The sequence below is a fragment of the Rhinatrema bivittatum genome, chromosome 8 (assembly GCF_901001135.1).
Source record: "Rhinatrema bivittatum chromosome 8, aRhiBiv1.1, whole genome shotgun sequence".
Taxonomy (NCBI): Eukaryota; Metazoa; Chordata; class Amphibia; order Gymnophiona; family Rhinatrematidae; genus Rhinatrema; species Rhinatrema bivittatum.
Window position 1 is genome coordinate 145471649 of NC_042622.1, and position 144179 is coordinate 145615827.

General features: G+C 46.2%; 1 protein-coding gene and 1 long non-coding RNA gene across 3 annotated transcripts; both read right to left on the minus strand.

Moving 5' to 3' along the window:
- Window positions 1–14422: 14422 nt before the first annotated feature.
- Window positions 14423–97047, minus strand: LOC115096470 (EH domain-containing protein 1-like). Of its 2 annotated transcripts, none has more exons than XM_029611114.1 (5): window positions 96459–97047; window positions 89023–89120; window positions 61964–62376; window positions 60727–60891; window positions 14423–15251 (listed from the first exon to the last, which is right to left on the minus strand). In XM_029611114.1, the coding sequence occupies exons 1-5, from the start codon at window positions 96860–96862 to the stop codon at window positions 14727–14729; spliced, it is 1605 nt and encodes a 534-aa protein (XP_029466974.1). In that variant the 5' UTR covers window positions 96863–97047; the 3' UTR covers window positions 14423–14726. The 2 variants fall into 2 exon arrangements, with proteins under 2 accessions (XP_029466974.1, XP_029466975.1); XM_029611115.1 differs by lacking the exon at window positions 14423–15251 and adding an exon at window positions 36616–36752.
- Window positions 97048–104497: 7450 nt separating this feature from the next.
- LOC115096472 lies at window positions 104498–107418 on the minus strand. Its single transcript, XR_003858083.1, has 3 exons — window positions 107006–107418; window positions 105887–106029; window positions 104498–104902 (listed from the first exon to the last, which is right to left on the minus strand). It is a non-coding gene; the product is annotated as an uncharacterized LOC115096472 (long non-coding RNA).
- Window positions 107419–144179: the final 36761 nt, after the last annotated feature.

The following is a 144179-nucleotide window of genomic DNA, read 5'->3' on the forward strand; positions in this document are numbered from 1 at the left end:
GTGAGCTGCATCATGTTTGTTTTGCTTTGCACTTAATGTTTTTTTACTGCAAATAAACTGTACAAAGGGAAACAGCCAGAATCTGCCTCCTTATTTCTTCTGGCTGTTTCCAAATTGCTATCACACAAGTTACCACAGGACTTGTTTACTAAAGGTTTTCTCTCATTTTCTGTCTTTGGAAAAAATGAAGCAGAATGAGATTATTCTCAGAACATGGCAGCAGGGGACAGCAGAACTACAGAAGATCTATTTTATGTTCCTTCACCAAGCTGCTTCGTCCCTAACTCCACTTACAAAATGATTTACTATCAATTTACTTCTTTCTTAACTTTTTTTCCTCTGGAGAGGGGTTATTCACATTTTTTTACATAATAATTTGGGGCATTTTATTACAGATACCCTGTTTTAAAAAATCTCCTTCCCCAAACTCTTTTTTCCTGCTGGTTATTCCTCCCTCTATGTAGAAGAATGCTGCGGTCAATAGAGAGAGGAATAATTAGTAAGAAAAAGGAGGTGATAACACCTTTGTACTGGTCCTTGGTGAGGCCTCACCTGGAGTACTGTGTTCAGTTCTGAAGTCCGTATCTCAAAAAGGATAAGGACAGGACAGAGGCGGTCCAGAGAAGGGTGACTAAAATGGTGTGGGGTCTGTATCAGAAAACTTAAAAGGAGAGGCTGAAGTAGTTGCATATGTATACCCTGGAAGAAAGGAGGTACAGGGGAGATATGACACAGACCTTCAGATACCTGAAAGGTCTTAAACATGTTTGAACTTCAAACCTTTTCCATTCGAAAGGAAACTGTAGAGCTAGGGGTCACAATATGAAACTCCAGGAAGGACGACTCAGAATAAACTTCAGGAAATATTTCTTCACAAAGAGGATTGTGGATGCCTGGAATGCCCTACGGAAGAGGTGGTGAGGACAAAATCAGTAAACAAATTCAAAAGGGCATGGGATAAACACTGTGGATCCCTAAAGACTAGAGGTTGGAAGTTAAGAAAAGGGTGCATGGTGGTAACTTGCACGGAACAGCAGTAATTACCCTTTACGGAAGATATGGGGATAATTACCCTTAAGCAATTAGCCTTGATGATTTTAATGCAACTGTAACATCACTGTCTGCTTTGAAGGCAGGGAGAAAAAGAGGAATTGGATTCAGACGACAGCCAATACTGGGCCCCAACTTTTACCCTCCAGGATACTGATATGCAGACTTTAGGGATAAAGCACAGGACTGCTTCTATGGCCAAGTCCAAAAGCAAAGCACGCTCAAGCAACATTGTCTGAACTATCAAGGCGGCTGCTTACCCCCTAAAAATGTTGATAGCAATAATTTTGTTATGAGTTTGACAGTTGCTTGTTTTTTTATTTTTAAAGTTTATTGAATTTTATATATCATTCAAAAAAGCAAAAAGGAAATACAATCATGTGAATATTCACTATCACAATCACAATTTTCACCATAATACAAAATCAATCAAGTCCATATTCCCTGGGGTGAATCGAGGAGAACAAAGAAAAATAAAGAAAATGCTAAAACCAGTAGTTCTCTTCATTTGTTCAGAAAACAAACCACACAAAACCAGCAAATAACTAAATAATAACATTGTCAGGGTTTAGCAGATTTATCTGAAATTAACGTCTCTAAATATAATGAGTCATAGAATATAAATTTACTATTCTGAAAAGAAATCAAGTATTTACACGGAAATTTCAAGAAAAAGGTGGCACCTAACTGCAGCTCTTTCTCCTTTAAAGTGAGAAAGTGCCTCCTGCTTCTTTGTGTTTCTTGCAAAGCATCTGGAAATATTTGTATATACTCTGACCACAAAAGGGAATATGTTTATTGAGGTAATATTTCCAAAAAACATTGTCTCTTTATCTAGGCAAAAAGATACCATTAATGTTGCTCTTGTTGGAACAAAATCAATGGAGGATTCCAAAAAAACAGAAGCATGTAGAGTCTCATGCCTAGATGTTTCTAGAACCCCATTAAGCCGAGGTATCAGGTGATCAGGGAAGTGGTAACTTGCGCAGCTGGGAACAAAGCCTGAGGATCCCTGGTGGACGGGAGGCTGTGCAGCAGGCAAAACCGTAACAGCCTCCATTTGAAAGCCATTGCTCATATAGGAGCCCCGTGTAATAAAATGGAAATGGGCGCATGATCCAAGGAAGTCAGAAACCAGGAAATAATCTATGCAGGAATGAGGAGTCATGGGGATGAGAATAAAAAGAAAATTCAAGTTCATCCTGATGTAGCTCCCTCCGAATATCTAAAAGTTGCAAGTCCTGCATAAGAAACTCAAATCCTTTGCCAGATGTTACTCGCTTATCATTTCTAGTTGGTTTTGAATCAATATGGGAGTCCGCTATCAAATTGCAATCCCCTCCCAAAATAACCTAATAGACTGAAAAATGAATAACCAAAGAGACTAAATGTGAAATAAAAACATGATTATACTCATTAGGAACATACATATTAAGCAAAAGATAATTTTTGTGATATAGTGATAAGAACATAAGAAATTTGCCATGCTGGGTCAGACCGAGGGTCCATCGAGCCCGGCATCCTGTTTCCAACAGAGGCCAAAACCAGGCCACAAGAACCTGGCCATTACCCAAACACTAAGAAGATCCCATGTTACTGATGCAATCAATAGCAGTGGCTATTCCCTAAGTAAAATTGATTAATAGCAGTTAATGGACTTCTCCTCCAAGAACTTATCCAAACCTTTTTTGAACCCAGCTACACTAACTACACTAACCACATCCTCTGGCAACAAATTCCAGAGCTTTATTTACCAAGACAAATATACCATTATGAACCATAATTGTCTGCTCTACTAGGAAAAGAAAATGTTTATAAAATAAAATAACTAACAAATGCAAGAAAATAAAAGGAACAATTTACAAACCGTTCAGATAAAGGACCATCATAATAAGCACTACTGGTCATGAGACCTTCATTGCTTTCTCAATAATCATTGGTCCTAAAGTCTTTAACATTTTTTTGAAAGTGTTTTTAAATATTTAGCAAATAAAATTTTAGCAACTTATCTTTTAACCACTTGTCTGATGACTGTTAACACTGATTCTTGTAGCTTTAGACTTCAAAACATGTTACTAAAGAGAACAAAAGTGTAGTCCCATTCATCTAATCCCGACATGGGCCATGTTTCGAATATCGTGTCTGCATCAGGGGAGTCATTCATATTTCTTCAGAAGGCAATAACCTATAAAAGAGATATTTCCATAAAAATATTGCAAAACTAGCTTCATCTACACCAACTTTGGCCCCCATAAATTAATTTGTTCTTACCATGGAAACATTAGATCAACTTGGGATTCTGGAGAAAGATGTGTCGCTGAGAGCTGCTTTAGGGAAAGGTTCAATGAATTGCTCCTTAGATGGTAAGTCTTCATTCTACCCAGAGAACCATATTCCTCCTGTGCAGCCAGAGCACTGGAGTGTCTGAGTCGCAGCTGAATGACATCAGCACACTTTCTCCAGGGTCAGTGGTGGTGTTTGCAGTGTCTCAGACATTGGCGATGAGTGTGGGAGAAGAGAGCTTGAGACTGGCTTTGAGCGTGGATCTAGTTACTTCTGGAGTTCAGCCATTACCTAAGTTGGACTAGCCGAAGTTTTCCCTGGTGAAATACCCTAATGTTATCTTGGATATGATTTAGGAAGCTATAAATATGTTGTCTTCTCAGCTTGTGCAGTATATGCTCCAGCAACAAAGCCATTCAAAACTATTATAGATTGCTCAGAAGGATATTTCTCCTTACTACTCAGGTTGATGTGATGGAACCTAAAATAACTGTTCTTCAAAATAATAGAACTTTTGACCAAATGACACTTGATGTTGCAAAACAAATTGGAAACATTGGAAAATGTGTTGAGGAGTAAGAATCTTAGAAAAAATTTTCTTAGGAAAAAATCTGTTCCAAATGCTGAGAAAATAATTTTTTTAGAAATTTTGAAGATATCTAAAAACTTGATTGCACCTACAGCTAAGGCTTATTATTTGACTTACACTAAGAAGGTCCCTGCTAAAGATTCTGTAGCCCAAGGCTCAGTGGACATAAAAAGGTGAATTTTAAAAGCCCGCCACACACCAAAATCGGGAGATGTGCACGCATGTAGGGCTTACATGCACCAGCCTACACGCGCACGTCTCCCACTGCACGCACATCTCACTCTGAATCAAAAAGGAGCATGGTGTGGGTGGGGAATGGGCATTCCGGGATGGGGCCAAGATATGTGCACACAAATACATATGCGCTTGGGCATACAGCCAAGTGTAATGCCTCCATGGTAAGAACAAATAAGTTCATGGGGCCCAAAGTCGGTGTAGATGAAGCTGGTTTCACAGTACTTTTGCTATGGAGGAGGAGTAAATGTAAAAAACAAAAAAAAAGCCAGTCTTGAAGGGTTTAAAGGGTCTGGGGGGAGTGCAGGCTATTAAACCAGGGGGATTTGGAGGATTTAACTCTATACTGGGCAAACTGGTGACACTGGTCTTGGTGTGGACACGCTCCGGTTATAAGATTCCCTGACTTACATGACCAAAACCTGATTTGTGCGGTTGGGCGCGCCTACTTGCAAATGTAGGTGCACATATTCACGCACCAACGCTGTTTTATAACATACACGCGTATCTGCACGTATGTTATAAAATAGCCACATCCCTGGGCGCACGCCGACCCACACGTCAATATGCACCTGCATGCCCCTTTGAAAGTTACAGTCTTAGAATTTAAGAAACTTTTTAGAAAAATCAATTTCTGATGAAGAGACTTTTCCTATGAACCATGGTGGTTTCTTTTTTAACAGAATCAGATAAGGATTTTGTATTAAAACTTTTCTTTCAAAATAGATGAATTCCTTTTTTCGATCTTAAAATTAATATTTTCCCTGATGTGGCCAAAATAGCACAAATGAGGAGGAAGAAATGTTGTTTGCTAACAGTCGGTGTATTACAGTTGGGAGGGTTGTTTTGGCTGAATTTCCCTTGCAAATGTGTCAGAAAATTAAAGGGGGTGAAGTTTATATTTTTTGATCCTATGAAGTTTACCAGTTTTATTGCTTTGAGAAAGGACTTATCAGATTCATCTTCCGTTCCTGTTCCTAGTTCTGTCCCTCGGTGGACGTGCGAAGGCTCTTTTGTAGTTAGTTGCTCTGGAGTTTGTTTTTTTTGCAATTAAATATTTCTTTAAAAAAAAAAATCCTTCACAGCTGAAGTAAGTTCTCCCCAACTTTGTGGGCTATTAACAATGTATAAGCCATATTTTGTATGGTTTGTATGGTTGTAGTGCTCACTAATGCAGATAATGTCTCAGATGTCCAGGTGGGTGCCCACCTCAGCAGCAGTGATCATCAAACGGTATGGTTTAATATCACTAAAAGAATAGGGAAAAGAACCACAAAGACCCGAGTTTTACAGTTCAAAAACACAGACTTTGAGGAAATGGGGAAGTACCTGGAGGAAGAACTTAAAGGATGGGAGAACGAGAGAGATGTGGATCAGCAGTGGACCAATCTAAAAGGAGCAATCACCAAGGCAACTGCTCTATATGTTAGAAATGTAAAGAAAAGCAAAAGAAAATTGAAACCTATCTGGTTCTCAAAGGAGGTGGCTGACAAAATTAAAGCTAAAAGAACAGCATTCAAGACATATAAAAGATCCCAAAGGGAGGAACACAAAGAAGAATATTTGTATCAACTGAGGGAGACAAAGAAATTAATCAAGTTGGCAAAAAGTCAAGCGGAAGAGAGGATTGCCAAGGAGATAAAAAATGGTGACAAAACATTTTTCAGATACATCAGCGAAAAGAGAAAGATTCAAAGTGGTATAGTGAAATTGAAAGGTGGTAATGATCAATGTGTGGAGGGAGACGAAGAAATGGCAGAAATATTAAACGAATACTTCAGCTCTGTGTTCACTAAAGAAGACCCTGGAGAAGGACCATCTCTACACAACAAAAAACTGGTGGGAAGTGGAATAGATGAAAATCCTTTTACAGTAGAAAATGTGTGGGAAGAGCTAAAGAACCTGAAAGTGGACAAAGCCATGGGGCCTGATGGGATTCATCCAAGGATATTGAGGGAGCTCAGAGATGTTCTGGCAGCTCCGCTGTGTGACCTGTTCAATAGATCCCTAGAAACGGGAGTGGTGCCGAGTGATTGGAGAAGAGCGGTGGTGGTCCCCCTTCACAAGAGTGGGAACAGGGAGGAGGCTGGCAACTACAGACCGATCAGCCTCACTTCGGTGGTGGAAAAAGTAATGGAGTCACTGCTAAAAGAGAGAATAGTGAACTATCTACAGTCCGGAGAATTGATGGACCAGAGGCAACATGGATTCACCAGGGGAAGATCCTGTCAGACAAATCTGATTGACTTTTTTGACTGGGTAACCAAGGAATTGGATCGAGGAAGAGCGCTCGATATCATATACTTGGATTTCAGCAAAGCTTTTGACACGGTTCCGCACAGGAGACTGGTGAATAAAACGAGAAGCTTGGGAGTGAGTGCCGAGGTGGTGACCTGGATTGCAAATTGGTTGACGGACAGAAGACAATGTGTGATGGTAAATGGAACCTTCTCTGAAGAGAGAGCGGTTTTAAGTGGTGTACCGCAAGGATCGGTGTTGGGACCGGTCCTGTTCAATATCTTTGTGAGCGGCATTGCGGATGGGATAGAAGGCAAGGTTTGTCTTTTCGCGGATGACACTAAGATCTGCAACAGAGTGGACACGCCGGAAGGAGTGGAGAGAATGAGACGGGATCTAAGGAAACTGGAAGAGTGGTCGAAGATATGGCAGCTGAGATTCAATGCCAAGAAGTGCAAAGTCATGCATATGGGGAGTGGAAACCCGAATGAACTGTATTCGATGGGGGGGGGGGGGGGGGGGGGAAAGGCTGATGTGCACGGAGCAGGAGAGGGACCTTGGGGTGATAGTGTCTAATGATATGAAGTCTGCAAAACAATGCGACAAGGCTATAGCAAAAGCCAGAAGAATGCTGGGCTGCATAGAGAGAGGAATATCGAGTAAGAAAAGGGAAGTGATTATTCCCTTGTACAGGTCCTTGGTGAGGCCTCACCTGGAGTACTGTGTTCAGTTCTGGAGACCGTATCTACAAAAAGACAAAGACAAGATGGAAGCGGTACAGAGAAGGGCGACCAGGAAGGTGGAGGATCTTCATCGGATGACGTACGAGGAGAGATTGAAGAATCTAAATATGTACACCCTGGAGGAAAGGAGGAGCAGAGGCGATATGATACAGACTTTCAGATACTTGAAAGGTTTTAATGATCCAAAGACAACGACAAACCTTTTCCGTAGGAAAAAAATCAGCAGAACCAGGGGTCACGATTTGAAGCTCCAGGGAGGAAGATTCAGAACCAATGTTAGGAAGTATTTCTTCACGGAGAGGGTGGTGGATGCCTGGAATGCCCTTCCGGAGGATGTGGTGAAGACCAGAACTGTGAAGGACTTCAAAGGGGCGTGGGATAAACACTGTGGATCCATAAAGTCAAGAGGCCGCCAATGAAGAGTGGGTGACTCGCCAGAATGATGGCTACTGCCTGGAGACAATACCCTTATTCAATAAACGTACACATGCTTACTGTGACTCCAACATCGTTCTAGCTTCAACAGCAAGAGGAAATGTGGAATAAAGGATCGGCACTCACAAAGGGGGGAGTAGCTGGCTTGTTACGGCGGTTACTACCCCAAACCAAATAAGCCTGTTACTTCAATTTCTATGCATATACAGCATAGTTCTCTGCTTCAACGGCAGGGGAGAAGAAAAAACTGATACTACACACATCCAGCAGAGCTCTCTGCTTCAACGGCAGGGGAGAAGAAAAAAGGGTTCGCACTCACAAAGCGGGGAGTAGCTGGCTTCTTACGGCGGTTACTACCCCAAACCAAATGTGCCTGATACTTCACTTTCGATGCATATCCAGCATGGCTCTCTGCTTCAACAGCATGGGAGAAGAATAAACTGATACTTCAAGCATATCCAGAATAGCTCCCTGCTTCAACGGCAGGGGAGAAGAAAAACAACCAATAAGGGCTGTATAACATAGTCTGAGTAAAACAAATAAGCATGGGTGTAGCTTGCTTATTGCGGCGGTTACTACCCCTACTACCCCTAACTAATCAAGCTAGATATTTCACTTGGATGCAGCTCCATCACTGCTTTCTACATTAATGGTGGGGGTGGAAGGGAAATAGAACCAAGAGCTAAGAGAAACAGATAAGTATGAGAGAAAAAAGTGTGTGAAGCTTGCTGGGCAGACTGGATGGGCCGTTTGGTCTTCTTCTGCCATCATTTCTATGTTTCTATATGTTTCTATGTTTGGATAAGACGTTATTCTTTCTGCACTGACCGGTACAAGATTATTTTCTTGGTTATTATGTGAAATGTTATAAATAAAAAGTAAAAAAAAAAAAAAAAGCCACAGGAAGGCAGCTATCCTACTTTCTTAGCATCTTACCTTTTTTATTTAATTTCTTGAGATTATATAGGAGGAGATAGGGCAGAAATCAGTGGAAGCCATAGTTACCTGAGGATGGGAAAAGGTGAGGGGAGATGATCCCTGATGAGAGGCAGAGGGAAAGGAGTCAGAAAAGAGACCTCATGGGGTGATGGATTCCCGATGAGAACTAAATGTGAAGGAGTTAAGCCAGGACTCACAGAGGGGAGGATCCCTTAGAGCCAGATTAAACATAAATGGCTCCACGGGAGAAAAACAGAGGACACAACGCAGCACTTGTCAACGGCCAAGTAACACAAGCTGATGTCCAAAAATGTTGTAACCCCAACAGTGACATCGTAAAGGAGCTGTTGCCCTTTTGGTATCTGTAAAGGCATATATGTTAGACCCTCCTTAAAAGTCCAGGATCAGGCATCTAGCCTGGTCCACCTTAAAAGAGCCCACAAGGTAATTCTGGTTGCAGGGCATTTCTCCTGGGGAGAGGAATAAAAAGAGGATGGGGGGAAGGGGCGGGCCCACATGTGAGGAGAAGGAAGCAGGAGCTTTGCTAAAGCTACTTGTCTGAAGATTACTGCATTTTTTTTCCAGAACTGCAGAGTTACGCAGACTCTTGGTTGTTTAATTTTGCCTGTAATTAATACAAGTCTGTAGAAGAAACAACATAATTTAGTCTATTGAATAGACTCTATTCTGTCCTCCAGCAAGCCAAAGACTACTTGCGCTGTATTACTCTATCTGAAAGTTAAGTGTTGTCATGTGTATCATCGTTAATACCAGGCATTTTAGCTACTGAGATATTTGGAAGGAACTGTTTTCCCCTGAAGGTCAATTGTGATACTTTTGAACTGTGTTAATAAAGCCTTTCTGCTTGTCTATAATCTTGGCGTTATGATTTGACTGTAGGGTACATCGTTTAGGTTATAACATCTTTCAGTGATGTTCTTGATACTCAGCCCCTAAAATATGAATTTTTTGACATCTGACAAGATTATAAGAATGATTGTCTGTAAGAAATGTGGATATTTTTGGACACCACCTTTTCGCTGGATTTCGCTCGAGATGTTCTGATAAGCCTCAAATTAGGTCTCTATTGGTAATTTGAGATTTGTTGCTGCCATTAAGATGATTCCATTGAACTTTTATTCTTTAATTAAAATTGCACTTTTATATCCAAAACTAGGTTTTAGTAAAAGGTTGCAGGAGCCCACCAATGGGTCCCTGAAACCTGTTCATTTCTTGCTCCTTCCATAGGGGCCACACATAGTGCATGATGGAAGTAATTGAGATTTTTGTGGAAGTTAAGCAGGATACGAGACCCTTCTCATGGTAGTCTTTGTGAAACCAGGAGGGAGGTTTTCACAGTGATCGATCCTGCCTTTCATGGTATCTTGTATAACTTGTAAAACACAAAAAGGCTTATCATAAACACATATTGGGCATACGAGCAAAAATACGCTCAATTTTATTTCGTGTGTACAAGTGCATGCATATCATTTAAAATATCCCTATCGAGCATATCTGTGGAGCCTTTACACGCATACTCACAAGGGGAGGAAGGGAGAGAGAATCTGACACCCTATATCTCACACTGTAAGAGGGTTGCTTTCAACTCAGGGTGGGCTTTGGTGGGGGGATGGTGTTACAAGGGTCTACAGACCAATGTAACATCACCCCCCCCCCAAAAAAAAACCCACCCTGAGTTGAAATTGACCCTCAGTGGGAGGTATATAGAGTGGGAGCAGGTAGAGTTTAAGTAAAATACTGCAACTTGCTATAGGAAAGTAATTTTCCATATTATTCAGTTTGTATTGAAAAAGACCGAGTATGAAAACAGAATTAGTTTGAGATTGTGCACAGAGATATGTTTAAATGTGCTCATCATTTTAAGTTGCATTAATATCTGTATCCATTTTTTATTTTTAGTTACATTTCTGAACAATGATTTGTTCTCCCCAATGAAGAATTTCAAAACCTGTTCCTGTGTCAGGAATGTCGGGGAATGGCAATATTGTGATTCGTGAAGATAAGTTGTACATACAATTTAAAAAAAAAAACCCCAAAAATTCTTTAATATTTGATCTTTTGGACCAATGATTATATTTCGGGCATTGGAGTAGCATGACACATATTAGACTCCAAAGCCTGATATGATGGTCTAAATTATTTAATTATTCAGCAATTTCTGAATGTTTTTTTGTTTTACATTTTGCCAACTACGTTTATATGATGATATCATTGTTCATGAGCTATTGAAATTTATTTAGAAACAGTGTAAGAAGAGTATTTTTAGGTTGAAATCTTTAAGATCATCTTCGCTATTAATGGACTTTGAGAGTTAATGTTTCTCAAAACATCAGGATTACATGCAAGTGGTTTTGGTAAAGGTTAAACATTAGAAAATATTTTCTTTCATGGGCACAGATAGTCACCTCAACTAAGCAGCAATATATCCCGTTTCTAGGATCTATCTATTTCACAGTGCTGTACAAACAACACATAAGAGTCAGCCCCTGCTGAACAGAGCTTACAAGGATCTCCCAGATCATGTGTTTTATAACTAAATTTTATTAAATTTACAACCATACATCCAAATAAGCTTGTACAGAGCAATGTATACAAAAACAAAACCAAGTATCTCCCTCTGCATTAAACGTAATTCTAGGGAACTGGAGATGTGTGGACTCTCCAGTGCTGAGATGGAAATGGAGCTATTGCCAGATCATCCTTTACCTGCTCTGTGATACATACTTGCTTATAATTTTATACTGATCCATTTGTTCTGGACAAGGCCGGTGCTACCTATTTTGCTGCCTGCGCAAACAATTACTGTCCTGCCACTCCACCTCGGCCGCACCAGCAATTACAATGGAGCCCTTCATAGGCATCTCTTTACTCCCTAACACTGACTCTATGAATGCCTGAACACCGTTTGTAGTGGCAATGGGGTTAGAGTAAGGTTGCCAGATTTCTGGTAGGCAACCGCCGATGGTGAGCAAGCAGTTCATTTCGGGGTGAGGGGATTATTGTCTGGACTGTCCCCATGAAAAATTGTAGCAGTCTATTTTCAGAATATACCTAAAAGCATACTCTAAATTTTGTCACCACAAAATATTTCAAATCTAGTACAAAAGCCTCCGGGCTGGTGGGTATGTCCTATGTACAAGAGAATTAATTACAAACCGGGGGGAGGAATCAACTCAGCCAACAAAATCCAGCTGCTAGCAACATATAAACTCTGTGTAAGAGAAACATCCAGGTAAGAGACTTTGAACTGGGACCCAAGATATTTTAAATTGATATTAGTAATATTCTCTATCAGATAATAAAAGAGGTCCATATTCAAAAGCCACTTAGACAGATAACTAGAAGGTTATCTGTGTAAATGGCGAAATAGGAATATTCAGCCAATCATCTGGCTAAATTACAGCTTCTGCTTCCAGCGCTTGTCTTATCACATCCGTGCTGGAAGTGCTGGGAGCAGATAGGATATTTCCTCACTCTCGGCTGGGGTTCGGGGGGGGGAATGGGTGGGTGCTAGATAGTATTTTGATGGCAGGTGGGAAGGGGGCAGCAGGAAAGCTTTTTTTAAGCATGCGAAAATGGGAGAGGGTGGGATCACTCAGCACCTTCCCCCCCTCCCCCCCAAAAAAGCATAGTACCTTGGTGCGGAGAGAGGTTGCAGTAGCTTGGCCTGGTGGGGAGGACAATGAGAATTTATTGGAGAGGAGGGTTGGAATTGGGCCGCTGGTCCACTGGGTTCTATTTTGTTTTTCTCTTTAACAGTGGTACCTACTCGGATACTTTTAAGGATATCTGGGTAAATAGAAAGTTATTTGGCTACACAAAGCCAGATAACCTAAAAACCTAACTGGCTAGGATATTCAGCAGGACATTATCCTGCTGAATATCCTGCTGAATAAACAGGACAAGTTATCCGGCTAACGTTTTGGTTGACACTGGAGAGTGGTCCGTTGCGGGAAAGCGTTTGAGCTCTTTCGGAGACGCTGTAATTATAATCGATACAAAAGTATTGTTGGTTATACTCCGTTTGAACTGAGATTTTCAGTATTGTAACAGGTGATATAAACACGTCCCTGATGAAGCCCAGCTGTGGGTGAAACAAGGATCCGTTGTTAGGACTATATGAACGTGAATGGAGTTGAGGGTTCATTTCCCGGGTAAAAATCAAGAAGCGGTGGATATTTTGTGAACAGCGTGGTGTGAGCGCATAAAATTAGCGCCACTCTTATTAGATTAGAAAATATATAACAAACGCTTGTATTCAAATATATTGGAAACTCTATGAAGAAAAGTGTTTCTCAATTGAAAATTTGTGAAATATTGCATTTGCACTTTAATGCTATGTATTGTAAGAAACATATTGTGTCATTAGTGGAGTGTTTTTTAATGTGTATGAATGGTGGAGTGATTGGCAATTGATATTTTTAAGGTTGTAGATGTTTACAGGGTTGGTTCAATAATAAATATTGTTGTATTACATTATACAATTTTTGTTATATGCTTGTCATATTTCTCTTTTGTGTATGTGTGTACAATTGAAAAGTAGAGAAGGTGTTTTTTAAGATTCCCTATGTATTGTTTGCCATACATTTTCTGCTAGGCATGTCTGTTTTTTTAAATGCTTTTTTTTGGTTCCTATTCTTTTTTTGTATTCTCTCTCTTTGGTGTCCTTTCTTTTCCATTTAAGTTCTCTCCATTCTTTCTCTTTTTCCCTTCAAAGTAGATATTTTCTTCTTTCTCTTTCTGCTTTCTTCTCCTGCTTCTCTCCTTGTCTCCTCTTTTGATTCTTCCTGCCTACTTGTCTTTCTCCATTTCACCTCCTTTCTCTCCTCTTTTTTCATATGCTCTCTCCTCCATTCCTTTCCCTTTATTATCTTCCTGGATCCCCCCCCCCCCCCCCGAGTCCTCTCTATATCAGCCCCATACCCAGTCCTCTTTCCTTCCATCCTCCTCCATCATGGATCCTTTCTATCTCTTTCGCCACCCAATAACTACTCTTTTCCCTCTCCTTCCATCCTCATTCCTCCTTCTGTCCCATTCACCCCTAGCCAGAGTACTTTCTCCCTAGGTCTCCGTGGCCCTGCTCCCCATTTCTAGTTTGCTCAGGCCCTGGTCTTTCCATCTTTGATTCTTTTCCCCTTTCTTTAATCCCCATGTCCTCTCTCTCTGCCCCCCCCCTCCAAGATTAAATCTTCGATCTCCTCAATCCCTAGAATGCTCTCCCCACATTCCCTCCCCTTGACCCCCAGAAAGCTCTTCCCACATCCTCCTCCCAACCTGGGGAATCTCTTCCTACATCCCCCTTCCACTACTCGAACACTCTCCCCATGTCCCCCAGAAGGGTCAACCCACATTCTCTTCCTTCCCCTGAAAGCTCTCTTTGCACCCCCCCCCCCCCCCCCCCCGAAAAGAAATCTCTCACACATCCCCTCTCCAGGTCTCACTGATCCTCTCTGCCCTTTGCGCCTGGCCTCCTCCCGGTTCTTCCCACTTGGCTGAAGGAGTGGTATGAGTGGGTCCAGTCTCATGGCATGAGCCTCATGAATCCCATAGCTACCATGAGACTGGCCCCTCACAGCACAGGAAGTAGATGCTGTGTCAGGTACCACTCCTGACAGCTGGGGAGGAGTACAGTGGGGAGTAGAGAGGATAATCCAGGTTCTGCACTGCTTAGACTCCATGGCCACAGTTTGCATAGTGGGTCATGGCAGTCCTGGTTTTAGAACTGTAGTACCTGCTCTCACCCACTACACATCACGAAAGCCCCTAATACATATCCTAGATACCTTCCAAGTATCTCTTCTGTGCATTTCTTTCAGGCAGGAAGGAGTTAATAAATTGATGAAGTGTACAGCAGCTGGCAACCACCTCTTAAAACAAAGAATACTGCACCTAATATCCCATAAAGTTTACTTACTGTCCAGCTATGATTCACATCTGAAATTACATTTTTACATATTTTTGTGAACTATTCGCCCCAGCCTAACAAAGTTATGTTTTATTAACCTCTTCTTCTAAAGATTCCAACCCATCACACATGTGATAGTTTTAGTTTCTATGGGGAGGCAGGACAGAGGAAAACAGAGTCCTTTGTTGTGCAAGGATGCTGAAGTTATGTAATGGAGTTTCTCAGCTCTGAATTCAAGGAGGGAAAGGACAGAGAGAAGTGAGGAGGGAGTTATGCCTTCACCCCTAGGCTACTCCTGTCTTCGTTTGGAAGGTGGTATTAGATGAGGAGGCAGCTCTGTAGGTAGCTCATGGCCTTCTAGTTTGACCTTAATCAAGTGGTTAGCCAAGGCAAACTCCTCATTATCCAGTAGGCCGTCCCTGTCCACATCAGCCAGCTTCCAGATCTTGCCTAGCACAGTGTTAGGCAGTTTAGATTTCACCATCTCCTTTTTCGCATTGGCACCAGTGATTTTGCCATTAACAGGTGACAGGGTGTGGAAGATTTCATCATAGGTGGGCTTATCTTTGCCTACCACCCACTCCACATCATCAATGCCTTCACTAGCTCCTTCTCCATAGCCATGGCCAAAGGGCCCATTCATGGTGCCCTCAAATGCTCCTCCCTTCACCACCTGGATGGGCATCTGGGACTCCTCCTGTCGAACCAAGATCATGAGCCGGGCGATGTCATTAGCAAGCATGTCATCCACCAAGTCCAACAGTTTGGGCTTCAGAGCCTGGAATTTGGCAAAGTCTTGCATCAGTAGGAGCTCCTAAGGAGAAAGGCTAGGGTCAGTGGTTATTCCATACTCCATGACAGGAAAAAGCACTACAACAAAAGGGACATGATATGTATAGACCCCATCCACCACACTCAGATCCTAGGCAATCACTGGATCTCTCTCTCCTCATACTTAAGATATGAGTGCTCCTCATGTACACTAATGCTGCTTTTTAATTATTAACCCAGCAGAGGAAGCAGGATGGGCTGCCAACTCAGCTAGGGGTAGTATTGTCTTAGCTCCTTAGTAGGTGCTTTGCTTAGAGATGCATGTACAGAAACCCTCACCTGGAAACACAAGTGACAGCACTACTATAATCTGAACTACTGTTGAGCCTTGGCTCTCCAACACAGAGGGAAAAGCAAGTTTACTTACCCGTAAATAGGATTCCCTATAAACAGCAGGATTAATAAGGCATAATGCTTTAGGATGACAGCATCCTACAGCACCAACATGAAACCAGCTCTCGGAGCTTAGTAAAAAAAAAACTTCACTGAGCATGGAAGGGAGTTGCCACATGCACGTTGCCCCATGAACTCCTCAATCTCTTCCAATTTTGTGGAGTTTGGCAGTCCGCAAGCTACCCCTGCGAACTGTCGTACTCATCTCCCCCAGCCGGGCCAGTCCCGTTGCCTCTCAACATGGCGAAACACCACCAGCCAGCCACGCGACAGAACGTCTCATCTCAGTGCGGTGAGAGGCCGCTAGCAGCACACCGCCAACAGCACGTGCCGCACCTCTCCCTAGGTATGCACGCACACACACCACCACCTGGCATTTAAAGGGACTGCAGTGGGAAAGTCCCCATGACCCTAGAGATGACATCATCAATAATGCCCTATATAAGAGCAGCTCCCCAGAAGCAACTCGCCTCAGCAACAGGTCCAGCTACTCTTCAGTAGTGTGTTTTGCTTCCCAGCGTTCCTGTCTTCAGTCTTTGTACAATTTGTCTTCAGTCTTCTTCCAGCTTATTCCATCCTCTGTTGCCTACTTGATTCAGCCTTGCCTGTCTCAGTCTATCCATCCCTCTCCATCTATTTCGGGTGAATATGCAGTTTGACCTCAGCTTGGACCTCGGATTTGCCTGATCGCTACCTGCCTGGACCTTGGATTTACCTGATTGCCAACTGCCTATCACCCCAACTAACTATGGACCTTCTCTTCTGCCATCAGCAGAGATCCCATGTAAGTCCTGTTGGCTCCAACACCTGAAGGCTAAACCTGAAAGAAACATGTGTTGTGTTCCACACCCGTGGCCGTCCACGGGTGCGGCCCCCTACCTCCACCACGGCGGCGACCCACCGTGGCAACTCCTGACATGCTCCCCGGGGCCGCTGCCCATCACCCCGGGGATGGTCCGCGGTCTGGCCGCCCGCTGGGGAGCCGTCCCCACGCCTCCCTCGCAGAGCTCTGCTGGCTTTCCTCCTCGGAGGAAATCCAAGATGGCTGCCGCCATCTTTAGGCACGAGGCCACGCCCCCCTGCTGGATTTAAAGGGACCTGATCCCTTTAATGATACTCACCTGCTTCCAATGATCCAAGCAGAGGAAGTATTTAAGGAGGCTTCCTCTGCTCATTCCTCGACTTGGCAACGTCCTCCAACGCTGTCTAGTCTGCTTGCTTCGGTGAGTTCCCTGTGCTCGGACTCTGGTTCCTGTTTCGTCTTGGTGTTCCCGGTTCCTGACTTTGGTTTGGCTTACGGTGACTCTCTGGTTCCTGACTTCGGATTGGCTTACGGTGACTCTCTGGTTCTTGACTTCAGATTGGCAAGCGGTGATTCTCTGGCACACGACTTCGGACTGGTGAGCATCGACCCTCTGGCACTTGACCTAGGACTCCTTCAAGACCACCGTCTCCAAGGGCCCACCTAAGTCCCAGCGGCCCGGGTCCCTACGGGCTCCTCCTGGGGGGACCGCGGGCTTCCAGGGTGAAGCTCCAGTTGGCCTTTGCACCGATACCCTGACCTCTCTAGGTCCACCTAAGTCCCAGCGGTCGGGTCCCTACGGGCTCCTCCCGGGGGGACCACAGACCACCAGTGGTGAAGACTGTCCATCTGCTCACCTCCTCGTCCGACTCCACAGTAGCTCCTGTCTTCAGTACCAAGGGTCAGCTGCTCAGCTGCTCTCCTCCTCTGTCCTGCCTCGCCACCCGACGAGAGAACCTACAGATCCTCCGCAAGGTGTAACATCCCCTCGTCGGCCCAAGGGTCCACAAGCCTGAGCATAACAGATTGCCAAGTCCATGGACCCGGCAGAGGCATCCGCCCGCCAGGCCATTCCGGGAATGGCCCAGCGCCTGAAGGAGCAACAACAGACCCTCGATGCCCTGGTCTCTGCGGTACAGGACCTGACCCAGCGCCTCAAGGCATTAGGGCCCATGAACCCCACGCTGCTGTCTCCACCTGGGGCTCAAGGAGGCTGCCCTACTCAGCTGCACACCGTCCAGGTTTCCGGGGGCAACCTGGGACAAGGAATTCCCACTCAACTCCCAGCACCCTCTTGATACGCCGGAGATGCAAAGCTGTATCGAGGCTTCCTCAGCCAGTGCCAGGTTCGTTTTTCCTTGCTCCCTGCGCAGTTTTCCAACGACCTGGTTAAAACCAGCTACATTATGTCCCTGCTCGAAGGTAGGCCTCTGATCTGGGCCTCGCATCTGTGGGAGAGAAGGGACCCTATCTTCGAAAACTTGAGCCAGTTCCTGTCTGCCTTCCGGCAGCTGTTTGATGAACCTGTCCGCAAATCCACTGCAGTCTCTGAATTACTCCGATTGCGACAAGGCACTCGGACAGTGGCCGAATATGCAATGGAGTTCCGTTCCTTGACCGCAGAGCTGAATTGGAGAGATGACTGCCTCCACGGGATTTTTCTGGAAGGACTAGCCTCACACCTTCAGAACGAGCTAATGGCGAAAGAACTTCCGGAAGACCTCGACAGCCTGGTAGAATTAGCCAACCGAATAGATCGCCGGATGAGGCTTCGCCTTCCAATAGTCAAGGCAGGTGAGGAGGTCCTCACCGCCTTCCAAGAATGCTGCTGAAGTTCCTGGAACGTCCGCCGAGGAACCCATGGAGTTGGGTCGCGGAAGAGTCTCCCCACAGGAACACCGCAGGCGGATAAGGGAAGGACTCTGTTTTTACTGCGGAGCAGCGGGCCATCAGATAGCGGTATGCCCGACTCGGCCGGGAAACACCCGGGCCTAGGACCGAAAGGAGGTCTCATCCTGGGCCATGCTTCTCCATTACCTCCACTAACGCTACCAGTTGCGTTAACCTTCGCCGGCGGCGAGTTCCACACTTTGGCCTTGGTGGACTCCGGCGCCGGGGGTAACTTCATCATGAAAAGTCTGGCGGAGCATTTGGAGTTACCACAAACTCGCCTTCCAGCACCCTTGGTCATCTCCTCCATTCAAGGGAAACCTCTCCCGGAGCGCGTGACACACACCACGGTTCCGGTCCCACTGAGGGTTGGAATCCTCCACCAGGAGCACATGCCATTGTATGTTTTGGAGTACTCCATACACCCAATCGTCTTGGGCCTTCCCCGGCTGCAGGAGCATGAGCCTCAGTTCAACTGGAAAACTCTGCAGTTGTCTCACTGGGGGCCGAGGTGCCATGGCCACTGCCTCCAAACCGTGGTTCCCATTCCCTGTCTCGTGGCTTCCACCGGGCTTCCTGGCCTGCCGGCCCCTTATGCCTTGTTTGCAGATGTATTCTTGAAAAAGAAGGCCGAGGTGCTTCTACCCCATCGTCCCTTCGATTGCGCCATCAATCTCCTCCCTGGTACTGAGCTTCCTCGGGGCCGCACCTACGCTCTCTCGCCTGCTGAGACGCAGGCCATGAATGAGTACATCAGAGAGAACCTGGAAAAGGGCTTCATTTGGAAGTCGAAGTCACCCGCAGGGGCGGGGTTCTTCTTCGTCGGGAAGAAGGACGTGACACTTCGCCCGTGTATTGACTACCGGGACTTGAATGCCATAATGGTCAAGGACCATTACCCTCTGCCTCTCATCTCTGAGCTCTTTGACCGATTACAGGGGGCGAGGATCTTTTCTAAGCTAGACCTCAGAGGGGCGTACAACCTCATTCTAATCAAGGAGGGGGACGAATGGAAGACGGCCTTCAACACCCGAGATGGCCACTATGAGTATTTGGTGATGCCGTTCGGGCTCTGTAACACCCCTGCCGTATTTCAGAATACCATGAACGAGATCCTCCGTGACCTCTTGTACCAGTGCGTGGTCGTATACTTAGACGACATCTTGATATTCTCCAAGGACTTAGCGGCCCACCGCCAACACGTCGTCCAAGTGTTACAACACCTCAGAGAGAATAAATTTTTTTATTTATTTAAAAACTTTTCTATACCGTCGTTTAGTGATATACCATCACAACGGTTTACAAATAGGCACATAAATAAGTTCAAAATGGATTTTACTTTAACCAGAGGGTGCCGCAGTTGTTCAGATACATGATTCAATATTATAAGCTATATGTAAAGTGTATTAAAATTCTCTTTATGAGCTAACTGTAGATGCAGTATACTGTAATTCTTTATCTTAATACTTAAGTGTGATAAAATAAAAATAAAAACACATGTTCTCAGGTGACTTTTGCCTGTGTGTATAAGTCCTTTTCTTGTTTCTTAGTACCACCTATTTCCCATTCTCACTTTGAAAAGCGAAGCTTGAAAAGTGCCAGTTCGAGCAAGAGTCTCTCCCCTTCCTGGGATATATAGTCTCCAGTCAGGGATTCCGTATGGACCCACAAAAGCTAAAAGCCATTCGGGAATGGCCACAGCCGTCTGGACTGAAAGGCACTCCAAAGATTTCTGGGCTTCGCCAATTATTACCGCGCTTTCATTCCCCACTACGCCTCCATTGTTGCTCCTATGATGGCCCTGACCCGAAAGGGCGCAGACCCCAAAAATTGGCCTCCAGAAGCGGAAATCGCCTTTTGTCACCTCAAGGAGGCATTCATGCAACAACCTTGCCTCAGGTACCCGGACCTGCAGCGGCCATTTTTTGTCGAGGTGGACACATCCTCGGAGGGAGTGGGGGCCGTGCTGAGTCAGGCCTCCGACGGCCATAAGCTACGTCCATGTGCCTTTCTCTCCCACCAGTTCTCACCGGCAGAACGGAATTATGCTATTGGCGATAAGGAGCTCCTGGCCATCAAGGTGGCCTTAGAAGAGTGGCGCCCGTGGCTGGAAGGGGCTGAACACCAGTTCACAGTCTTCACAGACCACAAGAATCTGGAATACTTGCATCGGGCTCAGCGACTCAACCCACGACAAGCCCGTTGGGCCCTGTTCTTTACCCGCTTCAATTTCATCCTCAGGTACAGACCGGCTGGGAAGAACGTTAAGGCCGACGCCCTGTCACGGGTGTTTGAGTCTACGGAGGAGTCCGAGGAGCCGCAGTTTATAATTGAGCCATCCCGTATCCAGTTGTCGGCCACCACGACCATCCCACCTGGGAAGACATTAGTTCTGCCGTGTTGGCGGAAACAAGCCTTGGCATGGGCTCACGACTCATGTTGTTCCAGCCACCCTGGACAATCCCGGACATTACAGATCTTGCGACGGTACTACTGGTGGCCGCGGATGAATAAAGACGTCCGGGCGTACGTGGAGTCCTGCCAGTTGTGTGCCCGCCACAAGAGGATCCCCGGTGCAGTTCCAGGCTTACTTCAACCCTTACCGGCACCCTCAGAACCCTGGACCCTTGTGGCAACCGATTTCGTGGTGGACCTGCCGCAATCCAGCGGCAACACCATGATCTGGGTGGTCGTCAACCGTTTTAGTAAAATGGCGCATTTTGTGCCATTGCCAGGATTGCCATCTGCGCCACAGCTGGCCCAGCTGTTCGTCCAGCATATCTTTCGTCTACACGGCCTGCCTCAAAGTATTCTGTCGGATCGAGGCCCTCAATTCACGGCCAAGTTCTGGAGGGCTCTCTGTCAAAAGTTCGACATCACCCTGGATTATACATCAGGCTATCACCCTCAGACCAATGGTCTCGCGGAGCGAACCAACCAGACGTTGAAGCAGTTCCTCCGCATCTACATCAATGAAAAGCAAGATGACTGGGCCAGCTTGTTACCATGGGCTGAATTCACTCTTAACTCCCATCTCTCCGCGGCTACGGGATCTTCCCCGTTCCAAATTGTGTATGGAAAACAGCCAAGCCCGCCTCTGCCCGTGCCCATCACAGTGCCATCTCCGGTGGCTCAGCTCTCTGCGGAAGAGCTACATCGCCTGTGGTTATCCACACAACGCGCCCTGATCAAGGCCGGTCAGGCGGCAAAGAGGTATGTGGACCAACGGAGAAGACCTTATCCACCTTTTAAACCGGGCCAAAAGGTTTGCCTAAGTACACAATTCATCCGGTTGAAGCTGCCTTCATCGCGACTGGCCCCGCGATTCATCGGGCGTTTCCCATCATCCGACAGGTGGGTGCAGTCTCTTACCAACTGCGTCTTCCCCCGTCCCTCAAGATACATAACACCTTTCACGTATCCCTCCTGAAGCCTTTAGTACTGTCATGGCCTTCCAGCTCGCCGCCGACTCCTCAACCAGTTGCCTCCGAGGATGAACTCACCTACCAGGTCCAGGAGGTTTTAGATGTGAGGAAGCATCGAAAGAAGTGGGAGTACCTGCTAGCGTGGGAAGGCTTCGGCCCAGAGGAGAACTCTTGGGAACCATTGGCCAACATCCTGGATCAGGGATTGCTGGAGCAGTTCCACCGCGATCATCCGGATAAACCCAGGCCTCCAGGAAGGCGCCCTAAAGAGGGGGGTACTGTTGTGTTCCGCACCCGTGGCCGTCCACGGGCGCGGCCCCCTACCTCCACCACGGCGGCGACCCGCCGTGGCAACTCCTGACATGCTCCCCGGGGCCAGTGCCCATCACCCCAGGGATGGTCCGCGGTCTGGCCGCCCGCTGGGGAGCCATCCCTGTGCCTCCCTCACAGAGCTCTGCTGGCTTTCCTCCTCAGAGGAAATCCAAGATAGCCGCCGCCATCCTTAGGTGCGAGGCCACGCCCCCCTGCTGGATTTAAAGGGACCTGATCCCTTTAATGATACTCACCTGCTTCCAATGATCCAAGCAGAGGAAGTATTTAAGGAGGCTTCCTCTGCTCATTCCTCGACTTGGCAATGTCCTCCAACGCTGTCTAGTCTGCTTGCTTCGGTGAGTTCCCTGTGCTCGGACTCTGGTTCCTGTTTCGTCTTGGTGTTCTTGGTTCCTGACTTCGGATTGGCTTACGGTGACTCTCTGGTTCCTGACTTCGGATTGGCTTACGGTGACTCTCTGGTTCCTGACTTCGGATTGGCAAGCGGTGATTCTCTGGCACACGACTTCGGACTGGTGAGCGTCGACCCTCTGGCACTTGACCTAGGACTCCTTCAAGACCACCATCTCCAAGGGCCCACCTAAGTCCCAGTGGCCCGGGTCCCTACGGGCTCCTCCTGGGGGGACAGCGGGCTTCCAGGGCGAAGCTCCAGTTGGCCTTTGCACCGATACCCTGACCTCTCTAGGTCCACCTAAGTCCCAGCGGTCGGGTCCCTACGGGCTCCTCCTGGGGGGACTGCAGACCACCAGTGGTGAAGACCATCCATCTGCTCACCTCCTCGTCCATCTCCACAGTAGCTCCTGTCTTCAGTACCAAGGGTCAGCTGCTCTCCTCCTCTGTCCTGCCTCGCCACCCGACGAGAGAACCTACGGATCCTCCACAAGGTGTAACATCCCCTCGTCGGCCCAAGGGTCCACAAGCCTGAGCATAACAACATGGGCTGGTATAGGTGAAGGTCCTGACAGGTTTCTGCATTGCCAGGGTCCACCTGCTGACAGTGAGAATGTGCAGGGCTCCTCCCTGCAGTTGGTGCTAATCTTGCCTCAGCGTAAGGATCCACAGACAAAACAGTTTGCTGAGGCCATGGACTCAGCGTACTTCACCTCACTCCAAGCTATCCCTGGAATAGCCCACAGGCTGCAAGACCAGCAAGGTGCTCACCTCCACCTGTATTGGTGCCGCCACCTCCTGCAGCATCCAGTCAGCCAGTCTCTCAGCTACCAGCCCTTCCCCGGTATGCTGATATTCCCAAGTGGTGTTGGGAATTCCTTAGCCAGTGCAGAATAAATTGCCACTTATTGGCTCGACTATTCCCTGATGACCAAGCTAAAACCATGTACATATTATACTTACTCGATGGAACAGCACTGGCCTGGGCTTCTCCCCTCTGGAAGCGAGAAGATCCACTTTTGCTTGACTTACAACAGTTCATGGAGCAGTTTTGCATCATCTTTGAGGAGCCAGGTCATGCAGTGTTGATGGCCTCTGATCTGGTCCACCTCTGTCAAAGCTTCTGACCTTGGCTGAATATGCAGTAGAGTTTCAGACACTGGCTTCCAAGCTAAACTGATGAAAGGACAGTTTAGTCACTATCTTCCTAGAAGGCCTCTCTGGAAAAATCAAAGACTAGCTTGCTGCCCAGGATCTTCCCACCTTGCTAGAGGCTCTCATTGCTCTAACCGGCAAAATCGATCGTCGGTTGCAGCAAAGGGCTCGAGTCTTGTCCAGCATGGAGGAGCGTTTCACTGGCACCTCAGTTCCAATATCCTTTCTTGTCTCCGGCTGTCATCCCCTCGACTTCTTCTCCTTTGGAAGAGCTGATGCAATTTGGACACTGCTGCCTGGCCCCAGAAGAGAGGCTCTGTCGCAGACAACAGGGCCTCTGTGTCTACTGTGCAGCCTGAAGCCAACTCTTGGCCCAATGTCCACAGAGGTTGGGAAATTTAAAAAACCTAGGGTCTTTCGGGAAGAAGTCCCTAGGCCTTACCATTCTGGCTCCCCAACTCCTGCTGCCGGTCACACTGGAACTGGGCGCCACACATTTTTCCACCCAGGCCTTTGTAGATTCTAACTCCAGAGGAAACTTTATTTTTCAAGAACTAGTCAATCAACTCCAAATTCCAACGGTCCAGATGACTTCTCTTTTGGTGATATCTTGTCTATGGGGACCCATTCCCAGGTCAGGTTACCCAGACCATGGTGCCTGTGGCCTTATGTACCAGCCTCTTGCATGTAGAGAAGATCAGATTTCACATGATCTCCAGAGCCATTCATTCCAACATACTAGGTCTGCCATGGCTCCAACAACATCAATCACACTGGTCTGCTCTACAACTCGCCTGCTGGGGCCATGGGTGTACAGACTCCTGCTTGGTGCCTGTAGAACCTCCTCGTCCAGTAACCGTGGCTGCCTTACTTCCGGGGCTTCCTCCTCAGTATGTGGATTACAAGGATGTCTTCTCAAAAAAGAGTGCTGAACTCTTGCCTCCTCATCGCATGTATGACTGTGGCATTGAGCTTATCCCAGGAGCCACACATTCACAAGGCCAGGTTTAACCCCTATCTCTCCCTGAGAAATAAGCTATGTCAGCCTATATTCAGGAGGATGTGGGACATGAGTTTATCTGCCCTTCCTCTTCCCCGGCAGGAGCTGGGTTCTTCTTTGTCGCAAAGAAAGACGGATCCCTCAGGCCATGCATAGGCCTTCGTAGCCTGAAAACCATTACTAAGGAGGACAGCTATCCACTGCTTTTAATAACAGAGCTCTTCGATCGCCTACAGGTTGCCAAGATATTTACAAAATTAGACCTCATCTACATCAAGGCTGGTGATGAATGGAAAACTGCATTTAAACACTTGCAACGGACACAAGTATTTGGTCATGCCCTTCAGGCTTTACAACACCCTGGCGGTTTTCCAAAAATTGGTCAACATGATCTTCCATGACCTGCTGTGCACCTGTGTGTTTGTATATCAGAATGACATATTGATCTTTTCTCAAACAGTGAGTGCCCACTGGAGAGATGTTTGCAATGTCCTGGAACGCCTGTGAGAGAACAAACTGTACACCAAAATGGAAAAATGTTTCTTCAAACAAGAGAGCTCCCCACCCTCGGGTACATAGTCTCATGAGAAGGATTTCGTGTGGTCCTGCTAAGGTAAAAGCCATCATGGACTGGCCTCACCCCATGGGGCTCCAAGCCTTACAAAGATTTCTGGGGTTTAAATTATTACCACCAGTTTATTCCAAATTACTCCACCCTGGCAGCCCCACTTATTGCCTTTACTTACAAGGGCACCAATACCAAACAGTGGCCACCAGAGGCTATTGAGGCTTTTCGGAAGTTAAAGAATGCCTTTGCTGACAAGCCTTGCCTATGTCATCCGGACTCCACACGACCCTTCATTTTAGAGTTAGATGCTTCTACTCTTACTCTTGGCTGTTCTTAGCCAACACACTCCATAAGGGGTACTACATCAGTGTTCCTTCTTTTCTTAGAAGTTCTCCCCGGCTGAAAGCAACTACAGCATTGGAGATCGAGAGCTCTTGGCAGTTAAACTGGCTCTCAAAAAATGGTACCATCTTCTCAAAAGGGTTCAACACTGTGTCACTATATACACAAGAATCACAAGAACCTTGAGCATCTTTATCAAGCTCAGCAGCTCAATGCGAAACAGGCCCATTAGTTTTTGTTCTTTGCTCACTTTGACTTTGAGTTATGATATTGCCCTGCACTCAAGAATCTATGAGCAGATGACCTCTCTCGCTCCTTCCAGACCAAGGATGTCAAGAGCCTCTTAGGCACATCATCGATCCCATTAAAATACTCCTGGCTACTACAGTGGCCAGGAAAGATGATAGTACCTTCCAGATTGCATGAGAAAGGATTGAAATGGGCCCATGACTCCCATGTTGCAGGTCACCTGGAGTGGGCACAAACCCTTGAATTGCTTCAACAGTACTACTACTGGCCCCAAATGAAGCAAGATGTCAAGGCCTATGATGACTTGTGTCCTACTTGCGCACAGCAAAAAGCGCTGCATGGCCGACCCTGGGGGCTGTTACAGCCATTGCTAGCCCTCAGGGAACCCTGGACCCACTTGTCCATGCACTTATTCGTGTACCTCCCCAACTTTAATGGCACCACTGTGAAATGAGTGGTGATTGATCATTTGTCCAAGATTGCTTACTTCGTCCCATTACCAGGTCTCCCTTCCGCTCCAGAACTGGCATGTTTCTTCACACTCCACAGCTTTCACCTACATGGATTGCCAAAGCTCATACTATCAGATAGAGGAGTTCTGTTCACTGCACGAAACTGGCGTGACCTCTGCAAAAGCTTTGGTATCACACTCGACTATATAACGGCCTACCATCCACAAGGCAACGGGCAAGCATAGCATAACAACCATACCTTTAAAACTTTTCTCTACTCTTATGTTAATGAACATCAGGACAACTGGGCCACCCGCTTGCTTTGGGATGAATTCTCCCAAAATAATCACATCAACGCAGCGACAGGCTTCTCCTCTTTTCAGCTGGTTTACAGGAAACTGTTGCGTTCGTGCCTCTTCTCACCCTCGCTCCACCCTCTATACCTTGGGAGTGACTCCCTTCGGCTCTGTCAGACAGATACAGCCGCGGCTTCTCCCTGCCTCTTGGTCCCGGTGTCCTCGGGCTGGCTTGACGCTACGGATCTGCCATGTTCCTGATGACGTAAAGGCGCGCGCGCACGTGCGCTCCAGACTTTGTACCAGCAAGGGCGCGAACCTCAGCGTCCTCCGTAGTGACGTCATCCATTTTCACTTTAAAAGGTCTTTGTTTGCTAACCTCTAACGAGTTAGCAAGGAACTCCATTTGGACTTGCTTCGGTAGTCCACACTACTTGCAACAACTATCCAAGTCAGCCAGGGGAATTCTTCTCTACTGCTCAGCCTTTTCAAACTTACCAGGAGTACCCGCTCCATGGGGGCTCCACACTCTCTTCTTGATTTCAGATTGCCAAGACGGGATCCGGTACTCACTCCTCGAGGGCCTACGTCCCTGAATACTCAGAAGACTCCTCATTGCCTGGAAGCGATCGCAGACGTGAACATAGTGAGTTCTATTGTAAATAGGAATCGGTACTCGCTCCACGAGGGCCTACATTCCTATATCTCTGAAGACTCCCTTCCGTCCAAGACGTTATCGCAGGTACGGAGAATGTGAGTTGTATTGGCAAGACTGCAGCTAGGAACCGGTACTCGCTCCACGAGGGCCCATGTTCCTAGAGTCCTTTACAGACACTCTTCTACTCTAGAAGTCATTTCATATACAGCTATTGTAAGTTCTTATTACAGACTGTTTATAGGAACCAGTGCTCGCCTACGGCTTCTGTTCCTGAATATACTGAAGACTCTCTGTGGCATAGAGACCATTGCAGACATCTACTATTGTGAGTGTACCATCTTGTATCCAGTATACCCTGTCTACACACTACTTCTAGTCTCTCTCTACAGCTCAGCAACCCAAAGATTATATTCCAGTATCAGAAGGTCTTCAGCCCTGCCAGACACATCGACTCACTACTGCCACCACTGGTGGTCCAGCTTCCAGCTTAATAAAGAACTACTGTGTTTATTTCATTCATATTCCAGCCTAGCTGGTGGTTCCTCTCAGGATCTCCTCCTGGGGGCGCTGTCATCTGCCATCGGCCCAAGGATTCACCATTTCCTCCAAGTGGTCATTCCTTACACTACTGTCACTCTGTGGGAGCCAACCACTACAGACCACTAACACCGCTTACGGAAGTATTATATATATAGCTAACTCCTCTTTCTATGGGACTTGCCAGCAGCCTATATATAACAGATTGCTACTCCGTAGCGGAAGCATGATAGATTGCTATTTCAGTAGCAAAAAATCAAGAGCCTTCTTGCCAGCCTAAATCTCGTATTAAACACTGCAAAAACAGAATTATTGCTCATCTCCCCAGAAATCAGCAACGCCTCCTCTTCTCCTCCAGCTATCCCACTCTCCACCCAAGTGAGAGACTTAGAAGTTATAATTGATAACAGGATGAATCTGAAAGCATTTGTCAACTGCACAACCAGGGACTGTTTCTACAAACTCCAAGTTCTGAAAAGGATAAAACCTCTATTTCACTCTAATGATTACAGAACAATACAGAAGCTTTAATCTTCTCAAAGATTGATTATTGCAACGCCATCCTACTAGGCCTCCCATCATCGTACACCAAACCTCTACAGATGGTCCAGAATGCGGCAGCAAGAATTCTCACCAACACCAGGAGAAGAGACCACATATCACCTATCCTAAAACACTTACACTGGCTCCCTATTCACTTCAGAATCATCTTCAAATCCATCACCATCATATACAAATCCATCCACCACTTTACAACACTTGACTTACAATTCCCGCTCAGCCTTCATCACTCCACAAGACCCACCAGAGAAGCATACAGAGATTCCCTCCAAGTACCTCATATCAAATTCACTCAACACATAACTTTAAGAAAACGGGCCTTCTCAACAGCTGGACCAGCACTCTGGAATTCCATCCCTCCGAATCTCCGACAGGAGCCCTGCCTCCCAACATTCCGAAAAAGATTTAAGACCTGGTTATTCAAACAAGTTTTTCCGGACCCCTCATAATTGCTGCCTCATCAACTTCCACAACTCAGTCACAGCTGCCCTTGTAAATAACACCACGAGATGTTAATCCAATTCAGTATTTCTCTATGCCACTAGTTCGATGTTAATCTACTTCTGTATTTCCCTTTCTCTCCCAGTTCGATATCCCTTGTTATTTCTAACTGCAATTTCCTTGCACTTGTTTTTTAGTTTTAATGTATTTGCACCCCTGTTCAACTGTAAACCAGCATGATGTGATTGTATCATGAATGCCGGTATATAAAAACTTTAAATAAATAAATAAATAAATAAATAAATAAATAAATAAATAAATATACCTATTGTTAGCTCCTCTCCTCAGAAGAGTATCATTGAACAGATTGCCAACTCCTCTTCCCTGGGGAGATGATCCATAACAGATTGCTACCTCCTTCCCTTAGAGGAGCATCTAACAGCAGTTCGCTAACAGAATACTAACTCTGCCCTCCTGACGGGGTAAGCACTACAGATAGCTAACTCCTCCCTTCTGGAGGAGCAGATCATGACAGATTGCTAACTCCTCCTCTTTCAAGAGGAAAGCAGAACAGATTGCTAACTCCGCCCTCCTGGCAGAGGTGAGTGATAACAGATTGCTAACTTCTCCCCTCTGGAGGAGGAGAGCGTAACAGATTGCTAACTTCCTAGCAAGAACCATAACAGAAACAACCTCTGCCTCCTCTACCACTGCCCATGACATTTCCTTCACCAGCGCTCAGCTCTCAGCCCAGGACTTGCATGAACTATGGGCACGGACCAATCAGTTGACTAAGAAAGCCACCACCTAGGCAAAGAGAACAGCAGATACTCATAGAAAACCAGCTCCCCAATTCAAGATAGAGGAGAAGGTTTGGCTATGTACCTTCCATTTATGCCTATGACTTCCCTCGATGTGCTTGGCACCGTGCTTCACTGGGCCCTTTCCTGTCATGCGCCAACTGGGTCCTGTCATGTCCTAGTTAAGGCTATCACCCATGCTAAAGATCCATAACATGTTTCACGTTTCCATGCTTAAGCCAGTGGTGCTTTCGTGGCCTTCCACAATGCTGCCTGAATCCCAGGAGCTCACTGCGGAGATATATATGAAGTCCAAGGAGTCCTAGTGGATTCCCACCGGAGGGGAAAAAAAGATTGAATATTTGATCTCATGAAAGAACAATGGCCCAGAAAAAATTCATGTGTACCATCCTTCAACACAGGGGTAAGCAAACGTTTTGAGCCACAGCCCCCCCTTCCATTTGTACAATTTGTTCGGCTCCCCCACCCACCAAAGTTGGGTTACATCATGTATATAATATATATAAAAACAGTAACTGGGCTATGTGTAAATTGTTTGAAGTGCTTAAAATTATTATATCAAGAAAACCAATGGGGGAAAAAGCACTAATGTTAAATATTCACATTAAAATAATGTTTTATTAGTAAACAAAGTCTAAAATACATGAGCAGTTTCTTGATGAATTATCACTGTATCCCTTAATACATAATTATACAATAAAGCTGGTACAATTCTAAATGGTTACAAACATGACATATCATATTATATGAATGTAAACAGCAATTAGATACATAAAGTCATGATGAATTGTTTGTGTGTGTCATACAATTATACATAAATATCGACAATATACGTCATGTTGTTCCTGAAGACCTCAATGGTCACAAAACCACACAAATATGTTCACAAACACTAACTCACTAGCTTAACTGCATAATTACACTCACATCTACCATTCACACAATAAACATGTTTTTTTATACACTGTGATGCCTCACACAATAAACATTCTTTTGTAAATTGTAATGTGTAGTTTCCTGGGTCTGATAGAAAGTCCCCAACAAGGGCCTTGTTTCGCCAATGAAGGCTTCCTCAGGGGGGACCCCTGGCACAAAATACAATGAATGTCTGTATTGTTAGAAGGCTACCCCCAGACTTAGTGAACGGAAAGAGCCTATTCAACTTAAAGACAGTGAGGATAAAAAATGACACCTAACAAACGGCTGGTTGACTGGTCAATACTGGATAAAAGGTCCAACATTTTATATTCCATCATTCAGAAATTGAACAGCAAGAAAATCTTCTTTGCTGAACTTAAGTTGAACGGAAGTCCCAATGAGAACAAAGAAATGGCCTGGTCACAGTGGTCTGTACAGCCTGTGCTACCTGAGTTAGCACTGTGTTTTGCTGTATAAACTTGTTCTCACAATGCCTGCTGCTGGTCAGTTTGAGTTTGTAGGGCATTCTACAGTTGCTGTTGCCCTGTAGCAAGGATCTGTATCACTTACTCCATCTTCACTGCTTCCTGAAATGCCTATGTATCTCTCTAGGGGAATGAGAGGAGAAGATAAACAAAAAAAACCTGCTGGCCTGTCTGGCTCTTACTTACTGCTTGAACCTTGACTACACAGGCAGGGCTAACCCCATTGGCCTGCTGTAACCTAGGCTGGGTGTTCAATTTCCCCGTCCCAGGGAAAAAGAAAAAAAAATATTCTGTAGGATTTTTTTTCTCTGCAGCAGCTGTGGGTTTTTGCCTGTGCTTCCCACTTAGGCAAAAATATCCCACAACTAACACCATATGTAGTAATTTGGGCGGTTGTGGCTTGGGAAACAGCCAGTGGGATAAAGGAGGCAGACTCTGGATATTTCCTTATGTGCAATTTTATTTATATTGAAAAGCAAAACAGAAAATAATACAGCTCACCTTGAAGTTCTGGTAGCACTCAAATATTAGACATAACAAGTCTTCGAATATATGGGGTTCCTGCCTCTCCCCACAGCTTCTCTAACTCTTCTGGTTCCTGACTCCTTATAGTATGGTGAGGGGAGTCTCCCTTCACCCAGAATCCTTTGTGGGGATGATCCTTAAGAAGGACCAGGCCAGATAGCTGTGGCCAGTCCCTTAAGGTGATTTGAGGGAGTTTCCTGTATACTCCCTCACAAATACCTAGAAGAGAATGAACTCCTGAATCTGAATCAATTCGGCTTCTGAAAAATCGTAGCACAGAAACACTATTGTTATCAATGTTCGATACAATTTGGCATAGATTTGACGTAGGACAAAAATACATCTTAGTCCTGGTTGACATTTTTGCTATCTTTGACACATCGATTACAATATTCTCACAAAGCGGTCTGAGGAATTTGGTCTAGCTGGGACAGTTCTCAAATGGTTCAACTCATTTATTTACGGACATACATAACAAATCCACATAGGCAACAAATTATCCAAATGGATAATAAAAACCACCGGTATACCTCAAGAATCTGCACTATTGGCAATAATTTTCAACATGTATATATCTCCTCATTGTGAAAGTTATTGGGCAATCTAGGTCTCAACTTTTGTATTTACGCGGACGACACTCAATTTTTTGGCGTGGTATCTGATTCAATAATTAATACATACAAACAGCTCGAAATATACCTATCAGCAATAAAACAAATGCCATTGTCAGAGGATCTTCCTATATTCGATTATATGGGACAAAAAATTACTGTCACTTCAAAAGTTTGCAACTTAGATGTAATCCTCGACAGCCAATTAACAATGAAAGAACACATTAAAAATGTAATCAAAAATGGCTATTACAAGTTGCAGATATTAAAGAGATTACTGCAATTCTACTCTTCTTGGTCTTTCTGCAGCAATGCTTTGACCCTTCAATTATTGCTAAATGCCACAGCGTAACTTTTTACCAGCATCAACAAGCGTGAGCACATCACTCCAGTGCTCTCTGAATTACATTGGCTTCAGATTGAGGCATGCATTAAGTATAAGATTTATTGATTGATTTATTTATTTGTTTGTTTGTTTGTTCAGTTTTATATACCATCATTCGGTTCAGCCATCATAATGGTTTACAAAAATCAAAGATCACAACTATCATCTTTAATCTTATCGCCTCGGATGCTTCACCTTGGAGCAATGCTCTTTTACGACTTTATTGCTCATCTCATCAGCTTCGCTCCACACAATGAGGCCTGTTAGATGTGCCCTCACAATTGCATGCCAGACTTAGCGTTATCAGAGACTGCGCTTTCTCTGTGGCTGCCCCGGCTATCTGGAACTCTTTTCCGGAAGCTCTACGTGTGTCAGACAGCGTTAAGACTTTTAAGACCCTGCTAAAAACATGGCTATTTAGACAAGCATTTTACTAAGTCTGCAGAACGTTCCTGTATGTTTTGAGTTTTATTGTTGCTATGAATTCTGATTTCGGTGTATATTTATTGAAATGCTATGATTGTTCCTATGTACATCGCCCAGGATATGGCGATCAATAAATTCAAATAAAAGATAAAGACTAAAACCCGTTAGACTTCAAAGATTTTTTAACTGTTCTTCAGATTCTTTTCACAAATATAATATTGCAACTCACTTCTGATACGGTTACTGGAACCACACTTAGAGAACTCCAACCACTTAAAAATTCTGTCGCATGTGTCCTCACTGATCATACAAGATTCAACCATATTACTCCAGTGTTTTCTGCACGGCACTGGTTATCAATTCAGTTTAGGATATGTGATGGAATGTACAGACAACTCCCTCATTCTATCTTAAGGAGCCCGGTTCAAGCTTTTAACCCAGGGCTCCTTATGGCAGAAAACCGCAAGGGTTTCTGGGTAAAAGGAGGTTCCCTTCATGCTGCCATAAGAGCCCAGGCCTAGAGAGCTTGAGGAGGCCCCATGGAGCTGGTAGGATCTTATGAAACACTCAGACAGTGGACGTTTTCCTGTTAGTTGTGCCTGACTCAAGGTGAGCTACAATTTTGATTCTTGTATCTTGGAAGCAATGTAAATAAATACCTGTACTATAACTAAGTTGGTCCAGTTTGTAACCCAGTCAGACACTCCATACCAGATGAGTAGCCTAGTTGTTAGAGAAGTGGGCTATGAACCAGGGAGACAAGGGTTCAAGTCCCACTGTTGCTTCTTATGACCTTGGGCAAGTCATTTTACCCTCCATTGTCTCAGGTACAAACTTAGCTTATAAGTTCTCTGGGGATAGGGAAATACCTACAGTTCCTAAATATAATATGCTTTGAAATGCTGAAAAGCAAAATATAAATAAATACCAAGAGTGCACAATTTATTTATAAGTCTTATGTGTGAACCGTGTCAAAGACCTTGCTGAAATCCAAACACACTAAGTCTAGTGCTCCCCCTTGATCCAGCTCTCTGGTCACCCAGTCAAAGAAATTGATCAGATTCATCTGGCAAGATTTACTTTTGGTAAAACCATACTACCTCGGATCTTGCAATCCATTGGATTCCAAAAATTTCACTACTGAAGAAATTACTTACCTGATAATTTTGTTTTCCTTAATTTAGACAGATGGACTTAGGTTTATTCTCCCCTGCCAGCAGATGGAGATGGAGCAAGCTGATGTCATAGTATACATAACCTTGCAGTGACCCCAGCCTGCCAGTATTCTCAGTCTCCAGCAGATGGTGGAATTGCATCTCCCTATGGGGATTGCTTTGAGCTTTTTGAAAGGAAAAATTTGAAATTCTAAATTCAGGAAAAGAAAGCCCCACTCTCCTGTGGTGATACCTAAAAGTCCCTCCCACAGTTGAGGTGATTCCTGTGGTCCTTCAGAGGTGTGCCTTGGTCTGGTAGCTAGGTTTCCCGGCTTGGACCTAGCTGCTAGTTCAGGTGAAAGGCAAAGAGTGCAGGAGGCCGAGTGCAGCAGTGACAGTAGATGCCCTCTCCTCCCACAGCCGGAGACCATCTCTGTACTCAGCCGGTAAGCACTGAGCTCAGATAAGGTTTAAAAAAAAAAAAGGAGAAAGTTTTACCTGAATCAGAGACAGTTAGAGGGGTCTCTGTTTTCGGCACGCCTGTTGGGGTTAGGGAACTGGGCAGCCTGGTGGGTTGAGCGGCCCCCAGTGGGCTAAGTCCTGCACTTAGGTTTTTTTCTTGCACACCGTGTGGTAGGCTGCGGTGGCCATTTTCGCGCGCTCTTGTGTGTGTTCTGCTGCCCTCAATAGGCCATTGGTGTGCGCACGCAGTATGTCAGCTCTGTGCATGCATTGTGCACTCAGTTTTTGGTCGCGCTTTTTACACGCACAAACCTTTTTACGCGCTTAACTTGGCGCACAGGTTGTGCGTGCGCCTTGCCACATTTTCTTCTAGGTGCTTATTTTTTGGGCACATTTCATTTTTGAGCACAAGCCATTCTGACACACATTTACCGCAGCGATTGCGCCGGTAAGCAAGAAGCCTAATCGTCTTCCTATTTGTATTGCCTGTCATAGTACGGCCTTTCAGCCTGACCTGGCTTCTAACCTGTGTCAGTGCTGCTCAGATGCTCAGGGAGAGTTGTCTTCCTCGGATTTTGCTAAGCCTGGCTCTTCCCATTCTGATGATGGGTTGGTCACAGCCTTGACTGGGCAGACGCCAGATCTTGGATCCCCCTTGACTGGCTTCTCCGCTGGCAAGGGCAGTTCTGTGGGACCAGCTCCAGTTCCTTCTGGGCTTGGTCTGGACCCAGCTGCTTTTTCTTGGTTGGAATTTTTTCAACGCTTACAAGCCTTTCTTCAGGTGCAGTCCTCCACTTCCCCCATTTCTGTCCGGTCGGACCCTCAGCCGGTGGTTCCTCCCTCTTCTAGTCCTATGCTTAAGCACTGGGGCTCGCCCCGGTTCCCTGCAGGTGTTCCCAACAGGAATCCGGATAGCACTGATGATCAGGGCCGGTGCAAAGGTATTAGGCACCCTAGGCAAACCTTACAGCCTGGCGCCCCCATACACAATTTTAAATTATGCATTTATAACATATTTTACATGAAAAATTACATTCTGAGTTAAAATTAATATACATGTTGTGATAATTTCATGCACTGTTGTGATGCCAACAAGAAAACTTTGCATCTTGGAATTCATATGGCATCATACCTATTATGATGTTTTGGCATGGTCCTCTCGTATCAGCACAGTACTATCTGCCAACACTCAAAGAATAACAACCTTACCTATGAAAAAGAATACCACAAATATTACACCAGAATCTAAAATATCAATACACCTCCTATCAGGAAAACAGAACAGGCCAAGCTACTACAGATCCCTACAGAGAAACCACATGCTAAGAATGCTTCATCTCAGACTTTGCATGCAGAACACAAACCCTCACCAATTACAGAATAAAGCCACATAAAGTATAAATAGAAATGTACAGACAAAAACTGAACTGTAAAATGCATCACGCCAGACTCTACAGTGCACAATGGAAAACCAAAAATCACCATTCCTCATGAAACAATCAATAAAATCAAGATATATAAATAATTAATCATAATAGTAAAATCATACTAATACAATAATTTCAAAACAGCTGATGAATAGAATTTCCAATAATTAAAGACTCATGCAAATTTTGAAAGCTTTACCAAACACCAATAAAATATTTCAAAACAGCAGACACATCACATACTACCCAATAATTAAAATGGTAGTCAATCAAGAAAAATGAACTTAAAAAGCCACCTTTACTTATCCTCTCCAGCAGTTCTCCTACTCCTTTCCCTTTGCAGGCCACACCAGAAGCAGCAATAGCTGCTGAAGCTGTCCTCACGGTCCTCTTCCTTAGGGACCATAACCAGTCTCTTCTCTCTCTCACACACACACCAGTCAAACCCTTAGGACCAGTTTCTGTCTCTCACACACAAAAGCACACATATACCAGTCATCTCCCTGATCAGTCTCTCTCAATCACACAATGCTCTCGCTCTCTCTTACTTACACAAAAGCTCTCAATCACACACATGTTCTATCTCACTTATAACAGTAACAAGGGAAATGCAGTTGACTTCAATGAGTCTCAGCAACTTGAAATAAATTTCAAAATGCACTTTTTATTGACGGCAACTCCATGGCTTACACAAGCACAATTTAGACAGGGTCCCCCGACACGGACCCGTGTTTCTCCAAACGCAGCTGCATCGGGAGGGACTTTAAGCGGGGTTCATAAGCTATAACAGAAAAGAAAATTACCAAAATGAAGGGACTCACTAACAAGAAGGATCCAATATCAATCATCATATATAAAATTTTTTTTATCTACATCAAAAGCAGCACACAATCCATTTTAATGCTGTGCTTACTATCATTAATAATTTAAAACGGGAGGGCAGTACTAGCAAAACGCTCTGTGTTTAATGAAATTTAATGTCAAATAACCAATCGCAAAGCACTAGACTGCCAGACAACTAGTGGTTATGCAAGTCTCAAATATATAGTAGAGGGTAAAAATGTGACGATGCAGACTAGTGAAGGGGAACATGTACTGGACCATTTACATGTTGCAAATACAGGGCAGACCCGCCATAACTACTTCAAAATAACATATGAGGAAATTGTCTATTTCATGCCAATAGAAACGTGAGGATAAAAATGTGAAGAAATAAAGTGAAGGGGAAGTAAAAGAGAAGTCCAAGACAAGTAAGCCGAATACATGTTCTTATTTTCATATCTTTCCCGACACTGACTATATATTTATGAGTGAGGCATAAAGTGAAACTAATATTATATATAAAACGCATCAGGGTGTCCGGATGAACAAAAATTACTTACAGAAAATAGTAATACATGCACAGTAAAGAATCAAAACAAATAATTACGAATTCATCTCTCCCCTCCTCCCGGAGCAAGGCTGCTTTTCGCGCCTTGCTCCGGGAGGAGGGGAGAGAGGACTGGCAATCTCGAGCGGCTGCGAAAAAAAAGTTAGTCGTTGCTTTACACATGGGACTGTGAGGAGGGAGGAGGCCTTAGCTGCTGGGGGGAGCAGGGAATTGAAGTGGTGAAAACGAGAGTCCCCCAAAAGAAAACAGGCAAAGTGCTGGAAGAAAGTGGAGGGAGGGGAAGAAAAAATACGGGAAAGCTTCAAAGCGTGTCAGGTCAATCCAGTAAAGTAAAGCAGCCTTGCTTCGGGAGGAGGGGAGAGAGGACTGGCCATCCCAACCGTCCACTTCGTTGCTACTTTTTTTTTTTTTTTTCGCTTTTCACTTTTTAGATTTTTTCCGCTTTCGTTGCTTCGGGAGGAGGGGGAAGAGGACTGGGGCTGCCCCGGAGACCAGCATCCGTTGACGCGGCCAGGGCAGGTGAGCGTAGGAGAACCGTCCACTTCCTGGTACCTGTCATTTCAAATGTCATTTGAAATGACATTTGAAATGACAGATACCAGCGTGTCCGTGAAGCGTTAGGCCCGCGCACCCAGGTTACTGTATAGGCGCTGTATAGCGCTCTATACAGTAAAATGGGTTGCGCGGGCCTAACGCTTCACAGACGCTTCTTAGACGCAGCTTGCATTTGCAAGCTATTTACATACAGGATCGAGCGGTAGGTGAGCTGGACTGTGCGTGCGGCAACCGCGGGTGCGCCCGGCACTAACGCAGCTCTCCCTACCGCTCCTTACTGGATTGACCTGTAAGTTCTCAGGGCAAATGATGAAATGTTAACAACTTTGCAATCCTTTTGTAAGAGTTTGAACATTTTCTTTGTTAGGCACTGGAGTGCTGGAGTGCACTGGACCCACTGGAGTGCTGAAATCTATCATGAATTTCCCAAGAATCAGCAACTACTTTATTAACCATCTGGACTATAGAGAAGTTCGTCTAAAGTATTCAACAATCAAGAGATTAAATGGAGAATGTAAGCTAATATTCTAACCAGAATTTAGATATGAAGTTTGAAAACTAATTTCTAAAATTTCCTTGAACTGAACTCAAACAGACGTAGGGCAGGGAAAGTGGTTTTCCATTATAAACTACAAAAGTTAATCTTACTTTTCCAATGCTATTAAATCCTTCTCTGTCGACACTGCTCCAGAGCCCTTCAGTCTTTTTGTCCGAGTACCAGCACGGATATGTACCCTTTCTCTCTGTTTTTTCTTGATTTATATCTTTTGATATATTAATTTTTTTTAAAAATTCTTATGACATTGCCTCAGCAGCCCCCCAAACAGCAGTTTTCAGTGCTATACAGAAAAAAAAAGAATTTCCTTCACAGGGTGTCCAGCACTTAGAAACCCACTGTTGTGGCTTCAAGGATTGTGTCTACAATAGGAAAATGTCCACTACAGATAGACAATGACATCTGCTACTGCTGCCTAGGACCAAACTATGACCAGGCAAATTCTATCATTGTGGCTATATGTCTCTGCACTCCCAGAAGTCCAGGGCCTGAAAAATGGAGGAGCTGAATAAGTCTCTGAAGAGTCACAGCTGGTCCTCCTCCCAGATTGGAACCTTGTCTTGCTCCCCAGGCGCCGAGTTGAGCAGGAGCTCCTCGGGAAAGTCTTCCCCATCTTTGGAGAAGTCTTCCCCATCTTTGGAGAAGGCAGAAAGCTCAAGCCCTTCTAAAAAGAAGAAGTGCCACACTTTGGAGTTGGTGGTGCAACCAGCGCCAAAAAAGTATCACGTCTCAGCACCATTGATACAGTCTATGTACCATTCACCGGTGCATTGAGCCCTAGCACTGGCAACACATATAGCTCTTGCAACATTGATGCAAAAGCTCCCAGTGCTATTGATGCATCAGACCCCAGCACCATCAAAGCATAAGATCTCGGCACTGTCGATGCATAAAGCCCCAGTACTGTCACTGTATTTTGACGCATCGAGCCTTGGCACCATTGACGCTCCTGTCCTCGAAGCCTTGGGTATTGGAGCAAGCTATTGCATCATCAGTCATGGTATTTCCAATACAGCTCTTCACTATATCACCAGTTACTTCCATATATTTTACAGGGGCAGAAGGAGATATGCTTTACTTATCCCTGACAATTTCTAGAACAATGTCTCCAAGGTTACTGGTACAAGGCCTGGGCTTGGACATGCCAGATCCCATTTGTTCCTTGTCTCTAACTGGCCCCCAGGACAAATTTTACAAAGTCCAGAGTGTTATGATATCGAGGTGTTTGGTGGATTCACAGGGGCAACAGTGATGGTACCTCCTACAGGGAGGAGCCCTGTAGGGAACTGAAGCACCGGGCTAGACTCAGATGCACAAACACAGAGATTCTATCTTTTATTATACAGCTATTGTAGTCCACCAGAGGTGGCAGTACAGAGTAGTAGTAGTAGTCTGTGATCCTTGGCATAGGAGACCCATCCCACAATGATGGTGTAAGGCCCCGATGCAGATGTCCAGTAAGGCACTGGAGGAGAGACAGACTGGCAGATGTTATAACACACTCTCTGGTAGCTGAGTAGATAGAGTTCCCAATGAGCAGTAGAGAGAGGATAGATGTTAGCAGTCTGTAATCTTCGGCAGAGGAGACCTGTTCCAAAATGCTGGTGTAGGGCCCGATGCAGATGAGCAGCGAGGAGCTGTAGATGCACAGACTGAGAGAAGTTGTACTCATTCTCTGTAGCTGATAGGTAGTGTTCCAGCAGGTTGAAGAATTGGTAGCAGACACCAGGATAGACACACAGGTCCTCAAGGAGCGAGTACCTGGATTCAGGATAGGCACCTGTAAATAAGCAAAGGGCCCCCGAGGAGCGGGTACCCAGGTTAGTAGAACCCCGGAGGGTGAAGGTGGCTTCCAGCAGAGTAGAAGTGGCAGAGCAGCTTAAGACCGGAGCGAATCCAATCTGTTGCTAACTCGGCGAGAGTCAGCAAATGGGCAACCTTTTGAATATGGAAGCAGTGACGTCACTCGAGGGGGACGCCCCAGATGTTCGCACCAACACTGCTACAAGACGTGAGGTGTGCGCGCCCTAGGAGGCCTCAGGTCAATATGGCGGGACACCGTGCCAGAGCCGCTCCGGGGAAGCAGGAGGGTGCGGCAAGGAGACACTACAGACGCCATTCTCCTGAGGCTGGTGGAGAAGGCTGAAATAGAGGTGAGGCATGTCAAGCGAAACCTTCTGAGACCGACGGATGCAACAGTCCCCCCTTCAAAGGGCCTCCTCCAGAACCCCTACCTGGTCTTGGTTTCCGAGGATGTGCATGATGATACTGGTACAGCATCTCTTTGTCCAGGATGTTGGACATAGGTTCCCACAAGTTATTTTCTGGTCCAAAGCCCTCCCATGACAGGAGGTATTCCCATACTCTGCCTCTCTTCCGTACAAGTATAGCGTCTACTTTGTACTCGAGGTCCTTTTCTGTATCAACAGGAGGGGGATCTGGTGTCTTGGTGCTGAATTTGTTGAGTATGAGTGGTTTCATAAAGAGACGTGAAACACGTTATAGATCTTCATTGCTGGCAGAAGTTTGAGACTGTAGGAGAGATTGCCCATACGTCGGAGGATGGGGAATGGTCCGACATAGCGTAGAGCAAAGCGAGCAGCTGGCAACTTCAATCTGAGGTGCTTCGTAGACAACCAGACCTTAACACCAGGCTTAAGTTCAGGAGCCTTGCCGTGATGCATGTCATAGTCTCGTTTTGCTCGAATTCCGGCTTTGATGAGCATCTCCTTTGTCTTCTTCCAAAGATGTTGAATTTCATCGGAAGTGGCTTGAGCTGCCGGGGTCAACACTGAAAGCGGAAGTGGCAAAGGTGGTGAAGGTAGTTGTCCATATACCTCTTCGAATGGTGTTGATCCAGTAGATGTTCCTGGATGAGAGTTGATGGAAAACTCTGCCCACGGTGGAAGTTCAACCCAGTCATTCTGGCATGAAAAGACATAGGCTCTGAGGAACTGTTTGAGGGTACGGTCCAGCCTCTCAGTTTGGCCGTTGAATTGCGGATGGTAAGAAGAAGTGAAGTCGAGAGTGATATCGAACTTCTTGCAAAGAGCCTTCCAGAATGTGGCTGTGAATTGTATGCCTCTGTCTGAGACTATGTGCTTCGGTATTCCGTGCAGATGGAATATGTGGCTGATGAAGAGCTTTGCAAGTTCACTGGCAGATGGTAAGCCAGGAAGCGCCAGAAAGTGAGCCACTTTTGAGAATCTGTCCACCGTTACCCAGATAGTGTTGTTGCCCCCGGAGAGGGATAAGTCCACCACGAAATCCATGGCAATGTGAGTCCAGGGCTCATCCGGTATGGGTAAAGGTTGTAGTTGGCCCCAAGGACGACTGGGCGGAGGCTTTTGAATGGCACAGTTGGTACAGGCCGCTACATAAGCGAAGGCGTCTTCTTTCATCGACGGCCACCAGTAGAATTTTTGCAGCTTTGCCAGGGTTCTCCGTTGACCGGGATGTCCAGCCAATTTAGAGTCATGAGCCCATAGTACTTTCTTCCGGGGGTCAGCAGGCACAATCGTCTTGCCTGTTGGTACAGGGTGAGTGGCTGAAAGAATGACTCTCTCAGGTTCAATGATGTGTTGCGGAGCGTCAGGCACATCTTCAGATAGGATTGAGAGAGATAGGGCATCCGCTCTGACATTTTTATCTCCAGGTCGGTACTTTAAGATGAAATCAAACCTGTTAAAGAACAGGGACCAGCTCTCCTGTCTATGGTTGAGGCGCTGGGCATGACGAAGGTATTCTAGGTTTTTATGGTCAGTAAAAACCGTTATCTGGTGTTCAGCACCCTTGATCCAGGGTCTCCACTCTTCGAACGCCATCTTTATCACCAACAATTCTTTATCTCCGATTCCATAGTTCCTCTCAGCCGGTGTGAATCGTCTGGAGAAGAAGGAACATGACCACAGGTTCTTGGAGTCACTGGTTTGACTTAATACAGCCCCTATGTCAACATCAGAGGCATCCACCTCGACAATAAAGGGGCATGTAGGAGCCGGGTGATGGTGACATGGCTTGCTGGAGAAAGCGTCCTTCAGCTTTTGGAAAGCGGTGACAGCCTCCATAGACCAATTGGCAACATTAGCACCTTTCTTCGTCAGAGCTGTTAAAGGCACAGTTAGTGAGGAGTAATTTTTTTGAAGGTTCTATAGTAATTTGTGAATCCCAGAAACCTTCTGAGAGCCTTTAGACCACTAGGTTGGGACCATTTCTGAATGCTCTCCAGCTTTTGTGGGTCCATCTGGAACCCCTTGTTAGACAAGATGTACCCAAGGAAAGGTACAGACTCTTTGAGGAATTCGCATTTGGGCAGCTTAGCATATAGACGGTTCTCCCGCAGTCTTTGTAACACTCTCTTGACATCCGTGATGTGAGTATTCAGATCTTGAGAAAAGATCAGGATATCGTCCAAATAGACAAAGACTGGTAGAGTAGGTCACGCACGATGTCATTCATCATGTTTTGGAAGACAGCTGGGGCGTTGCATAAGCCGAAGGGCATTACCAAATACTCAAAGTATCCGTCCCTGGTGTTAAAAGCTGTCTTCCAATCATCCCCTGAACAAATGCGGACAAGGTTATACGCTCCTTTAAGATTCAGCTTGGAGAAGATCTTAGCCCCTTGTAAGTGGTCAAACAGCTCAGAGATGAGTGGTAAGGAATAGCGATCTTTGACCGTGATCTCATTTAGACCACGATAATCAATGCATGGACATAGGGTTCCGTCCTTCTTCCCCACAAAGAAAAACCCTGCTCCTGCAGGAGACTTAGAAGGCCTTATGAAACCCTTTTGTAGATTCTCTTGGATGTATTCCGACATCACTTTATTTTCCACCACTGAGAGGGGGTATACTCTTCCGTTGGGTGGATCGGTATTCGGTTTCAAGTGGATCGCACAGTCATAAGATCAATGTGGGGGAAGAATATCAGCGGTTTCCTTTGAGAATACATCTTGAAATGATGTGTATTGAGGTAGTAACCCAGGCATCAATGGAGTTGTAGGCATACAGGGTAGTGGTGAAACCTCCTTCAAACATTTGCCATGACAATCTGGGCCCCAGCGTGAAAGCTCCAGTGTAGCCCAGTTGAATTGAGGCATGTGCTTTTGTAGCCATGGTAACCCAAGTACTAAGGGATGCATAGCCTTTTCGAGCATGAAGAAGGAAATGGATTCCGTATGAACAGCTCCCGTTCTTAGACTGACTGGTTCCATTTGTAAGGTTACTTCACCCGGTAAGGGCTCCCCATGGATAGAGGATAACAGAAGCGGAGGCTTCATAGTCGTAGTGAGGATTCGTAAATGTTCCACTAGACGTCTCAGTATAAAATTCCCTCCTGCCCCAGAGTCCACTAGGGCAAGAGTCTGGAACTCAAGTGGTCCGTTTATCAAGGAGACTGGCAGAGAGAGTGGAGGAGAAGGAGCAGTTAGACCTAAGAAGAGTCCTCCCACAGGACTTAGGTCTGCCCGTTTCCCGGACAGATAGGGCATGTTTGTACTGCAGGGCCTGCTTGACCACAATACATGCAGAGGCCTAATCTTCTCTGCGTTCTTCTCTTCTTAGAAGTCAGGTGACTATGGCCAAGTTGCAAAGGTTCTTCTTTGCCAGCAACCGCTTTAGACTGAATAGGCTTAGGTAGAGTCTTAACTCGGATTTCTCCCTTGCTAGGCCTCTTGGAACCTTTAATCTCTTGAACCTTATCCCGAAGTCGTTGGTCAATTCTTGTAGCTAACTTCATCAGGTCCTCCAAGGTATCAGGCATTTCTCGAACTGCCAATTCATCTTTCAGTTGGGAGTTCAGGCCTTCAAAGAAAAGGGTCTTCAGGCATCTCAAATCCCAGTTCAACTCTGAAGCCAAAGACTTAAACTCTATGGCGAAGTTGAACCAATGTGGATCCTGTGATTGTACACCTGGCAGGGTCATCAAATACGGATTTAAACAGTTCCAAAAACCCAGCAAGGTCCTTCAGGATGGGGTCATCACGCTTCCACAGCAGAGAAGCCCAAGTTAGTGCTCTTCCGTCCAGATAAGACAGGATATACGTAGTCTTGGCATAGGCTGTGGGAAAATTAGTAGGTTGAAGTGCAAAATGCATACAGCATTGGTTGAGGAATCCCCTGCATCTCCAAGCCTCTCCAGAGAAGCGAATAGGAGCGGAAAGGGGTACAACTGTTTTAACCATCACTTCTGGCAGAGTTTCTTCTTTACCTGAGGTAGTAGAAGCATTCATCTGTGCGTGCAATAGATTAAAGGCTACAGTCAAGCTATCCAGCAAGTTCTGTTGTTCAACAATGCGCTGGGCCAGGCCTAGAATGGCCTGTAACGCGGTGAGCTGAGCTGAATCCATGGAGTTAGCAATCTGTTATGATATCGAGGTGTTTGGGAGATTCTCGGGGGCAACAGTGATGATATCTCCTACGGGGAGGAGCCCTGTAGGAAACTGAAGCACCAGCCTAGACTCAGATGCACAAACATAGAGATTCTATCTTTTATTATACAGCTATTGTAGTCCACCAGAGGTGATAGTAGAGAGTAGTAGTAGTCTGTTATCCTTGGCGTAGGAAACCTGTCCCACAATGGTGGTGTAAGGCCCCGATGCAGATGTCCAGTAAGGCACTGGAGGAGAGACAAACTGGCAGATGTTATAACACACTCTCTGGTAGCTGAGTAGAGTTCCCAATGAGCAGTAGAGAGAGCATAGAAGTTAGCAGTCTGTAATCCTCGGCAGAGGAGACCCGTTCCACAATGGTGGTGTAGGGCCCAATGCAGATGAGCAGCGAGGAGCTGTAGATGGACAGACTGAGAGAAGTTGTACTCATTCTCTGTAGCTGATAGGTAGTGTTCCAGCAGGTTGAAGAATTGGTAGCAGGCACCATGATAGACACACAGGCCCTTGAGGAGCGAGTACCTGGATTCAGGATAGGCACCTGTAAATAAGCAAAGGGCCCCCGAGGAGCGGGTACCCAGGTTAGTAGAACCCCGGAGGGTGAAGGTGGCTTCCAGCAGAGTAGAAGTGGCAGAGCAGCTTCAGACCGGAGCGAATCCAATCTGTTGCTAACTCGGCGAGAGTCAGCAAATGGGCAACCTTTTTAATATGGAAGCAGTGACATCATTCGAGGGGACGCCCCCGAGGTTCGTGCCAACACTGCTACGAGACATGAAGCGTGCGCGCGCCCTAGGACGCCTCAGGTCAACATGGTGGGACGCCGCATCAGAGCCACTCCGGGGAAGCCGAAGGGTGCGGCAAGCAGATGCTATGGATGCCATTCTCCCGAGGCTGGTGGAGAAGGCTGAAATAGAGGTGAGGCATGTCGGGCGAAGCCGTCTGAGACCGACGGATGCAACACAGAGGATGTGCAAGAAGAATTCATTCTAGTTTCTGAAAAGAATGTTCCACTTCCAGTGCCTGCCAGAGGGCATGTAAGCCCTTAGACCAAGAGGCACAAATGGTGAAAACTTTCTTTACCGCCCTGGTGGCTAAGGAAAAGGAATGTATTTTTCAACCTCTCCTTTCCAAGATATCAAATGTACTCCCCAAGAAAGTGTCCCGATAAAAACTGACTGAATAGGTATTCTATCAAGAACACCCACGAGGTGATTCTAGTCTTCAGCATTTGCTTGCAACAGAGTCCAGCTAGTCGGAATATACCCACCAGGAATACACTCTTCCAAGACAACTAAGGACCCTTCCTCAGTCACCTATTTCATCACTAGGCTCCTGGATTAATGTTTCTTCCCCTCTAGGATCTGAGGAGGGTTTGACAGGAATACCCTCTAACCCCGATCTAAACCTCCAGATTACTCATTTCCACCTCTCTTACTACCGATTTCTGGACAAATTGGGTAAGGCTGTTGGAATTAACAACCGTAAGGATTTCTCACGGAAGTCTTTGGTATTCTCAGATACTTGATTCGCCGGTGGAGACGGTAACTGTTGCAATCCATGCTATCCTGAAAATGTTACAAACAAGATGTGGGAGAATCCAATTTCCTGTGCCACATTAGCCAGGAAACTAGATATATCTCAAATATAGAGTCCAGAAGACTCCAAAATTTGGAGTAGTCCAGCTGTCACACCAATCAGATATAGTAGAGTCAGCTCTAGAGAAAACAAAGATTTCCAGAAAGTCCTTCATGAGAGACTTGTTAGGAAATTCATGGGATAGGTGGCAGTGTCCTATTATGGATTATCAACTGGTTAAAAGATAGAAAACAGAGAGTAGAGCTAAATGGTAAATTTTCCCAATGGAAAAAGGTAAGTAGTGGAGTGCCCCAGGAATCTGTTCTGGGACCGATGATTTTTAATATATTTATAAATAACCTAGAAATGGGAACAACAAGTGAGGTGATCAAGTTTGCTAATGACACAAAATTCTGATGTACTTAGGGAAGAGTAACCCAAATTATAGCTACAAAATGCGAGGTTACATTAGGAATCACCAATTCAGGAAAAAGATCTAGGTTTCATCATTGAAAATACGTTGAAATCTTCTGCTCAGTGTGCAGCAGCTGCAGCCAATAAAGCAAAGAGAATGCTAGGGATTATTAGGAAAGGAATGAAGAATAAAACAGAGAATATCATAATGTTTCTGTATCGCTCCATGGATACTGTGTTCAGTTCTGATCACCACATCTCAAGAAAGATATAGCAGAATTAGAAAAGGTACAGAGATGGGCAACCAAGATGATAAAGAGGATGGAACAAGTCCCCTATGAAGAAAGGCTAAAGAGGTTAGGAGACTTCAGCTTGGAGAAGACACAAATGAGGGGAGATATGATAGAGGTTTATAAAGTAATGAATGGAATGGAACGAGTAAATGTTAATGAATTGTTTATGTTTACTCTTTTGAAAAGTACAAAGACCAGGGGACACACAATGTAGTTACTGGATAATACATTTCAAACTAATAAGAGAAAATATTTTTTTACTCAACATATAATTAAGCTCTGGAATTCATTGCCAGAGGATGTGGTGAAAGCTATTAGTATAGCTGAATTTAAAAATGGTTTGGACAAGTTCCTGGAGGAAAAGACCATTAACAATTATTAAGGTAGAGTTGCAGAAATCCACTGCTTATTCCTGAGATAAGCAGCTTGGAATCTATCTATCCCTTGGGATCCTGCCAGGTACTTGTGACATGGCTTGGTCACTGTTGGAAACAGGATGCTGGGCTTGATGGACCCTTGGTCTGACCCAGTATGGCAAGCCTTATGTTCTTATGAAAGAAAGTATCTATCAACCCATCTTAGACTTCAAGAAGGTGAATGTGGCCCTTCCGTATGGAACACCTATGTTCAGTCATTGCGGCAGCTTGCAAAGGAGAGTTCCTGGCTTCTCTAGAACTTACAGAGTATATCTTCATATCCCCATCTGGGAGGAAGATCAGAAGTTCCTGCAGTTTGCAGTGTTGGAAGAGCATTATCAATTCTGGGCATTGCTGTTTAATATGGTGACAGTGCTTTACACTTTCACCAAGGTTATCATGGTGGAGGCCTCCGACCTTTAAAGGGAGGGTGTTCTGGTGTATCCTTATCTAGACGATTGGCTCATTCGAGCAAAGTCAAAAAATCTTTGGTATCATGCAGTTCAGAAGGTGATGAACAGGTTGAGGTTGTAGGCTGGGTGGTGAATATGGCCAAGAGTAACTTGGTTCCATCCTAGTTGCTAGAGTATCTCGTGGCATATTTTGACGCCAAGCTGGGCAAAATATTTCTCATGACAAAGAAGCTAATGAAGTTACAGGTGCAAATCTGAAGATTATTGTGGTTTCCAAGACACAGAGTTTGGGATTATTTGCAGATCCTGGGTTCTATGGCATCTACATTAGATCTAATTCCTTGGGCATTTGCACTTGAGGGCACTTCTGTCCTCTGGAATCCTCAGTCAGAGGATTTAAAGCTCCATTTGCAGGGGAATTCCAGGTCCATTCTCTCCTGGTGGCTTTCAAGCCAACTTGGACATGGCAGTGGAGCTGAAGATATCAGACTGGGTGGGCACCGATGCCAGTTTGACAGGATGGGGTGCCATTTTCAAGAAAATACAGTGCACAATTAATGGTCATGGGAGGAGTTGTCATGGTCGATCAACCATTTCGAAACCAGAGAGATCTGAAAATTGTTGGTTTGTTTTCTTCCTCATCTACAGCATCAAGCAGTGAGAGTCTTCTTTGACAACTTGTGTGGTAGCTTATATCAACCATCAGGGAGGAACCAGGAGCCCAGTGGTGTTCTAGGAGACCCAGGAGCTGTTTTGCTGGGTAGAGCAACACCTGTTAGTGCTGGCAGTGTCCCATGTGGCTGGAGTGGAGAATGTTCAGCAGGACTTCCTCAGCAGGCATGAGATAGATCTGGGGGAATGGCAGCTTGTGGATGAGGCAATGGCGCTAATTTGGTCATGATGGGGAGCTCCTCAGCTAGACTTGATGGTGTCAAGAATGCCAAAATATCCAACTTTTTCAGCCACAGATGAGACATCAGCCACAGATGCTCTTGTGCAGCCATGGCCGAGCGGGATCCTGTTGTACTTGTTTCCTCCTTGGTCTCTGATAGGCAGAATGCTAAGGTGCTGTTACGACTGTCGCTGCCCAACATTTCCACTCAGCCCTCCTTACCTCTCTGGCGACTCCTCCTGCAGTTGACGGACGTTTGGCTGCCGCGGCGTCTGCCTGCCGTCCTCTCTGGCGTCCCCGGATCAGCTGGGGTGCTGCCTCCCGCCATGCTGTTCAGCTGCCTTAGGGCGCGCGCGCCACGCAGCCCTGCTTCAAGTACCTTCAGTGGCGCGAACCTCAGGGGCGTCCCCCTGTGATGACGTCATGCATCCAGGATACAAAAGGCCTACACGATTGCTAGCTAATCGAGTTAGCAAAGGTTTCCTAACGGATGGGCTTCGCTCTCCATACCTTGCAACTCTGCCTCCTTCGGACCTACTCTATTTGGGGTACCCACTCCTCGGGGGCCTCTCTCTCTTTCTAGAGTCTTCCTCCCCCCTTTTAATTCCTTACTGACTTACTATATGTCTGACTTTCTTAATGCACTATTATATATACCCCCTAACAGGTCCCTCATGATAGGGGCAGTACCAGTTTTCCTTCATCTGATCCAGTGTTCCCGCAACTACGCTCGCTTCAGAAGTGCATGCTACGCTCGCTCCAGAAGTGTATGTGAATTTGAAACCATGCATAGCTGTAGGTTCTCACGTTCTATTGTACAGCAAAGTTCTAACTACCATTTCACAATTTTTATCTTATGGTATTTCATGTTTTTATATCACTATTATCATTACTCTTATTACTATTACTATTACTTTATAATTTAACTGTACTTCATGTATGTTCTTGTTCCATGTATTGCCCTACGGCAACAGTTCAGTTCTATGTAAACCGGTGCGATATGTATCCTATACAGGAATATCGGTATATAAAAGTTAAAAATAAATAAAAATAAATGTTTCAGGTCGCAGTCTGGAACCGGTACTTGCTCCTCGAGGGCCCATGTTCCTGGACTCGCTACTTAGACTCCACTTCTGCCAGTAAGACACCGCTGCCTATAACATCTGTGAGTTACCATCTCTGTCTCTCAGAGCTATTCCCTGGAACCAGGTACTCACTCCTCGAGGGCCTGCCTTTACTCCAGCTCCTGTGCTCCACACTGAGAGACCACTGCGTGAGTACATTACCAACGAGGCTCTGTTCCTGAACTCTGCATATCCTGCTACTACTCACAATATCAGTTCTCTCTATTACAGCACAGCCATTGTGGGATCGCTGTTCCAGAGCCTGAGGGATTACAAACCCAACCGGGCTACTTCCCAGCTCACTACTGCCACCTCTGGTGGATCACCAATCCTGTATGAGCCTGACCTGTGGCCCCTCATGGGACTTCCCCCCATGGGCATGGTCATCTGCCACTGGTCAGGGATCCACCCAAAACCCTTACAAATAATAACAGGTGCATAGAGGCTGATTAGGGGCCGGTGATTCTCGTAGCTCCAGAATAGCTTCAACACCCGTGGTTTGCAGACCTGGAAACTCTGGCAGTAAATGGTCCCTTGAGGCTCGTGCATCTTCCTGGGCTACTATGTCAAGGGCCAGTTTTCTTGGAACAGTTGGCTCACTTTCATCTCACAGCTTGGCTTTTGAATGGAATTGATTACGCTTGAAGGGGTAGTCCAAAGAGGTTATTACGACTTTGCTTAAGGCCAAGGGACCTTCTACTTCCTTGGCTTAGGTGAGGATGTGGAAGGAGTTTGAGTCATGGTCTTTTGGAGGGGGTGTTCCTCCCCTTTAGGCTTCAGTTTCTCAGATTCTGGTCTTTTTGCAGGATGGATTGCAGGAAGGGTTCACATTAAATTCTCTGCGAGTTCCAGGTGGCGGCCTTGAGCTGTTTTAGAGGTAAGGTGCAGGGGCTATCTTTGGCCTTGAATCCGGACATGGGGAAGTTCCTCAAAGTAACAAAGCATTTGCGGCTTCTGGTGAGTCAGATGTTTTCTTCATTTGGTTTTGAAGGTTCTGTGTGGTCTGCTGTTTGAGCTGTTGAGGAAGACGATATTGAAGGACCTTATATTGAAGTCGGTCTTTCTGGTGGTGATTTGTTCGGCTAGGAAGATTTATGAACTTCAGGCACTGTCTTGTAGAGACCCATTTCTTCAGATTTCAGAGGATGGAGTTTCCTTCTTTCTTGTTGAAGGTGGTGTCGGCCTTTCATTTGACTCATTCAGTGGAACTGCCTACTTTTAGGAATTTGGACTTGTCTTCAGCACATGACAAGAAGCTGCACTTGTTGGATATGAGGCAAGTTTTGCTGCGCTATTTGAAGGTCACCAATAGTTTTTGGAGATTGGTTTATCTTTTTGTTCTATTTGGCAGTGTAAAAAAGGGGAACAAAGCTTCTAGAGCTACCACTCCATTTTGGCTGAATAAAGCCATTGCATTCCCCTTATGTTTGTAAAGGATACGTGGGCCAGGTAGGGTTATGGGCTCATTTGTCCAGAGCATAGGCGGCATCCTAGGCTGAATATCAGTTGGTTTCCCTGCAGGTGATCTATCAATTGGTGACTTGGTCTTCACTACACACTTTCATGAAGCATTACCAGCTGGATGTTCGGATGCCAGAATCTGCTGGAGTGTGTTGTGCGCAGGTCCTTCAGGTTCCCACCTAGTTCAGGGGAGCTTAAGCACATCCCATGCATCTGGACTAATCTGGGGAATGATAAGGAAAGGAACATTTGTTCTTATTTGCTAATTTTCATTCTTTGAGTTCCACAAATCAGTCCAGAGTCCTGCTCTCTCTGGAAAGACCACTCTTGTCTGTGTATATAATCAGAAGTTTTTGGAGGATTCTAAATATCCTCTAGAGTTGATGGGCTCCAATTTTGGGGCTTACCTAATCCCTGCTTGTGCTGGAGTTGGTGGGTTCATTATGGTTTGTTAAGTTCTTAGCTTGGTTACAATACATATGAGAGAATGCATGTGACACGTTGGCTTAAGTAGTTCAGTTCTGCAAAGCCTTTCTTCTCTGTCTCCATCAGTTGGTAGGGGAGAAAAAACTGTGCATCTGAACTGATCTGTGGAACTCAAGGAATGAAAATTTGCAGGTAAGAACCAATTTTTCTTTAAATGAACAAAAGAGGGAGTGTGTCATCTTGGTGTACATATTGGGATGTATCTAGATCAGCTAGAGGGAGGTAACTCGGAATTTAAATCGATGAGATAGATTTAATTTCACATGGTTTGGAAGAATACGGCAATTAAGATGAATGTGCTACTGCATTTTTCGTTATTTCTTTCAAACCTTACAGAGTCTCATATCTGATGTGACGTTTAGTTCTTGGCAGAAAAAAATCTTCAGTTTCATATGGAAAAGGAGGCTTCTCAGGGTTGCAAGAGGGGTTATGTACCAACCAAAAAAGAGGTGTGGGGGCTCCCCATCTCTAATGGTATTATGTGGTAGCTTAATTATAGACAATTATTAAGTGGCACAAAAGAATCAAGACTAAATTTTGGGTCCAGATAGAAAGTAATTTGGCAAAAGGTGTTCCACTGGATGTGTTTGTCTGGCTGCCTAAAACAGCTAGATACACTATAGAGATAGATGAAATTAAATGGCAGATGAAATTTAATGTGGACAAGTACAAAGTGATTGTTGCGTTCAGTAGTCCGCGATCTGCTCCCATGAACTGCTACCCTTACCTCCCTGGCTGGGCCGGCCCCACTGCTTCCTGGCGCAGTGAATGACGCCGACACACCACCAAGCTCCACATGGCAGGACGCCACCAGCCTCTTGCATCGTGCCTCTCCTTAGGTGCATGCCCATCAGCCTACTTAAAAGGCCCATGGTGGGAAAAGATCTGCGGCACTCCCTGATGACATCACGAGTATAGCCCTATAAAGGACTGCCTCTGTCTCTCCCTCAGCACCAGGTCCAGCTACCGAGTGTAATGCATGTTGCTTCCCAAGCCTGTTCCAGTCCTCATCTTCAGCCTGTTCCAGACCTCTCTTCAGCATGTTCCAGTCTTTGTCTCTGCCTGCCCGACCTACTCCTACCTTGCCTATCTGTCCTAGCCCTATCTGTTCCTCTTCCTCACCCTTGGATGGATACCTAGTTTGACCTTTGCCTGGATCCCAGATACACCCGATCATTGTCTACCCTTGACCCTTGCCTGGACTCTGGATATGCCTGACCACTGCCTGCCTCTGATCCTTGCCTGGACCTGACACATCTACTCGCTGCCTGCCTACAACCTTCACCTGGAATCAAACGTTTCCAGTCACCAGCAGAGACCCTCGCCTAAGTCCTGCCGGCCTTGGCACCCAAAGGCTCAACCCGAGGGGAACGTGGTCTGGTAAAGGTAAAGCTCCTGTCCAGTCTCTTGCTTCACCTGGGTCCGCCTGCTGATGGTGAGAACCTGCAGGGCTTCTCTCTGTAGGTAGAGCAATCCTGCCTCGGCTTAAGTGTCCACAGACATAGCACTGATCTTACAAACTGTTGTAGTTTGGGATAAATAGAAACCTTCTCTTCTAGGGGATAGGATCTATTGCTTCTGATCTACTTTTCATTATAACAGGGATTTTCCTCTGGGCATCTCCATGAGTGCCTTCTTTACGTGGAAGTGTCTGGATCGCACCAAGATGGAACAGGTGTGGGATCATGTATTTTTTGTCTTTATTTTGTTGCCTGAAATTCTCTGTTTTAACTACGAATGTTGGTTGTAAAATTGCTTAGGATTCTGTAAATAATTAACAAGTAAATAAATAGTAAAAGAATCTTACCATTTGTTAGCTTACCACAGAAGTTTTCACTTCCTGATGGGGATATTTTTATATATTTACAGCTTGCACACTTTATGAAGCAGAAAGTGACCACACAGGATCTGCTGCGAGGCAGATCATTATTTGAGGGATTTTGTGAAAAGGCTGATCAGATCACCCGCTCTATTGCCAAGATTTATGTTCTTAAAAGAAGAGCCACCTCACAAAACAGTGCATTTACTATCATGGGAAAAGGATCTGGGGTATTTGAGGAAGCAACTTGGGATCTTTGTTATTTACAGATAGGGAAACGTTCTGTTTCCTCTATTATAGTTGAAAATGGCTATAAAATATTGTATCGTTGGTATCTGACTCCTGAATATTTACATAAGTTTTTTCCCTTGAAAATGATAAATGTTGGCAGAGATGTGGAGAAGATTGGCTCTCTTTTCCACATATGATGGCAGTTTCCCAAGTTGAAAGCTTATTGGGAAAGAACATTAAATTTGATGTTACAGATGACAGGCATTACTATCTCCAAGAATCCTAAATTTCTTCTTTTGAATATTCCAATACCAAACATTTGATGTCTCTGCTGGGGCAAATATCAATTGCAGCCAAATATGAATTGCAAGACTTCTATCTCTTCTGAGATGTACCTATGTGCTCGAATAGAGAGGGTGTATTACTTAGGAAGGTTTACAGCAATTAGACGGGATATTGTACAGAAGTTTGGAGAAGAGACGGCTGAGGGAGGATATGACAGAGATCTTTAAAATTATGAGAGGTCTTGAACGAGTAGATGTGAATTGGTTATTTACACTTTCGGATAATAGAAGGACTAGGGGGCACTCCATGAAGTTAGCAAGTAGCACATTTAAGAATAATCGGAGAAAATTCTTTTTCACTCAAGGCAAAATTAAGCTCTGGAATTTGTTGCCAGAGGATGTGGTTAGTGCAGTTAGTGTAGCTGGGATCAAAAAAGGCTTGAATAAGTTCTTGGAGGAGAAGTCCATTAACTATTATTAATCAAGTTGACTTAGGGAATGGCGCCTCTGCTATCAGTCGCATGGGATCTTCTTGGTGTTTGGGTACTTGCCAGGTTCTTGTGGCCTGGTTTGGCCTCTGTTGGAAACGGGATGCTGGGCTTGATGTACCCTTGGTCTGACCCAGTATGGCAATTTCTTATATTCTTAAGTTAGTAAAGATTTGGGACTCCTTTGTGAAATGGATTAAAAAGTAAGACCAAACGTTACATATTGTATAATAAATTTAGTAAATAGTTCCTTCCTATATACAAGGTATTTTGAGGTATTGTTAGAGGGAGCAAGCACCAGAAAGAAGTGCAGAGTGGGGTGGAAAGTGGGGGCATTATATTTGAGAGATTATAGCATCATTTTGTTTTGTTTGGCAACTTGCGAGACGTCCCTAAAGCCTCCGCACTCACCCCGAATGCTGCCAATGGCCGGGCCTCCCCATTGCCCTCCTAAATCTCTCGCATGGCAGGACACCGCTAGGACCGCCTCCTCTAATTCCCTTCCATAGGCATGCACATGTCCAATGTCTTGATATTTAAAGCGGGAAATGGCTGCAGTGCCCATTGAGGACATCACAATCATTAGCCTTATAAAAGGGCTCTCCAGACGTCTCTACATCACTTCAGCAATGGGTCTCCTGTGTTCCTGGTTCCTGTGTTCTCCAGCCTGCCCTTTCTCTTCATATCCAGCTCCACCTGTCTTCCATCCGTCCTCCCCTTTCTTGTCTTCCCTTCAGCCTAACTCTCAGATCTGACCCTTGCCTGGACCCTGACTAATCTTGATTGCTGCCTGCCTCTGACTCTTGCCTGACTACTCTTGATTGCCACCTGCCTCTGACCCTTGTCTGGCCCTAAGTCACTGCCTACTCTCACCTAAGTCCTGCCATCCCCAGAACCTAAGGACTCAATCTGTAGGGAAAGGGGCTGGTATAGGTGAAGCCTTAGTCCAAGCTCTCATCAATGCAGCTCTGTCAACTTTCAGTGAGAGCCTATAGGGTGCACCTCATAGGCTGCATCAAACTCATCACAGCAGCAAGGGTTCACACACATTACATGTTTGAAAATAGCAGCAGTCTACACATCACATACATTCTAATATATAATTTTGTTTATTTTATTTTGATGTTATATAAGAGAATTAAAGTATATTGGCTAGGAATGTGGTTATCAGTTGTGCTTTGCAATGATATTGATATATTATTTAGTTATGATCAATCTCAATACAGTAGCTATTTTTGTTGGATTATTATTCATGGATTTTAAAGAAGGTTATTCCTGATCGAGCAGTGGTATATTATTACTTGTTAATAAATATTCAATAAAAATTAAATTTAAAAAAAAAAAAGAATGGGGGACAAAGGGCAGCCCTGCCGTGTTTCTCTATCAATCTGAAAAGGATCTGATAACCAACAATTCACCTGAATCCTCACCTTTGGGTTGAGAGGAAAAGCTTTTGATGGCTTTCCTAAGATAGCTTTAATAGGATCTGCCTCAGAATTTTCCTCCTCACATTTGAACTCAGAAATATTGAGCACTTGTAAGGACTGACTAATCAGAGAAGAATCATCCTATTTCCTAATTAGCAGGCCAATGCAATAAGATGTGCGTTAAAACGGTGAGCACCCGTTTTCCTAACATGTGCATAACCACATTTTCTGGGCACGCAATGCAATATTTAAATGAGCTGCTGTGTTAAAAAAGACGCACTAAGGAAAAATTGTGCGTCCTTGGCACTCAAAGGCTTCAGGCGCTCACAATTGCAAGTTGCTTAATATGAGCCTCCGTTTTATCCCACTCCAGGTCAATATTAATGCACAATAGCAAGAGGCGAAATCAGCCTGGAGTGTGTCTATTGTGTATGTATAGGGTGTGTCCAGAATTTTTTTTTCATCAAGCTATTACATTATAACTTTATTCTTAAACACCACAAGCAGTAGATGTAAGTATTATAATGATACTATTAGGAGGAACCACAGAGGACAGTATTTTTAAAATTTCTTCTGAGCCCTTGACTCACGGATTTACTTAACGCCTGCTCCGGGGCAGGAGTTAAATTTGCCATCTTAAAAAGTGTGCCTTGGGCACCCAGTGATTTTCTGCAGTTTGACTTGGAGGGCCCTTCCTCCGCGTTCCAATCCTTTCCCCATGCCCTCTTACTACTAGTAAAGGAAGATGGTTCTCCTTACCCACCCAAGGCAGGAAAAGATTTGAAGTGGACTTTGCACCCACACTTTGCCCCTTAGGGAAGGTGCCAGAAGAACTGAAGAAGAAGCTAAATCACTCGCAGAAAAACCCTCAGGTTTTGCAGGCAAAAGCATGGGAGGCTCATCCAGACCTGCAGGGCTGTGCGGCTCTAAAATGGCTGCCATTCTCATCATGGGTCTCAGGGCACCAATCAGAACGTCTTCCAAGACTGGCCCTGCATCCCTGGCACTAGAGAGAGCTACGAACGTTAAACGCTCAGCTCTTTCAGTCTCCCCTACACACTGCCAGCAAAGCATGCCGTCATAGTATGATGAATGCCACATTTTACACAAAGACTGCTGAGGTTTAAGTGGTTAGTCATGTCTGCCATCCCATCCCTCCCCCCTTCACAGTGTCTAACTACAGGAACATAAGAAGATGCTCTCCCTCCTACCTCTCACACCAACAGGGTCTAATTCCTCATTGCCCAGGTCCCTTTATTTATTTATTTATTTAAAGACTTTTATATACCGGTATTAGTGGGGACATCATACCGGTTTACATTTGAGTAGCAGATAGAAATTAGGCATCCTTTTATATTCCCCCTTCTTTCTTTTATCTCTTTTTCCTTCTTTGTCTTTCATTGTTTTTTTTGCTTTATGCAAACAAAAGAACAGCCAGCAACAATCAAGTAAAGAAGACCTGAGAGCCCAGGGCTCCAGGAGCAGTAGGGAGAAATCAGAGGGAAAGAGAGACAGATGGAGGAAGGAGATGAAGACAGGGGACAGAGGGAACCAAGAGGGGAGAAAAAAAGTCACAACCAGGCTCAACATAGGATTCTCTCCCTTGAGCCCTCTGATTCTCTGCTCTGCTCAGTTAAGAACATAAGAAAATGCCATACTGGGTCAGACCAAGGGTCCATCAAGCCCAGCATCCTGTTTCCAACAGTGGCCAATCCAGGCCATAAGAACCTGGCAAGTACCCAAAAACTAGGTCTATTCCATGTAACCATTGCTAATGGCAGTGGCTATTCTCTAAGGGGCGGATATTAAGAGCCCTGCTCGCCTAAATCCGCCCAAATCCGGGCGGATTTAGGCGAGCAGGGACCTGCGCGCAGGTCAGCCTATTTTACATAGGCCTACCGGCGCGCGCAGAGCCCCAGGACTCGCGTAAGTCCCGGGGTTTTCGGAGGGGGGCGGGTCGGGGGCGGGACCGAGCGCAGCGCCGTTTTGGGGGCGTGTCGGGAGAGTTTTGGGGGCGAGTCCGGGGGCGTGGTTACGGCCCGGGGCGGTCCGGGGGCATGGCCGCGCCCTCCGGACTCGCCCCCAGGTCGCGTCCCGGCGCGCTAGCGGCCCGCTGGTGCGCGGGGATTTACGCCTCCCAGAGGGAGGCGTAAATCCCCCGACAAAGGTAAAGATGGGGTTTAGACAGGGCCGGGCGGGTGGGTTAGGTAGGGGAAGGGAGGGGAAGGTGAGGGGAGGGAACGGAGGTAGGCTGCACGGCTCGGCGCGCGCCGGCTATACAGAATCCATAGCCTTGCGCGCGCCGATCCCAGATTTTAGCGGAAAAGCACGGCTCCGCGCGTATCTACTAAAATCCCACGTACTTTTGCTGGCGCCTGATGCGCCAGCAAAAGTACACGAACGCGCCGTGTTTGAAAATCTACCCCTAAGTGAACTTAATAGCAGGTAATGGACTTCTCCTCCAAGAACGTATCCAATCCTTTTTTAAACACAGCTATACTAACTGCACTAACCACATTCTCTGGCAACAAATTCCAGAGTTTAATTGTGCGTTGAGTAAAAAAGAACTTTCTCCGATTAGTTTTAAATGTGCCCCATGCTAACTTCATGGAGTGCCCCCTAGTCTTTCTATTATCTGAAAGAGTAAATAACCGATTCACATCTACCTGTTCTAGACCTCTCATGATTTTAAACACCTCTATTATATCCCCCCTCAGTCATCTCTTCTCCAAGCTGAAAAGTCCTAACCTCTTTAGTCTTTCCTCATAGGGGAGTTGTTCCATTCCCCTTATCATTTTGGTAGCCCTTCTCTGTACCTTCTCCATCGCAATTATATCTTTTTTGAGATGCGGCGACCAGAATTGTACACAGTATTCAAGGTGCGGTCTCACCATGGAGCGATACAGAGGCATTATGACATTTTCCGTTTTATTCACTATTCCCTTTCTAATAATTCCCAACATTCTTTTTGCTTTTTTGACTGCCGCAGCACACTGCACCGACGATTTCAATGTGTTATCCACTATGACACCTAGATCTCTTTCTTGGGTTGTAGCACCTAATATGGAATCCAACATTGTGTAATTATAGCATGGGTTATTTTTCCCTATATGCATCACCTTGCACTTATCCACATTAAATTTCATCTGCCATTTGGATGCCCAATTTTCCAGTCTCACAAGGTCTTCCTGCAATTTATCACAATCTGCTTGTGATTTAACTACTCTGAACAATTTTGTGTCATCTGCAAATTTGATTATCTCACTCGTCGTATTTCTTTCCAGATCATTTATAAATATATTGAACAGTAAGGGTCCAAATACAGATCCCTGAGGCACTCCACTGTCTACTCCCTTCCACTGAGAAAATTGCCTATTTAATCCTACTCTCTGTTTCCTGTCTTTTAGCCAGTTTGCAATCCATGAAAGGACATCGCCACCTATCCCATGACTTTTTACTTTTCCTAGAAGCCTCTCATGAGGAACTTTGTCAAACGCTTTCTGAAAATCCAAGTACACTATATCTGCCAGTTCACCTTTATCCACATGTTTATTAACTCCTTCAAAAAAGTGAAGCAGATTTGTGAGGCAAGACTTGCCCTGGGTAAAGCCATGCTGACTTTGTTCCATTAAACCATGTCTTTCTATATGTTCTGTGATTTTGATGTTTAGAACACTTTCCACTATTTTTCCTGGCACTGAAGTCAGGCTAACCGGTCTGTAGTTTCCCGGATCGCCCCTGGAGCCCTTTTTAAATATTGGGGTTACATTTGCTATCCTCCAGTCTTCAGGTACAATGGATGATTTTAATGATAAGTTACAAATTTTTACTAATAGGTCTGAAATTTCATTTTTTAGTTCCTTCAGAACTCTGGGGTGTATACCATCCGGTCCAGGTGATTTACTACTCTTCAGTTTGTCAATCAGCCCTACCACATCTTCTAGATTCACCGTGATTTGATTCAGTCCATCTGAATCATTACCCATGGGTCAGAATATCCCTAATGGACTGACTCTCCAGGAGCAGCCACTTCTCTAATTCAGAATCCAGCCTAGATCAGCTAGCAGCACAAGCTATGACTGTCTGCCATCTGCTGGAGACATACTGGCAGACTGAGGTCAGCATGGAATCCTATAAGAAGTGATGTCAGTAATTCTGTTCTCTGTCTCCATCTGCCTGCATGGGAGCATAACCATGCATCTGGATTGGTCTGGCTGGATGATGAGGAACATTGTATTCAGACACAGCTGCTTTGAATAAGGCTGGCAACCAAGAATCCCAAAATCATGCAAATGAAACGACACCACTGTCGGTCTGCTGGGTTCCTCTAACTTCAATTTGCAGATCATTGCCACTGCACGACAGCTGTAAACAGAAGGTTACATGACTGCAAAATGTTATTCTGTGGCCCCAATAACATGTATATTTTCATTAAGTAAAAAAAAATCTATCTAGGATATGACAGGAAGCAATAGTCTGCTAACTTGCCTGATCTTTCCAAACTTTGTATGTGTGAATTTTCTCTCTCGTTGCACACACCATACCTGCATCTTCTTCAGGCTGGGAAAGTCCCCAGGAGAAATCTGATGCTCCCGCTCAATCTTCAGGTAAATCTCACCCAGGTTACTAATTAGCTCTTTCTTCTTATTCTCCTTTCCAAAAACGTTTGGCATCTCCTTCTTCAGGGAGCTGATGATATAAGCATGGACCTATAGTAGGCACAAGATAGATGTGTCATGAGTCCTGTCCATTCTCTGTCTGCGAAAGCCTTCAACTGATCACATCACGGACAGAGGATGAAAGCTGAAATAGGGATGTTAAAAATATTGTACTTACAGCATACTATTATTTCAAAATATCTACAACTACAGTATGTTCATTAAAAATGTAACTTTTCGGTTGGGTTTGCAATTCTTTAACTATTTTTCATGCAGTTTTCCATATATGCAGAACAGCTATACCTGCAAGAGACCTAAATGACATCACAAAAGTGGATTTAATGGACTCATACCACATGACATGGACAACATTATCCAAACCAACAACCCAAACGTGTGCATGTGCAAGAGATTTAATTTATAATTTCTGTTACAATGATTGCTATTCAAAAGCATGGCGGGAGGGGAAGAACTGCTTTAAAATAGTTCTCTTTTTTTAAATCCCAAACTTTAAAAGCATAATTGAGACAGGGTAAGAGTGCCACAGAAGTGCCATGAAAAGGGAACCAGGCAGAGTGGTCATGATTCTGTATTCCAACTTATCAGGAACTAACACTGGAGCTGAATGCAGCAAAGGTGCTGCATGTGTGCACACATTTTCTTTATTAAATGAAAGTTTGTCTCACCTTACACACCTAATATGTGGCAAAAGTAAACATTACATTAAATGTAAGGGATGCCTAACTAGAAGGAGTGTGATTGAGAGAGAACAGCAATATAATCAGATTTAATATGACATTAACCAGTTAAATCAGAAGTTCAGTTCATGTGCACAGCATGAACACTCAGATAAAGATACTTCATGCTGGAAGAAAAAGGAACTACTATCTTTCAAAAGACAGATACAATCAGCAGGCTTTGTACTTTGCTACAGATTATTTCTTGCTTGACAGTTTCCAGAACACACATTCCCCTTATTCAGAGCCTGTTCAGGGTCCAGTAAACCTTAAGTGTATCATCTTAGAGCTGTCAGAGACCAGGTTCCACATTCCCCCACATTTCCCCCTTGATAGGCTTCTGTTAGTGCGAGTTTCAGCAAATCTACCAGCCATGCAAAGCATACCTTGGCCAGCCGTGCTCTCTTGATCAGATCATTGAGTTTGCGGACGGCAGCATTCCTGGGGAGCGACTGGATGTCACGGAACAGGTCTTGCTCCTCTGCCTCAAACAGCTTCCGATTCTCAGGAATGATTAAGGGCTGGGACCAGAAGGAGCCGATGTAGACCCGCACCACTTCAGGAGTGTTGATGATCTTGCCAAGGGACCACATCAGGGCCCCATAGACTCGCATGAGCTGCTGTGTCTCGATCTGATCTGCCTTATTCAGTACCACTCTGATCTTGTCCTCATGGTTCTTCAATGCCTTGATCACCTCTGAGAACTCATCCGAGATATCCAACTTGTGAGAATCAAAGAGCAGGATAATGCGGTCCACACGCTCTGCAAACCACTCCAGCACTGCTGCAAAATCATAGCCTGGTAGGAGAGCCAGGAGAGAAAAACAGAGAGGAGAAAGTCAGTGCCAGGGAAAGGAGAGATGCTTATGAAGAAAAATAAAAGTTGTTGGCAGTTACCCATCCAGTCTGCCCATTTGTGCCTCCCTGCTGTGCTTTCACAGGTCTCTTCTCTCCCCTCTGCCACTAAGGTCCCTTTGTGTGTGTTCCTTGCATGCTTGAAATTCTGACACTGTTTTGGCTTCTACCACTAACCTCTCAGGGAAAATAGTAGCTTTCTCCCTTTAGTTGCATGATCCTTTTTCCTTGAGTTTTTCATTCTATGGAAAATGCTACCTTATTGGAGACTGCTAAATATTTGAATGTTTTTATCATATTTCCCCATCTTTCCTCAAGAGACTATATAATTAGCTCCTTCAGTTTATAAATGGCTTATAGTGCAGATTATACACTGTTTTGGTGGCCCCCTCTCCCCCTCATTAATGTCCCTTTGCAGATGTCGCTATAACCATACATAGTGTTCACAGTGGCACCTCAGACCTATAGCGGGTGTTCTCTGAAGACAGCAAGTCACCGGTCACCCAATCTCTCTCACCTCCCTATTGAAGTTGTTCTCCCTCCAGTCAAGGCTAAGAGAGAGAAAATTCCACAGGCTGACTCAGTACAGCAAGAACAAAGAAAGCTTAAGAGTCAAAAACCTAAATTGAGATATCTAAGGTTGTGAATTCTTTTAAGTAGCAAAAGCTAAAAATCAGACAAAAATATGAGCAACAGAACTGCAAGGATTGTGAGATAAGGAGGAAGCACTGTGAGTTAAGTTGGAAAGAGGGAATGAAACATCTGTTTATATGTGTGTAATATACAGATCTCCATTGCAGACAGAGGAAATGAATAGAGATTTAATGGAGGAATGAGGGAAATATTGAGAGCAAAAGATTTTGCTGGTGTCTGAAAAGGATCAGTGAGTACTGCTTGCTGGATAATACTGGGACTTAAAAGTTTGGGGAGAGGTGAAATTATGGAGTATAGTGATTAAAAGCAAGTATAGGTTAAGTGATTTATTTTAGTATGTGTGTGTTTGGGCTTTGAATTAAAACAAAAAAAAAAGTGAGAATTCTGGTTCCAGGGGCAGTTAGTTTTGGACCTCCCACCCAAATCCCAGCCACTCCAAGCTCTTTTTCTGTTAAATAGATACCCCAAATCCCACCCACCCTCTTTTTCTGTTAAATAGATACCCCTTCACCCAATTAAAAGGAAAACCTTCTAAATAAGAGTCAGTTAGTGAGTTTGAATATCAGACAATTAACCCTGCTTTTAATGATTGACTAATTATAGTCTTGTTGCTGGTCATTCACAAACTAACATAAGTCACCTAGTTAGCAATTTAAAAACCTCAGACTCTAAAAGACAACAAATAATTTAAAATACCTTAAATTCAGAGACATACCTACTACATAATCAGCTTTTAAAACTGTAATAACTTACTAAGATGCAGACAGAAGCCCACCAGCGAGTTGGGGGCTATCCAGTCTTTTGCACTAAGTGCCCCATGTATGACTATCTATCTGTTGGTGAGGTACTGTATGTGTGCACTCAGTGCAAAGAGCACCTGGCTCTCAGAGAACAAGTCTGACCTCTGGAGGCCAGAGAGGCAGACCTGGAGGAGCTGAGGCAGACAGATAGGTAGATAGAGGAGACCTTCAGAGACATAGCAGAGTGGTCCCAACTTCAATCAAGCAACACTTGTGCCACTTTGGAGAAGCAAGGTCACCTGACAGGAGACCATCACCGTGGTGTTGCAGGAAGTGATCCTGTAGCTAGGACCTGTCCGCTAAGTGATGCATTATCCTCTCGCACCAAGGATATGTCTCCATAGCCATGTGCCCAGGATGGGAGGGTTAGGACAGCAATTGTAGTGGGTGATTTGATTATTAGAAATGTAAATAGCTTGGTGGGCTTGATGATTGTCTGGTGCATAGGCAGCGGACCTCATGCACCATCTAGAGAAGATTTTAGAGAGTGCTGGGGAGAAGCCAACTGTCATTGTACACGTGGGTACCAATGACATAGGAAAGTGCAGGAGGGAAGCTCTGGAGGCAAAATTTAGACTCTTAAGTAGAAAACTGAAATCCAGAACCTCCAGGGTTGCAGTCTCAGAAATGCTCCCAGTTCCACACACAGGACGCCAGAGGCATGTTGTGTGACACGGATGTTGTAGTGTGCCTTTGGGCCTCAGCCCGACCCCAGACGGATCCAGGACCGAACCGAGGGTTGGCGACGTGTCCCAGCATGGCAGAACAGGTCTTACCCTCTGCCAGGCCTGCAAGCTCACAGAGCCAACAAGAGAATGTTGGTACGTGAACGGTCCTCCGACCATTCCAAGCTTTTTCGGACCTGCCGCTTGGATCGGCATGGAGCAGCAGGCCAGCCTGAGGATGAGGGCAGACGGAGGCCTTGACACGAAGACATGACTATGAGAAGGCAAAGACATGACACCAAGGCTGATGCGAGGACATGACACCAAGACTGATGCGACGGCATCAGAGACGAGGAACTTGATGAAGTCCAAACAAGAAGCAGGGAAGTTAGACATTGGCACTGTCTCTCAGGGTGCCCTACTCAGCCCACCTTCACGGGCGGACCCAATGGGCTGGTTGCGGACCACCCTGTCCCACTGTGCGCCCTACGCAGCCCGAGAAGGCTGGTCACGGACCACGCGGAGAGCAGGACAAGCGCAGGAGAGGATCCAGTCAAGGCGGGACTTCGACGATGAAGCCGATGTCATCCGAAGCACCACAAAGGCTGGCAGGACAGGACGGCTCAGGAGCACAGGACATCAGTCCACTGTCAGCATCTCCCAAGACAGAGAAGCGTCACCCGGAGATCCACAGCCGGCAGAACAGAAGGCTCCAAAGCACAGAAGCAAAACACCAAGGAGGGCAGGAACACCAGGAAGCGAGACATCAGGAGACGAGACACCAGGACACCTGGATGGGGACCTCAGGCAACAAAGACATGGTTCAAGACGAGACGAGGAGCTCCCACTAAGAAGACAAAGGACCTGACGGAGCAATGGCAGGCAGGAGCCTCCAGGACTGAAGTAACTCCGATGCAAGGCCAAGACGTAGTGCAAAGACAGCCCTTTTATAGGGCCGTCACAGGAAACAGTCAGAAGGTGGGGCCCAGGGCATATCCGGCCGTGGGCCCTTTAAAACTTGCAGAGAGGTGCAGCCGCGCGCCTAGGAGCAGGAAGCAAGAAGCTGTGCAGGACCATGGACAGCGGTCCTGCACCGATGTCAGCGGAAGAAGCAGGGCTGGGCCAGGAAGCAGGCCCCGACGATGGTAGCGGCTCCAGCCGCTGCAGGAGGCCCCGAGGGCGGCTCCAGCTGCCAAGCCAGCTCGGGGCTTGCAGCCTCCAGCCCCGGAGATGGTCGGGATGTCGGCGGTGGCTCCATGCCACGTTTGAAACAGAGAAGTCCATGGCAGAACAAGATGGGCGGCCTCCGGGCCACAAACGGAAACTAAGTCCGCGGCTCCAGCTGCGCGGGAAGGCCGGAATTTGGCAGCCACATGCTGCTGTCCGGCTGCATCAGGCAGGAGCATGGGAAGAGAGGTGAGTGCCTGCTCGTGGGGAATAGCTCCGCGGGCAGGGTTCATAACAAGTCAGGCAGAGCTCTAGAGTTTCAATGCGTGGATGAGACGATGGAGTAGGGAAGATGATTTTAGATTTATTGGGAAATGGAAAAAAGTATATATCCAGCTAAGTAGCAGCGAACCACTCCAAATAGCCAGATAAGTATTTACTTATCCTTAGTGGAACACATGATTTGATGTAAGATGCAATAATGTTGGGAGCCACTTGGCAATAGTGATCATAATATGATCAAACTGTTGAGTTTGTGGACCCTTGAGCTGGCTAGGAATGATGAAAGTGCACCGTGAGAAGGCCCACAGCGGAGGTCGTATCCAGGAGGCGGATCAAGTCAGGAGACCCACCGAATTTTCACCACTAGAAGCCTGAGATCCTCCCAGGAGGAGTCCTTGAGGATCCAAGCTGCTTGGATTTATGTGCGGTCTCCTGAAGACGAGTATTCGAAGAGTTGTCCTGAAGTTGCGAAGTGGAGGAGTGGTTGGAGCCAGGAGACCAACAGGAACTTCACCACTGGAAACCCGAGGTCCCCCCAGGAGGAGCCCATAAGGACCCAAGCCGCTTGGACTTAGGTGAGGTCTCCCGGACGGAGTGAACGTGGAGCAGTCTGGATCAAGACAGGCAGCAGACAAGCAGGACATGGAACAAACCAGGAGTCAGGGCAGGCGGCAGACAGCAGAAACCAGGGGTCGAGACAGGCAGCAAGCAAGATACCAGGGGACAAGCCGAAGTCAGGAGCCAGGAAGACGAGCCAAAGCCAGAATCAGGAGACGAGCCGAAGTCAGGAGCCAGGGGACGAGCCGAAGTCAGGAGCCAGGAATAGGAGCAAGCAAGGATGGGCTGGAGCAGGAACAAGGCTGGAGCAGGGACCAGGGATACGCAGGATCAAGAATGAAGACAGCAACCACTAACTTCTAAGAATGAACCTTATTGCAAGGCAAGGTGTAAGCTTGGCTGCAGGGTTTAAATCCCTGCCAGCGTCTGACATGCTCCCTGGGGGTGGAGCCATGTTTCCCGCGCTGGTCCCTTTAAACTTGAAGCCCCTGCATTCTATTTGCTTTCTTGGCCGCTTTAGCACAAAGGGGCAGAGGATTTAAACACTAGGGGTGTGCATTCATTTTCGACGTATTGTGAATCCGCATCGTAAAAATCAGATGTAGTTCTAAAGAACCAGTTACCAAACAAAAACTACGAAGTTTTCTCAATCCCGAGAATAAATAAAAGAGGTGGCGGATTACTATTAATTATTGAAAAAATATTTAAAACTAAATTGCTCTCAATCCCAGCACCCTTGAATCATGAAATCGCCCTTTTTGACAAGAACCATTTTCAAATCTGCCTGTCTACTGCCCACCCAGTCTCCTTGAATTAAACATCTCCCCACTTATTGAATTTTTCACAACGCATCTAAATCCCTCTAAAACCACTATAATATTAGGTGACTTTAATCTTCACATGGACGTTATCCCCCTATCTAATACCTGCCAAACACTAATTGACATAATGACAGCATTAGGTTTCGAACTGATCACAGATAAAGCAACACACAAAGCTAGCCACTCATTAGATCTTACTTTCATTAACAGTAGCTTCCTTGAAAACATAAAAACAGAATACACACAAATCCCATGGTCAGACCACTTCCTCATTAACTCCCAGATCAAGCAAACAAGACCAATAATAAAGCAAAACACTGAACCAGCTGAATTCTCATACCATCCCCCTTTCAACACCGATATACTCAAAGACCGACTAATTGAAGAATTAACACACATTAACTACGCAAATAGCCACAACGCAACAATCGACTGGTTAAATAGAACAACTACCTATCTAATGAATTAAACCCTATGCAAATGGCCCACATAAAAGAATCAAAGCAAAATAATCCATGGTGTAGTGAACAAATCAAGGAAACAAAACAATGCCTTAGAAAGAAAGAACAAGAATGGAAAAATAACAAAACTTCTGAGAATTTAACAAAGTACAGGAAACAACTAGCATACTACAAAAAAACAATTTTAGACACCAAAAAAAAAAATACTACTGCTCAAAAATAGAAACATTTTCAAATAATACCAGAATCCTATTTAACATAGTAAAGAATCTAACTAGTGACAATACAAACAACCACCTAACACTACAAGAGAACCAATGTAACGAGGTAGCTCAATTCTTTAAAGATAAAATTGAGAATCTGAGAAAAAAAATCCCTAACACTACAAAACAAGAGATTAAAATGCCCACTAAAGATGTTAGTAACTGGTCTGAATTTGAAGAGGTATCACAAGATGAAGTTGAGAAAATGATAAATCAAATGAAACCTGCCACCCACGTAATTGACACCATTCCCATTACTGAACTAAAAAAACTAACCAACACAATATCCCCAACTCTAACTAAGATCATCAACCTCTCACTTGATGAAGGAATAATGCCGGATACCTTGAAAGGAGCCATTATTAAACCAATAATTAAGAAAAAGAACCTTGACCCACTAGTTCTCAATAACTATAGACCAGTCTCAAACTTACCCCTATTAGCCAAACTAATTGAAAAAACAGTACAAAAACAATTGTCAAACTATATAGAATGTAATAACATATTTTACCCAATGCAACATGGGTTTCACAAACACTACAGTTCTGAAACTCTGCTATTAGCTTTATCAGATAATATCTTAAGAGGTTTTGATACAGGAACACACTACATTCTAGTTCTATTAGATCTCTCCGCAGCATTCGACACGGTAAATCACAAAATACTATTCAATAGACTGAAAGAAATAGGTCTCACGAATAAAACAATAAAATGGTTTGAGTCATACCTAAACAATAGATGTTTTCAAGTACAAATCAAAAATACACTATCGGACAAAGTCACACTGCTAACTGGTGTCCCACAGGGATCGGCCTTGTCGGCAACACTCTTTAACATTTATCTCCTCCCGGAATGTCACCTAATAGCAGGACTTGGAATCATACATTACTAATACGCAGACGATATACAGCTACTGCTGCCAATTGTAAACACCATCAAAGAAACAATGAAACTTGCCAATATGTATCTTGAGATAATTAAACAGCTCTTAAATCAGATGGAACTGGTAATAAACATCGACAAAACGGAATTCTTACACCTTGAACGTAAAAACATACACCACATTCTACCAACATTCATAATTAAAAATAACCAAACCGTTGAGCTAGCAAAAAAAGTATGAAATCTAGGAGTAATAATCGACCCTGAGCTAAACATGAAACACCACATCTCATTGAAAATAAAAGAAGGATATGCGAAACTAATGATCCTGAGAAGACTAAAACCTCTACTAACACTAAACAATTTCCGCACAATTCTGCAGGCAATGATATTCGCAAGAACAGATTACTGTAACTCCCTACTTTTAGGACTACCACAATCTACAATTCGGCCACTACAAATATTACAAAACTCAGCTGCTAGAATTTTGACACATTACACATTACAGGAACGCTCGCTGATCTACACTGGCTCCCAATTGAACAAAGAATTCAATATAAGGCTTTATGCATAATTCACAAACTAATCCACGATGAAAAAGCTGACTGGCTTAACACTGCACGTACATGTCCTGCAAAGAAACCTAAGATCTGCTAATAAGGCTCTACTAACTGTCCCCTCTGTCAAAACAGCACACCTCACGCAAGTAAGGGAAACAGCACTATCACTGGCTGGCCCCGTGCTATGGAACACCTTGCCACGCGAAATAAGGCTGCAGAGAAATTTGAAAATATTCAAAACCAATCTGAAAACCTGGCTATTTAAACAAGCTTTTTATAAAGATAAAGAGAAGGAGAAAAGCAGTTGATTGATAAGGACGCACCAAACTTGAAGTTGTTACTTGTAACCTACAAATGCACATTAATGTTAAATTCAATCCGCCTAATATGCTCCCAACAGACAAGCTTAATTTACACACATAGTTTATTTGAAATGAATTGTTACCGCACTATGATGGCACATGATTAATTTGTAATCTATACCACTCACATTTTCATTATCGTGCCTTGCTGTAAACCATTGTGACGGTTATCTAACTTAATGACGGTATAGAAGAGTTTTAAAATAAATAAATAAATATTCCATATTTGTTGTATTTGTGGGGGTTCCAAAACATATGGCGAACCCCCATGAATACAACGGATCACCAACGAATAGGCCCCCCACCCTCCTGACCCCCCCAAGACTTGTCAAAAGTACCTGGTGGTCCAGCGGGGTTCCTGGAGTGATCTCCTGCACTCAGGTCGTCGGCTGCCAGTATTCAAAATGGCGCCAATAGCCTTTGCCTTACTATGTCACAGGGGCTACCGGTGCCATTGGTTGGCCCCGTCACATGGTAGGAGCAACCGGATTCACAATACTTCGAAAACGAATGCACACCCCTAGTGTTTAAATCCTCTGCCCCTTTGTGCTAAGGCAGCCAAGAAAGCAAATAGAATGCTAGGAATTATTAGGAAAGGAATGGACAATAAAAGAAAGAATATCCTAATGTCTCTGTATTGCTCCATAGTGCAACTGCACCTTGAATACTGCGTGCCGTTCTGGTCACCACATCACAAAAATGATATAGCGGAATTAGAAAAGGTACAGAGAAGAGAAACCAAAAAGATAAAGGGGATGGAATGATTCTCCTATGAGGAAAGGCTAAAGAGGTTAGGGCTCTTCAGCTTGGATAAGCAGCATGGAATCTGTTGAATTTAGGAATCCTACCAAGTATTTGTGACCTGGATTGGCCACAGTTGGAAACAGGATGCTGGGTTTGATGGACGCTTGGTCTGATCCAGCATGGAAAACTTCTGTTCTTCTGTTCTTATATTCACAAAATTGCTATGAGAGGGGAGATGCTATTGCTAGGGGATTTCAGTCTTCCAAGTATTGATTCAGTCATCCTGACGGTGGTGTCTTCTAGAAGCAGGAAGATCCTGGATTCTCTGCAGGGAGAACTGGTTCATCAACTGTTTAACGAAACTCACACAGGAAGAGATGATATAAACCAGGTGCTTTATTTTTATTTATTTATTTAAAAGTATTTATATACCGCTTTTCAAAACAGGGTATCTTGTCAAAACGGTTTACAATAAGAATAAAAGTAAAATAAAATAAGGTGCTTACTAATTGGGACAGTGTTTCTGATGAGGTAGATATTAATCTGGAATCTAGTGGTCACTGGATTGTGTAATTCAGTATTAGAGCAAAGGTGAAGGTTGATTCAAAGGGAGGGTACTTCAAGGAGTCATTTGCTGGATAGGAAAATCTAGGGGAAATAGAAGAGAAGTGGAAAAAACTAAAAAGAAATATTGAAAGGGCAATTAACCTTCTTGTTAAGAAAGTAAATAGGAAAGAGGCTGCTATGGTTTACTAAAGAAGAAGGTGAAAAGGTAAGGAAACAAGATAAGCAATCACAAATAACAAGAGATCACAGAAAAAGAAGAAAGGCGACAATATCTGGAAAAACTAGGAGAGGTTTGAAGCGTAGTCAGGGAGAGTAAAGATGGAAAGGAAGAAAAAATAGCAAATATATTAAAACGACAGGAGAAGACCTTTTTATTTAGATATGTTAGTGGCTTAGAGGAGCAGGGAAAGAATATGTAGAAGCTGATGAGGAAAAAGTAGAATTGCTTAACAGATATTTCTGTTCGGTGTTCACTGAGGAAGGGCCAAGAGTAGAACCACAGAAAATGAACATAAATAAGATTGGTAATCAGGTAAACCTTAAACAATTTTCAGAAAAGTGTGTTCATCAGGAGCTAGCTAAACTTAAATGATGGGGCCAGATGGGATACATCCAAGGGTATTAAGGGAGCTTAGAGAAGTTCTGGGTGCTCTGCTTGCAATCTTTTCAATGTTTCTTGAGAGTCAAGAGTAGTTATTTATGTATGTATTTATTTGATTTATATTCCAAACAGTTCTAGAGGACTGGAGACAGGTGTTATGGGAGCGCTAGGAGAGCGGTCCCCTTAAAGGTGAGTGTGTCCTTAAACCCCAACACGGCCCTAGAGGAATCCAAGGCAGCATCAAGGGTCGAGGTGTGGCGCATCCAAGTATGGGAGGAAACGGACCGGCGGACCCTCGACCGGACCTGCATGCCTCTGGAACCAACTATGGAATGTTGGTAATGAACAGTCCTCCGAACATTCCCAGCCCTTTCGGACCTGCCGCTGGGATGGCAAAAGGCAGCAGGCTGGACTCAGGGCAAGAGCAGACGAAGGTTCAGAAACTGTAGTGAAGACAATAGTCCAGGTATTCAGGAACGAGGTTCAAGGTATTCAGGAGCAAGGTATTCCACACCGGCAGTCAGGAACAAGGTACTGCACACCGGCAGTCAGGAACAGGGTGGAGACACAAACATCAGGAAACATCAGGAACAGGTGAGACACAGGACATGGAGCTCGAACAAAGGACCTGGCAGAGCGCTGGAAGATGGAACATCCAGGAACAGAAACTCTGATGCAAGGCAATCCATGAATGCTGGAGAAGAGCTTTTATACCTCTGGAGCAGGCAACTCCCTGGGAGGAGTCAAGATGGGCCGCACTTCACTGGCCCTACATGTGTGGGGAGAAGCTGCAGGCCCGCCCCTTAGGAGAAGGGTGTGGCACACAACAAGGCATCCAGGCTGCAGAGGAGTAGGATTTGGGTAGGCCCTGATGACACCGAACGCCTCCCAGGCCGTGGAGCAGGATCCGGACAATCCTCAGGCGAGGCCCTGGCTTCGGAGCGGCCTCCAAAAAAAGGTGAGAGGCCTCCCGTGGCACAGCTATGGGAGGAATCATAACAGTACCCCCTCCTTAAAGACCCCCTCCTCAAACCTCTTGTCAACAGCTTGAGAATAAGAAGGTATGCCACATATCGTCAGAGGGCAATCAAGGATCCAAGAACAAAGCTGGAACTTCTTGGCAAGGAACTGAAGCAAGACAAGTACTTAGGCAGGAGACAAGAACACAGCAGAACAAGAGCACAACAAGACAAGCACGGAACAAGCAGAGGCCAAGGACAAGGCAATGGGCCAAGGCACAGGGAAACCAAAGGATCAAGAGAACACAAAACCAGAAAGCACAAGACTAAGAGAGCACGAGACCAGGAGAGCACGAGACCAAGTGAACACGGGACCAGCATAAAAATAACACAAAAGAGGGAGCACGAGAACTGGGAGCAACAAGCGAAACCCGCACACAGCACAAATAAGCGAAACCCGCATATAGCACAAACAAGCACAACAACACACAGCAGCAACAAGCGCAACAGCACACAGCACCAACAAGCGAACCGCACACAGCACCAACGAGCAACAAGAGGAAAACAATACAAACAAGCAACAAGAGGAAAACAGCACAAACGAGCAACAGCAGAACAGGGAACAGAAGATCAGAAACAGGAAACAAGGGTGGGAGTCCAGGGAGGGAGCAGGCTATGGCAAAAACATCAGGAGGAGCACTGGTGCCTCCTGCAGGTCGTGGGACTCCATCCTGGAAACAAAGAACTGAGGATCTGGATGCAGGCGCCTCCAGCAGGTCGTGAAAATAGCAGAAGCTGGCGCCTCCAGCAGGTCGAAGAGACGAAAACCAGAAAAAAAATTCTGGTTCCAGGAACAAGGCAAGTCTCATCACCGGAACACGAACACCGGGCACATGGCCTTGCATTCTGTTATGGGAGTGCTAGGAGAGTGGTCCCCTTAAAGGTGAGTGTGCCCTTGAGCCCCAACACGGCCCTAGAGGAATCCAAGGCAGCGTCGAGGGTAGGTGTGGCGCATCCAAGTATGGGAGGAAATGGACCGGCGGACCCTCGGCCGGACCTGCATGCCTCTGGAACCAACTATGGAATGTTGGTAATGAACAGTCCTCCGAACGTTCCCAGCCCTTTCGGACCTGCCGCTGGGATGGCAAAAGGCAGCAGGCCGGACTCAGGGCAAGAGCAGACGAAGGTTCAGAAACTGTAGACAAAGAAAAGAAAGGATTTTTCTTTTCCTGGGGCTTGGCTGCAGCTGTGGCCAGAGATTACTTAACAGCAGGCTAAGTAGGGTAGCTCTGCCTGGAGAGAGGGACTTATTTAGTGAGTCAGAGCTGAACAGGCAGGTTTTTTTTGTATTTTGGTTCCTCCTTGAGAGAAAGGTTTGTTGTATATGTTCTTCTGAAAAGGGTAGAGTCCTTCAAGAAAGCTTTTGTGTGACAGGAGCCAGATAACAACATGGAGTGATTATTATAGGCCCTCGTGGAAGAGCAGTGTTAAGTTTGCTGGGTGCAGCAGCATACCGTGATCAGCTGCACTTACCTGTGGTCTTCCCTGCCACCCCTGCCAGTTATGGGCTACCTCCCTAGGTGTGCAAGCGCACAGCGCAGTGCCCTTTCAAGGCCCCACTGCAAGAATCCCCATAGCGGGTGCTTCCTGATGACATTGTGTGGCTGGGTATTTAAACCCAGCTACGACTCTTCTTCATTGCCTCAGCAAACAGATCCTTTGCCTCATCCAGCCTTCCATCCAGCCTCACCTCATCCAGGCTGCCCTCCAGCCTGCCTTCAGCTTTGCCTTGTCCAGCCTACCCTCAAGCCTTGTCCTGTCTCCTCGCCTTGTCTGATCATCTTACCCTTGCCTTCAGAGTCTTGCTGTGCCTTGTCGCCTGATCTTGTCCTGTGTTCCCTTGTGCTTGTCTGTTCTGACCAGTCTCTCCGGTTCTGTCCTCAGCCTTGCACTTAGAGATGCCCCTTGCTTGCCACCTGGACCTGACCCTAGCTTTCAACTTGGACCCTGCCTTGTCTGCCGCCAGCCCCAATGCTTGGACTATTTCTGGACTCTGCCTAGCTCTCTGAATCTGCTTATTCCTGCCGGTCGCTGGAACCTAAGGGCCCAAACCTTAGGTGGCTGGTTCATGTGAAGCCTTAGCCTGTCCCGTATCAAAGTGTGTTTTCCAGCTGTTTCCCACTCATGGCATGCTAGGGCCTGCCAAATTCTGCACAGATTCTGTGCAACTGCACATATAGGCTACCTATGTCTCTCTCTCACACATCTCTGCACACTGGTTCCCTCTCTCGATCACCCCCTTATACAAAGGCTCCTTCTCTCAGACACACACACACACATACACACATCCCTTCACACAGGCTCTCTTTGTTATACACACCCTTACTCAGGTTCCCTCTCTCACAAACAAGCACCCTCACATACACACAACCCCTTTTCACCCAAACCAGCTCCCAATCTCTCTCACATATACACACTCCTTCACAATCTCCTCTTATAGGTTCCCTCTCTCTGGCACCCTCACACATGCTCTCTCACCCCCAGGCTCGCAGTCTTACATACACACATGCACACTCACTCTCACCAAGGTGTGTTCCATTTTTTCCGCGAGCAGGACAGCCTCCATTCGCAGCACGCCTGGGCCTGCTCCTTCTTCGCTACAAGTGGAGGCCAGCCCATTCGTGTACCTCAACATACAGTTAATCTTAATTACCATACACTAGGGTTACCAGGCATCTGAGACTAGATCCTCATACCCCTGACAGCCTCTTATACAGGGCTGGTGGAAGCACTAGGCATACTAGGCCTGGGCCTAGGGCACCGACCATTAGGAGGTATGAGCAGTGGCGTACCGAGGGGGGGGGGGGGGGCAATGCTCCCGGGGACAGGGCCATGGGAAGGAGCTGATGGCTGACATGGAGGCCCATGCGGCCGCCAGTGGACCTCATCCCACCAGCGGCTGAGCAGGGAACTACTGCTGTGCTGTTTGAATATTTTATTGGTACTTGGGAAATTTTTTAAAAATGTATATGATTTTAATTAATAGAAATTATTCTATTTATCAGTAGTTTTAAAATATTTTTTTATTAGTATGGTTTTACTATTATAATTGATGCTTTTTGTTTCTTGATTTTATTTGTTTTATGAGGAATGGTGGTTCTGTTTTTCCATTTTTACACACAGAATCTGGCTTCTTGGGGTTTCCATTTTCAGTTTTTGTCTAATTTGTGATCCTTTAATCTGTATTTGGTGAGGGTCTGTCTCTGCTCTGTGCACATGACCATGATGAGAGATTTTGCTAGCGTATAGTGTCTGTGTAGGGATCTATAGCAATTGGATTTGTTTTGTTTCCTCAGTAGGTGGTGTATTGGTATTCTGGGACCCTGTGTAATATTTACCTGTGCTTTTTCACAGGTAAGGTTCTTGTTGTTTGAATCCTGGGTGTTACTATAGGTTTACTGTATAGATTTTGAGTATCTTTTTTTGCGTGATTCGTGTTAGTTCAAAACATGTCTGGCAGTGGAAGGGGTTTGTGCTATTACTGTGAGGTGACACCAGAATTTGAACGTATGTTTTTGTATGATGAGCTGTAAGGGAAACATCCAAGCTCCATTGTTGGGGAATTTCTGTGGATGCACAGTGTATTACAGAACTGGAGATGCAGGATTTATATTGACATTCTATCCCTTCCTGTATACATTCCAGACTTCACTCTCATAGCCATAGAGAATTAGTTGAATGAGGCTGTCAAACAATTTTAATAGTAGTTTTACTAAAAGTGCGAGACGAGCCAACTTTTTAAAATTACGCAGAAGACTCTTTCGACTTTCATATTAAGACTAGGGTGCCTAATCCCCTTGCACCGGCCCTGCTCTTATCCACAGCTTTCTGTTCACCATATACATTTTGTACATTTATTTATTTATTTTTACCTTATCTTAATTTATTTTACCTTATTTTATTTTTATTTTATTTTAAATTGCACTGATGGAGATTTACTGTCTTCTGCCTTATCAACTCTTCGCTCTCTAAATGCCTCACTTGTTAACAGCTGCTAATTCTTCCCCAGTTGTATCTTCTGTTTCCCCCAGTTCTATGTAACCCGGTTCCATGTAATGCCTGTTGCAATTTTACGTTACACTGTAAACCGATATAATATGTATCTTGCCACATGAATGTCAGTATAAAAAAATGTTCTAAATAAATAAATAAATAAATAAATAAATATACAGAATACACAAGGAAATTTGATGCTTCTCCTCTCCCCATCCCAGAAGGATTCTGGCCAATCTGCTCTTCCTTTTCGTCCAACCAGATGTCTAGATGCTAGCCATATTCCTAGATCTTTTTAATACTGGCCCCTCCACTACATGGCAGATGAGTTATTCCAGTGTTTACTGAAGTCTGAAAACATTCCCTAGAAAAAACTCATAGCAGAGAGTAATTTTCATCCACACAAATCCTCAAGAGCTAACCAAATCAACATGCAGCTTGCTCTGGGAAAAGGAAAAGAGGCTCCAAAAAACATTCTGAATCACGACTGCTTGCATTATAGGCCTAAAAACTACAGAAGCCCATCTCAGAACAGCGTAGCTCATCGTACCCTGGGAGTAATATTCCAAGCATGAAAAATTACTCTTCTCAAAAACAAAAACATCTGGGCCGCATTCCAGTAACCATAGCAACAAAACAACATTCAACACAGGAAGGGTGGAGAGCTGTCCTGACACAACAGTCAAATACCAGAGTGATCAACAGTGTGACACAGGATTTCTAATAGATGCAAACTACAATACCTTACATTGGACCAACATAAGAATGGTGAAATGTCAAGGAAGCAAATTATTGATTATTATTTATTTTGATTTACCGTATATTCTGCTTTTTGACACTTCAAAGTGGATTACATTCAGGTATTGTAGGTACAGTTGGTACCAGGAGAGAGCGGGAGGCTTACTGTTAGTAAAATGGTTCAAATCCTGATCTTATCATTTTTTTGCCCCCATTAACTGTGAGCAGATTTGTCGTTTGTTATATACACATGTATGTTCTGTTCCTGTAAACTAGTATGATGTTACAGAAGGAGTACAAGCCCCTACAATCCTGTAGTCTTGTTGCTGTTGGCCCTTTATGGTCTCGTTTCCAGCTCCCACTGATTCTGGGCACTGCCTAATGGCTCAAGCTACTGGTTCTCATGCCTGCTTGGAGTTTTTCAGTTTGCATATATGCTTCTGAGAGAAAGAAGAAGCGAGCTGCCTTTCATCTCTCCTATTTCTTAGGGATGCATTTCCTTTTTACCAGACACATACACACAATAAGTGCATACAATACTTGTACTTAAATCTCCAGTAGAATACCTACAACAGCTATTTCAACTCTAGAGTTAGTGCTCTGAGCTAGTGGCATAACTAAAGTATTTGGCACCTGGGGTGGATACTTCCTTTGGCACCCTCCCCCAAAGGTTCACTCCTCCATCCCCCCTCCAGTGATCTCCAGTTCCCCTCTCCCTCACACAGGCTCTCTCTCTCTCACACACACACATACACACACACACACCTTTTCACTGGCTCCCTCTCTCTCTTGCATACACTCTCATGCACCCCTGCACACAGGCTCCCTCCATTTCTCATTCTCTTACACATACACACTCCCTCACACAGGCTCCATCTCTCATACACAAACACGCACCCTCACTCCTATACTCCCATACACACACACACACACGCTCCTAGTCTCGTATTTATTTATTTATTTAAATTTAGATCTTTTTTTTTTTTAATATTTTAATTTTTACACTTTTTTCAGCACTTCAAAGCAGATTACATTCAGGTACTGTATGTGGTGTGTGCTTGTGTGTATTTACATACACACCCGCATACCTGTTCTCCCATACACACATGCAGGCTTCCAATCTCTTACTCATAAACACACACACATAGGCTTCACTCCTATACATACACACATGATCTCTTACATACATACATACATACACAAACACACACACATGCTCCTAGTCTCTTATTTACATATACACACATGCACATGCAGGCTTCCAATCTCTTTCTCAAGCACATACACACACACACACACACACACACCCTCACTCCCATACACACACATATGATCTCTTAGTCACATAATTACATACACGCACACACACACGCACACCTCTTCCTCTCTCAATCACATAGGCTTATGTGCAGTCATTCTGGGACTGTCCTTCTTCAGCTGTAGATGGGATGGACTCCACCGTGGCGATCTGTCCTCTCTTCCCTGTCTTTTGCCACGAGCGAGATGAGCTCCGCTTGCAGCACACCAGGCCGCCTCCTTATTCTTCTGCCATAAGCAGATGGGCTTCGCTCGTGGCTGCCAGTAGCCTCGGGTTGGAGTCTCTCGATGGCACCCCCTCCTGGCTGCCACCCAGGGCGGACCTCCCCCTTGCCTCAGTATGCCACTGCTCTGAACCTGAGATTAACTTCTCCGCTTCCCTTCCCCTTAAAACTGCAACCAGTAAGTTATGTTTTGATTATTACCTGTTGGAATAAACACTGTTGGAATTTAGACAAGGTTTTCATTTGATATTCAGTATCTGGTTTATCTGAATGACTAGCAATGCTTGGGTGCTGTGAGATAAGAACAGTAAAAAGGAAAGCAAAAGAAATCATGAAGTCTAAGAAGATTCAGGAGGGATACAGCACTAAAGAAATAATTGTTAAAGATTGCAATTATGAACATAACTGGGAACTAAGAGGGGTCATTGAAAAAGCAGACTAAAAATCAGAAAGAATGTATAGCCATCGAATCTACGAAAGTTTCAAGTGACTGTAGCTCAGAGGAAGGTGCGTAAGGGATGATCAGAGGTGTGCATCTTGTTAGTGAAAGAGCTCCTAGCAAACAATAGCCAGCAGCCCCCACCTCTCACAAAGGTGGAAACCATTTTGGCACAGAGCCAAGTTTCACACACCACTTTCAGGACTTAAGCTATGGTTCAGTTTAATACTGAGCAACCATGAACAGGGTGACTATTAAATGCAGCACATGATAACACTGAGGGTGGACATAGAACCAAGAGAATGTCTAAATTAACTGATAAGGTCTGGGAAAAGTATAATGCAGACAGGCAGGAGTGCCTCTCTGATTTAAGTGACAGATGGTACAAACTTTTAACAGCTTATTCCAAGGTCTCTGAAAACTCTGCACACCTTGAGCATTTCATAGAGCTGTTGCAATCCAGTTTTTAAGATTATGAACTTATCGCAGAAAGGCATCTTAATTTCATAATAAAGACTAACACAGAAGAAAGTCTAGCTCATAGAGGTATGCAACTGTTACGGCCGTCGGTCGCAGACGGCTGCAACCACTTCTGTTCACCTCTTTCTTCACTTCCCTGACTCCGTGGGGTAGATTGGCAGCCTCTGCTAGCTACCTACGACCTGCCTATCACTTCCAGGTCTCCCGAGTCAGCACGGACGCCGCCGACCGCCTTCTTGCCATCAAGACTCTCTAAGCGCACTCGTGCGCACACAGCACAGTCTTATCCACATCATGGCGGGAACCTCGGGGCGTTCCTTCCAGAGTCTATTTTGCCTGATAGAAGAAATTCCAAAGTGCAGTACGTCATAGATGCCAGTGGCCACCATAGAGATCCACACGCTCAATACTGGCCCAGGTTTCAGGTATACATACTAAGGGGCCGATGCAATAAAGTCGCGTAGAAAGCAGGCGCTGAACAGTCAGCACCCGCTCTCTTAGGGCGCCATGCAATATTAAAATTAGGGGTTCATGTTAGCAAGGAGGCGCTAGAGTCGCTTGCGTGACCCTAGCACATCCTTGCTAACGCGAACCAAATCGGTTTTCGTGACCACCATACCCCAGTCACAAAAACCAACGCCGAGTTTATCGGCGTTGGTTTTCCTTACCGACAGACAGCCATGAAAACCGACACCGATAACCCCGGCGTCGGTTTTCCTTAGCGGCGAACGGTAGTCAAGAAAACCGACACCGGGTTTATCGGCGTCAGTTTTCATGACTGTCCGTCGGTAAGGAAAACCGACGCCAATAAAATCGGTGTTGGTTTTCGTGATGGGTCCGACTATCAATTTTTTTTTTTTTTACTTTTATTTCTTTTATTTTTCATTCTACTTAATATCACAACAATATTAAGTACGAGGCAGTACAGAAAAACAGTTTTATCTGCTTTTCTGTAATTTTGTTTGATGCGCACAGCTATTAACGCCTGCTCCAGGCAGGCATTAATTGATGACAGTTAAATGAGCGTGCGAGATGCACATTTTTTTTTTTTGCATCGGGAGTGAATGCCTAATAGTCTCATTCACATGCATTTGCATGTGATGATCGCTATTAGTTCACTCTGTGTTGGACATGCGTTGAAAATGCGCTAATCCCCTTATTGCATTACGGGATTGATTAGCGCCTATTCTACCCTGTTGCAACCGTCGCTGCCCGACATCTCCACTCCGCCCACCTTACCTCTTTGGTAACTCCCTCTTTGCTTGTTGGATGTTTGGCTGCTGCGGCGTCATCTTGCCGACCTCCTCCGGCGTCCCTGGACCGGCTAGATGCTGCACTCCGCCATGTTTTCCAGAAGCCTAAGGGCGCGCGTGCAGCGCGGCCCCCGACTCAAGTACCAGCAGTGGTGCGAACCTCAGGGGCGTCCCCCTGAGATGACTTCATCATCACCGGATATTTAAGGTCTCTGAAATCGCTAAATAATCAAGTTAGCAAAGGAAAGGATAAGGAAAGGTTACCTTACGGGATTCGCTCCTCCAGCTTCTCCTAGCTACTTTGCCTCCTCGGACTTTACCAGGGGTACCCGCTCCTCGGGGGCCTCGCTCTCTCTTTGCCTTTCAGGTCGCAGTCTGGAACCAGTACTTGCTCCTCGAGGGCCCACGTTCTCGGACCTGCTTCTGAATATCACTTCTGCCAGGAAGTCATCACTGCCTACAACACCAGTGAGTTACCATCGTTCTCTCAGAGCTTTCCCTGGAACCAGGTACTCGCTCCTCGAGGGACTAATCCATTCCAGCTCCTGGGCTGCTTCAAGAGACTATTGTGTGAGTGTTACCATCAAGGTTCTATTCCTGATCTCTGCATAACCTGCCTACTCACTATATTTAGTTTCTCTACAGCTTTGCCATCCTGGGATCGCTGTTCCAATATCTGAGCGACTACAGCCCAGCCAGGCGCTTCCAGCTCACTATTGCCACCTCTGGTGGTTCAATATAGTGTTTAATGAAAGAATTAGTGTGTGTCTGTCTCCAAACTCTGAGCCTGACCGGTGGTCCCTCTCGGGATCTTTCCCCGGGGGCGTGGTCATCTGCCACCGGCCCAAGGATCCACTCACAACTATCCCAAACAATAACAGATTGCTAAATCCATGGATCCGGCACAACTCAATGCCTTGCAGGCCATACCGGGCCTGGCCCTGTGCATTGTGGAGCAGCAAGATGCCTTGGAGAAACTTACTTCAGCGTTTCATCAGCTACACACACAGAAGTTTCGAGGCACAGCTTCCAACCATGAAGGTCAGTTACAGGTGGTAACTTTAAAGACTGCTGTACCACTGGCAGCTCCATTCCGCTTTTCCGGAGAAATCCAGAAGACCCGGGGCTTTTTAAACCAGTGCTGCATGCATTTTACCTTACAGCCATCGTTGTTTTCTACGGCTCTCTCCAAGACTACCTACATCCTGTCATACCTGGATGGTAGGGCCTTGTCTTGGGCATCTACCTTGTGGGAATGCAAGGACCCCATTTTGCAGGACATAGAAGGATTTATGGACTTATTTAAATCCGTTTTCGATGACCCTGCTCGAACGTCTGTAGCCGGTTCTGCTTTGGTTGAATTGAAGCAAGGCAACAGATCTTTGGCTGAATTTGCCATAGAGTTCAAAACTCTTGCAGCGGAACTTTGCTGGGACCCCAAATGTCTCAAGACTCTCTTTTGTACAGGCCTGGATACCCGTTTAAAGGACGAGCTGGCTGCTCGAGAAACACCTGACTCGCTGGACGAATTAGTAGCCTTGGCAACTCTGATTGATCACCGGCTCCGGGACAAGGTGAAGGAACTCCGGCCTAAGGTGTTACCTGGGTTGAAACAGGCTAGTGCTGCATGTGCACCTCGGATGGTTCCAGTAATCCCTGCTGCTGATAAAGATGAACCGTTACAACTTGGTCATGGAGGTTTGACTTCCAAAGAGAGAAGACTTCGGAAGAAGCGCTGCCTTTGCATGTACTGTGGTCAGCCCGGCCATGATGTCTCTACATGCTCCATTTCGTCCGGAAAACGGATGGGCCTAAGTCCTGCAGGAGGACTGTTCTTAGGCCATACTGCACCCTCTCCTCCGCTCTCTCTCCCAGTCTCCTTGACCTACGGACTGGTCACGGTTCAGACTCCTGCCCTAGTGGACTCAGAGGCAGGAGGCAACTTCATTCTCAGACGTTTAGTGGAATACTTGAGGATCCTCCTCAACAAATTAAAAGATCCACTATTGTTATCCTCCATTCATGGAGAGCCCTTACCGGACAACATGACTTACCAAACCGTTCCAGTTACTCTCCGCACCGGAGCTCTCCATACAGAATCAATCTCCTTCTTTGTACTGGAAAAAGCCATGCACCTTATCGTCCTGGGGTTACCCTGGTTGCAAGTGCACCAACCCCAATTTGACTGGGCATCCCTGGATCTCTCCCGCTGGGGCCCAGAATGTCATGGGAAGTGCCTTAAGGAGATCTCGCCTATTATATGCATGCCTACGACTCTAGCAATGCCAGGACTGCCGCTCCAATACGCATCCTTTGGGGATGTATTCTCCAAAGAAGCAGCTAATATTATTCATCTACATAGGCCCTATGACTGTGCCATAAGACTGAAGCCCAACACTGAGCCATCGAAGGGAAGAGTGTACCCTCTCTCAGCTCTCGAGAATAAAGCAATGTCGGAATACATTGAAGAAAATCTCCAGAAGGGCTTTATCCGACCATCAAAGTTGCCAGCTGACGCAGGCTTTTTCTTTGTGGGGAAGAAAGATGGTACCCTACGTCCATGTATCGATTACCGAGGTCTAAATGAAATCATGATCAAAAACCGTTACCCCTTGCCGTTAATCTCGGAGCTGTTTGACAGGCTGCAAGGGGCCAAGATATTTTCAAAGCTTGACCTGAAGGGGGCCTACAACCTCATTCGCATACGGAGCAGCGATGAATGGAAAACAGCCTTCAATACGTGAGACGGCCACTTCGAGTATCTTGTAATGCCATTCGGGTTGTGCAATGCACCCACCATTTTCCAAAATATGATGAACGACATCTTGCGGGATCTGCGGTACAAGAACATTGTGGTCTACCTGGACGATATACTCATCTTCTCCCAGGATTTGGACACTCACATTGCAGACATTAAGCAAGTACTCCACCATCTCCGCGAACACCGGCTGTATGCCAAACTCTCTAAGTGTGAATTTCACAAAGACTCCATGCCTTTTCTAGGCTACATAGTGTCAAAGGAAGGCTTCCAAATGGACCCTCACAAACTTGAAAGTATCAAAAATTGGTCTCAACCTACCAGCCTGAAGGCTTTAAGGAGATTCCTGGGGTTCACCAATTACTATCGAAGCTTTATAAAGAATTATTCTTCTTTAACCGTACCCTTGACTGCGATGACTCGCAAGGGTGCCAACGCTTCAAAATGGTCAGCAGAGGCCATTTCCGCATTCGAGAAATTGAAGACTGCCTTCTCCACAGAACCGTGCTTGCGGCATCCAGACCCCCAACAAGCCCTTCATAGTAGAAGTTGATGCTTCAGATGTGGGGGTAGGGGCTGTGTTGAGCCAACCTGGAGACTCGAAAGCCTTACGTCCCTGTTCATTCTTCTCACGAAGATTTTCTCCAGCTGAGAAAAACTATGGGATCGGCGATAAAGAGCTCTTAGCAATAAAGCTTGCATTCGAAGAATGGCGGTCTTGGCTCAAAGGCGCTCAACATCAAATAACCGTATTCATGGATCATAAAAACCTAGAGTATGTCCGCCACGCACAACGTCTGAATTACAGACAGGCCAGATGGTCATTATTCTTTAATCGTTTTGATTTTGTGCTTAAGTTTCGCCCTGGAGACCGAAACACCAGAGCAGACGCTCTGTCACGCTCGTTTCATTCAGAGGATGTGTCTGATGAGCCACAGCACATAATTGACCCGAAGATAATCCTCTTGGCATCCACACAGTCTGTGCCCGCTGGAAAAACTATCGTTCCAAAGAAACTCAGGAAGAAAGTGCTCTTTTGGGCGCACGATTCCAAACTGGCTGGCCATCCTGATCAACGCCGTACCCTGCTCAAGATACAGGAGCTTTATTGGTGGCCTACTATCAAAAAGGATACCTATTCCTACGTGACATCCTGCACCAATTGTGCTACGAACAAACCTGCTTCTGGGCAACCGTGGAGGTCAGATGCAACCTTTGCCAGTTCCGGATCGTCCCTGGTCACACATCGCTATTGACTTTATAGTCGATTTACCTACTTCTGGAGGAATGAACACCATCTGGGTGACTGTAGATCAATTTAGTAAGATGGCACACTTTGTGGCGCTCCCTGGCATACCTTCAGCCTTGGAGCTTGCAAAGCTCTTCATAACACACATATTCCGCCTCCACGGCCTACCTTCACACATCGTATCCGACCGTGGGTCCCAATTCACGGCATGATTTTGGAAGGCCTTGTGCAAGTTGTTCGACATCATTCTGGACTACACTTCAGCCTACCATCCGCAGTTGAATGGCCAGACGGAACGGATGAATCGTACGATGAAGCTTTTGCACGATTGACGTAGTGTCCTGTAATTAGCGTGGAGGTGATTTCCCCCCACCAACTCTTGCAGATTGAACAATGGTGGATATACTGTTTACATACTCTGACTCAGATTGGTCTGAATTCTGAGTTGGACTTGACTGTATTTCTCTGAGATTGATATGTTTAGTCCCCTGCTTGCTACAGGAACACGCTATGATGCTAATAAAATTTTTCTTTTCTAGGCAGTAACATCAGATGATGATGACATTACTGGATGTACATCTACCTTGAAAAGCCTTTGACGGACGAGTTGGTATGCCATAATTTTCTACTTGTTGGAGATTGGACGATATGGATGGAGCAATTCTTTGACAAGACACACTGCTTAAGATAAGTCCCCCTGATGCAGGAGATCCAAAACACCAGCTGATGTCGTGGTTTTGCTTCTCTTATACCACACAGATTTCTCTTTAAGCTTTGCCTATAAGTGTTTTTACTTGCAATTTTGAAAGCTATGCTTAAAAAATAGAATGTGTTATTACATTTAATAATATGGCCTTTTTCGGCCAGGGTTGGATGATTGAGAGTAGCCTGGATTGGCCACTGTTGGAAACAGGAATTCCTCTTTTTGCAATGTTGCAGTTGTGTCAAAAGTATCAAGTCTAATTGGTTAAGTGTAGAAATACCCATGCCTTCCATTAAGGGTAGTAACTGCTGCTCTGTGCAGGTTACCCCTATATACCCTTTTCTTCATTTCCAACCTTTAGCCTTAGGTATCCGCATTGTTTATCCCGTGCTCTTTTGAATTTGTTTACTGTTTTTGTCCTCACCATCTCTTCCAGAAGGCATCCACCACCTTCTCTGTGAAGAAATAGTTCCTGATGTTGGTTCTGAATCATCCCCCCTGGAGTTTCATTTCATGACCCCTAGTTCTACTGTTTCCTTTTGTCACGAAGTGCGAGCCCTTTGCTGTGGAGTAGTTTACACAGTCTGGCAGTTGAACCTGCTAGGCCCCTTGCCGACAGCAGGTGGACATGCTCAAACTTGGAAGAGGTCTGGGCTTCAATTATACCAGCCCTATTCCTTTCAGATTGAGCCCTTGGGTTCTGGGGGCTGGCAGCAGACAGGAGCAGGCTGTGGTCAGGGCAGGTGGCAGACAGGCACGGTCAAGGTCGAGGCTAAGGTCAAAGCATGAGAAATCAGTCCAAAGAGAAACAAGGGTCAAGGCAAAGAGAGGAAGCAGGCAAGAGCAAGGTAAGGACGGAAGCAGGAGATGCAGACAGAAGCAGGAACACAGGAGGCATACACAGGATCAGGAACAAGGCACAAATGGGATCAGGAACAATGGCGTAGCAACACGCACTGCAGAGCAGGAGGACCTGTTTCTGAGGCATTGGCTTGTGGCAAGGGTTTCCTCATATACTTATGGAGGATGTAATGTCATTAGCCAGCATCACAGGAAGTCCTGGTTAGAGGACCTATAAAGGAAGTCTAGGGCTACAGAAAGTCAGCCATGTTCTTTGGATGCAGGAGTTGCTTCAGATTAGAGGTGAGGCTGTTACACCTTTCCAACAGGAACGGTTTGAAAGGTGTCTGTAGTTCTGTATAATAGCTTCCCTGCACCTCCTCTCTTCCAGGGTATATGGTCATGGCCTCTTGAGACTTGCCCATGACTGTCCCGTCATCTAGGTATGGGAAACTTGGATGCCTTTGCCTCGGAGGTGTGCCACTACTAAAGCAAGTCTCTTGGTGAAAATTCTTGGGGCTGCTGACAGCCCAAAGGGAAGTAGTTTGTATGGATAGTGGGAAGAATCCACCATGAATCGCAGGTAGTGCCAGTGGGAGGGATGTATAGGAATATGTGCATATGCATCCTGCAGATTTAGAACACACATTCATTCTTCCTGTTGGATGAAGGGGAGGATCATGTTGAGGGAATTCATTTTGAATGTTATGTTTGACGGTTGCAGGACCTGCTCATGACCGGCATCTCTCATCCCCAGCACCGCCAATCCCTCATGTGGCAGAGACATCACGACCAACAGTCCTCACTGAGAGCAGCGCTCCCCACCGGATTACTGCCATGACGCCGCCAACTTTCCCCAATGTTCTCGGGCCCACCCCTAGGTGCGCGCGCATGCATGGGTGCACACATTATAGGCTCCATGGTGGGAAAAGCTGAACGGCACTTTCTGACGATGTCAGCCCAGTTGGGCTATAAGGGCCCTGCCGCAATGCATCAATTCAAGCAACAGGTCTCCTATGTTAGTAGTGCGTTTTACTCCTGCATTCCCGAGTGTCCCGAGTTCCTGAGCCTTGCCTTGCCTTGTCCTGCCTTGCTTTCTCTAGCTTTGCCTTTTCCAGCTTTACTTGTCTAGCATTGCTTTGTCCTGTCTGTCTCGTCCAGTGTCTTCTGTGGGTCTACATCTACCTTTGGCCTGTCTTTCCAGATCTTGACCTCTTGCTTGATTGTTTACCACCTGCACCTGAACTCTTGCCTGGACCTCTCCACGTTTATGCGCAGCCTTCCCCGACCTTGGTCTGTTGCCAACTTCTCAGTCTATTGCCTGTCCTGACCCTGGCGTGCCCTTGGACTCCTGCTCTCTTTACCACAATAGGGACAAGCCTAAGGCCTGCCAGCCGCCAGAACCCAAGGGCTCAACCTGCATGGAAGCTCCAGACTGTCCCGCTACAGGGTGTGTTCACCAGCTGCCAGCGTAAGCTTCATAGGTTCGCCTACGAGGCTGCGTCAACTACATTGCAACACAAAGGGCTCACTTTCATGCCGTTCTTTACACTTTACCATCTCATTACCCAAGACAGTCAAATTAAATAATCAGTCTGTTTTAGTTTGAGTTGTTTGTTTGCAGGAGCAAAGAAGAAATTTGCAGCTAATTTTTACAGAGAAACCTTGTGAAGAATCAGAACTTTAATTAGAGAGGGAGGTGGTGCATTGGTTTATGGCATGGAGTCAGGACAATATCTTATATTTTCCAACTGAGTTCATACCTGGCATAAAGAAAGACAGAACACTGGCAAGTGACTGTGCAGTACCACTACTAAAAGGAGTCATGTTGTCACTGGAAAAGTTATGTTCTGTCTCCATCTGTTGATAGGGTGAAATAAACCTAAGCATCCGGGCTGGTCTAGCAGGATAAGGAAAGGAAGATTTCCTGACATTCTCTGGCAAGTCCCTTTCTGTGTGTGACGTCAACAGATTCATTTGTAATTCAGTTAACAGCACTGTTCCTCCTAACTGGAAACCAGCACAGAATTCAGGCACCAGATGTGCTCCTCACACCCCAGATGTGGCTGCATAATGATTTCTAAATGACAAACTTCAGACTTGTGCAGACTAATGACTTTCTGCAGCTACCTGTCGGCCAAAAACTATTTCCAATCTGAGGTCACACTGAGAAAGAAAGATCTGGCATACCTCTGCTGATCCGCTGCTTCTCTCCAGACAGGATCCCCGGGGTGTCAATGATACTGATGCTCTCCAGGACTGGGTTAGGTAGCTGCGCGCACATAAATCTGGGAGAAGAGAGAAAATGATAAGAGCCATCAGCAGCAGGAGCTGCAAGATTAAATTAGATGTAGTATGGAATCATCTGAACACACCAGAAACCTATAATGAGCTGTACTGACTGATACCCTAGCAAAGAAAATCAAGAGGAAACCTATTACAGACATGTAGAGAGACTGGAGAGAAAATTTTCTTTGTGTAGTGTGAGGGATCCTGCCTTACTGCTAATCCTTTCCCCAGACATCCTAGACTGGGGATGGTGGAGGCTTCCATGGGTACACTGAGCCCCTCTTCGGATGCAAGAGCATATGCTATACAAGAAAAAAAAAAAAGGCTTTACAGCACTAAGTAACAGTTATGAAATGCTGGACAGTGTGCAGTTTGCGAGGTGTAACACTTCATTTGGCTTGCTTTGTTATCAAACAGTAATTCCTTGTTATAAGATAACCTCTTATCCATCTTGAGAACACAGACCTATTCTATGGTGAATATTTCAGAGATTTTAACAAATCAGTCTACTACTTTGCTACTGCTCAGGATCAGCTGTCTGACCTTGAACAAGATCATTTCCTTTTCTAATTTCCTGAAATCACTATGCCCATAGTGTCAGTCCATAACTGCTTAAAATTCTGGAATAGGCATGGCTGCATCTTTGATTTTCCATATTCCTTGTTTATGTACAAGATATATAGTTATTCATCGGGCCATTGGTTTAGAAGCAGCTCAAGGACCTGCATTCCCATTGCCAGGAAGACCCAGTATGCTTTCAGAAGTTGCATTGTGAAGAGGCGGCTGGCTTTGGAATGGTTCTAGCTCCAGTGCTATACTGCACAGATCTACCCTGCATTCTACACTACATTTACACTGGTAGCTGTGCTGGGCCAAAAGGTTAAGTGTTTCATCAACTGGATAAGCAACCAACACCAGACACAGCCACAATGAAAGCCAATGCCACCTGGATGACATTTCATAAGTTGAGAGCTATGAGCAAGGTCCATGTCACAAAAGAGCATCTTTAAAATTCCTAGTGCGGCCTTTGTTGCATTAATGCCCTCCTCTTGCTAAGCTTTATAGTGCAACAAAAATTTCAAGCTTTGAATTTCTTGTAAAATCAGCTGTGCTTATTGCCCCTCTCACTCTCTGAGGCAGTGCCTGAATGGATTTATTACTTCTGCATTTTCCTGTCTGCCCCCTCGCTTCCTGCTTTCCCTTATCATACTGCAGGGAATACTCTACACCTAAACACTATTTTCAGTCCACCAGTGCTGAAGATACCCAAAGCTAAATCCAACCAACTGGTGTGGGGGCCTTTTCAGAGAAAGCTCAGGAAGTCTGCAAGGAAAGGAACCAGCTATTAATCAAAAGGCACTGCATACACAGGAGTCATTTGGAATGTGGCACCATCACATCCAACTATGTTTTGCTAAATTAGAAGCCTAGCACTAAGTAATCTCATCTCTATATTCCATGACAAAGTCAAGAGACACTTAAAAAGAAGTTACCCAGTAGGCCACTCCAGCAATCCTGACTCCCTCCCCCACCTTCAATCATGGCAACATTTACAAAGGGCACTCCTTTAGAGCTTCCCAGTAACACCTTTTCAAGGAAAAGTGCGTAACATTCCTCCCCCCCACTCCCCATGTGAGTTCTGGCTATAATCTGAAAATCAATCATTGGAATGTCCCTCCCTAGCCCATTGCATTTCTCATTCAAACTGTTACTCAATATTGGGATCCACCAACAAAGTCAAGCTCTCACTATACAAGCTGACTTCTAATTTCTACAAATTCCCCAAATTCTGAGTCTACTCCAGATGTAAAAACGTAGCCAGAAAAAAAGGAAGAATGGGAGAAAGGAAGAGAAGAAAAACATGAAAGGATAAGAATACTTGGGCGTTCACTGCCACTGCCCCCAGCTCAAACCTGTAGAAAATGCACTAACATGACAACACACAACACAGACAGATGAGGGAATAGTAAAAAGCAGACTATGGAGGAAGTGTGGGGTGGGGAGGGTGCAGGGAACTAGTTTATAGGAGCACTTAACCACTAAGAACTGGTTTAAATTGTAGAGGATGGAGGACTCTAAGCTGGCTCAGATGTGGGGTATATCCAGAACTTCAAAAATTCACTCAAGGTGAATGGATTTTGATGGCTGGCTAATAGGGTTGGACTACTGGTGGGCTTGTGCTCTAGTTCAATTTGGGGCTTGGGATTAGGGTGCCTCTTTTGCTCAATCAGTGCCAGAATCCCTGGCAGCCTCCTCAGTCCTTGAAGTAAAGCAACCATTTCAGCCCTGATGAGGCCATGAGGACTGGCAGGCAGAAGCCGGGCCTTCCACCAGTACTGATAATGTTGGAACCTGTGGGAGGGAGCGCTAGGGAGTGCTCCCGATTCCGGGGAGATGTGTGCCCTTGGACCACGACACGACTGCAGAGTGGAGCTCCGTGGAAGCACCGCAGCAGGCAAGACGTGTCCAAGCATGGGAAGAAAGGCTGACCACCACCCTAACCTCTGCCGAACCTGCACGCACAGGTAGAGACCCAGCAACGCAATGCTGATCTCTGGGGTAGCCCTCCAGCCACTTGATAGCCCTTTCGGACCTGCCACTGGGTAGCGGCAGATGCGACAGGACGGACAGAGGTCAAGGAAAGGCGATGGTACTGGAGCTTGGAACAAGACGGGACCTCGGCCTTGGACTAGGCTGAAGACTTGAACAAGTCAAGGAAGCTCGGAGGCTCAGATGAGACAGAGACATGTGGAGCTTAGGACTCAGACGAGACAAGGACACAAAGACTCAGACAAGATGAGGACGTGTGGAGCTTGGGACTCAGATGAGATGAGGACACTTGGAACTTGGGAGCTCAGATGAGATGAAGACGCTTGGTGCTTGGGAGCTCAGACGAGATAAAGACGCTTGGTACTAGGAAGCTCAGACAAGACGAGGACACTTGAAGTAGCTTGGAACTCCGACGTGAGACGCTCAGACGTGGATGAAGATCAGGGGTGGGTTCTAGAGAGTCAGGCGAGGATTCCGGATACTCCGATGAGGATTTGGAACTTGGAAAGACTCAGGAAAGGATAAGGGTTCGGGATACGAAGACGAAGGCTCAGGAACTGGGAGGAATCCAGACAGTGCTTGAAGACAGATCCTGCTGGAAGAGGACTCCAGCCACCGGAAACGGACATCGGATTGATACGGATTTACTCCCAGGAAGGTCTGGAGACGATGTCCGGGGTGAGCGAAGCTGAACCCGGAGCTTAAGGACTGATGGTACATCAGGGTCAGAACCTGACAAAGGACATCAGGAGCGAGACTTGGAACATCAGGGTTGGAACATAGGACATCGGATACGAAAGGACACCGGAACCTCGGGACATCAGGACATCTAGGTGACGAGACATCTATGGCATCTGGACATCAGGGACCTCTAGAGAGGAGGACCACAGGGACGTCTGGGACATGACAGACGAAGACATCAGGGGACAGAGACATCTGGACATCCGAAGACAAGGGAATCTCAGAACATCGGGAGATAGGGAGACGTCAGTACATCTGAAGACAGGAAGACATCTGAACATCTGGAGACATGAAGACATCAGGACATCTGAAGATGAGAGAACAGGATCTGACGAGAAACCAGAACATGGAACGAAGACGACAACGATGGTTCAGGAACCATAGACGAAGACATGGAGGACCAATGAAGAACAGAGTGCCTTGAAGAAGTGAAGAGGGATGCCGGAGGACTCCTGGAATGAAGAGCTGGAACTGAAGATCCAGGAGAGGTCCGACTCCATGACCAACTCCTTGCGAAGGCGAAGAGGAACTGAAGGCTGAACCCTTTTGTAGGGCTGGAGAGGAAAACCCAGGATGACATCAAGAGGAGGAGCCAGAAGGACTGGCCCTTTAAATCCTGTGGAGAGGAGTGGCCCAGTGCCTAAGGAGGCAGGACCAGGGACAGCAGCCATGCTGAGAAGAGGAAACAGAAGCAAGAGAAGCAGGCCCGAGGCATTGGAGGCTGCTCCTGCCACGAAAAGAGAAGATTGCAGGTAGAGGCTCCCCACGCAGGGGAGAAGATGACGTCGGTGGCCTCTGGGCAGCGAAGAGGAGCTCCAGGGCGGCCTCCCGGCCGCAGAAGAGGAAGCTGAGGGCGGCTTCATGCCACACAAGAAAACGAAGAATGTCAGCGGCCTCCGGGCCGCATGGAGGCACGGCGGCAAGACCCGCCATGTAGGAGCGGAATGTGGTTGGTCTCCAGACCGCGGGAGCATCATCAGCGGCCTCCTAGCCATGAAGGCTGAAGGGCAGCGGCTTCGGCCTCACAGGGATGGCGTTGGCGGTTCCGGCTGCAAGGAGAGCGAGCAGCGGTGGAAAATAGCGGCGGCCTCCAGGCCACGAAGATAGACAGGGGCTGTGCTCTGGCCACAAGAGAGGTAAGAGGCTGCTTGCGGCTAGGCCCGCAGGCAGCATCGCAATAGATAAGAGCAGTAGAGATGTAAAGCCAGCTGATGGCAGCAAGGTGGAAAGGAGAAGAGTGAGAGGGTGACGTGGGAGCAGGGAAAAGATAATGCGAGATCCGTACAGATGAGGGGTGCATAAGAGTGTGGAGTGAGACAAAAAAATGTTTGGGGGTTGGGCAGTTGTAGAAACATCTTGGAGAAATTTTCTATTTGAAGAGAAAAAGACTTGTTATGATTTCAGCTGCTAAACAACCTCATTGTACCCTGATGAGGACACCTCCCTACCAGCACAGGCCTCCAGTGAGCCCCGCTCAGAACTATTTTCACCACTGCATCCCTGGGTCTCATGACTCAACCTGCCTTGCAGCCTTCCCTCCTCCAGGGGTCCTCCAAGAGCATACTTTCCAGGCTGGCCAAGCTCCACCCTCCCGCCTGCAGCCCTTCATAACCCTGCCTTGTCAGTCCCAAGATGCTTCTGCATCAAGTTTCCCTTGGCTCCCTGCCTTAGCCATTTTGCCTTAAGGCCTACCCCAGCCTATCCTTGCCTTGCCTCATCACCTCCGGGCCACAAGCCTTGCCTTGTGGCCTCCAGGCCTTCTGACCTCAGCTTTGCATTACCTTGCTTCAAGGCCTCTGGGCCTTTGGACCTTTTACTTGCCTTGCTTTGCCTTGTAACCCCCGGACCTTCTGGCCCTTACCCTGCCTTGTTCCCTTTGGGCCTTCTGGCCTGTATAGGCCTAGCCTTGCTCTGTGGCCTCTCCTTGTTCTACCCCTCAGGACCTTCCTGTATTGCTACCTTTGGGCCTGTATGTTCTATTTTCTGTCTTAACCCGTCGTGTCCAATCTTAGGCTGTTCTTGTCCAAGCCTCAGTTCGTCTTACCTGCACGCTGTTCCTATCCAAGCCTCATTCCCAGTCTTGCCTGCATGCTGTTCCTGTCTAAGCCTCAGTTCCTGTCTTACCTACGCACTGTTCCTAAGCTTCAGTTCTAGTCTTACCTGTGCGCTGTTCCTAAGCCTCAGTTCGTCATACCTGCACATTGTTTCTGCCTAAGTCTTAGTTCCAGTCTTACCTGCACGCTGTCCCTGTCTAAGCCTCAGCTCATTTTACCTGCACACTGTTCCTGTCTAAGCCTCAGCTCCAATCTTATCTGCATGCTGTTCCTGTCTAAGCCTTGATTCCAGCCTTACCTGCATTCTGTTCTAGTCCAAGCCTTGGTTCTAGCCTTACCAACATATCCAAGCCTTGCTTCAGCTGTACCAGGCTGTCCAGACCTTGTTCCAGCTTTGCCAGGCTGTCCAAACCTTGCTCCAACTTTACCAGACTATCTAAGCCTTGCTCCAGCCTTACCAGACTGCCCAAGCCTTGCTCTAGCCTTGCCCTGCCGCCCTGAGCCAATCCGGGGGTGGTGTTCCCCATGCTGCTCCTGGACTGGAGCCATAACAGGTCTCTTCAAGTATCTGAGATCCTACAAGGCATTCTTCAGACAGGGGAGATATGAGAATTTGTTATTGTTGGTAGGACAACAGATTAAGAGTTTTGCCAGGAAAACCTAGGTCTGCACAAAGCATAAAAAGGAGATGGGGCTGGTGAAGGGCGGAAAGGGATGGCAGTAAGTGAGTTTCTTGGGACTGGGGGTAAATGAAGGTTAGGATGGAGACTGACAGTACTGAAGAAAATACAAGATCTGGGTAGAAGTAAAAAAATGGTCAATACTTGAGAATGGCTTTGAACTTCTCTGGATAGTTAGACAAGTGATAGCAGAGTGTGGGATTATGTAACAATGTGTACATAGGAGACAGGGACAGCAATGGGGGTCCATAGTGGATATAGACAGGGAATATACGCCTCCAGATACCTGTTTAGGAAGGTAATTGTCTTCCATAAGGAATTTCTACATGGGAAATACAGTATGTATTTATTTATAAACATTTTATATTCTGCCTTAACCAAACTGGTCTCAAGGCAGATTACAATCAATTTATAGAATTCTTATAGATTAACACTTAGATTTATACAAAACATAAGGAAATTTCAGGAAGAGCGAGAGAGGGTGTTAAGCACAGGGAAAATCCAGGAAGGGTGTAAGGGAGTTTGAAAAGGTGTAGACTACAGAGAATAACTAAAGGGGACACAAGGCAAAGTGGTAGTCAGGACTGCTAGCTGCCTTGGGAGGAGGGAGTTGAAAGATGTGCTAAGTCGGGGGATAGAAGAAGCACTAGAAATGGGGAATGGATAGAAGGAGGCACCTGATGCAGGGGAAAGTTAAAAGGGGGAGCCGGGATTCTAAAGGGTGAAGGGCACAGTTCAGAAGAGAATTCAATAGTCAAGTCATAAAATGAGTCTTTGTTGCTATCTGGTTGCAGTAATCAAAGTCATTGCAGTTACGGAAAGTTTTGGTTAAATATCCAAGCCTTTGTTTTCTTTCCCTTTTCTACCTTAATTACTCCTTCAGCAAATAGATGAGGGCACTAGAAAGGGTGAAGGTTGGGATGGAGAGCTCTGCAAGAGCTTGGCAAGTCTGAAAAGGAGAAGCCAAGATATGCTGAGAAAGTTGTTTCCAAAGGTTTGGAGGAAGGTTTCTTAGGGTGATGGGACAGTGAGAGGTGAAAGGCAAAACTGAGATCTGAGAGTAGGAATGGGAAATATAGATTAAGGATAGAAACAAAGCTGAAGCCTATCTAGAAGTCAGAGATGAAGGTTTGGTGAAGGGAGGTGGGGTCATATGTAGCAAAGCATCCACAGAGCAAGACACTGAGCTTACAGAAAGATAACATGAGATAGTGGACCAGTGATGAGTACAGAAAATACTAATACATAAGGGTTAGGGATGCGAGCTTGGGAGTGAAAGAAGGGAAGGCATATATGCTAACACCAGGAGTACCTGTTGAGGAAGGCATTGCCGAAGGCATTGAGCTTGCGGAAAGGCTTCTTGGGATCCACCACGAGTGCATTGCCTGGCACCACACCCTCCACATCCCCATGCATAACAGCAATGAAGGAGTCGGTGGTGGGCTCGGGTCCGATGCGCATGCCGGGGAAGTCCTGCTCCATCAGGTGGCGGATGAAGGTGGTTTTGCCGGTGGAATACTGCCCCACTAATAGCACCATGGGTTTATTGTCAAAGTCAGCCTCCTCCAGGGCAGGAGAGTGGAAGTCATGGAAGCGGTAGTACTCCTCTAGAGGAAACAGTTTGTGGGTATACAGCTTCCGCAGCCCATCGGCCACTGTCTGGAAGAGCTCCGGTTCCTTCTTGCGCCACATATCACTATTGACCCAGTTGAACATGGTGCCAGCACCTACAAAGTAACCCTAGGGTCACCTGCTTCACTCCCTCAATATCTTGACAAACTCCCCGCCACCAATTACTATACTATATTCAACTTCAGCCCCCTCTAAGCAATATTATGCCATCAACCACTCTTCAATTACCATCTCAAAGATATCTTAGTTAGCTGTCTTCAATGACACCCACTGTCATCACCCCATGGGTTCCTCAGAACTTCCCCCCCCCCCCCCCCCACAAACAAAATCCCTATTCCATCTTAATTACTCCTTTAGCAACCCACTGTCCCCTGAAAAACTATCCCCCACCACACACACAAACAAAAGTTTTCCTTTACCCTTCCCAACTTGATTTCAAACCTTTCCTGAATTAACACGCCTCTCCTCCCTAGAATACCTCCCCAACACCCCTAATCTACCTGTGCTCTGAAACCCTGCCCTTAATAATTCCCTGCAAACCCTTTCATTAACCCTTTATTTACCCCTGGCTTCACCCCTCCCCCTTTACCACTGCCAACAGGACAGAAAACCTAAAAATAAAATGAATAATAACAGCTAACAGTTTAGAATGTTACCAAGGGTGGGAATGTTTAAAGAACCCCGAGGCCACGTGTACATCACCAACACTGCCGCGGCTGCCACTAACCACCACTGCTGCTTGACAACACCGACTGCAGCCAACCCCGGGGAGCAGCATGCCCTCTGCTTACCAGGTGGGGAAAAGCTACCTTTCCTTTTTTTTTTTGAAAGGAAGCTTTACTGATTATAGAGGTAATGATACGTCATACTGGCTGGGTTCTGATTGGCTGTCTGGGAGTTTCTTAGAACACACCCCACCAAGAGGATTGCAGAGCTGCTTTATGGGTTTTTTTCATCAACAAATTATCTTTATTGAACACATAAGAACAACCCATAGGCCAATGACGCAGACCCGCCAAGTCTCCTGCACTCACACTTGGGAAGCCTAAACTCCTGACATTTCCTGATTCTGTGCAGGTGGCCTGCAGCAGCATGTCCAGCTGATCGCAAGTCATGCTGTGCTACACTGCAGGCAAGGGAAGCATGAGACCTAATTAATGGCGATGATAAGGCACTACTCACAGTCACCAAGAGCTGCAGGGACTCCAGAGGACCATCAAAGTGAAAAAACCATGCACAAGACATTGCTGACTTTAGGTGAGGAATTCAATGATTTGAATGACATGGCCAGGACAGCAGGGCCCAGTGGGGAAGGATAGTGCCAGCCTGCAACTCGAGTATCTGAACTGCTGCTAGTTTTATTCTGCTGAGTCCCAGGCCTATTGGTTGGCATATAGAGATATAGCCTGTAACCTTGCATGGCCCGCTGCCACTCTGAGCAGAGTGGCTGCGGTTCAGGCTACCATAACTAGTGAGTTGCTCCGCTTGGAGTTGGGGGTTGGTGGGAGTGAGGAATGAAGGACTCTGCCTCCAGTGCTTTTCTTTTCTGTCCCTCTGCTGGTCGATGAATTGCTCCAAGGGGTAAAGGGGGCATAATGAAGGTAAAATTAAGAGATTATTTATTGAAACATAGAAACAGAAATGATGGCAGAAAAGGACCAAATGGTCCATCCAGTCTGCCCAGCAAACTTATGGTAGCATCAAAGGTATCAGGCTTATTGGTTAAGGGTAGTAACAGCCACATCAGCAAGTTACCTCCAATCTTATTTGTTTTCCCAGATCTTAAAATTTAGTGTCCTTGTTGGTTGCTGTCTGAATCCGATTCCCCTTTTTTTCTTTTCCCCCTACTGTTAAAGCACTGTTAAAGCACAGAGGAGTATTGGAGCAGAGAGCAATATTGGAGTTGTATCAACCATATGAAAGATTATTGGTTAAGGGTAGTAACCGCCACACCAGCAAGTTACCCCATGCACAACTGAGGCAGAGTAGCCCTTGCGCTGGAGTCCCCGCCTTTCAAAAGCCAGGCCGCAAGACAGAAGGCAGAAGTGTTCTGCCTGGTCGGAAAATACTGGACCCTGATGAAGGAGTCGAGGAAGATGGGAGAGACGTAGGGGGCCGTCCACCGCGATGTTGAGCAGATCCGCAAACCACGGGCGCCGTGACCACTCCGGAGGCCACCAGGATGACTGTCCCTTGATGGGTCTCTATTCGCCTTAGAACCTTGCCCAGTAGGGGCCACGGTGGAAAAACATAGAGGAGGAGCCGGGTCGGCCAGGGAAGAACCAGGGCGTCCACGCCTTCTGCGCTATGTTCCCGCCTTCGACTGAAGAATCGAGGGGGCCTTGGCATTGAGGCGCATTGCCATGAGATCCATCGACAGAGTCCCCCAGCGACGGATGATGAGTAGCATCGCCTCATCGGAGAGGGCCCATTCCCCGGGGTCCAGAATCTGCCGGATCAGGTAGTCCGCTTGGATGTTGTCCACCCCGGCAATGTGAGAGGCTGCCAGACGTGTGAGGAAACGCTCTGCCCAGGCCATCAGGCGAGCGGCATCGAGAGCCACCTGCCGGCTTTTGGTGCCACCTTGGCGGTTGATGTAGGCCACGGTGGTTGCGTTGTCCGAAAGGACTCGAAACGCCCGGTTCCTTAGTAGGGGGAGAAAATGCATGAGTGCCAGACAAACCGCTCTGGTCTCCAAACGATTGATCGGCCAGGAGGCTTGTTCCTTTGTCCACTGCCCCTGCGCAGAGCTCTGTTGACAGACTGCTCCCCAGCCGGTCAGACTGGCATTGGTGGTGACCACCACCCAATCCGGAATCTCGAGAGGGGAGCCTTGAGCCAGGTTCCACGGGTCCAGCCACCAACGCAAGCTGTTCCTGGCGGTCGGGGGGAGAGGGAGGACGACCTGATAGTCCTGTGACACTGGTTTCCACCGAGATAGTAGGGCTGTCTGCAAGGGACGCAAGTGTGCAAATGCCCACAGGACCAGATCTATTGCAAAGGCCATGGATCCCAATTTCTGTAGATAATCCCAAGACGTGGGTTCTGGAAGAGCAGCGAGATGCTGAATCTGTTCTCGAAGGGCTTGCGCTTTGTCTGGACGCAGGAAGACTTTGCCTTGAGCCGTGTCGAAACGGGCTCCCAGGAAGTCCAAGCACTGAGAAGGTCGGAGACTGCTCTTGTTGAAATTCACCACCCAGCCGAGGGACTGAAGGAGACAGACGACCCTGTCGACTGCAGCCTGCCCCTGTGAGAAGGTCTTTGCCCGCATGAGCCAATCGTCCAGGTAGGGGTGGACCAAGATCCCCTCCCGCCTTAACGCGGCTGCCACTACCACCATGATCTTCGTGAAGGTCCTGGGGGCGGTCGCCAGCCCGAAGGGAAGGGCCTGGAATTGGAAATGTTGGTTCAGGATCTTGAAGCGAAGGAACTTCCGGTATGTGCAGATAGGCCTCTGTCAGATCCATGCGAAAGCGGGATATCCGAAGAGCCTTGTTGACTTCTTTGAGGTCCAGGATGGGTCAAAAAGCTCCGTCCTTCTTGGGTACCACGAAGTAAATCGAATAGTGGCCCGAGCCCACCTCTCCGGAGGGGACGGGCGAGATGGCCCCAAGGTCCAGGAGCCTGTCTAGGGTCTGTTGCACCCCCAGGCGCTTGTGACTGGAGCCGCAGGGCGAGAAGATGAACCGGTCTCTTGGGATGCGTGCAAACTCCAACGCGTAGCCGTGTCTTAGAATATCCAGGACCCACTGATCCGTGGTGATGTTGGCCCACTCCCCGTAGAAGAGAGAGATGCGGCCCCCGATCCGGGGTAACGGGGAGTGGGCAGGCCTGGCATCATTGGGAAGGCTTGGACGAGGCTCCCTGCGTCAAACCCTCCCTAGGGGATCTGCGGCCACGAAAGGGACGGGGCCACGACTGAGACCTGGAGGAAGGTGTCCGGGGTCCCTGCTGTCTGGCGCCCCGATAGCGGCGCTGGGTGCGGGGACGACTCCTGAAGGAAGAGGACAGACGATACGACCGCTGACGGTCCTCGAGGAGTCAATGTACTGCATTTTCCCCTAGTGACTTGATAATCTGGTCCAGGTCATCGCCAAAGAGGAACCTGCCCTTGAATGGGAGGGAGCCCAAGCTGGATTTGGAAGAAGAGTCCGCCGCCCAGTTGCGGAGCCATAGGAGACGTCTGGCAGAGACCGCGGAGACCATGGTCCTCGCTAAAACTCGCAGAAGGTCGTGGAGAGCATCAGCCCCGTAGGCAATTACGGCTTCCAGCCGATCCGCTTGGGCCGCTTCCTCCAGCGGCAATTGCTGAGAGGTGAGGAGCTGCTGCACCCACCGGAGGCCAGCCCTCTGGGTGAGCAAGCCGCAGATTGCTGCGTGGACTCCCAGCGCCGAAACCTCAAAGACCAGCTTTCTATCCTGCAGGTCACGGAGAGCCATGCCCCCCGTGACAGGGATCGTGGTCCTTTTAGTGACCGCTGAGTCCACCTTTGGTACCTTGAGGAGGTCCAGAAAATCCTCTGGGAGGGGGTAGAGCTTGTCCATTGCGCTGCCAACCCAGAGGGAGGCCTCTAGGGTATCCCACTCTCTCACCAGGAGCTGTAGAAAAGAATCATGGATTGGGAAAGTCCGAGACAGGAGACGCAGGCCTGCCAGTAACGGGTCCCCCTTCTTACTGGACGAAACGACGGTAGGAGCCGGGGGCCCTGGTGGCTCGACAGGAGGGTTGAGGTCCAACTCCTGCAGAACGTGGGGAATGAGATCCACCAGCTCTTCTTTACGAAAGATCCGGAGAACACGAGGATCGTCACAGTCCAGATGAGAAGGCAGGAGGGGGTCGTCTGCCTGAGGCGAGGCCGGGTCTTCCCCCGGGTCCAGGAGTGGGGCCCCTCCCCCTCCCGGGGGGAGGGCAAAATGCACTCTGGACCCCCCCCCCCCCCCGAGGGTCCGGGAACTGCAACCGCTGCCTCCGCCAGGCGAGGGATCTTACAGGGAGGTGGATCCAAGACCGGGCCCCTCAGCTGTTGCATGCTCTGCAGATAGGCATTGTGCATGAGCACAACAAACTCAGCCAAAAATGTGGAGGGGCCCGGGGGGGGGGGGGCGCATGACGGGGTCCCTTGGAGGCTCCGAAGAGGGTAGGGCTGGGGCCGGATCCAGAGTCGGCAGTGACGAGTCCGCAAAATCCTCCTGCGCTCCCTCTGTCCCCGAAAACGTGCAGTCCTCCAACTCCAAGATGGCTGCCGCTCCCGCCGAAGGAGGGGGCGAGGCCGGCCCCCAAGGCTCGCGGCGCTCCGAAGAACACGGCAGCGAAATCGGCGGGGACGCTGGGCTGCTCTCCCCACCAGGGAGACACCTGAGACAAAGCCCCTCCCGCGATCCTTTTGACCCCAGGCCGCCGCAGGACGGACATCGGGCGAGACGTGGCATGATGTGGGCCCGGGGGAGTGACAACAAGCGCAGGAAGCCGGAAGCCGGGAAGCGCCGCGGGAGCAGGATCAGACCACCTCCGCTCGACTCTGTAAGCCCCCGAAGAGAGCAGTAGGGGAATGAACCTTCCCTACTGCGTCAGCCCCGGGGAATGTCACGTCGCGGGGCCGAGAGGGGGACTAGACCGCGGCGAGGTGGGGAGGGGCTGGCTCCACTAGCATCCATCCCCTACTCCAATAAGAGAACTAAACCTGTAAGGAAACAAACCCCACAGACCAAACAACTTACCCCCAGTCGAGGACAGGCAAGGGAGAGGAGGAAGAAGGCTGACGACACAGCCCTGCTGGCAAGGGGGAGGGCTCCGAGGAGCCAGAGACAGAGAATCACTGAAAAAAATTTTTTCAACTACTCTTTGAACTAGCTTGATCCAACCTGAGGGAAAAATGAAAAGAGAATGTGTGTATGGAGGATGTCCACCGAACAGGGGAAGCACCAGGTTCCCCTACTTGCATCTGCTGGAGTCAGAGAAATACTGAGGATCTAGGGAGGGTGCACGAGCTTATATGCTAGCACCCTCCGAAGTTTGCTCTGACTCCATCTGCTGGACGGGGGACATAACCCACCGTCTGGACTGATCCTGGTACGTACAGGGAACCTACATTATCTCCCTCCTCTCCGGGCAGGCGCTGGCCTGGGCATCCCCATTATGGGAGCAGAACGACTCAATGCTAAGCAAGCTAGCCAAATTCCTAATTACTTCCATAGGATCTTCAAGGAACCAGGCCAATCCTCTTCTTCTGTGGATGACCCTCCTGCATCTCTGCCAGGGATCTCAAATGGTGGGACATTGCATGATTCAGTTTTGGACCTTGGCTGCCAAGCTATGGTGGAATGAAGACAGCTTAACCGCCGAATTCTGGCAGGACAAACTCACTGGGTGAGAATTTCCTACATCCTTTGATGTGCTGATTTCCTTCTGCATCAAGACTGATGTCCATTTCTATGAGAGGGCCCAGGAGCAGGTTTATTCCTACGGAGCATTGTGTCTGGCTCCCAGATTCTAGTACCCTCCGTAGGATCCAGCAAAAGATCCTAGCCCTCCATCCACTCAGGAGGAACTTATGTAATTGGGTCACTCTCGTTTGACAGAAGAAAGATGTCAATGCCAGCTTCAAAATCTGGGCCTCTATTGTGTTGCCCCAGTGCACCAGATTAAATCTTCAATGCCTAGGGTTGGCTGGGAGGCAGTTCTAGGTAACCCTGGAAATACTTCCCTTTCTCAGACTGTCCTGTCTGTTCATCTTTAAATGGGCACTGAAGTTATCCTCGCCAAAACCTTTCTTGATGCGGGGGATGGCAGGGAATTTCATCAAAGAAAGCGTGGTACATTGTCCCGCCATTCCCATGGAGAAGCTGCACAGACCACGCACCATCTCTTCGGTTTATGGGGGAACTGCTGCCCAGGACTATCACAGCTGTTACCCGACCCATAACCTTCAGGGTGGGTTTCCTGCATCACAAACAAATCTCATTTTATTTTCTTCTAAAGTCTGTCAGCCTACTGATACTGGGCTTACCCTTGCTTCAGCAACATGACACCTAAACTGTTGCATCCAGTCTTGGAGCCTCTACAGCGTCCAGCATTGCTTCCATTCTGTTGTCCCACCTACAATCATTGCACTCTCGGATCTTGCGATAGCTTCCGGCCTTCCTCAGACCTATGTGGCCTTCCTGGATGTATGAATGCCCCATTGACCTCCAACCTGAGAAAATGCTGCCTATTGGAAGGGTATACCTGCTGTCAGTGCCAGAAACCCAGATGATGTCTGAATATATCAGGGAAAAACTGTAATGGGGTTTTATCAGCCCATCCTCATCGCCTGCATGAGCAGGATTTTTCTTTGTCAGCAAGAAGGACAGGTCCCTTAAACCCTGCATTGACTACATTGGTCTGAATTCCATTACAATCAAGAATAAATATCTGCTACCTTTCATCTCTGAATTGTTTGACTGCATTCAAGGTGCCAAGATCTTCACCAAATTGGACCTTCGTGGCGCTTATAACCTAATAAGGATTAAGGAGGGGGACGAATGGAAGACCACATTTAACATGAAGGATGGACATTATGAATATCTAGTCATGCCATTTGGACTTTCCAATGCCTGTGATGTTTCAGAACTTCATAAGCAATGTGCTTAGAGATAACCTGCAGATGTGTGTCCTGGTATACCTGGATGATATCCTACTCTTCTCTCACACTTGCACAGCGCCAGTGGTTTTGAAAAAAGAGGCTTTATGCAAAACTGGAAATATGTTCATTTGAACAGTCAGAATTACCCTTTTTACATCTCAGCCCTGACCCCAACCCATGGGACTTAAAGCTCTGAAACATTTTCTGGGGTTCACAAATTACTATTGCCAATTCATTCCCCACTACTCTTCGCTTACAGCCCCTCTCATGGCCCTCACCCACAAAGGGGCATGCCCTAAAGACCAGCCCAAGGATATAGTCTGGGTCTTTGAGCAACTCAAAGGGGTCTTTGAATACGCATCCTTCCTTCAGTACCAGGACCCGGATCTGCCCTTCTTCCTCGAGGCGGATGCCTCTTCCATTGGTGCCGGAACAGTTCTTTCGCAGGCAGCACTTAATGTAAAACTTTGGTTTTGTTCCTTTTTCTCCATAAGATTCTCACCTGTTGAGAAAAATTATATCATTGGGGACCAGGAACTTCTGGCTATCAAGGTCACTCTCAAAGAACAGCACCATCTTTTAGAAGGAGTCAAACACCCCTTCACCATTATGACTGATCATTAAAAATCTTCTCTAACTTCAGGAGGCCAAGAGGCTCCACCCCCACCAGACTCTGTGGTCTTTCTTCATCAGCAGATTAGACTTCCATCCTGCTGAGAAGAATGCCAGGGAAGATGTCCTGTCTCGCTCATTTGACCACTCTTGTACCATCACTGAACCCAAAGTTCATCTTGGACCTAGCTAAGATTCTCACTACAACCGATTTCTCCATTCCTGTTGGCAAGACGATATTACTTACACACCTTAGAGAGAAAGCCCTCAAGTGGGGCTAAGACTCTAGGCTGGGCATACACCAAGGGTTCCGGAAGACTATGAAGTTGATCTCACACCAATACTGGTGGCCCCGGATGGCCCAGGACATCAGGGGATATGTGGATACATGCCCTACCTGTGCTCGCAACAAGCCATTTCACTAGCACCCATGGGGTCTTCTCCAAACTCTACCAGTCTCGGGTAAGCTATGGCCTCATATATACACTAACTTCATATACAGACTTTCTAACATCAGAAAGCTGTATTTATTAACATTTTTTTATATTCCACTTTTTGGAATTTCAAGGTGGATTATATGCAGGTATGTTATCTGGGTCATCATAGACCACACTTCATTCTTTACCTTCACTGCCCTCAACAGCCAAACTTGCTCATCGTTTTTTCAAATAAGACTTCATTTACCTGGGGTACAGTTCACCTCAAAGTTCTGGAGGAACCTCTTGTGATTGAGGACCCAACTAGATTGGGGAACCTCCACAGGTACAGTCCAGAGCTACAGGGCAAGACAAAACTAAGCTAGAGAATCTGGCCTATACCAGCCACCTCCCCCTGCAGGTTGAGCCCTTGGGTTCTGGAGGCTGGCAGGTCTTACACAGGGGCTGAAGACTGAGGTCAGGCTGGACTGGAGCCGAGGTAAGGCTGGAACCAAAGGCAGGTGTGGAACTGGAGTCTAGAACTGGGTGCAGGGAGACATGTCACCCTGAGGCAGGCTGGGACACTGGAGCAGGACTGGAACTGAAACAAGACTGGGTCAGGAACAATAGCTGGATACTGGGACAGGACAAGACAGACAAGACAAAGACTAGACCAGACAGATAACCAAACAGCCTAAGGAGGCTCCTGAGCAAGGCAAAAGCAAATGCCTAGGGAGGCCTCTGAGCAAGGCAAAAGCAGAAAGCTTTGGAAAGCCACAGAGCAAAACCAGAGCACAAGGCTTTGGAAAGCTATAGAGCATTCAGATATGTGGGGCTAAGCAGGGAGCCGAGTAGAGTCAATGACAAGGGTTAAATCCCCTGCTGAGTCATGGGATCACAGTGGCTAATACTGGATAGAGGGTGAGAGCAGCTCCCCGAGGGCCTCTGGTGGTTGGGAGGCTACATAACATGCAGAAACACAACAGTACCCCCCCTCTTAAGCGCTCCTTCCCTGGGTCCCACTAGGAAGGAGGACTAAGAGTCTTTGAGGTGCGTGACTAGACTGGACCCCCTCCTGGGATACCTGGGGTTGCAGGGCTGGAATATTCAGAACAGGATCTGAGGCAAGCATAGAAACTGGAGCAGGGTTAGAGTTCTCTTCAGAGGTTAAGGGCAAGGTCTGGATGCTGGGTACTAGTTCCTTTTCAGGCAAGAGGGTTTTTACACAAGAGGAAAATACATTCTGAGATGGAGTGTAACACAGGATTTGATCTTAGGAAAACGTTTGTTTCAAAATTAGGCTCTGGGTAGGTAGTTGCTCTGGTAGACTGAGACTCTACTACAAGATCTGGGCTGGAAGTAAGCTATACTCATGAAGTAATCTTTAAAACTTCCTTTACATGGTCAGACTTAAAGCAGGCTGAACCAGGCTTCTGGCAGAAAAAGTGCAAGTTACCAACATGGAGGCTTGAGCTCCAATAAGCTTATAAATAGGCACAGCTGGAATTTCAGGCTTCAAGGCAGGCTTCCAGTATTAACAGAGTAGAAACCCCAGAGGCAGTAGAACAGAATCTTACCACTTCTAGAACAAGCACTGATTCTACAGGTAAGTCAACCAGAGCTGGGGATGGAATGCAGGCAGGTGTGTCCAGTAACCTGGGGAAATCAAAGGTCAAATTGGTCATAGGAGAAGCTGAAACACAAGGAACAGTTAATAAAACTGGTATCTCTGGAACTGAATAGTTTTCTTTGTCATGCTTTTCCTCCATAGAGTTCTGCACAGAGATACTTTCAGGAAATGTCAGAGCAGATGTTCTAGGAGCATAGTGAAACCGCTTTTCTTTTTCTAAAGTCTGATGCTGTGAATTAACTCTCGTGCAATACAGAGGGCGCTGAATGGTTGTTGATTGAAGCCACAATGGAATCAGGTTTCAGCTGCTTCCTTCTTACTTCTAACATGAAAATTGGAGTCCTCCAATAAAGAATATAGCTTTTTAACTTGATTACAGTTTTTCTCTGTTTTGCTGCAGCTGAACTACATGGTGATCTAAAAGGTTCTGGGAGTGCACATTAGACAAAAACAAGGTGGGAACTGGCCCTTCTTGTAAGGTTTTCTCCTCGTTTTTAAGTGCACACCAACAGAGGCTAAAGGGAGGGTATACTGTAGCAGTCCTCATCTCTAATCTGAAGTGCCTCCAGTGTAGCCTCTGGCGTTGTGCTGCATCCCAGGAGCATGGCTGAACTTCCTGCAGTTTCTGAGCCCCTTTTATAGGGCCTGCTGGCTGAACTTCCTGTAACACGCACAGGTGACTTTCCATTCTGTCTAATATAAAAGGAAATTCAGAGCTACCTTCCAGTGTCTTTACAATAGGTTTCCTGCTTGTTCTGCAGTGCCACTTGCTACAGTGCGTTCCTGCACTGCTTTGATCCAGGCTTGCCCTCTCCTATCTGTTGTGTTTCTCCCCATAGGTTGATTTCTTGTTACCTTGACCTTAGCCTGGACCTTGACTTTGCTTTGCTCTCTGCCTGCCTTGAGCTCAGCCCAGTCACCGACTTTGCTTCTTCTACTCAGCCTGGAAAGCCCTGCCGGCTGCCAGAACCTGTGGGCTCAACCCAAAGGGGAGGTGGTTCATCAGGTAGAAGATCTTGTCTTGTGGTGCATCAGCTGCTGCCTGTTCAGGCCTAGCTTGTGCTCACACAAGATAGGCAGCACCAACTTAAAAGTGGCCCAAGGGCTCACTAATCTCACTTCGTGACAGGAAGCTCTGAGTGGCTATAGAATATGCCCCTTCCGCCAAGGAATCTGAAGCACCTTTTCTGCTTTTACTCTGAAATACGCAACGAGGGGTTTTGATTGGCTGAGAAGAATTTCCCACCCTGTTGACTTCTTACCCTGTTTTTTTTTCCAAAATAAATGTTTTTTGACCTGCCAGAGTTATACAAATAGAAGGATCCAAGTTCCAGTCTCACCTTTTACCATCAGATCACTATTCAAGGCCCTAAGCAAGTCAAGTAACTACTTCTTTTTTTTTTTTTTTTTACATTCTTTTTTTTTTAAAGCTTTTATTTATCAGACAACTCATTTGACAAAGCGATACAGCAAAGCTCATAGATATGTAAAAAAAAATTCTTATATAATATCTGAACCAGTAGCACAGTTAATCAGGATATATAGCCAATGAATTTAAATGTGGCCATACAGTAGGCCAGAGGGACCCCAAATTGCACCATAGTGACTCATTTTGCCATTGAGTAGGTGAATCTCTTATTGGATGCAGGTTTAGTGCCTGATGCTTCTAGGTTCAACTTGGGTATTGTTTTCCAAAACAAGTAGGGAGATGCATCAAGCCATGTTAGGGCTGTATTGCACGATAAAAGGGCTTTATCATGCGATATTGGGGCATCAGTGCACGATAAATATCGCATCATGCATTACTATTATAATGTGCAAATAAGTATGCAAATTGGGTAGAATTATGTAAATGAGTCACTCCTACCACATTTCACGATAAAGTATTGCAGGGTTTGGAAGGATTTAATGCGGGAAATACCTCTTCAATGTGCAGTATTTAAAAAATAATAATTATCACGTGAAAGAGGGTATTATCATGCAACAGCAGATACTAATCACATGATAATTTCTGGCCTCCTGCCTGCTGCACCTATAAAATAACATTATTAGCTGCCCTATATGCCTACAGCCAGAATGTTAGGCAGCAGTTTACTAGTATTGGGATACTGGATGCTTTGGGTAGCTCAACAGTAGCACTAACAGGTAAGAGAGATGCAAACACCCCTTAGGGAAGTACCAGCACTAGCAGCAGAGCTGCAAGTGGAACAGGTGGACCAGCAGGGCCCTCGTCAGGGATTGCCATGCAGGAGAGCATGCAGGATCTACAGGAAGCGCATCTTTCGTGCCTGTACTACATTGCTGATGATGCTGGAGGACCATGTGGTCAAGGGAACATGGATCCTGTCAAAGAAAGGTCCCACGCCATTCCAGGGCTAACCAAAATTTTGTGTACCCTGCATTTTATGGCTTTGGGCTCTTTCCAAACATCTGTTAGGGTCGTTGGGAGAATGTCACAACAGGAGATTGGAGGAGCCAGTGCATTGTCCCGCAAGTGAGGAACAGAAGTGACCCACGTGCCTCTTCCTGGGAGCCTTTTCTGCTGCTGTCTGGCCCATTCCCTGGGAGAGAGATCATAGCAGTTGAGCAGACAGGGGGAAAATCCATGATGAGGGAGCGAAGTATAATGCCCCAAGAGGTCAGTGAGAATTATGAGTAGGTAGGAAAAGAGGGAAGTGGTTGGAACGGAAGATAAAGGGCCAAAGTGTCTAACTGTAGACAAAGGAAAGGCAAAAAAGCCCAAATGAGATATGCAAACCAAGATACATACACAGAGAGATTTTGAGGGCAAAGTTGTGAATGTGACACAAATGCACCAATCTATTTGGCTAGGGCAGTGGTTCCCAACCTTTTTTGTATCATAGCAGAACTGGCATTGGGCTCACTTCATCATGGCACACCCGCACCTTCCCTAACCCTACCCCCCCTGGCATCATCATTCTCTTCTCTCCCCCCCCCCCCCCAACCCTGGCATCATCACATTCCCTTCACTCTCCCCTGCCCCCTCCCCCCACATCATCACCTTTTCTCTTCCCTCTTCTCCATCTCCCACCCCCTCAAATCATTGCCATCTTTTCCCCTATCTTCCCTCCTCCTTCACTCCAGTGCACCACCCATGGTAGCATCATCATCTTCTCTTCCCTTCCCTCTCCCCCCACCTACCTCTGGTATCATCACCTTCTCCTCCCATCCCTCTCCCCCAGCATCAACTTCTCTTCCCTTTCTCTCTACCCGGCATTAACATCTTCTCTTCCTTTATCTCTCCCCTCTTCTCCCGGCATCAACATCTTCTCTTCTCTTTTCTCTCCCCTCTTCCCCAGGCATCAACATCTTCTCTTCCCTTTTCTCTCCCCTCTTCCCCAGGCATCAACATCTTCTCTTCCCTTTTCTCTTCCCCCTGCATCATTACCTTCTCTTTCCTTTTATACCCCCTGCATCATCATCTTCTCTTCCCTTTTCTCTCCCCTCACCCCCTTGTATTATCACCTTCCCCTGTCTTCTCTTTCTCTCTCCACCTGCTGGAGTCATTACTATCACCTTCATCTTAACTGTTTTCTCCCTTCACTCTCCTGGCATCATCACCATCATCTTCATCTTACTGTTTTCTCCCTTCACTCTCCTGGCATCATCACCATCACCTTCCCCTCCACCTCCTTGAAATCATCTCAATCACTTCCCTTTCCTACCCTCTCCTTCCACCCCTTCCTCGATATAATCTCCATCATCCTCTCTCCTACCCTATCACTGCACTCCATCCCTCCTCCCGCCAATCACCTTTCCCTTTCTAGCTTCTCGCCTCCTTGGCATCAGTACTTTCTCTTTTCTTCCCTTCCCTTCCTCTCCCCCAACACCCCCAGCTTCCTAACAAATTCAGCTGCCTCTTCCAGCAGTACTTACCTGGTGCTGCTTCTTTCTTCTATGCCTGTTTCTCGCGCTAATCAGAACTGCATGGAGCCTACAGGGGCCCCCACGCCGTTTCAGCTACAGAGGAGAGCCAGCAGAGAGGAAAGCAGAAGCAACAGCAGATGTGCTGCTCTCTGACTCCCCCTGCTGGCCGGAGGATATCCTGCAGGTCAGCTGTTGGGAAAAGAGAAACTGAAGGCTGGCGGCACACCGGTTGGAAAACGCTGGGCTAGGATATGATGGAGTTATTTTCACCTACCAAAAATGTTTGAATGCCAGCAAATGTCTAATATTTTGGAGCCCTTATCAAAGTGCTTTGTGGCCTCTGTGTCAGGGTGTGGTATGGAATGTGTGTGTGCAATGTCAGGCTGTGTGCTTTATGTGTGTGAATGGTCGATGTGGTATGTTAGCCTGTGTCTTTCTTGGTGTATTTCTCTATGGTTGGCTGAATATCAGGCGAATTCTGAAACCTGATTCTTAAAACTGAGCTCTGCAAATCAGCACAGTTTCCAAATGTACAGGCTGTGTTTGAACTTCAGATGCACTAAGCAAATAGAATGCTAATGTACTGGAAGTTAAAAAAAACGTGCTCACCTATTAAAAAAAAAAGCGGGTTCCACTTGGGCCAAATGCACATTTTTATTTTAGAGGGGAGGAGGTTGAAGAAGCTGCCAGCATGAGAACTCTGACATCCAACACCACTTTACTGGATGAATAGAGACTTATCAGAATATTTACCTTTGTTTGCCACTATATGGCCAGATAAATACTAATCTGGCAAACTTGGGTTGAACAGCACCAGAAAGCTGGATACGTCCATACTTATAAGACTAAGTGATAGCTGAGTATGAAATACATTTTTGTAGTAGATTTTCTGTGGCCCTACTGCTGCAATGAAAATGTTACACCACCTCTGACCCTGACATGATTTTTTCAGCATTAAATACATGTGTGCTCAGCCTGTGCACCTCGCAGCCTTAGGATGGGAAACAATATACCATCATTAGCATGGATTTCCTGTGAGGGTGCAAAGCTGACCACACATTTTTTAATGCTCAAGTTGCAAGCTGACAAACTCCTTGCTGCTTCAGCTGTAAAGTATATATGCTCACCACAAGATGCACAGGGACCAAGAAGAAACTGAGTGTAAGACAGAAAATAGTAAGAGATTGACTGCCCCCTGGTAAGACACAGAAAATAGTAAGAGATTGACTGCCCCCTGGTATACTGTGCAACTTCAAGAACAGAAGCGTGGATTACACTGTTTGGAGCGGCGATGGAGAAAGACAGGGGCAGTTGAGGATAAGAGATCCTGAAGGATAACGGATACTGATTATTTTTAAAAAGTGATATTTGAAAAGAAAAAAATTGTATTCAGGTACATTGAGGAGGCTAATAATGTTCGAGTAATGTCTTTAAATTGGTAGGTACTGTGCTGGGATATGATATTAAGCAGCACTTACTTTATGAGGATAACCTTCATTATGATTTGTTATGTTCTTTTTTTAAAGAGAAAGTTTTTAATTTGAGGAAATCAGTCACTAAAAATTTGATGCATAGGGAACTAATACAGGAAAAAGTGGCTGAGGTTTGAATTTAGTTGATTTTGAGATGGCAGATAAATTTGTGGAATTTGGGCCTGTATCTTTTGTGGAAATTAAATCTATAGTGAAGGGAATAAAGAAGTCTAAATTTTTATTGGATCCCTGTCTATCTTATTTAATTGGCTTGTTACCAGATTTGGTATTAAAGCGGCTTTGAAAATTGGTTAATTCTTTACTGATTGACTAGGGTTAGTCCCCTAGATATTGAAATAGGCAGTTGTTGGCCCAATTTTAAAGAGTGCTGATGTGGACCCGAGGACATGCTCCAACTGAGTTCTGGTTCTGAGTCTTCCTCCCTGAAGCCCATTTACACGCATAAAAGCCAATTTTAAGAGTGCAAATGCTTTTTAAAATCAGGCCCTCTTAATATAAAGATCCAGATACTTGTAGATAACACTCACTCCTTGATATGCTAGAATTCTTTTAGAGCAAGTTTGGAGTCTGCTAGATATGCAAGATATATATATTTTATTGATTTATATTTTAATTTGTAAACATCTTTGATTTTAACTAGAAAGGTGGTATAACAAGAAATAAAATAATAATAATATATAATCCTGCATTTCTGAGACTTCCGTCTGGTGCTGCAATCCATCATCCTCTCTAAAATAGACTATTGCAACTCCCTCCTTCTAGGTCTCCCTGCGATCACTACCAAACCTCTACAGATGGTCCAGAATGCCGCCGCTAGGATACTCACCAACTCAAAAAAAAGAGACCACATCACTCCCATCCTTCAGTCACTTCACTGGTTGCCTATCAAATTTAGGATCTCTTTCAAAGTTCTCATGATGATCCACAAGGACATCCATAACATCTCCCCTCTCAAGCTCAGCAGCCAATTCCGTCCACACACCTCAGACAGACCAGTGAGAAGAGCGTACAAAGGCTCTCTCTATGCCCCCCCTGCTAAATCTTCTCTAAGAAAGCAAGCGTTATCAACAGCAGGACCCACTCTATGGAACACTCTTCCACCAGATCTCTGTCAAGAACTTTTCCCTCAGACTTTCAAGAAATATCTAAAAACTTGGCTCTTCAGTCAAGCTTTCCCCGGAAACTCAAGCTCACACTGATGCCGTTCTATGGACATGGACTAGGGCTCGTGGACAATGGGCATGCCACACTCTCAACCCAGTCCTCATCTGGGTTTCTTCTTCCTTAGTTACTGCCTCCGCTCTTTCCCTCCCTTTTTCTCCTGCCCCCCCTAGCCCTGCCTCTCCCCCTTCAGTTTCCCAGATATTATTCATCCTAGACCCTTTGGACCTAAGCATTATGTCTTATGTTTCACATGCTCTAACTCTGTTTTGAAGTCTCATATTCATCCTGTATTGAGGCATCTTATGGTTGTAAACGTTCCTTTGTTTTTCTAAACTTTTAAATGTTCAAATGCTCAAATGTTTAATGTAGCGCCCTCTCGCGACGGTTCTGTTTTACTGTAAACTGGTGTGATCTGTATACTTTACAGGAATATCGGTATATAAGAATTCAAAATAAATAAATAAATAAATATATGGATGTGGATTTAGGCGCCAAATGGAAAATTTCCAACTTTGGGCCTGAGTCACAGAGGCTTTCTCCCATTCTGTGTCTATGGAAAATAAGCTTAATAAGGCAGGCTCTTATTTAGATTTTGCTGTTATCATTAATGATTTATATTTCTTGATTTTATTGTTTAATGTTTTATGAGAAATGGTAATTTTTTTTATTTTTCCATTGTTGCATTTTATACCGAGTCTGATTTGTTGCGGTTTGCAGTTCAGTTTTTGTATGCACATTTCTATTTATACATAAGGACTGTAACTTTAAAACCAGTGTGCTCTTTGACACGTGAACGTTGGCATGTGCCCAGATATGCAGCTGTTTTATAACTGTCTGTAACCCAGAAAATGGCTGAAAATTAAGAATCAAATCACAAAAATAGAGATTCAGCTGTATGAGAAGAACTCTGTGAGAAAAAACATCAAGCAACCGTCATATATTGCCACAGTATACTTTCTGGCTTATATTGTCAAGCCCGTGGAACACTGGGCTTGTCTAATCATAGGTTGCATGAGACATATGATATTCTCCTTCCGGGGCTATATCACAAGTGCAAGCAATGTGTATTGTAAATCTGCTAATGCGTGCACTTATCTTAATCCACGAATCAGCAGGTAGTATGTGCAATCCTGAAGTGCATCCTCCGACACGGCAGTGCTTCGGAGTGTATGACTCCTTCTTCAGGGAGTTCCAGGTGGCGACATACTGTCAAAATGATTTGAATAGCTGTATATGGTCAGTCCGTGAGCTGATAACAGCGTCTGCTTAAACGGTGCGCTGACAAAGTGCAGCCTTACAGCGATCTGTTCTGCGACTGACCTGACATGCAAGTTATAAAACTGCAGCTGTTTTATAACTTGCATGCGTATATGCACACGTTATAAAATAGCCTGACTGTACGCTAGGTGCATCCATTTTTAAGGGGGCGCGCACCTATGCCCGTAAATCCAGCTTGTATCACATAAGTCAGGGAATTTTAGAAGGGGACCATGTCCACACCATTACCAGTTTCACCAGTTTGTCCACCAGATCACCCAGTTCAGCTAGGTCCTACAAACCCCCAGGTTTGATAGTTTGCACTCGCGCCAGTTATCCCTGACCCTTTAAATCCCTAAGAAATGGCTTTTTGTTTAACTTACACCTCCTCCCTAGCAGAAGTAAACTTATGCACCACGGGACCTGGGCATTCACCCAGGACCGTAAGTATTTTACATGGACATCTCTTGGCCACGCCCTGAAACGCCCATGCTCCACTCAGACTAAGCTAAGCCCACGCCCCACCTCTTTTTAAAAACTTTTGAGATGTGTGTGCAGCAGGAGATACGCACATATCTGGGCGACTTTTAAAATTTGGTCGGCGCACACCAGCCCAGCTTACGTACACATCCCCCAACTGATGTGCGCACCAGGCTTTTAAAATTCACCTTTCAGGTCTTTGTTCTATATTTTGTGAGGGTTTGTCTGTGTTCTGCATATGTGACCGGAGTGGGATATTCTGCTAGCATGTAGTTTCTGTGTAGGGATCTATAGCAGTCTGGCAACAGGGAAGGTGAACTGGGGTTCGAAAGACTCGGGCAGTGATCTACAGCCCAAAGGATACCTTTGAGAAAGAGTGATAGTCGTGGGCTGATTTTTGAGTTCTGAATAAGATAGCAAGTGACATGACTTCAGTGTACCATGGACTAATTAAAGAAATGCTTTGGCTATCAACTTTTCATGTTCAAGAAAATGTATTTATTTTTGGAGCATAAGAGGCTTATAGACATTGGAACTTTTATGGAGGTGTCTTCAGTCTGTTTGGCCTAAAAGGATGCTCTATCCCCTGCCCACGCCCTGTGAGAGACTGTTCATCAATCACCCTGGGAGAGCCAGCCAAATGCTACCCGGGGCTGAGAAGGTAGCCCCTTGGCACAGAGGCTGCATAAGAAATGAGGTAAATGTTAAGACATGGATGCAGCGATTTTATAACATACACGCATATATGCACATATACGCGAGCGTGTTATAAAATCGGCTGTACGCGCTTATATGTGCGCATAATTTTATATTGCCGTACGCATATGCACGTAAATTCTGCCTCACGCATAAGTGGGGGGAATTTTAGTAGCTACGTGCACTGACGCAACAGCCCTTTTTCCCAGTTCACCCCAGTAAAGGAGGGGACTTCCTAATCCACCTAGCTAACTTGTCTCCCTTTTACCCTATTACCCCAACCCATAAAACCCCGCTGACAAACGTATTTTTTTTTGTTATATGACTTATATGCCGTCCATAGCAGAAGTAAAGTTACGCAGTAGGGGACCCTGGCGCGCGCTTGTATGCGTAACTACTTATGTACTGGATTCATGCTGCAGACCCGTCCCGCCCAGACCATGCCTACACCCCGCCCCTTTTTGGCAAAAAGATTTTTTAAAGAAAGAAGAAGTGGCCATAACAACAGGTGCAGTGGTGGAGGCCTTTTATTACCCTATTACCCCAACCCATAAAACCCCGCTGACAAACGTATTTTTTTTTGTTATATGACTTATATGCCGTCCATATGAGACACCATATTTATATTGCCATCCATATGAGACACCATATTTATATTGAACTTTTGTACATAATTATTCTCCTCTATCTCTTTCTATTTCTTACATTCCCAGTTCATTAGCCCTTGTTAATTGTAACTGCTTCTCTTCATCACGTTATTTATGTTTTTTGGTTGTATTATCCGCACCCCTGTTTTCTGTAAACCGACATGATGTGAACGAGTTCATGAATGCCGGTATAAAAAAACCTTAAATAAATAAATAAAATAAATAAATAAGTCCCCGCTCCAATCCCTGCCTCCAAAATATAAACCCATTAAAAAAAACTGCGCATAATAAAAATGATCAGAGTTACACAACAAAGGACAGGAAACGAGGAATAAAAGAAAAGGTACAGCCAGTTATTCTATATAGTCCATGCCAGTAACCAATGTTCCCTCTAATTGTGAAAGACAGGGGACAGTAACTTTCAAACCGGCACGTGGGGCACATGTGCATCGGCCCGTACCCAGGAATGTGGCCATTTTATTACATATGCATGTACATATAAAACAGTGCAGCCACGCACTCTTCTGCGCACATTTTTAAGTGGCTGCACACACGTGTGCATAAATCCCGCTTCTGCTGCATAAGTCAAGAGATTTTGAAAGTGGCACACGCCGATGCCATTGCCAATGATAACAGTTTGTCCCCAGTCTGCAGATCCCCTTAGATTAGCCGCCATAACTCTCCCCCCCCCCCCCCCCCCCCCCCCAGAGCGAGCCCTGCCTATTTTTCTTTATTTTATAACTTACACCTCGTCCAAAGCAGAAGTAAACGTACGTGGCAGGGGACCTGGGCGTGTACACGCACATCTCTGGTTCATGTCTGGCCACGCCCCGCCCCTTTGTCAAAACTTTGGAGATGGGCATGTTAAGGAGATTGCGGGCGTGTCTGGGCAGCTTTTGAAATCTGCTCGGCGCTCACAAGCCCGATTTATTCGCGCATCCCCTAATTAATGCGCATGACAGGCTTTTAAAATTCACCTTTATGTGTGCAAACGTTTTGTTTTGTGCCATTTTTTATAAGCTGAGTTCAAATTTTGTGTGTTACAAGTTAGTATAACTTGTAACATTGGGATTTCTGGTGCCCACTATGGGGTAGATTTTCATAGGGATACGAGCGTAACCCTTTAAAAACCCTCCTGTGCGCTATTTTGTATAGGCTCGGCGGCGCACACAAGCCCCGGGACGCGTGTATGTGTGCACCCCGTTGTGCATGCTGACCCTGGATTTTATAACATGCGTGCGGCAGCGCGCGCATGTTATAAAATCGGGTGTACATTTGTGCGCGCCGGGTAGCGCGCACAAATGTATCCCGCGCCGGCTGGTTTCAAAATCTGCCCCTATATTTTGCTGTGTTCAGGGTTCCCAGCATGCACATGCACACAGCTTAGAGGGAACAGTGCTAATAACTAACTACTGCCCTAATGCACAAATTTATCCAAATACAAAATGAAAGAATTCATCTGATAAAGCAGAGCTTGGCAGGGAAGATGAGGAATCATCCCCTTAGCCTTCTAGGGTGACAGTATTTTGGCAAAGGGCCTTATTCCTTAAAGACAGCCTCCCTGGACACAGACTGGGAGAAAAGCCCCTTTATTGAATCAGGCGGATTCCTGGATCAGGATAAAGCAGGAACTCTCTCTACATGAGATGCAGGAAGGAAAGGAAAATCACCAGACATTGCACCATCACACGCTCTGACTCGGGCTTCCAGCCAGCTGTTCAGGAAAACAACAGGAGGTCAGGACTCAGTAATGGATTTTGCCTAATATGGGAAGGCTGGGAATAGCAGATTCTTCTCAGTGTCCTACTGCCAGAGGGAGAGCCTCGTTCTTTCTACCAAAAGAGTATCATATTCCTCCCCCTCCTCCTATATCACTCTCATCAGGGAATCTCCACGCACAGCAAGGCCTCTCTCTTTAATCCTTATCATCAGGATCTCATCAGAAATAGCCTCCCTTGCAAGGAACCTTTCCTTATTCTATCCTCTTTTTTAAATTTTGACCCAACAATTTTCTCCTCCTTCATTTGGGCTTCCAGCTCAATCAGAACGAGGCCTGGGATTTGGTACCATGAGCCTTCATTTGTAACTACCCCTTATTTTATAATCCCCTCCGAACTTACTTTTGTCCAGTTCTCGGCCAGGGGCCATACATCAGACTTCCTTCCATTATCCTGCAGTCGTGGAACCTAAGTCCAGCCCCTAGGTGTCGCCATTGTGCAAAGACTGGAATTCCCCCGCTTCTTGGCCTTGAAGGTCAGTGAGTGCTTTCTCTGCAGTCCCATCCTCAACCTACTTGGGGAACGAAAGACCCAAGCTGAGAATTGAACCCATGTCTTGCCACATAGCAGTGAACACTACTGCCATAGCGCAGGCCTTCCAGCTGGCTCTTATCAGAGATCATTATCCACCTTGCAAGGCCACCCTCTTGACTCCTTCCCATCAACCTCTCATCAGGACTTCTGCACCTGCAAGGCCTTTGTCCTGTGTTTTATCACATGTACAGATTTACATACAGTTTATTCTATGTTCTCTGTACAGCAGGTGGAGATTATATGGGTTACTCTGTAATTACACACAGGAGTGATATATATATTCTAAATACTTATCTGGCTAAGTAGCAGTCACCCGAGCCAGATAGCCGGATAAATACTGATTTATCTAGCTGTCTGGCAGCTGTTACTCTCTACCAAATAGCCAGATAAGTTAGTATCACTTATGGCTGTCAGGGATACCTCCCCCCTTCCCAAGTTAAAATGTGCGTTGGACTTGTGCCAAATGCACATTTTACTCTTAAACATGCTTTTTTAAACTTCCAATTTCATTACTACATCGGGAGTCAAAATAAAATTAATCTGGATGTTAAAAATGTGCATTAAAAGCCAGGGCATAGTTACTTAACTTTCAGGCTGATGCAGTAATCTGGGCGTTATCAGAGATGCACTCTTCCAAAGTTGACATATTCCAGTCACTAAACTTAAAATAAAATGGTAATCTGCCGTATGGCAAAAGCCTGGGTCCTGATGGTTAGCATATTCAATTTTATAAGAAACGTATGAGCTTTCTAGTGCCTATCTTAAAAAACTTATTCCATCATTTACAGATGGCCCCCCACGGATATTGCAGACCTCAATTTGGCTCATATTATACTACTTCATAAGAACCATAGAGACAAGATGGAGGTAGATTCCTACTGGCCTATTTTGTTAATTAATGCTCACATTATAATAATGGCTAAAGAGGGGTCATGTGATGCATTGAGGAGAACGGTCGTGAGTTCTCGTCCCGGGTCACTTAAGATCGATCCAACCCCATCCGTGCCACGATCCGACCAATATTTCGGGCTCCCCTAAAGCGCATTACTCACGCTAATCAAACGAGCAGCCTGGGGCAGCCATGGCATTGCGCACCGCCAAAATAGAAAAAGAAAGGGAGAAGGCCTGAGCACCTGAAACACTGCCGTAAGAAAATGGCGGCCGCGACAAGACACACAGCGCGAACACGGCGGCGACTCCCAGTGCAACAGCCGCGGACATAAAAGCGGCAGTGGTAGAAGCACTAGGGCCTGAACTGCAAAACAGCAGCAAAATTGTCCAGCCTAACGGAGGCAATTGCAGGCTACGAAAAGCGGATCAGCCAGGTAGAGCAGCGAGTCTCAGACACTGAAGACGGCCTGCAGGCCTTGCAGGCGAAGGTAAATAAAATGCAAGCGGCATATAAAAAGCAGAAAGAAAGGCTAGACGATTTGGAGAACCGCTCGAGATGCTCAAATTTGAGGTTTATTGGCCTACCTGAAACCTTGGATGAGAGGGATTTGGCCTCTTTTCTGGAGGGCTGGCTGACCCGGGAGTTAGGCATTTCAGAATCACATGGCCCTCTCCGGGTGGAACAGACCCACCGTTTGGGGCCCAAAAGCAAAGCCTCAGCGAAACCCAGAGTGATCATTGCAAAAATATTCAATTTTGCCCACAAATCGGAGATTTTACAAGCCATCCGCTCTGGGAAGGGGTTAACCTACAACAACCAAAAAATTCTCATCTTCCAGGATTATTCTGCGTCTCTTGCAGCACAACGCAGGCTGTTGGCCCCTCTGTGCTCTACTCTGTTTAAAATGGGGATCAAAGCGATGCTTGTTTATCCAGCTCGTGTACGGGTGCTAGCCCCTGAAGGTGTCCAATGGTTTACGGAGGCTGGAGAATTAAGGACATATGTGCAAAAAAGGGAACAACTGGGGACGTGAAGCCCCGGTGAAGCAGAAGTTACCACAACATGAGCCTCTGAGGCCTCTGCTTTTGGTAAAAAAAAAAAAAAAAAAAGTTAAAATTTGTGGAAAGCACATTTGGAAACGGGCAGACCAAGATAGTGCTACCAGTTATAAGTTTACAGTTAAAGCAGCAGCAATTGTAGCATGGAACCCACGAGAGAGTTAGGCTCAAAGGAAACATTTCAGGGAGAAACGGCCTGACAACACAGAGAAGATCTGGTTTATTTAGTCATGGCCAGACTAGGCAGGAGTCACAGAAACATAGAAATGATGGCAGAAGAATACCAAATGGCCCATCCAGTCTGCCCAGCAATCTTCGCACTTTTTTTTTTTCTCATTCTTATCTGTTACTCTTGCCTCTTAGTAACCTTTTGGTTCTATTTCCCTTCCACCCCCACCATTAATGCAGAGAGCAGTGTTGGAGCTGCATCTAAGTGAAATATCTAGCTTAATTAGTTAGGGGTAGTAACCGCTGCAATAAGCAAGCTACACCCATGCTCATTTGTTTACCCAGACTATGTAATTCAGTCCTTGTTGGTTGTTGTCTGTATATAGATCCACTTTTCTTCATTCCCCCTGCTGTTGAAGCAGAGAATTATGCTTGATATGCATTGAAAGTGAAGTATCAGACTTTCTCCCCTGCCGTTGAAGCAGAGAGCTATGCTGGATATGCGTGAAGTATCAGTCTTTCTCCCCTGCCGTTGAAGCAGAGAGCTATGCTGGATATGCATTGAAAGTGAAGTATCAGGCTTATTTGGTATGGGGTAGTAACCGCTGTAACAAGCAAGCTACTCCCTGCTTTTTTGTGAATGCAAATCCTTTTTTCCACATTCATTCATGTCCTCTAGACTTTATGGATCCACAGTGTTTATCCCACGCCCCTTTGAAGTCCTTCACAGTTCTGGTCTTCACCACTTCCTCCGGAAGGGCATTCCAGGCATCCACCACCCTCTCCGTGAAGAATACTTCCTGACATTGGTTCTGAGTCTTCCTCCCTGGAGCTTCAAATCGCGACCCCTGGTTCTGCTGATTTTTTTCTGACGGAAAAGGTTTGTCGTTGTCTTTGGATCATTAAAACCTTTCAAGTATCTGAAAGTCTGTATCATATCACTCTGCTCCTCCTTTCCTCCAGGGTGTACATATTTAGATTCTTCAATCTCTCCTCATAAGTCATTCGATGAAGACCTGCCACCTTTTTGGTCGCCCTTCTCTGGACCGCCTCCATCTTGTCTCTGTCTCTTTGGAGATACAGTCTCCAGAACTGAGCACTGTACTCCAGGTGAGGCCTCACCAAGGACCTGTACAAGGGGATAATCACTTCCCTTTTCTTACTCGATATGCCTCTCTCTATGCAGCCCAGTATTCTTCTGGCTTTAGCTATCACCTTGTCACATTGTTTCACCGACTTCAGATCATTAGACACCATCATCCCAAGGTCTCCCTCCTGCTCCGTGCACATCAGCCTTTCTCCCCCCATCGAATACAGTTCATTCGGATTTTCACTCCCCATATTCATGACTCTGCACTTCTTGGCATTGAATCTCAGCTGCCATATCTGAAGACCTATGCTCTGCACAGCACAGTCAGAAATATAAAAGTTACTAAGCTGCATAAGTTGGGACATTTCTGAATATGTCTGTTGTACTGGTCTGGGGGTGTGTGGATGGGGTGGGATTGATCACTGGGGGGAGGGACTCGTGGGCACAATAGTGATTCCTCAGTTTTTGTTCACTACAGGGAGAAAAGGGGGTGGTACACAGGCTGGGGGGAAGTGGGTGGTTGGGAAGGGGATATGAAAGCGAAAGGTGGCAGTCTTGTTATGGATCTGTGTCCGAGAAGTCATGTATAACCTATGGTATCAGTGTGGCCTATTACAAAGTTGTTGGATGGGGAGGAGGACCCCTGCTGGGAGGGTTGCCCTTCGCTCTCGATGCATTTTCCTGCTTCACTGCTTCTTCCAGCATGTTATGAAATGATTAAGCAGGGTATCCGCATTATCTCCTGGAATGTGTGTGGCATAAATTCCCCAATTAAGAGAACAAAAATTTTAATGATGTTAAAAAGAAAGAATGCAGACATGGTGTTTTTACAGGAAACTCATCTCACAGATACTGAACACTAGAAGTTGCGTAAAATTTGGGTGGGAGAGGTCCATTATGCCTTGGCTTTGACTCGCTCAGCCGGTGTGGTGCTTTTGATTCATAAAAAACTTCCCCTGCAGGTGCAAAAAGAAATTTGTGACCCATTAGGTCGCTATGTAATTTTAATAGCGGAATTTATTTATTTATTTATTTTATAACTTTTATATACCGGCATTCGTAAAAAACATCATGTCGGTTTACATGTAACTGAGAAAGGAAATTACAATGATAGGTGGAGGAAAGATAGATAGTTAAAAGGAAAGTTAACTTTACTGTGGTGCCAACGTGCGTCACAGTTAAAAACGAGATTACATATAATAGACCATATTAGACAAAATTAGACATATAATAAATATAATAAACCATATGAATTGAATCACATGCCAGTAGTATTGTGTAACCTCTATGCACCCAACGTGTATAACTCGGCATTCTTCCAAGAAATTTACAGTATTTTACTACCGCATATAAACTCGACCTTGGTGATAGGAGGGGACTTTAATGCAGTGAGAGACCCATGCTTGGATCGGTCCCCGGCAGCTTCCAATGCACAGGGGGGCGAGCAAAAGGATTGCCTTTTTTGAAAAATCCCTCCACGTGATAGACGCGTGGAGGACCCTTCACCCTGTGGTCGCTGAATTTACGCACCTTTCCAGATTATGCTACACAATCCCGATTGGATTACCTTTTGGTTAGTGCACATGCTTTTTCCAGGGTGGGGGAGACAGGCCTAGATGATGTTATTATATCTGATCACTCCCCTATTTGGCTAGATTTAGGCTAGAATTGCTAATTTGTTAGCACAGCTTACAAAGACTCCACTTTCTTTATCACCAACGCTGTTTTTATTTGATTGTTTTATGAAAACGCAAATTTGAAATCATGGTCACTGTATATGCATAAAAAAAGCGACTATGGTCGGAAGGAAGCTTATACTTCAGCACTGGACTACAACGCACGCCTTTGGCAATGGCGCAATAGCTTACACCATTTACTGCAAATGGACAAGATGGTTTCTCAGAGCACTCCTCTTTTGCGAAGAAAATTCCTTTCCACATGGGACTGCTACATACAATCTTTATCACCACAAGCCAGGAGTTATATCCTGAATGACTGATAGCACTGAGACGTGGCTCTGACTTTATGTAGGGTACATGGACACTGATTCAATAGCTTAAGAATTAAGGGGTGGGCTGGGAGTGGAAGGGGGGAAGGGGGGAGGGACGGCAGGGGAAGGGGTAAAATGAGTAACGTTATGAGAAATTTTTTTTTTTTTTATTAATGCCACCCGTGCGGGACTCAGAGTTCCAGTCCTCCGGGATGATGTAGTTATTTGTACAAATAAAAAATTGTTGAAACTAAAATAATGGCTAAAACTTTGCAATTATGTTTAGAAACTTATATGCCTTATATTATCCATCCTGACCAAATAGGATTTATTAAAGCCGATGGTCTACCTATAATACCAGGAGAATTTTTAACAATATTCACCTTGCTAAGTCCCGTAATGCTAATAAGGCCTTGGATGGTGTCCAGTGGCCTTACTTATTTAGGGTACTTGCAGAACTTGACTTCCTGGAGGAGTTTAACCGATGGGTCTCCATTCCGCATATATCTCCTAGGGCACAGGTTTTGATGAATGAATGGCTGTCTGTCAAAGGCTTTGCCAATTTCTAGTGGGACATATCAGGGCTGACCTCTGTCTCTCCTTTTTGCTATAGCAAGCAGTGTGAATACGGGCCAAGATTAGCAGCATTAAGGTGAATGGGACAAAGCATAAAACATCACTTTTGTTAAATTTGATGACTCGTGCAATGGTCCCACAAGTTGCTGCCCTCACCCCCGCCTGCCACTGACAGACGCTGCAGCACACCTTCTCCTACTCCTCCTAGGCATGCACGCGCCCAACCTGCCAACATTTAAAGGGCCAGCAGGGAAAAAAAATCCCAAGGCGCCCTAAGACAAAATCAGCAGCTTAGCCCTACGTAAGGGTTTTCTAGACTTCACTGCCTTGTCTCAGCAACAGGTCTCCTGTCGTGTTTTGCTCAGTGAATATTGCTTTCTCCTGCATTCTTGTCTTGCTCCTTGTTCCGGTGTCTCTGCTTTGCCCTTTCCTTGCATTTGCTCCTTCTTGTCTTTCTTGGATTACAAACTGGTTGAAAGAAAGGAAACAGAGAGTAGGATTAAATGGACAATTTTCTCAGTGGAAGGGAGTGGACAGTGGAGTGCCTCAGGGAGCTGTACTGGGACCCGTGTTTTTCAATATATTTATAAATGATATAGAAAGAAATACGACGAGTGAGATAATCAAATTTGCAGATGATAAAAAATTATTCAGAGTAGTTAAATCACAAGAGGATTGTGATAAATTGTAGGAAGTCCTTGTGAGACTGGAAAATTGGGCATCGAAATGGCAGATGAAATTTAATGTGGATAAGTGCAAGGTGATGCATATAGGGAAAAATAACCCATGCTATAATTACACAATGTTGGGTTCCATATTAGGAGCTACCACCCAAGAAAGAGATCTAGGCATCATAGTGGATAACACATTGAAATCGTCGGTTCAGTGTGCTGCGGCAGTCAAAATAGCAAACAGAATGTTGGAAATTATTAGAAAGGGAATGGTGAATAAAACGGAAAATGTCATAATGCCTCTGTATCGCTCCATAGTGAGACCGCACCTTGAATACTGTGTACAATTCTGGTCACCGCATCTCAAAAAAGATATAGTTGCAATGGAGAAGGTACAGAGAAGGGTGACCAAAATAATAAAGGGAATGAAACAGCTCCCCTATGAGGGAAGTCTAAAGAGGTTAGGTTAGGACTTTTCAGCTTGGAGAAGAGCCGGCTGAGGGGGGATATGATAGAGGTGTTTAAAATCATGAGAGGTCTAGAACAGGTAAATGTGAATCGGTTATTTACTTTTTCAGATAATAGGACTAGGGGGCACTCCATTAAGTTAGCATGGGGCACATTTAAAACTAATTGGAGAAAGTTCTTTTTCACTCAAAGCACAATTAAACTCTCCAATTTGTTGCCAGGGGATGTGGTTAGTGAAGCTGGGTTTAAAAAAGGTTTGGATAAGTTCTTGGGGGAGAAGTCCATTACCTGCTATTAATCAAGTTGACTTAGAATATAGCCACTGCTATTACTAGCATCAATAGCTTGGGATAGACTTAGTTTTTGGGAACTTGCCAGGTTCTTATAGCCTGGATTGGCCACTGTTAGAAACAGGATGCTGAGCTTGATGGAGCCTTTGTCTGACCCAATATGGTATGTTCTTAATGCAAAGCAAGAAGGCCCCTAGGGCCACTAGGAAACAGGGCAAGGTAAGACGACCGCTTAGACTACACAGATACAAGGCAAAGCAAGGGAAGGTTGGCCAAAGGAAGGAGCTGAGGTGACGTGATGTTGAGGCCCCAAGGAATCTGTGAAGGAGGTTCTTATAGGATTGGTCTTGCTCTGTCATGCAACCTTCAAGGCGGCAGCTAGAACATGACCCAGTGAGATCCCCTGCTAGCAAGATGGCGTCTAGCAGCTAGATTCATGAGAAGTCAGTCATCACCTTTTGGATGACTAACACACATGGGTACAGCCAGTCAAATTGCCAATTGGCATGGCAGATAAGTATAAGACATCCCCTACCAAAGGGACAATGGAATATCTTTTTGGTTAGGGAGGGAGCATGCAAATTGCCCCCAACTACACCTCTATCTGTCATTCTCTTATATACATTGGGTCTTGGGAGGAAGGAGGGTATGAGAATAGAAAGAGAGGAGATCACAGAATGAGGCAAATGAAGAATGAATCTTAGACAGGAGAGATAGACAGATAAGGGATGAAGGAGGATAGAGGAAGAGGGAGGAGAGGATGAGATGGGGATTCAAGGAGGATAAAGAAAAGGAATGGGAGGGAAGGGAGGAAAGAGGGGTCAGGAGTGGGATAGAGGAAGAAGGATCAAAGATAGGAAGGTGGGAAGCAAGGGCGTAGTGGGGTTGGGAGTAGAAGAAAGATGGAGGAATAAGAATAGGGTGGAGGAGAAGGAGGGAAGATTGGGATGAGATGGAGCAGGAAAGAAGCCATAGTCCCAAATTCACACTTCCATCCCCTCTTTCCCATATCCCAAAGCCCCTTTGATCTCTCACTCTTTCACTCATCCTGGTTCACTCTTGCCCCGTCCTGTCTCTTTTCCCCTCCTTCCCCCCACAATCTAGTTTACTCTCTCTCTCCTTTGCCCCCAATCCCAGTTCATTCCATCCCTTCTCCTCATTCTCTGGTAGGTTCACTTCCTCTACCAACACCGTCCCCCCCCCAGGCATTGCTGAGTCAATCCCTCTGTGCACCTCCCCCCCCCCCCAATCCTGTTATCACCACTGATTAAATAAAACAGAAAGAGGAGGAAATGGGAACTTTGCAACGCCTTTGGCACCTCCTCCCCTGCCAGGCCCCACCATCACGCTTTTGTTTAAAATTCCATACTGGGTCAGACCAAGGGTCCATCAAGCCCAGCATCCTGTTTCCAACAGTGGCCAATCCAGGCCATAAGAACCTGGCAAGTACCCAAAAACTAAGTCTATTCCATGTAACCATTGCTAATGGCAGTGGCTATTCTCTAAGTGAACTTAATAGCAGGTAATGGACTTCTCCTCCAAGAACTTATCCAATCCTTTTTTAAACACAGCTATACTAACTGCACGAACCACATTCTCTGGCAACAAATTCCAGAGTTTAATTGTGCGTTGAGTAAAAAAGAACTTTCTCCGATTAGTTTTAAATGTGCCCCATGCTAACTTCATGGAGTGTCCCCTAGTCTTTCTACTATCCGAAAGAGTAAATAACTGATTCACATCTACCCGTTCTAGACCTCTCATGATTTTAAACACCTCTATCATATCCCCCCTCAGTCGTCTCTTCTCCAAGCTGAAAAGTCCTAACCTCTTTAGTCTTTCCTCATAGTCTTTCCTCATAGGGGAGTTGTTCCATTCCCCTCATCATTTAAATGATGTGAGTCAGCAGAAGAGGACGAGAAGGAGGAGGTGCCCAAAGTGCTACAAAACTGCTGTCTCCTCTTTAACTTAATCGGCAGTGAATGAGGGGATCCAGGGGGCACAGAGGGATTTGACTCAGTATTGCTCCTCTCCCGCTCACCTGACTGCCCTGCTGAGGCCATTAAGCAGGGCAGGCAGGTGGGAGGGGGACAATGCAGCAAGCGTGGTGCCACTACCACATTGCATTTTTTGGGAAGGTTCCTTTCCTGTGGCAATTTGGAAAGCAGGAGGGGAGTAGTGGCTGGTCGAATTTTTTTTTTTGGAAGGGGGGGGGGCAGATAACACCTGCAGGCCCCCCTGTCATTCCAGCTGCCATAATCTTACATTCCATCCAGGCTAGGTTATCCATGTGCTTGTCCACTCTATCTGCGAGGGGGAATCTGCAGGCTGGAGGTCCCCACCAGCTTTTCCCCCACCCTCCTCTGGACCTGAGTATAGGCCCTGTCATCAGGGCCTATACTCAGGTCCCTCCCCCCTCCCCAAATCAATCCACCTCCCACTGTGAGACTTAACCGTAGACAATGCTGAGGCCATGCTGAGGAGGGCCAATAACCTCCTCATGATACATATTGTTCATTTCATCATCCTTCCCTCCCGCCCTGATACAGGTTGGAGGTTCATCATCACAGGGAAAGAGGGTCCCTGGTGGAATGCTTTCTATGCAACTCCTTTTCTCAAAATGTAGCAGGAACTTAAGCTGGTGGGTAGTGCACAGGACCGTCTGTACAGCTGGCTTTCTGCAGGCACTTCTAGGCTCGCCGTCGCTCTGCCCCCATTGTCAAGCCCAGGAAATGGTGACCCACATTTTTTGGTCCTGCACTTAACTCCCTCATTTTTTTTTAGAAAATTTGTTTTTGCAGTTTTAGTTATCCTTTTCCTCACATCTTCTAATTTATGGGCACACCATACGTAGATTGCCTGCAGCACGCAGCCAAGTCCGCCTTGCCAATTACCTCTTAACTGAAGCCAAAGTTATCATCAGTTGGAACAGGGAGGAGAAATGGGCTGTGTGTGAAACCTTATTTAGGGCACTGGTATGGTCGTGCCTGTAAACAAAACACCTACACACAGTTTTCACCAACACCATTGAGAATTTTACTCCCAGTTGGGCCATGAACAGTGTGATCTGCTCACCCCACCTCCTCCTGCCCAAATTCACCCTCATTACAGATTTAGGCTTTTATTTGGGGCAGTAGGCGGGCCCAACGAGTCTGTACTGGAGCAGTGAGATGTTCCCACCCTAGTTCCACATGTTTTAGGGTTGCACTTTGGGAAACTGAGAGTAACCCCAAATCCCCCAGTGGCACAGAGATGAGCAGTCAAGGCTTTTTCCTCTTAAGTGCTTTATTTTACAATGCGACAAAACCACCAGCAATCACAGCTTTTGCAACACAAATTCAGGTTAACTTTGCAAAGAATTGCCTTCTCCTATTTTAAACAGGTCAGCAATTCTCAAGGGTCTACCTGTCCCTTCTTACTCACGTTCCTGGAGAGCTGGGGCCTCTCTTTACTCTCCTTTCAGCATTCCTTGTCTTAAGGTGGACTGGGTTCAGATAGCTAAGCCCAGTTCTTAAGTTGTTCTGGTCTCTAGGTATATATCCTGTCACATACCCTCCTGCCTCAGCTTAACCTTCAGGGGTGGGCAAGTCCGGTCCTCGAGGGCTGCAAACCAGTCGGGTTTTCAGGATACCCCTAATGAATATGCATGAAATAGATTTGCATACAACTGAGGCAGTGGGTATGCAGGTCTCTCTCACGCATATTCATTAAGGATATCCTGAAAACCCGACTGGTTTGCAGCCCTCGAGGACCGGAATTGCCCACCCCTGCAGGGTTGAGCGCTTGCCTGTGCCAGGGCTATCTCCCTGGGGTAAGAAACCCCTCTTCCCTCACCTGTGGTTGACTTAAATTACAACTGACCCCCTATCCCTAACCAAGTGAGGCTCTTTGTCCCTCTCCCTGGTAGTTCTACTCCCCACAATCCTTGAATCCTGGACTAGGTTGGGGCTCTTGCTTTCTTGGTTCTTCTGTGGTCTAACCACCTTATTCTGTTTGGGGTACCCTATATAGTCTGTTCTGTTTAGTTCTGAAGTGGTCCCAAATTATGAGTAGTCTTATCCTAGTGTCACCTGATATGGTAATTGAGGCAGTATTCTGACCTTTATATAGGCCTGTTCTCAGTTGTTGTCAGTACCACCTGACACAATGAGTACTGTTGATGTCTGTGTACACATGCAAGGGTTGCCTTTCTCTTATGGTTAAACCTTATTCTTCTACTTAGCTTCTTTCTCACAAGTATCTTGCTGCACTCCAAGTCTATTAAAACTTAGTTGGGGACTTCATTCAACTTGACTGGGACCATTTAGTCTCCCAGTACCAGACGTGTACCATCCACCAGGTTGCAGCTTTGCAGTTTCGCAAAGGTTCATGCCCACTCCCATTCACACTCTTCATTCTTGAGGTGGGTGTTATCCTTGCCAACATGCTTACTCACTTTATATTCAACCTTGCCCACCAAAGGTTAGAATATAAGATATGCCATAGTGGGTCAGACCAAGGGTCCATCAAGCCCAGTATCCTATTTCCAACAGTGGCCAGACCACATCACAAGTAGCTGGCAAGTACCCAAACAATAAATAAATCTCAAGTTACTATTGCTTATTAATTAATAGCAGTTTATTGATTTTTCCTCTAGCAACTTATCCAAACCTTTTTTAAACCCAGTTACACTAACTGTTGTAACCACATCCTCTGGCAATGAATTCCAGAGCTTAACTATGCTCTGAGTAAAAAAGAATTTTCTTCTATTTGTTTTAAATGAGCAACTTGCTAACTTCATAGAGTGCCCCCTAATCCTTCTATTATCTGTGAGAGTAAATAACCAATTTACATTAACCTATTCAAGTCCTTTCATGAAGTCTTCCCCTTCCCCTTGGTTCACTGAAGTCTTTTTGATCAGATCTTCTAGGCACTGCTCCCATTCCAGATCTTCCAGTCATAGGCACTCCTCATCTGTGTGGTCTGATGTTTTACATTAGGAACATTTCCAGAGGGCTTTTTTTCACTTTACTCTCATTGCTTTGCTCAAGGGTTCCTCTAAGAGTTTCCTTCTCCATCTCCCGCAGAGAGGACACAAAAGGAAAAAGGATGTGGACCATCACCACGCAGGTGGAGAGGAAGATCCCCGACCCCTTTTCTTTTCTCTTTTCCAGAATCACCATTTCTTTAAAGGTTCTCTCTTGTTAACATGCTTTACATCCTCTCAGTTAGGCTAGAATACCAGGCCAACCTCCTTGGTCTCATCTCCTACACATCAAGTGTCTTTGGCAAAAATAGCTCTACCTGTGACAGGTAAAACAAATTGAGCTTACTGGATGTCTTCTGAATATCAAGGTGGGATCTCATTGCCCTAAAGACGGTTGCTGGGTCCCCCTACTCTCCTGGTCAGGATCAGGCATCTGGACAGGGTATCCCTCTGTTCTCGGTTGTACTCCCTGTTATGAGCTGGGCTTGATGGAAGGTGTCAGCTAATTCTATGGCCAATTCCAGGGTAAGCTTGGTATTTTGGCATACCCATTGCTCAATAGATGGATATAAGCTATGAATTTTTCAAGCAAGACTAAATAGACTACTTCTTGGCCTGACTTTGCATTAGGCTGTAAACATTTCCACTCAAGGTTCTTGAGATGATGGAAAAGATTTCTAGGGCTTTCTCTTGAGAGGAGGATCCTTTTCCAGAACTGCAATAGATATGTCTCCAGGTTACTCCCAATCCTTTCAAGTATAACGACCTTGATATCTGAATAACTAGCCCCCCCATCAGAGTTGGCAGACTTATATGCTGCTTAGCTGGGCCCAGTCAGTAGATTTCCTGAATATACGGTCCAGGCCGCTTCAAGTCACCTGGGCAGTTAAGCGGTCTGCTCAAAGTTCACGAGAAAAACCTCTGGATCTTTTCCCAGTCTTAACTTGGGGATTATGGAAGCTGCCGTGGTATGATGTTTAGCAATAGCTTGAAAAGCTTCTGGTCGCATATTCCCATAGTACAAGCAAGGTTGCTTGCAGGTAATCAGATTCTCTAGGAGACACCATTGTTACACCCCTTGGCTCTGTATAACAATCTGTCAGCTGTCACTATAATTGTCTTTCAGCAAAGGCCTGACTCACCGCTCCATTCTTCACAACCTCCAGAGGATTGAAAAAGCCTGCTTCCCTATCTTACACAAACTAAACTCCTACCTGTTCAGCTCTAACTCACTCACTTTCTCCTGTTTCAGGCAGGACTACTGCCCTGGGTCTGTTATAATGGATTCCTGAGCTATCCCTGTAGTCAGGCCCCAGGAAATTTCCCAGAGTTTTCTTCTGGGTGCATATTTTCCTCCTAGACTTTTTTTTCTTTTCCTCTGGGCCAAAGATCTCATTTTTCTTCTTTGTTTTTGCATGTGCACTCCTCTATGCAACTGTTTAGAGCAAACAAACTTCCAAATATCGTCTCTGTTCTGGGGCATGGATTTCTGACTGTGCCTTGCTTAGCGCAGAAAATCCCCAAGTTGACATCATATGTGGTACAGAGATGAGCGGTCAAGACGTTTCCCACTTTTAAGTGAATTATTTTACAGTGCAATAAAACCACCAGCATTCACAGTTTGCAGAACACAGGTTCAGGGTAGCTTTGCAAAGAACTAATATCTCCTATTTACACAGCAACATAAATAGGTCAGCTATTGTCAAGGGGCTGCCTGTCCTTTCTTATTCATGTTCCTGGAGTCTTGGAGCCTCCCTTTGGGCTCCTTTCAGCTCTACCTTATAATCCCTCAGCCAGAAGAAATAGCCTGTACCCAGAATTCCCCATCTTAAGGTGGACTGGCTTTAGATAGCTAAGCCCTGTTCTTAAGGTGTTCCATTGTCCCTGGCTATGTACCTGTCACACCCTCCTTGCCAGGGATTCGGCTCCCCCTTCAACTTTCCCTATTTTATGATTTAATTTAGAATTGGTTTTCTTTCTGATTATTAGGAACACAAGGCTGCCAGTTACGTGCTCAACCACCCAATGCCACCGAAGGAGGTTGCCAATGTGTCCATTTGACAGCATTGGATATTAATTTTTATTTCTGGCTGGACTTGACTCCTTTCAGTGTAGCACCCCATGAGACATGGGGCCCTGACACTGATTATTGTTCTTTGTGGAGGCAAGGCAACCTTTGGCAGCCCTGTCCTGGTGTCTACTGTTAAAAACAGGTTTCACCCAGCAGCAGCAAAGGGACTGGGTCTCCCTATATCAGGAAACTTTTTGCTCCCTTTTTGTGGGGTTCAGATCAGTCTCTACTTAGGGAAACCTTGTCAGACCTAAGCCTAAAGTGGGAGTGGCTTTTCAGCAGAGGAAAATTACTGCTCAGTTTTCCCCTATTACTACCCTTTTTTCCTTCCAACTGCTGCAATAACCACCACTAACTCCTTTTTTTCCCCCTAAAAGCAAACAAGCTTCCTTAGCTTGGTTCTTTTATCCCTTCCATCCTCTCTTTCATCTGCTTTCCTCCAGGAACTGCTCACCAGATGAATTCCCTTACTGCTCCAAGAAAAAAAAAAAAAAAGATAAGATCCCCTCTTTATTTCTGTCTCTGATGGGACACCTTCTGGGGCAGGGGCAGCAGCAGCAACTGTGTGGGCCTACACCTGGGTTAGAGCACTGCAACTACCGAAAGAAGTTTTTATTTTTTTCCCATCCTTTCAAGTAATTTTGTTTCTTTGGGGCAGAAAAAAAAATCCCTCCGGCACTCTTTGCTTGTTTACCTTACCTTTTCAACTTATCCTTTCCTCTAGTCTCACTTACCATTCCTTGTTTTTTTTTGCCTTAGCATTTTTAGTCCCCCTCCCTGTTTGATTTGGAGTAGTTTGTTTTTCAAATCAGAGGGTTTCCTTTTCCCTCCATTAGACTGAGTGTATGGATGTTTATTTGGTCTATTACCTGCCCCACCCATCCAGCCTCCATTACTCTGGGGCCTATGCAAAACAGTGCACTCAGCCGAGCACCCTGTTTAACCCACAGCAGCATAAATAGGCACTAATCCATCCCCTAATGCAATAGGGGGATTAGCGCCTATTTAACGCACATCCAACGCAGAGTGAATGAGATAGCGCTCATCACATGCAAATACTGCGGCTGGTGTCGTGTCATGGGAGGGGTTTCAATGTGAATGAGCTGGGCTGACCACCCCAAGCCCTCCTGCAAAAGTTTCTTACCAGAACCCAGAAAGAGATGCTGGATTTCTTCTGGGTCAGAAAGAAGAACTGGAGTTTGTATGGGGTCTCTGTCCATTCCATTGGAAAAGGCAGACAGGGCCTCATAGGCCTGCTAAAGAAGGTACACATCTTCCTCTTGCAAACCCTGCAGAGATTTTTGTACGCAGATCCTCCCCCCCTTTGGCACTCCTTGGAAGCTGCTTTTTCACCAAGTAAGTGAACTGCAGTAGGACTGGTAGCTCTTTTGTTTTCTAGCAAGACAGTATTGCTCATGGCCTCTTGCTGCTGCCGTCTCTCTATGGAGACATTTTTGAACCTTGGATCATGGTTTCTGTAATGAGAAAGCCAGCTGTCCCCTCTAAGGACTACCTGGAAGAACTTCATAAACCCTGCTTTGGGTGTGGAGATGGTAGCATCCCCCCCACTGCAATCAACTGGCCTCAGCCAGAACCCCAAAATGTGATCATTTCCTTTTTAGATGACTGACACACATAGGTGCAGCCACTTGAACTGTCAGGTGGAATAGGTTCACCAGCCACCATAGTCTTACTATCCAAGTAGGATAGGGTCCCCATATACTTGACTATTCTATCAGGGGCAAGAGTTCTGCAACTCTGGAGGGTCCTGCCAGGTTTCCATTCCCCCTCCTCCAGACCTATGTAAAAGGTCTCATCATTAGAGAGCTGCCCCCACCACACACACACACTTACACACTTAACGCGCTCTACTTAAAAGCCTTCACAGACTGCAGGATATACCCGTAGCCAATTTTGAGGTCATACCGAGGAGGGCCATCTACCTTCTCATGATACATACTATTCCTTTCATCCCCTTACCTCCCATGCTGATTCAGTGTAGAGGCACACCACTGGAGGGGAAGAGGGTCCCCAGAAGGTTTTCTATGCAACTTCCATCTCAAAGCATAGCAGGCACTTAAGGCAGCATGGACCGCATAGGGCCATCTGTACAGGTGGCCTCCTGTTGGCAATTTTAGGCTCTCCGCTGCTCTGTCCCCCATTGTCAAGCCCAGGAAATGGTGGCACACGTGTTTTGGTCCTGCCCTTATTTAAATTCCCTTCCTCATGTTTTTGGAAAATTTTGTTTTTGTGATTTTCATTATCTTTCTCCCCACACCTTTTAATCTATAGCTGCACCATACCTAGGGGCCCAGCCCCACACAGTCACGTTCGCCTTGCCAATTACCTCCTATCCAAAGCTACCATCAGTTTGACTAGGGCGGTGAGGCAGGCTGGACAATGTGTTGTGTGCAAAACCTTGTTTAGGTCTCTGGCCTGCTCGTGCCTACAAGCAGGTAGCTATCAAATAGTACAAGCCAGGTTGGGCCAAAACAGCTGCATCGTTTCAAGTCCCACCCCCCCCCACTAGCAAAAGCACTCGACCTCCAGTGCTGCTGTGGCATTTCAAGTGCCACCTTCTCCTCCCCCCCTCACAGCTAAAATGTCTGTGGCTTAGTGCCACCAGTACAGCATTTGAAGGAGGCCATGCCTCCCAGAAGCACTTCCCGGCAAACGCCCTGGCCCTGCACAGACGTGCTTTAGAGTACAGAAGCCTTAGCAAGCATACTGCCACAAAAGAGGGGAGAAGCCTGGCACCACGAGTAGTAAGGATAAATGGGGGAGAGAAGACAGTTTGGTGAGAACAGAGGGAGAGAAAGGGACATGCTGGGGGGGGGGAGATGGTGTGGAAATAGAGATGCCATTGAGTGTTTAATACTGTTTATTGTCTTGGCTTCTGTCCACCAAAATAAACTCATTTTCCTGGAAAAATGAGTCATTTTTCCACTGCTTTTTCTCCTGTTTTTGTTCTTATCATAATAAACCCTTTTAAATTCCTGGGGAAAAAGTAAAAAAAAACAAAACAACCCCAAAAATAAAGGTTCCTACTTATCTTCTAGCAATCAGGGTCTTTCTTGCCATTCTCTCTTCCTCATGGCATTTTTGACAGACTTGTAAGAAAGCATTCTGTATTGCAGGGCAGGCTCTGTGCTTTGGCACTCACTCCCTGCCCACCTGCAAGCCAGTGAGAGCCATAAGCTGATTAAATAACTGAAAACCTATTTGCGCAAGCCTTAGTTGCAAAGGTCCTAGACTTTAATAGTTTAGGGATGCCTCATTTGATAGAAAAAAATTTCATTTAAGCAATATGATAGATACAGGAAGGCAGCTATCCTATTTTCCTAGCACCTCACCTTTTTTTCATTTCTTGAAATTATATAGAAGGAGGTAGGGCAGAAATGAGTGGATGCTATGGAGACCTGAGACAGATAGGAAGGAGTGAAGGGAGAGGATCCTGGATAAGAGCCAGAGAGAACAGAGTCAGGAAAGAGGCTTTATGAGGTGATTGATTTCCACTGCGAGCTAAATGGGAAGGAGTCAAGAGAGGTCCCGGGAGAGGATCGCTGAGGACAGCCAAATTAAACAGGGGGTGGGGGGGGGTGTCAGTCAGGCTCTGGTTACATGATATGATTGTTTTGGCTGTGCTGGGGAGGGGAAACATTTAAAAAGTTGAAAATTTGTATTTGTGCAATTGGGCTAGTGTGCATGAGGAACTAAAGTATATCAAGTTCTTGTTTGTACCATCTTTTATTTACCCATTCCATCTCACTGATTATTATATAAACTTCAGTCATATTTCCTCTTAACCTTCTCTTCCACACTGACAAGCCCTAGCTGGTGTAGCTTCTCCTCCTAACCAGCCTGCCATGCACAGTGGCCACCAGATTTAAAAAGGAAAATGAGTTTTACATGATAATTTTCATTCTTGTAGTACCACTGTCTGCCCAAGTCCCAGTGGGGACGGCTGCTGCAATTCAGGCGGGAACGGAAGCCATTTTAAAATAAGTTAGAGATGCAATTCCTGCAGCACTGGGGGAGGGTGTTTAACCACCTCCCCTTTCTCCGCAGCAGGTTTTTCCAAGGCACAGGAAACTTTTACTACCTGACTCCCCTGAGGGGGTTTCTGACTCCTCCTCCTCACACTTTGTATTGTTGCTCCATAAGGCTTACAAGGAGAGAAAGTTAGGAAAGCATCAGTCTGGTAAAAAATTCACTTCTCTGGTTTCTAAGCCCACTGCTAAGAAGCAGTCCAGGTCCGAGGGGGGGAGGGGGGGGAGGGGGGGGTACAGAGCCCTCTCAGCCTAAGTGTCTCCAGAGAGGGCTCCCTCAGCCTAATACAGACACTTCTGGACGCCTCTTTAAGAAGGAAGAGTTGGGGCCTCTTTTTCCTTCTATTTTGGCTGAGCTGGGCATTGAAGTTCCCCCAGAGGAATCCAAATTGGGAGCTAAGGATCCAGTATTGCTGGGTCTGAGAGGCCCTGCTTCTTCTTTTCCCTTTCATTTCTCAGCTACAGACTTGCTTTTGCGGGAATGGAATACCCTGGGCTTGAAGGTGAGTAAGGCCATGGATAAGTTATATCCTCTGCCAGAGGATGTTTTAGAGCTGCTGTGAGTGCCCAAGATAGATACAGCAGTGTCCACAGTTATGAAAAAGACCACGATTCCTGTTACTGGAGCTACTGCACTCAAGGACCTGCAAGACAGGAAGTTGGAGTTACAGCTTAAAAGGATATATAAAGTTTCAGCACTGGGAGTGCGAGTGGCCACATGTAGCAATTTTGCCTTGTGAGCAGGTCTCTGCTGCGTTCAGCAATTACAAGCCAATGCCGGTTTGTCGGTGGAGGAGGCAGCCCATGCAGGCCCTCTGGAAGTTTTAGTGGCCTACAGTGCGGATGCACTACATGACCTATTGCGGACGTCAGCCCGATCCATGGTGGCAGCGGTCTCTGCTCGTAAACTCCTCTGGTTGAGAAACTGGTCAGTGGTTGTCTCCTCCAAGTCACAGCTGGGGTCTTTGCCTTGCAAGGACAAATTATTTTTTGGTGAGGACATGGAAGATATGATCCATTCTCTGGGAGAGAATAAGGTTCATTGGTCTATCCTCCGGTAACCTAAGTCCAGAGGCTCCTTTTCATCCCAGGCCACATTCCGAGGAAATCGAAGATATCGCCCATCTAGAGCACCCACCACCCCTTTTCGGCAAGCTCCTAACAGGCATCAGACCTGGTCCCAGTCCTTTTGGGGCTGCTGGTTTGGCAGGCTGGGTAACTCCCACTCTGTTTCCGGAGCAGAATCATCACAATGAAGGGGCACAGGTCCATTCCTCAGGGCCGGAGATAGGGGGCAGACTGTCCTGGTTTTTTGAGGAATAGACCAAAGTAAAAGACGGACCAGTGGGTCCTTACCATGATAAAAGAAGGCTATGCTTTGGATTTTGCATGGCGTCCTCATCTCTCCCTGCGGTTACGAAACAGAGCGAAGAGCGATGCAGGACACTTTACAGCATCTTCTGCAATTAGGGGCCATCATCTCAGTGCCTCCGGAGGCAAGAAGGAAAGGTCGTTACTCCATTTACTTCATAGGGCCAAAAAGAAAGGAAGTGACCCTTTCGGCCCATTCTGGATCTGAAAATAGTAAACAGATGCTCCAGGTCCCACAGTTTTGGTGCACAAGGGAGAGAGTTTCTAGCATCCTTAGACCGCACCGAAGCGTATCTTCATATAGGCATTTGTTCAGACCCCCAGAGCTTTCTTCGGTTTTCGGTATTGGGTCAGCATTTTCAGTTTCGGGCTCTGCCCTTTGGTATGGCCACAGCGCCCAGGACATTCATCAAGGTGACAGTGGTGGAGGCAGCCCATCTCCACAGGGAGGGGTTGCTGGTGCATCCTTACCTGGATGATTGGCTGATTCATGCGACAGCGAAACAGCTTGCCCAGGAGGCAATTCAGAGAGGACTTCAGCTCCTGCAGGCACTGGGCTGGGTGGTCAATCTCGCCAAGAGCCGACTGGACTCCACTCAGTCGTTGGAATATTTGGGTGCTCTATTTGACACTCAGCAGGGCAGAGTATTTCTTACCACAGAATGCATCTCCAAGCTGCAAGTCCAAGTAAGAGGTTTAATGCTCAAGCACCAACCCAGAGTCAGAGATTATTTACAGGTTCTCGGTCGATGACTTAATATTTGAACTGGTACCCTGGGCCTTTGCTCATATGAGGCCTTTACAGTCCACCTTGCTTTCCTGATGGAACCCAGTCTCCGAGCTTTTTCATCTACCTTTGCCGTTTCCAGAGGCAGTGCAATCCAGTCTCGGTTGGTGATTGACAATTTAACCCGAGGAGTGCCCCTGAGGGTGCCTGACTGGACAGTGGTCACCACCAATGCCAGTCTCTCTGGTTGGGGAGTGGTATGCTGAGGGAAATAGGTGCAAGGACTTTGGGCTCCCATCCAGTCGCTCTGGTCAATCGGCTGGAAACCAGGGTAGTATGGTTGGTGTTGTAAGCGTTCCATCCTCTCCTCCCTGGCAAGTCTGTCAGAATTCTCTCAGACAATGCGACCACAGTGGCGTACATCAATCGCCAAGGAGGAACTAGAAGTCAACCGGTGGCGATGGAAGCTCGCCAGTTGATCAGCTAGGCAGAGCAAAACTTAGTAAGCATAGCAGCGTCTCACATCGCCGGCATGGATAATGTGCAGGCAGACTCTCAGCCGTCACCGCCTAGATCCCAGGGAATGGGCACTGGCGGAGACAGCCTTTCGACTCATGTGATGCATGGGGCATGCCCAGCATGGACCTAAGGGCAACTTTTAGGAATGCCAAAGCACCGCAGTTCTACACTCGTCGCAGAGAGATGGGAGCAGAAGGGGTAGATGCCCTAGTGCTGCCCTGGCCCACCGAGGTTCTGCTGTACGTCTTCCCACCTTGGCCACTGATCGGCCAAGTGCTCAGGCGGATAGAGATCCATCCAACGGAGGTCATCCTGGTAGCTCCAGAATGGCCAAGATGTCCCTGGTTTGTGGACCTTCTCAATCTCATGGTGGAGGGCCCGCTGCGGTTTCTAGTTCTCCCAGGCCTGCTGCATCAAAGGGCCCGTTTGTTTGGAAGAAGTCGATCACTTCTGTCTAGCAGCATGGCTTTTGAAAGGCAGAGGTTAAATCACAAGGGCTATTTTCCAGCTGTAGTAGCTACACTTCTCCAATTGCTTAAGACTTCTACCAATCTCACATATGTTAGAGTATGGAAAGTTTGAGACTTGGTGTCTGGACCGAGAGGTCGCACCTACCTGGGCCTTGGTGTCTGATATTCTGTGTTTTCTACAATTCGGTCTTTCCAAGGGTTTGTCATGTAGTTCCCTCAGAGTGCAGCTGGTGGTGCTTGGTTGTTTGTGTGGTTTTGTCCAGGACGTCGAGTGAGTGGCACATCTGGATGTAGTTAGTTTCCTTAAGGGAGCAAAACACTTGCGTCCTCCGATTCAGCATCCTTATGCATCATGGAGTCTGAATTTAGTTCTCACTGCTCTTTGCTCTGCGCCTTTTGAACCTTTGAAGAGATCGATGCTAAAAGATCTTCCCTTGAAGGTGATTTTTCTGGTGGCCATTACATCGGCTCGTAGGGTGTCTAACTCCAGGTGCTTTCCTGTAGGGAACCCTTTTTGCGGATTTCGGATTCGGGCATTTCTTTAAGGACGGTCCTGTCTTTCCTGCCGAAAGTGGTTTCCTCCTTTCATGTCAACCAATCGGTGGAGCTGCTGGCCTTCACGGAGTTAAATCGTTCGGATCCTTTGGCTGGCTACTTGTGGAAGCTTGACGGTCGTAGAGCTTTGCTGCGTTACCTAGAGGTTACCAATGAGTTTCGTGTGACAGACTATCTTTTTGTACTGTGGAGTGGTCTTAAAAGAGGATGGCAGGTGTCCAAAGCTACTATAGCTCGTTGGCTATTAGCTCGGCCTATCTCCTTTGTAGTAGATCCCTTCCTACGGGTCTGTGTGCCCACTCTACTTGTTCGCAAGTGGCATCTTGGGTAGAGTATCAGATGGTATCATCGGAGGAGATTTGCAGGGCGGCTACGTGGAAATCCCTGCATACTTTTGCGAGACATTACAGACTGGACGTCCAGGCTCCAGTTTCAGGAGGATTTGGAGAGAGTGCTTCAAGCGGGCCTCTCCAGCTCCCATCCCAGGTGAGAAAGCTCTGGTACATCCCAGGAGTCTGGACTGATCTGGGTACATACAGGGAAAGGAAAATTAGTTTCTTACCTGATAATTTTCATTCCTGTAGTACCATGGATCAGTCCAGAATCCCACCCATCAGAGACATGGAAGAAAAGGGTATATATTTCGTTTTCAGATTGGCAGAGATTTGAATTTTTGTCCTCATGTGGTTCTTAAGGTTCAGGACCCAGGAGGGTTGAGTGGACCGGTTTGTTGCTTTTATTATATATAGTTATGATGTTCTTACAGGACAAGCAGGATGGTAGTCCTCACATATGGGTGACATCAGGATGGAGCCCAATCACGGAACACTTGTCAAAGTTTCTAGAACTTTGACTGGCACCTACTTGGCATGCCCAGCAGGGGTCCCCCTTCAGTCTTTTTCCACGCAGTAGGAGCCAGGCGGGTTAAGGAGCTCTCCAGAGATTCCTGACAGGAATTTCCTCATGGAACTTTTTCAAAATATTTCAAACAATTTCTACCCTATAGGGGTCCCCCTATCGATTCCATAGTCGTAAGGTAAGGCTTTACCATCATTTGCGGTTGATTCCCATCCAGTTTTCCCTTTGGGGCCTACTGGCTATCGACCGCACCACAGCTAAATTTTTGTTGAAGCCATGGCGTCACATTTCCTTCGGTGCCCTGATTGTCCTCCGACAATGTCCATCACAGACCCGAATAGGGTTTGTGTATTATGTCTGGGCTCTGATCATGACGTCTTAACTTGCACCAAATGTGCCCAAATGATGCCGAAGGGCCGTAAGGCTTGTTCTGAGAAAATGGAGTTTCTCTTTCAGGCGAAGCCGCCGACTCCATCGAGCACTTCAACTTAGTCTGAACTGGTGCCATAGACCTCTCAGCAGTGGGACACCAGTGAGGCCTTCTGGCGCCGGCGACTCCAAAGGATTCAACCTCTTCCTCTTCGGCCCCGGAAAAGGACAGAGGAGATCGAGAAAAGCATCTGCACCAGCATGGAAAAGCTCAGTCTGCTGATCCAGGCAAGCCCTCGGCATTGGCACTGAAAAAACAACCCCATCCTCCTCAGAGGCCGGATCACCAAGGCATCCCCCACCTTCATTGTGCCGAGAGCCACAATTCCACTTCCACCAGTGGACCCTCCGGCTACGCCTGTGCTGCCTCCTACTCCGGGACTGGGGTTACATGCCTCAGATTTCCACAAGGAATTGGATGATCCAAGATGCCATCGAAAAAGCACTGTAGGGCTTCCAGCCTCCATCGGCACTGGCACAGAGACCAGCCCCGGTCACCGACCCGATTCCCAAGGTGCTCGCACCGCTCCTAGGAAGACTGGATGCGTTGATCGGTGCACTTCCACTGGTGGAACAGAGGATGCTGGTATTTCCAACGCCTTCTACCCTGATTCCATTGTCATCAGAAGAAGACTATGCCGAGAGACTGGAACCCATCCCGTCTGTACTTCTACCACTGACTCGCCCAATGTCACTCGTCCCATCGGTGCCTACTTTACCATTGATGCTGCCCCATCTGGGCCGCCGTAGATGCCTAGGCCTGATCCTTCAGGACTAACACCATTCCTTCTCTCTGGTGATCCTATGTGAGCTGGGGATCAACCTTACGATCCTTGGACCGATGACTCATCCCAGGATTCTGATGATCTGCCTTCAGAGCCTTCTCCCCCTGAGGAAAGACGACTCTCTCCTCCAGAGGATCTATCCTTTATTAATTTCATAAAGAAAATGTCTGAAACGATTCTATTTCAGCTTCAGACAGAAGAAGACTCAAGGCACAAGATGCTGGATGTACTCCAGTTTCTTGATGCTCCTAAGGAAATCATGTCTATTCCTATACAAGAAATCCTAATTGTCCTGCTAAAGAGAAAGTGGGAGCATCCAGGCTTGGTGGCACCTGTCAACCGCAAGACAGATACTACCTACCTTGTCCAGTCAGCCCCTGTGTTTCAAAGGCCACAGCTGGATCACCACTTTGTGGTTGTGGAATCAGCCCAGAAAAAGGCACAACGTTCTAAACCTCATTCCTCCATAGCTCCCTGGATGCATTTGGCAGACATGTCTTCCATGGCTCAATGCTCATTTCTCACACTGCTTCCTACCAGTTATACATGACCCAGTATAACAGAGACCTTTTTAAGAAGATCCAGGACATTTCAGAATCTTTACCAGAACAATTCCAGGACCAACTCAATGCTCTGGCTCAGAAAGGCCTAGATGCTGGCAAGCATGAAGTCCATGCTGCCTATGACATTTTTTGACACTGCCTCTAGAGCATCTGCAGCGGGAATTAGTGCAAGAAGGTGGGCCTGGCTGAAGTCCTCCGACCAGAGGTGCAGGACCGGTTAGCTGACCTACCCTGCGCTGGAGATAATCTCTTCGGGGACAAAAGCCAGGAAACAGTAGCACAGCTAAAAGGACCACCATGAAACACTACACTAGCTTTCCTCAGTACCTTCTGATTTCCCATCCACTTCTAAAAGGACATTCTGAAGGGACTAAGCAGCCCTCTTTCAAGCCATGGAGATATCCTCCTGCTACTCAAGACCGTCCTTCCAGGCCTTACCAGAAGGGCCAGCCCAGACCAGCCTGACCTCAGAAAACCCAGCCAACCCCTCAGCCAGGTCCAGCTGCTGGGTTTTGACTCCTCGCTAAAGAGCATAAGCCAACCTCCTCTACCGCCATACCAGTCTGCGGTCGACTGTGTCACTTCATATGGCACACGATCACTTCCGACCAGTGGGTCCTG

Excerpts from the sequence above, each read along its gene's own strand:
- LOC115096470 (XM_029611114.1), bottom strand. The coding sequence starts at position 96,862 with ATGTTCAACTGGGTCAATAGTGATATGTGGCGCAAGAAGGAACCGGAG. Across the intron at positions 89,121-96,458 it reads GGCAATGCCTTCCTCAACAG|ATTTATGTGCGCGCAGCTAC; the intron begins GTACTCCTGGTG and ends CTCTTCTCCCAG. Across the intron at positions 60,892-61,963 it reads AGAGAGCACGGCTGGCCAAG|GTCCATGCTTATATCATCAG; the intron begins GTATGCTTTGCA and ends TGCCTACTATAG.